This window comes from Taudactylus pleione, unplaced genomic scaffold (assembly GCF_031769625.1).
Source record: "Taudactylus pleione unplaced genomic scaffold, aTauple2 ptg000218l, whole genome shotgun sequence".
Taxonomy (NCBI): Eukaryota; Metazoa; Chordata; class Amphibia; order Anura; family Myobatrachidae; genus Taudactylus; species Taudactylus pleione.
In genome coordinates, this window is record NW_028284620.1 from 2,419,763 (window position 1) to 2,563,941 (window position 144,179).

Genomic DNA, 144,179 nt, shown 5'->3' on the forward strand with positions numbered 1-144,179 from the left:
TTTCTCAAAAACCTCCAATGTGTGAGTCCTCGTTTGGCCCGCTGGGCAATATTCTTTGCCAGGTTTCAGTTCACCCTGACCTTCCGGTCTGGAGCACTTAATCAGAAGGCTGATGCCCTATCGAGATCTCTCCTCTGTGATGATCAATCTGAAAATCAAAGCAATACCCCTGTCTTGGAATCAAGAGTTTTTGCCGCATTACAACTTCAGCCTCCTTCGGGATAATCATTTGTGGCCCCGGAATTAAGGAAGCAGCTTCTCACTTGGGCACATTCCTCTCGCTTCGCAGGACACTCAGGCACTCGGAAGACCTTGGAGTTCCTGAAAAGACACTATTGGTGGCCTTCTATGAAGGCAGATGTAATGGAGTTTATCTCTTCCTGCTCCTCCTGTGCCCAGCATAAATCATCATGACAAGCTCCAGCTGGGGAATTGCTTCCATTACCTACCCCATCACGTCCATGGACGCATCTCTCCATGGATTTCGTCACAGACCTGCCAGTCTCTCAAGGTTTCAACACTATCTGGGTTGTAATAGACCGATTTTCTAAGATGGTCCACTATATACCGTTGAAGAAGTTACCTTCTGCCCCTGACCTGGCACAGTTGTTTGTCCAACACATATTTCGTCTACATGGCCTTCCTGCTGAAATTGTCTCTGACCGCGGTGTGTAGTTTACTGCAAAATTCTGGAGGGCTTTGTGTTCTGTTCTTCAAGTGAAGTTAAACTTTTCCACGGCCTACCATCCGCAAAGCAACGGCTCCACCGAGAGAGTTAATCAAGATCTAGAGACTTTCTTAAGAATTTTTATGTCATCTTCCCTGGACAATTGGGCTGCCTTGCTGCCGTGGGCTGAGTTTGCACATAATGCTTCCTACCACTCGTCAACTAACCAAACGCCATTTCTGGTTGTATATGGCCTTCATCCTCGTGTTCCCGAATTCCGAAGCCTGCCTGTTTTCGATGTTCCGGCCATGGAGGACACGGTGCGGAATTTTGCTGCCATCTGGACTCAAGTACGGTCTGATTTGTTGAAGGCATCCTCTCGCTATAAGACCCAGGCCGATAAGAAGCGTAGAATAGTTCCACGCATGCAAGTAGGAAACCAGGTCTGGTTGTCTACTCGGAACCTTCGTCTAAGAGTTCCGTCTATGAAATTCGCACCCCGCTTCATCGGTCCCTTCACCATAACAGAAGTCATTAATCCAGTGGCCTACCGTTTACAGTTACCCCCATACCTAAAAATTCCCAATTCCTTCCATGTTTCCTTATTAAAGCCCCTAGTCCTGAATAAGTTCCATAATGCTCTACCTGCTTCTCCTCGAGTCCAGATGGAGAGAGGAGTTGAGTTTGAAGTCGCCCAGATCTTGGACTCTCGTCTGCGCAGAGGTCATCTTCAGTATTTGTTGGACTGGAAAGGTTACGGTCCAGAGGAACGTTGCTGGACCGATGCTCGTGATGTCCACGCTCCCACGCTCATCAGGAGATTCCATTCTGCCCATCCGGAGAAGCCTGGTGAGTGTCCTGAGGCCACCCCAAAAGGGGGGGGTACTGTCACGGCCAGGGTATTTCAGCATGGCGCTAGGCGGGTGTTACCTGTGAGGTCGTTGTGGCGCGGGCTGTCTGGTGGCGGAGCTGGTGTCTGGCGGGGGGCTTTGGCTGCGCGCGTTGTTGTGCGGCCCTGTTGTCACTCTGCGCTGGTGAGGCCTGGCGGTGTCTCCGTTCCATTTGGCATGGGCGCCGCCATCTTGCCTTCTGGCCATGTGATGCGGCTGGCCAATCCTGGTGAGTCACATGTTCCCTCCGGCCAGTAACAGCATGGCATGGGGTATTTAGGAAGGGTCAGTGCCTTCCTTCTTTGCCAGTGCAACGTATATCTCAGCCTAGCTGAGAGGGAGTTCTCTGTGCTTTCCTGTTCCTGTGAATTCGCTGTCTGCCTGTCAGCTCCTAGCTCCCACTGGACTACCCCGCTTCCTCCATCACCCTTGCCCATACCTGAGTGCCTGTGCCTGCTGACATCCTGCGCTTCAGTTCACTACTTGTATACCTGGCTTGTTTATTTTCAGCTCACTACCTGCAAACCTGGCTTGATTATTTTCAGTTTCACTACCTGCACACCTGGATAGCTTTAATTGTTTCTACTTGGACATTAACCCTTTTACTCCCACCACAGAACTCTTGTGCACATTATTTATTCCTGGACTTTTATTTACTGCCATTATCTGTCTACTCAAGCACTTATTAAAAATTGTAGTTTTATTTTTAAATCTGCTTCTGTGATCACTCCTGCTACCACCCCGGGTCCACAAACAACCCAGAACATCACATCAAGTTGCTGGTACGGGACTTTGGTGAGGGGAACGGAGACACGGTGGAATGAAAGCCGGGTAAAGTAATCAGCCTCCGGCATTTTATCCAACACACAGACCACACGCTACTTCCCCCACCTGTAACTAAACCTGGCTCTATATTATATATAGACACTTCATCTGGCTCTGGAAGAGTGACTGGGGAGGGTTAGTTTTTTCAGGGCTCTTTTCAATTATCTATAATCTGTTTCCTGCAGAAATAATATCAGGGTCAGTGTTCTGTTATAGAGCTTGTAGTACTCTGTGGTCGGGGTGCCGATGGAGACCTCCTTGTCCACAGAGCGGACGTTACAAACCCCCAGCCAGAGGTCGGACGCACAAGCAAGAAACAGGTAATCTCAGCATTTTTAAAGGGAATGCGCTAATTATCAGGGCAAGAAGGGACTGATAATCCAGTAGCCAACCAAGGTTCATACCCAGAGCCCAGCGGGCACAGAGAGGCCTGAACTACTATAACCTGTTATTTTTGGGGAACATTTTTACTTACAAAGGGGGAACCAAATCAGTATTTTGCCTATGGTTCTGTGAGGTCTTTATCAGGCTTCGGGGCCATGGGTGTAGCAATCATTTACCCAAACCCTGTGCTTGGTACAGGAGATCAGTGATGTGTGGTAAGGTAACTGGCTGGGGAGGCACTGCTAGTATTCAGAGCAGGCTTGCCGACAATCTGGCTGCCTCTTCCGGGAGAGGCAGCCAACTCGGCAAAGCTAGGGGGGGGTCATGATTTTGAGGGCGGGACGAGGGGCGCAAATGCGTCATCGCGGCTCCAACCATGGCACGCAATGCCAAAATTATCTGCATTCTTTTGCCGGAGACGGGGTCACGATGATGAGATTCAGCCGGAATCGCATCATCTACTGCCCCCAGACCGGCCAATTATCAAAGGTAGCAGCGGATGTCGGCGGGGGATGTAGGGGGTGCGGGCGGTTGGAGGTGGCCGGGAGAATTGCCCACTCTTCCAGGAGGTCGGGAGCGACACCCGATTTTTGGGAGGCTCCAGACCATTTCAGGAGAATAGACAAGAATGATTCAGAACCAGATTTACACATACTGTACATATATGAACCAGAGGGTTCATGTGGGCATTATACAAAGGTGCAGCAGTATATAGTGCTGGAAATTTGGTACGTTTTACTCAGGGATGTTCAGGGATGTGCCGAAAAGGTAGACAGGGGAGACAGTGCCTCACCGGCTATACTCTTCAGAGTTTTGGCTATAAAAATTATTATAATAATACAGAGAACATATCTATAATATTTTCTTTATATTTTTCTCATCATTTTTAAAATAAACCTAAGTATGACAGGAAAGGCTGTGCCTCACCTCACCTCACATCACTGCCGGAGATACTGAATACACATGACTCAGAATGATGAGTAACTCTGGTAACACGTACACAACATGCTCTCTTCTGTGTATATGTCCAGTTACCACCTCATGGTTCTTTTCTGTATAAACACCCAGGGGCGGTTCTAGAGTGGAGGGGGCCTGTGTGCAGTCTCCGTCACTGGCCCCCTCCTCTCAATCCGGTGGCCAGCAGCACAGCCAACGCCGCACTGATAGACTCTGGGCTCTCAGAGATGTCGGATAACTGGAATCCCCATGCGTTTCCTTATGGTTTTGTATATTTTGTGCATTTTGAATTTTCTCCTTGTACTGTTTGTCTGAACTTTTTTACATTATATTGTCTATTTATACTACTGTAACTCTCCCTGTATAACATTATGGACACTTGGTGGCACCTTTTAAATAAAAGACAATAATAATAATTATAATAAATATAGTAACAATAACGGTTTACTACACAGAGATGTGGCACTTCCATTCAGGAGGTATAACTGTATGAATAAAGTTATTCTGTTAACATAACAAATACATTAAATATTTAAAAAAAACCCCCAATGAATACAGTATCTGTTTTTGTACTCACACGCGCATGCAATTCAAATCTTTTTTTCATACAATTCAGTTCAGTTTCTTGGCCTCACTACTAAGTGAATCAATCTGTATTACTTAATGTTTGTTGACAATCTTTCAAGATGAACAAATCATTAATCTGCCGTTAAGAAGACACTTATTATCCGCCTTCAGCCATACATACTTCATATTATGAGTGTAAAATAATAAATATGTATATAAAGATGAATATGCATGGCTAGTTATGGAGGAACTCCTGTCACTGAGGAGGAGTCGGCACTTGGGTGTCACCCCTAGGCCGGTGACACGTGGGTGTGGCCCGCACCCCCCTTGTGACGCTGCTTTGATTAATGGACGAAATGCGTTGAGGCAAGGTGGTATTATTTACACCTGACTGTAAAGAACAAGGACTGGTTTTCTCAGATAAACTACTTTTTATTTTTATTGTATGGGCATCTGATATGTATTTTAATGTGTGTATAAATAAAATTGTATTATATACTACACTTTATATTGCCTTTTCTCCGATATATAACCTGGTGGAGATCTGATGAATTTGGATATTGCAGTGGAGTTGGTAATCAAGGTGCCATAATAATATAAATTTGGTACGAACAATAGCACTTTATGGGAAAAACATTTTCAAATATCACAGATTTTGGGGTATAAGCACAGGTACTTTGTATATTCACTGTATTGGACACACTATTTTTTGTGGTGGTTGGAAAAAGTGTGCAGATTTTGTTTTGGCACTGCATGGAATTTATGTGATTGCAATGTTGCTCTCAGGCACTTTATGTAGATTATTGATTTTCGTGGAAAGCACAAGTCACTTTATTATTAAATAGATTTGCACCATATTGAATTATTTATATTTTAAAATGCATTGGAGGTTGCATGCTGCTTTATGGAAGAGCGTTCCACGCCTAAAGGGAAAAAGAAACCCATTGATAAGCGAATATATATATAATATACATCATAATTCTGGTACACCACCAATTGGATACATTTTTGGTAGTGGACACACATTTTAACTATATTTATAAAAATACTACGCTAGGAAGTATATTTAGTACAGGTCGATTTTGGTTGTTTTGGGGTTTTTGTTCTATTTGTAGTCAATTTTAATTCATTTTTGCAAATGAGATTTACGAAAGGCAAAACCAACCATAAAATAGACTATAAAACCTAATCCAGACCAAAACTGAATATCGACTAAACATCGATACTTTTATGTAGATGACTACAAGATCCCCAGATTTACTATCAGTAGGTTTCAAAAAATAACAACAACCTTACAAAAAACTGACTGTTAAGTCACCCAAACAATAGACCTGCCTGAGGCCTATTTACTGTGGTTCTATGTTTGTTTGGGATCGAGAAGACGGACTTCTACCTGGAGAAGTCCAGGTGAGTGCAGGTGAGTGAATGAGCGAGTGAATGTGTAATAAAAGGTTACAATATTCGGTGTCCGTGTACTATGTTTTTTTTACACAGCACCTGTACCCCAACTGTACCTCCTGTACCCTACCCCCATATATATAATTTTTATTTTATTTATTAGGTAAGAATTATTTTGTGATAATAAAGAAATAAAATAAGGTGATATATTTCTTTAATTGACGAGTATCACGGTAATAAAAAATGCCCTTACCACCGCAATTTATTATAAAAACATTACCGGGCCAACTCAGTGATATTGGCCCAAAGTGATAAAGTGTTAACTTACCACTTTACCAGGCTAGACTTCATGTTCACTAAAGTGAAAAAAAAAATTTAATAACAAAGAAAAAAACAGACAGACATATACACTGGGTAATTAGCAGCTATGACACTGAGAGAGGCAGGAGGAGGAGCAGAGATCAGGGACACGAGTAGGGGTGTGGCATGTGCACTATGCTCAGGAACAGGCCTCTATGGTGACATGCTGCCTCTACATGGAATGGGGCTGTCTGCTGTCTCCCATGATTTTTGCTGCATTTCCGGTCAACTGCTTTGTATTGTTATATAATGACAGTTGACTGGTGGTTTATTGGGTATTGGTAGAAAATATTAAATTTCTAAGAACTGAGGGTCTGATTCAGACCCGCTCGCGAGCACTCGCAAACGGGTCGATGTTGGCTGAGTGCGCATGCGCACGAGGGAGCCGGCTCCGTCGTGAGTATGTGCGAGACCCGGATAGCGATGAGCAAGCCGTCGCTATGGGTCTTGCACCAAAGGGGGCGTGTTGTCGATGGGTCCGGCCCCACTGACATCACTAGTGATGTCAGTGGGAGTGCTTTTGGCTCTGATAGAGCCAAAAGCACTCCAGGGCTTGCGGCAGCAAGACCCTACCACAGGGTCTCGTCGCAAGCCCGATGGTCGCGATGGTCTTGACCATCGCGACCATCATTTTGGCCGCTCGCTATAGCAGGAGGCCGCTCTAAAATTCAGAGGGACGGCCCTGATTCAGAGCCGGACGCTCTGACAGAGCGCTCGCTCTGAATCAGGGCCATCCCTCCTCCTTTTTGGAGCAGCCTCCTGGCTATAGCGAGCTGCCAAAATGATGACCATCGCGACCATCGGGCTTGCGATGAGACCCTGCGACTGCCGCAAGCCCTGGAGTGCTTTTGGCTCTATCAGAGCCAAAAGCACTCCCACTGACATCACTAGTGATGTTAGTGGGGCCGGACCCAGACGGTAGGCGTTCCCACGGGAACGCCTCCGTCTTGGCAGCCACGGCCCCGGCACGCCCACCAAAGGGGGCGTGCTGTCAATCACCATCGACAGCACGCCCCCTTTGGTGCGAGACCCATAATGACGGCTTGGCCATCGTTATTCGGGTCTCGTGAATGCGCACGACGGAGCCGCCTGCACACTTGGGCAACATCGACCCGCTTGCGAGCGCTCAGTGTCATCTGGATTTCTTCTAGTTGAATAAAAAATGTTTTTTGAACATCAGTTTGGACAAATAGTCAGTATTCATGTATGGGCCACTTGGATAACTTTGAAAGGAGGAGACTGGGCAATCATCAGTGAGTACAGATGGTACTTATGTACAAAGCCCGGACTGACAGGGCTGATCCAGGCCACATGATCCAGCCCGCAAACTGACAGAAAAAGGAAAAACTAGATAGCGCAAATATACTGTACAATAGAGAGATACAATTTAATAAAAACACATATTGTATTGACAATAAACAATGTTGCAATGTGATACAATGAGTAAAATACTCTGCCATACTGTGATAAACCACATTTATGAAGGCTTTTATCCAATTAAAAAAACTATAAAGATTTTCATGTTAGTCAGTCCAAGAAAATTGGATAGTCCCAAATTAATACTGTGATCTCACCTCTCGGGTGGCCAAAGAGTCCAATGTATAGAGCCAGGTCCCACTTGTTAGCAAATGATTTATCTGTGCTGTAAAATCCATGATGTTCTGATTGCAAGAGTCACCGCTCTCAAAGCCGTGTTTTCAGCCGGTGTGAAAGCAAGCCGGGTATGGTTTGTTAGCCGCAGGGCTGCTGTGGAGTGCCGGAGCGCTAGGCTGTGGAGTGCCGGAGCGCTAGGCTGTGGAGTGCCGGAGCGCTAGGCTGTGGAGTGCCGGAGCGCTGGGCTGTGGAGTGCCGGAGCGCTGGGCTGTGGAGTGCCGGAGCGCTAGGCTGTGGAGTGATGGAGCGCTAGGCTGTGGAGCAGTTCCAGGCATCCCGGTTAAATGCGCTGGAGCGCTCCGCAATCAATCCAGTTTAGCCAATGTCGCAGTCTCCAACAGGAAAGCGGTATAACTGACTGAAGGGGTTTAGTAGGTCATGGCAGGCAGTAATGTAATAGTAAGTTGCCCAAGCACCTTTGACGCATTTCTAATAGGGGTGTGCACCGGCCACTTTTCGTGTTTTGTGTTTTGGTTTTGGATCTGGATCTTTCTTCGTGTTTTGGATCTGGATTGGTTTTGCCAAAACCACCCTTCCGTGTTTTGGGTTCTGGGTTTTGTGTTTTGGATCTGTATTTTTTTTAAAAAAAGCATAAAAACAGCTAAAATCACAGAATTTGTAGGTTTTTCTGCTCCTATGCTATTATTAACCTCAATAACCTTAATTTCCACTCATTTCCAGTCTATTCTGAACACCTCACACCTCACAATAGTGTTTTTATGTCCAAAACGTTGCACCGAGGTAGCTGGATGACTATGCTAAGCGACACGAGTGGGCGGCACAAACACGTGACCCATCTAGGCGTGAAACTGCAGTGGCAGACAGGATGGCAGTTTGAAAAACTAGGCCCCAAACTGTACATAATGCAAAGAAAAAAAAGAGGTGCAAGATGGAATTGTCCTTGGGCCCTCCCACCCACCCTTATGTTGTATAAACAGGACATGCACACTTTAACAAACCAATCATTTCAGCGCCAGGGTCTGCCACACAACTGTGGCTGAAATGATTGGTTCGTTTGGGCCCCCACAAAACAAGCTGGCAATTAATGTGTCCCTGCACAAACTGGCTCTATGGAGGCAAGATGTCATCCTCATCCTCCTCATCCACCGATTCCTCACCCTCTTCAGTGTGTACATCCTCATCCTCACAAAGTATTAACTCGTCCCCACTTGAATCCACCACCACAGGTCCCTCTGTACCTTCTGGAGGCTGGTCTCCCTGGAAGAGCTGATAATTCATTTTGATGAACATCATCTTCTCCACATTCTGTGGAAGCAACCTCCTACGCCTTTCGCTGACAAGGTTCCCGGCTGCACTAAACACTCTTTCGGAGTACACACTGGAGGGGGGGCAACTCAGGTAAAATAGAGCCAGATGTAATGCCCGCACAATATTGGTGGCGTTGTCAGATATCACAAATCCCCAGGAGAGTCTAAGTGGGGTAAGCCACTGGGCGATGATTTCCCTCAGTTTCTCTAAGAGGTTGTCGGCGGTGTGCCTCTTACTGAAACCGGTGATACACAGCGTAGCCTGCCTTGTAACGAGCTGGCATTTCTAAGATGCTGCTACTGGTGACGCTGCTGCTGTTGCTGCGTAAGGTGATACATCTACCCAGTGGGCTGTCACAGTCATATAGTCCTTAGTCTGCCCTGTTCCACTTGTCCACATGTCCGTGGTTAAGTGGACATTGTGTACAACGGCATTTTTCAGGACACTGAGGACACTTTTTCTGACGTTTCTGTACAGTCTCGGTATCGCCTGCCTAGTGAAGTGGAATCTAGACGGGATTTGGAACCGGGGACACACTACCTCCATCAATTGTCTAAATCCCACTGCACTAATGGCGGATACCGGACGCACGTCTAACACCAACATAGCAGTCAAGGCCTCAGTTATACGTTTTGCTTCAGGATGACTGCTGTCGTACTTCATCCTCCTCGCTAAGGACTGTTGGAGGGTCAATTGTTTAGTAAAAGTAGTGGTGTTCCTACTTCCTCTCTGGGATGATGAACGACTCCCAGCAGCAGCAACAGCAGCAGCGGCAGCAGTAGGCGTAGCAATGCAGGATCCTCCAGAGGAATCCCGGATAGGAGAGTCAGTCATGCCAGTGACATGGCCTGCAGGACTACTTCCGATCCTGACTAAGGAGGAAATTGACGAGGAGGGAGTTGACGGTGTGGTTTGCAGGCGCTTGGATACAACAAGGCAACGGGATTTAGGTGTCCCTGGACTGCTTACGGTCTTAGCCAAAGTTTCTGAACTTGACAGTAACTTTTTATGAACGCGCTGCAGGTGCCGTATAAGGGAGGATGTTCCTAGGTGGTTGACGTCCCTACCCCTACTTATTTCACCTTTACATATGGTACATATGGCAAGACAGTTGTTGTCCGGATTTGGATAGAAATATTGCCAGACCAAAGAGGTGGAATGTTTGGTCTTCTGCCCAGGCATGACCGTGATGGGCTTTTTCATCCCACGGACAACAACTGTCTCCCCCGGAGCCTGATTTAAACAAACCACATCACCATCAGAATCCTCCTCGCCAACTTCCTCCTCAGCGCCAGCTACACCAGTATCCTCATCCTGTTGTACTTCAACAGTGACATCTTCAATTTGCATATCAGCAAGTGGACTGTGGGTGCTCCTTTCAGCACTTGCAGGGGGCGTGCAAATGGTGGAAAGAGCCACCTCTTCCCGTCCAGTGCTGGGAAGGTCAGGCATCGCAACCACCACCACACTTGGACTCTCCTTGGGGATTTGTGATATCTTCTTAGAAAGCACAGTTCTTCGCTGTGCTTTTGCCAGCTTAACTCTTTTGATTTTTTTAGTGGGAGGAGGGCTTCCATCGTCATGTGAAGCTGAACCACTAGTCATGAACATACTAGGGATCGACCTTAGCCGTTCCTTGCCACTCCGTGTCGTAAATGGCATATTGGCAAGTTTACGTTTCTCTTCAGCTGATTTAAATGTCTTTTTCAAGGTCATTTTCCTGAACTTTGCCATTTGGGATTGTATGTGCCCTCTACTATGACATTGGGCATCGGCCTTGGCAGACGACGTTGATGGCATGTTATCGTCTATGTCATGACTAGTGGCAGCAGCTTCAGCACTAGGAGGAAGTGGTTCTTGATCTTTCTCTATTTTATTTTTATCGGAGAAAGTTTGGTCCTCCATTTATGTTATATCGATTTGATATATACGTGCGGCTAAACACAGAAAATAATTTTTTTTTTGGTTTGGACTGGAGTGTACTTTGTGGGTTACAGCACCCTTTAACGGTCAAGCCAGCCGGCCCTTTACTTATGACACAGGCGCACGCTTGGCACTACTTTGTTGATGCACGTGCGGCTACTGCGCACACAATTCACAAACACAGAAAATAATTTTTTTTTGGTTTGGACTGGAGTGTACTTTCGGGGGTTACAGCACCCTTTAACGGTCAAGCCAGCCGGCCCTTTACTTATGACACAGGCGCACGCTTGGCACTACTTTGTTGATGCACGTGCGGCTACTGCGCACACAATTCACAAACACAGAAAATAATTTTTTTTTGGTTTGGACTGGAGTGTACTTTCGGGGGTTACAGCACCCTTTAACGGTCAAGCCAGCCAGCCCTTTACTTATGACACAGGCGCACGCTTGGCACTACTTTGTTGATGCACGTGCGGCTACTGCGCACACAATTCACAAACACAGAAAATAATTTTTTTTTGGTTTGGACTGGAGTGTACTTTTGGGGGTTACAGCACCCTTTAACGGTCAAGCCAGCCGGCCCTTTACTTATGACACAGGCGCACGCTTGGCACTACTTTGTTGATGCACGTGCGGCTACTGCGCACACAATTCACAAACACAGAAAATAATTTTTTTTTGGTTTGGACTGGAGTGTACTTTCGGGGGTTACAGCACCCTTTAACGGTCAAGCCAGCCGGCCCTTTACTTATGACACAGGCGCACGCTTGGCACTACTTTGTTGATGCACGTGCGGCTACTGCGCACACAATTCACAAACACAGAAAATAATTTTTTTTTGGTTTGGACTGGAGTGTACTTTCGGGGGTTACAGCACCCTTAACGGTCAAGCCAGCCGGCCCTTTACTTATGACACAGGCGCACGCTTGGCACTACTTTGTTGATGCACGTGCGGCTACTGCGCACACAATTCACAAACACAGAAAATAATTTTTTTTTGGTTTGGACTGGAGTGTACTTTCGGGGGTTACAGCACCCTTTAACGGTCAAGCCAGCCGGCCCTTTACTTATGACACAGGCGCACGCTTGGCACTACTTTGTTGATGCACGTGCGGCTACTGCGCACACAATTCACAAACACAGAAAATAATTTTTTTTTGGTTTGGACTGGAGTGTACTTTCGGGGGTTACAGCACCCTTTAACGGTCAAGCCAGCCGGCCCTTTACTTATGACACAGGCGCACGCTTGGCACTACTTTGTTGATGCACGTGCGGCTACTGCGCACACAATTCACAAACACAGAAAATAATTTTTTTTTGGTTTGGACTGGAGTGTACTTTTGGGGGTTACAGCACCCTTAACGGTCAAGCCAGCCGGCCCTTTACTTATGACACAGGCGCACGCTTGGCACTACTTTGTTGATGCACGTGCGGCTACTGCGCACACAATTCACAAACACAGAAAATAATTTTTTTTTGGTTTGGACTGGAGTGTACTTTCGGGGGTTACAGCACCCTTTAACGGTCAAGCCAGCCGGCCCTTTACTTATGACACAGGCGCACGCTTGGCACTACTTTGTTGATGCACGTGCGGCTACTGCGCACACAATTCACAAACACAGAAAATAATTTTTTTTTGGTTTGGACTGGAGTGTACTTTCGGGGGTTACAGCACCCTTAACGGTCAAGCCAGCCGGCCCTTTACTTATGACACAGGCGCACGCTTGGCACTACTTTGTTGATGCACGTGCGGCTACTGCGCACACAATTCACAAACACAGAAAATAATTTTTTTTTGGTTTGGACTGGAGTGTACTTTCGGGGGTTACAGCACCCTTTAACGGTCAAGCCAGCCGGCCCTTTACTTATGACACAGGCGCACGCTTGGCACTACTTTGTTGATGCACGTGCGGCTACTGCGCACACAATTCACAAACACAGAAAATAATTTTTTTTTGGTTTGGACTGGAGTGTACTTTCGGGGGTTACAGCACCCTTTAACGGTCAAGCCAGCCGGCCCTTTACTTATGACACAGGCGCACGCTTGGCACTACTTTGTTGATGCACGTGCGGCTACTGCGCACACAATTCACAAACACAGAAAATAATTTTTTTTTGGTTTGGACTGGAGTGTACTTTCGGGGGTTACAGCACCCTTTAACGGTCAAGCCAGCCGGCCCTTTACTTATGACACAGGCGCACGCTTGGCACTACTTTGTTGATGCACGTGCGGCTACTGCGCACACAATTTACAAACACAGAAAATAATTTTTTTTTGGTTTGGACTGGAGTGTACTTTCGGGGGTTACAGCACCCTTTAACGGTCAAGCCAGCCGGCCCTTTACTTATGACACAGGCGCACGCTTGGCACTACTTTGTTGATGCACGTGCGGCTACTGCGCACACAATTCACAAACACAGAAAATAATTTTTTTTTTGGTTTGGACTGGAGTGTACTTTGGGGGTTACAGCACCCTTTAACGGTCAAGCCAGCCGGCCCTTTACTTATGACACAGGCGCACGCTTGGCACTACTTTGTTGATGCACGTGCGGCTACTGCGCACACAATTCACAAACACAGAAAATAATTTTTTTTTTGGTTTGGACTGGAGTGTACTTTCGGGGGTTACAGCACCCTTAACGGTCAAGCCAGCCGGCCCTTTACTTATGACACAGGTGCACGCTTGGCACTACTTTGTTGATGCACGTGCGGCTACTGCGCACACAATTCACAAACACAGAAAATAATTTTTTTTTGGTTTGGACTGGAGTGTACTTTCGGGGGTTACAGCACCCTTTAACGGTCAAGCCAGCCGGCCCTTTACTTATGACACAGGCGCACGCTTGGCACTACTTTGTTGATGCACGTGCGGCTACTGCGCACACAATTCACAAACACAGAAAATAATTTTTTTTTTGGTTTGGACTGGAGTGTACTTTCGGGGGTTACAGCACCCTTAACGGTCAAGCCAGCCGGCCCTTTACTTATGACACAGGTGCACGCTTGGCACTACTTTGTTGATGCACGTGCGGCTACTGCGCACACAATTCACAAACACAGAAAATAATTTTTTTTTTGGTTTGGACTGGAGTGTACTTTCGGGGGTTACAGCACCCTTAACGGTCAAGCCAGCCGGCCCTTTACTTATGACACAGGCGCACGCTTGGCACTACTTTGTTGATGCACGTGCGGCTACTGCGCACACAATTCACAAACACAGAAAATAATTTTTTTTTAGGTTTGGACTGGAGTGTACTTTCGGGGGTTACAGCACCCTTAACGGTCAAGCCAGCCGGCCCTTTACTTATGACACAGGCGCACGCTTGGCACTACTTTGTTGATGCACGTGCGGCTACTGCGCACACAATTCACAAACACAGAAAATAATTTTTTTTTGGTTTGGACTGGAGTGTACTTTCGGGGGTTACAGCACCCTTTAACGGTCAAGCCAGCCGGCCCTTTACTTATGACACAGGCGCACGCTTGGCACTACTTTGTTGATGCACGTGCGGCTACTGCGCACACAATTCACAAACACAGAAAATATATTATTTTTTTAGCACTTGGGGGGAGCACCCCTGATGGACAGAGCACCCCCTGGACAACACTACAGCACTCCTTTAGGACTGGGACACTGCACAGGACTTTGGAGTGGACACAGCCCCTATGGAGAACTGACTGCACAACACAGTCCAGCCAGCCCCTATGGACTTTGAAGTAGTGGACACAGCCCCTATTAACAACAGCAGCACAGCACAACACAGCCAGCCCCTATGGACTTTGAAGTAGTGGACAACAGCAGCACTACACTACACTACACTACACTACACTACACTACACTACACAGCCCTAACTCCCACCCTCCCTCTTCACTGTCCACAGCCGAGTGAGAAAATGGCGCCGACGCGGGTACCTTATATAGGATCCAAAACCCGCGAGACTCGGAAGGCGGGATGATGACGTTTTGCCTCGATTTCAGATCCGAGTCAGGCGGGAAAAGTCGAGCCTGACTCGGATCGGACTCGGATCGGGGGGGCTCGGGGGGGTTCGGATTTCAGAAATCCGAACCCGCTCACCCCTAATTTCTAAATGTTTAAAACTCCTGTGTTTTTCAGAAGGAGGGCACAAACTGACAGAAAAACAAAGGCAGTTTATGGGCAGGATCATAGGTGCCAGCAAACCCTCCTCCCCCTCAGACTGTGATCATCCAGGATGGCAGAGCTGGATTGAGATGGGGCACAGCTCTCCATTCTTCCTCTCCCTGCTTCCACTGGCCCAGCTTATTACTTTGCACCACACAGTCCCTGAAGGAGGAAATAGGCCTGAATCTAAGTTGGACTCAAGATGAAAAGGACATATCTCTGGGATATATACATAGTGTGCATGTAATGTAAAAAGCACCGTACTATGCATATGCAAGTGGATGGAGATTGCAAGTGCACATGGATTGATCCGTTCATTGCTGGCCCACACTTTCGGATTGAAAGTAAGCAGGCTCACCGATCGAAGGCTTACCGATCGAAGGTGTGCCGGGCGCGGACAGCCGCGCTGGGGGGGAGGGTTAGGTTAGGGGCTCCCGGGGGGGGGGACTTAGGGTTAGACCCCCCCACTCGGGAGGTTAGGGTTAGGCTAGGGGAAGGAGGGTTAGGGTTAGGCACTTGGGGGGGAGGTTACAGTTAGGCACCCCTAAGGGAGGGGTAAGGGGGGGGAGGTTAGGTTAGTAAACAGAAAGTATACTTACTTGTCGGAACCTTCACTGCCGGGCTTCCGCTGTCAGGATTTGAACCGCCGGCCATGCATCATACTGATTCCGTTGCCAGGGTGGGTTTGCCACAGCCTCCAACGGAGTCACATAGAAGGGATCCTGCGGGCCCAACCCGGTACAATGACGTCAGATGGTTGCCGGGCAACCCTGGACGCCAACAGCCACGGCCGCTTGGGGAAAGTGCAAATAACAAGTGCATGAAGAAAAGTGCTGTATTGAAAAAAAAACATGATGCTAAAAACAAGAATAACGTTTCAGAAGAATATGTATAAATAGTCTATAGTCCCAATATAAATAACGGGATATATAAAAATGTATATATTCATACTAAATATAGCTATCATCTAAATCTATATAATTGTAATGAGTATACAATGGTAGCTTTTACAAAAACCTTATACACCAGAGTCATTCCATACACCGATTGAAAGACCTTCGCTGTCCACTTTATTAATTTATATATCAATTTTATGTTAAAATAGAAACCTGCCTGTGCTGGGTAGAGGGTAATAAAGTTACTACTCAGAGAAGTAACTGATATTCCAAAGTGATGTCAGTGTGACCGCAATATCAGTTCTGCGTCCTTGTCCTGTCTGCTGTGATGAAAGGTCAGACAGTGTGGGAGTATAATGTTTTGTAAATACTCACAGACAGCTGCTCTCTGCACTGATCAACCATTCAGGGCCGAAACTAGGGTGGTGCGTCTTGTGCCATGGCACAGGGTACCGCAGGGCAGGGGGCGCTGTTTGGGCCTGTCAATTTTCCTATTTATTATCATCACTTGTAGCTTCCTCTTCTTTTACGCCCAACATATCCTGGCTGTCCCTATTGTTGAAGCTGGATAATTGGCTGAGACAAGATCCGCTTAAAATTGGATCACAGTGACGCCATCTTGCAACTGGCCGCAAGACGCCATTTTGGAAATGAGATCGCAAGATACCATTTTGCGAATGGCCGCCTAAGCGCCATTTTAGATAAACTCACACATTAGTACATGTGGCGATATTACTATTAGCATCATGCGATTGCATCTTTCACCATTTCTCATACACACACACATGCGTACTCTCTCAACAGTATTCCAGTAATATCTAAGGAAAGATCGCAAAATGCATTCTCAACTTATGGACCGCAGAGACTTCAAGCAACAAAATGTACATTATATGAACAACTGTTAGGATTTGCATGAGGCGGGAAACCAAAGACCACCAGTTGTTAGAGGCTGGGCTGTGTCTATTTGAACCAACCTGTTAAATGCCTTGTAACATATGCCCTCTCCTTTAGGACCAATGGTATTAGCAACAAACTTCTCTATTGTGTTGTTTATTTCTGGGGGGTATAAATATGTGTGCTCTGACCCTGGGTTCCTAGTCTTCGTGCTGAATGCTGATTAACGAGGGGTTTCTTGCTGATGCCTACATTTGGACCAGAGAGCGCTGCGTATGTATAATTGTACTTGGGTCTGTATAATCTCTTTGCGCTAAGATTATATGAGGATCATAGGGTGTAACTGCTGTACTTTTACTTGAATAATACTTTGTGCTTTGGAACCACAGGTTCTAGATCTGGAGTCTTTATTTACTGTATGACTGCGTACGCAAATTATAGTCATCCTTAGAGGTTTATAGGCAGGATATTAGAAGTTATATGCAGGGGTATATAGAGGTTCAAAGGCAGTATCGTTAGTTGGGGGCTCGTAGTGAAGTCACTTACCCGCTCACACGGCACTTACGGTTATCGATTTCTCACCAAAGGGTGGAGTGGCCACATGCAGGGTTTACCTGAAACCGCTCGGTGCTGAAAGATCGCTACCCGTTTTCTTGTGAGCCAGGGACGCTGACTAGAATCCAGGGACAAGAGAGGATAAAGTTTGTTTTCCTTTGTTGATAGAACTTAACATTTAAAAGGGGTGCCGCAGTATTGAACACGCGGCTGAGTCGCTGTTTTGCACACAGTAAAGAGGCACTTTTGTGAATGCAGCTAAAGGTTGCCATACGGTTGTGTGGTAGTCGCATTATTGTGTATGCGACTGGTCGCACAATAGCGTATACGTACTTCCGGTCGTGCTGCCACATGTTTAAACAAAGCCGTTGAGGTTTACATTTTTTTCAATTGTTGTCAATATCTGGGTTAACGTGTATTTTTCTGCGCAGGAAAAAAGTGTGTAACAGTGAGTATTTGTTGGTAGGGGTAACTTGTTCCCTAAAGTTAGAGGTACCGTATGACCTTTAAGGGCTAAAAACTAGCCGCTCGGTAAGCAGCTTACCGTTCTATACACAGTAGCAGGTGTACATGTTGTCTTTGTTGTAGAAAGGTGCGTGGAAGTAGCCGACTTAAACTTCCATAGGTGTGGAAGTTGCCTTCTTAAATCTTATCCGGGTGTGTGGAGTAGCCTTCTTCAAATCTTCACAGGTGTGTGGGCGCTGCCGTTTAAATCGTCCACAGGTAAGTGAAAGTATCTTGACTGTCTTTCACCAGTTTAAATCTTTATTGAAAAACATAGGAGTTGTCTCAGAATGGGAGCCATGCAAACAATAAAGATGTTAGACAATGATGTGCTGCTAATGGAAGCGCCGTTTGAATCGGCCCGTCGTATTATGCATACTAAGTACGGTACTTATGCAATAAGGAATTGTGATGTATGGTTGAAAATGACGATGAAGAGTGTTAGACCGTTTCCCAGAATTGGTAGTTTTGATAAAGATGCATTAGATAATGTCCGGGATCACATCAGTCTGATGCGCTCCCTAGAGAAAAAGGTAAAATATTATGAATGTATAAAGTTGTGGCAGCATGAAGGGGATGCATGGCTTAAAAATGCGCAAGCAACGCAAACTAGCGTTGCGAGCGCATTGCCAGAGAATACATCCGCGACGCTGAATTGCAGTGCGGGCGAGCCGCAAAATGGCGCGCACGTGGGTATTGCCAGCAGTTCACACGCACCACCCCCACCTTATGTGGATGGAGGTGCAAGTACAGTTATCAAAAATACCCATAAAAATGTAACAAGCAATTTGTACCCTCTCTTAAGCAACTATAAAGAAAATGTTCATGATGTGGATGATGAGCCTATTGTAATGTCTGCCATTTCCCATGCTGTACAAATGATATATGTTACGCCATGACAATCACGAGTGGTGCCGCCATCTCCATCGGTAACAGAAAGGGAAGGGCTAACACCCTCTGCACCTGTAGAGGAAGTTGTTAATACCATACGTAGCAGCGACAGATTAAACCCCCAGCCAGGTAACAAGGTCAAAGGTAGCAGCGCTACCGGTCTGCATCCCATTCGGACAATAACTGTTCTGAATGGAAATGCAGATGCGAATGGTGTAGTGCCCATGAGGGAAGTGGTAATGCATTGTCCTTGGACAAGAGCAGAACTAAATTCCATCATAAATGATTTCCCCGATCCCAAAAAGGAACTAGCCAAATGTCAGAGATTTTTGAGGAAATAGAGTAGTTCTCATGAGCCAATAAAGAATGGCATGTGGTGTTAAGGGCCTGTCTACCACGCAAAATTTATCACGGATTGTGTATTGGATGGTGACGTTCCCTTAACAGACCAAGTAAACCAAGGTAACATTTCCCGCATTGTAACTCAATTGGGTATATATTTTCCGGTAGTAGTTAACTGAAACAAACTTTTCACCATAAAGCAAAAGGAGAGTGAATCTGCAGAAGAGTATTGCGACCGGGCTCTGCAGGCTATCACCCAGTACACTGGGATAGAAGATATTAAAGATAGCACTCACCACAGGGGAATGATAGTCACGGTACTCATGGACGGTCTTAAGGAAAACTTAAAGACTCGGGTTCAGACCTCACAACCTGGCTGGAGGGGAGTCACAATAGATACCCTCATAGAATCTGCCATAGAACATGATAAGAACATCTCAAAGAAGAGAAAGACCCAGAGCGAAAAACTAATGGCTGTCTGTATTCAAGCTCTGGAAGGAATGACGGTAACAACACAGCCAACAGACACACTTGCATCTACACACACACCTACACCTGAACAGTTATATGCCCTCAATAATCCCACGCAACAGCAAACACAGCTCTATTCTACTAACCCTACACAACCACAGGTCCCACACTACTCACAAACTTCATATCCCCCACAATACTCTTATCCTCCATATCCCTACTCATATCCACCACCTTTTCCCCCTGCTCAAACCTCACAACAACCCGTGTCTTCATCTGATCCACGAATATGTTTAATTTTAACCAGCTAGGACATTTAAGTAGAATCTGCATAGTAAAAAGGGTAGGACCCCCAAACCAGAGAGTACCTGGATATCCCCATAAGGGATACGCACAGAGACCAGCAAATATCCAGCAAGCACCAGCTCCAATTGTGGCCGTTAATGCTTTATTGGAGAATGGTAGCCAACGCTAGGGGTCAGGTCATACCTGTAGTCTACAGATAGTCAGGTTAACGGGAAATACTAGGGAAGAACCGGTCATGATGGTTGATGTAGCTGGTACTGAATATCCTTTTCTTGTAGACACAGGGGCAACCAGGTCAGTGATAAAATCTCCCGTTAATTTACAGGTGACCAACGAGACAGTACCAACAATGGGTGTAACAGGTAAAGTGCAACATTATCCTCTAACAAAGTCCACAGAGGTTATTATTGGGCCGCTGCATACCAGGCATTCTTTCCTTCTGGCTGCTGCGGCTCCTACTAACCTGCTGGGTAGAGACTTGTTATGTAAGATGGGATGTGTTATATATTGCACCCCTGATGGTGTATTTTTAGATATCCCTGAGAGAGTTGCGCACGAGGTGCGGGATATGTTGGACACTCCGCAAAGGATAATGTATCACTCTACCAGTTTAAATGAAAATCCATCCCAGGTAGATCAAATGTTGTCCCAAACTCCAGATTCCCTTTGGACTAAGGATGGACAGGACACTGGATTAATGGAAAACGTAAGCCCCGTAATGGTAAATTTGAAAAGCGGTAGGCAAGCTCCAAAAATTCCCCAGTACCCACTAAAACAGGAGGTAGAATTAGGGGTTTTTCCAATAATTAAACGATTATTGCAACAGGGAATTTTAGTTCGTACAGCTAGTGTAGCCAACAGTCCCATCTTTCCAGTGAAGAAGAGTGGTGGGAGGGGTTATAGGCTGGTACAGGACCTTAGAAGTGTTAATAAGGTAGTAGAAGCCAATTCCCCATAGTGCCAAATCCAGCTGTCATTCTTATGCAGATCCCTCCAAACGCAACCCATTTCACTGTCATTGACCTCTCTTCTGCTTTCTTCTCTGTGCCTCTCCACCCTGACTATCAGTATCTATTTGCATTTACATACAGAGGTGTGCAATATACATGGACACGGTTGCCCCAAGGTTTCATAGACAGCCCCAGTATCTTTTCCCAGGCATTGCACGACTGTTTACAATCTTTTTAACCTGCAAATGGATCTGTTCTAATTCAATATGTGGATGATTTATTGCTGTGTTTTGATTCGTTTATGTCATGTTTGAATGATACTAAACTTTTGTTGCTTCATCTCTCGCATACAGGACACAAGGTGGCTAAGGTCAAACTACAGCTGTGCCAATCCAGAGTAAAATATTTGGGACACTGCCTAACCCAGGGGTTAAGACATCTCACAAATGATAGAATCCAGGCCATACAGAACATGACACTGCCACAGAATCAACAGCAAATTCGTACTTTCTTGGGAATGTGTGGATACTGTAGAATGTGGATCCCTGGTTTTTCTATTTTGGCCTTGCCTTTACAGGACTTAATCTCTTCCTCAAAGCCCGATCGTGTCATACACACAGAGGAGTCAGAGCAGGCTTTCCTTAATCTTAAGGATAGTCTGACCAAAGCACCTGCATTGGGAATACCTGATTATGAAAAACCTTTTGATTTGTATTGTACGGAAGCTGATGGTTGTGCTGCAGGTGTCCTTACACAAAAACATGGTGATGCCAGTAGGCCCGTAGCATACTACAGTGCCCAATTGGACACTGTGGCGAGATCACTCCCCACCTGTTTGAGAAGTGTAGCAGCTACCGCTCTATTGGTGAATAAAAGTGAGGACGTAGTATTGGGTCATGATATGATTGTCTGAACTCTGCTCAAACCAGACACGTCTCTTTGGCTAGGTTTACCAAATGGGAACTAGCTCTAATCGCACCTGTGAACATCACTGTTAAACGTTGCAGCACACTGAATCCAGCAATATATTTACCATATGTAAAACATGATGTACAAAGGGTGGAAGGAGACGAGTTGCTGGCGGAGGGTGAGTTCAGCGGACATAATGATACACACGATTGTATGGAATATGTGAATCAGACCTTTACTGCTAGACCTGACATACACGACACACCTTTAGAGAATGTAGATGTGACTTTTTACATGGATGGGAGTTGTCATAGACAAACAGACACAGGTGAATTATGTACAGGTTATGCTGTTGTAAATGACACAGACATCATAGAAGCCAAACCTCTTGGTCCTCCTCACTCAGCCCAGGTGGCAGAGTTAGTAGCACTAACTAGATCGTGTGAACTGGCAGCAGGCAAATCTGCTAACATTTACACTGACTCGAGGTACGCGTTCGGGGTGGTGCATGATTTCGGGGCTCTATGGCGTCTGAGAAATTTTATGACAGCAGCAGACACACCAGTTGCACATTCCCGACACATAAAACATCTTTTAGAAGCAATCCAACTGCCCAAAGCGGTGGCAGTAATCAAGTGTAAAGCCCATACATGTGAGGATGACCTGGTGTCACTGGGCAACAACAGAGCCGATGAAGCTGCAAAATGGGCAGCAGGGTTAAAAATGTTTTCTCCCACTGAAAAAATTATGTCTTTCCAAACAATTGATATGCTGAAATTAATTGAGATGCAAAATTTGTGTTCAATCCAGGAAAAGTCCATTTGGAAGTCCAAGGGATGTGGGCAAGAGTCCTCCGGGCTCTGGAGGGACGGGCAAGGTAAGCCAGTAGCCCCCAAGGCATATTACCCCAGCCTGGATGAGGCAGCACACAGTCTGACTCATCTGGGAAAACAAGGTATGTGCAAGTTGGTGAGAGCATACTGGTGCACACCAGGTTTTTCTTCACAAGCAGAAAAGATAGCAATGTCCTGTCTGACCTGCTTGAGGAAGAACATAGGGAAAGCGATCTCTACCGAACCGTCCCACATTCCACTGACTGATGGACTTTTCCAGGTGATACAAATTGATTTAATCTAATTACCACCCTGCAGGAATCTTAAGTATGTATTAGTGTGCACTGATGTATTTTCTAATTGGGTTGAGGCCTACCCAGCGGCCACTAATACTGCTGCGTTTACTGCCAAGAAAATAGTTCAGGAATTTGTATGCAGATTCGGTATCCCTAAAATCATCGAGAGTGACAGGGGTACTCATTTCACAGGTGATGTTTTTCAAAATATGTGTAAGCTGATGGGTATTAATAGCTGACTTCACACCCCCTACCGACCACAAGAAAGTGCCAAGGTAGAGAGGATGAACGGGACTATTAAAAATAAGTTAAGTAAAATCATGGCAGAGACTGGACTAGGTTGGCCAGAAGCATTACCATTGGTCCTGCATAGTATAAGGACCACTCCCAGACCCCCTCTAAATCTGTCTCCCTTTGAAATACTGTTCGGTAGACAACCTCATTTGATTATAAGTCCACAGGAAGACTTGAAAGGTAACAACGAGGTAACTGTAAAGTATCTTATATCAATGAGTAAGCAGTTAAAACAACAGCAGCAGAAACTGAAATTGTTGTCCAATGATATGCCTGAAACTAACTGTCATGATGTTGAACCAGGAGAATATGTTATGATTAGAAATTTCTTGCGTACAGGTTGTTTGACTGATCGGTGGGAAGGTCCGTAGCAGGTGCTGCTGACAAGTACTACATCGTTGAAGGTGGCTGAGAGAGATACCTGGGTCCATTCCACTCACTGCAAAAAGGTCAATCAACCGGTGGAGAAACAAGTCAGAGACAAGGCTGTAAGCGTGGACCTGTTGCTCGCGAACTTGTTCCAGGAGGATTGAAAAAGTTGTAGTGAGATACCTGAACTGAAAGAAATCTGCAGGTTTTGTTGTGGCAATGGACGGGCCTGCTGTGTTCATTTTCATGTTCTCTTTTAGAGTGTTCATCATCCTGGTCGGTTTGGGAATGTCTGGTTTCTGTGAAGGGGGACCGATTGTGGAGAGGGGAGTTGATGGCAGTGCTGATGGAGTGGAGTCAGAAGGAGTGCAATGGTAATCAGGGGAGTGTCTGACCAATCTTACTACTGTTATTGTTAAGAGAGCTGTCATTCCGGATACTCGGGGACGGTGTGGAGGTTTATCGTCTGAAGATTCCTGTATTTGTGAGCTTTGTGGGTCCCTAGTTGATGAGAATTGTATCCAGCGGTGCCAGCCTAAATATAACCCATACTGGGGTGGGTATCCTTTAGAGGATTATCATAGCATGGTAGGCAAAGTGTTAAATCAAACTGATTGCTGGGTGTGTTCACATGTGCCACAGGGGCAGCATAATGTAGGGTTGGTACCATTTCTGCTGAATATCACAGAAATTTTAGAATTACAGAAAGGGAAAACATTGGATGGAAAATTCCTCTCATCCAAACCACCTCATTTCAAGCTCTATCAATTCCAAGTAGATAGATCACTTTTGCGTTTAAACATAACCAACCCTAATAAACCCGGGAGTTGGGAAGTGATAGGGAATAATCAGACGATTACCTTCTCACAAAGAGCTGATAATGAGTCCATAAACCATGATCTGTTATGCTCAATTAAATCTAGTGGGAGACATTTTAGGTACCGGTATGCATTGAGTTCCACCAAAGAAATTATTGGTAAGGTGCCAGATGGTTATTGTGCTAAAATAATACAGCCAGAAACTTGCATGTACCAGATGGAAGACCCAGACATAGGATTGTTTGCAATGGAAATGTGCTTAATGATAATGATGCATACCATTCCTTATGTTCTCCCTGATAATGTATATTTTATATGTGGAAGAAAAGCGTATAAGTGGCTATCCCCGAGTTCCGAAGGTTTGTGTTACCTGGGAAGAGTAGTCCAAGAAGTTATGACCCTCACACATGTTGAAATGCTTGGTATACATAAAAACACACCGTCACCATATCTTCACACACAATATGAACACAGAGGCAAACGAAATATGATACCTTTTGACGGGTACAAAGCCACTCAGTTAATTAGTGAGACAACTGGCTTTCAAGTTTTAGTCGCATTGGATCCCACCAGGATCGCTCGGGGTACATTGAACTTTAGATATATTCAGGAACTTGCTAAATTGATAGATAATATCACCGAGATGTACGATGACACATTCAGGTATACAGGGAGAGAATTGCAAGCGTACAAGAAAGAACTGGTGCAACACAGGCTAGTGTTAAATTATTTAACTGCTGTTACTGGAGGGTATTGCGTAACGTTGGCCACCCAATTTGGAGTAAAATGTTGCACCTATGTCACCAATGATACTAGCGACCCTAAGGAAGTGATAGACCGGAAGATGGATGAAATTCTGCAGCTAAAATGGGAATTTCGTAAGAACCATAATGCTTCAGTGGCTGAAGTAGGGGAGAAGATAGAAGGATGGGTTTCATGGCTGAACCCAGTGAAATGGTTCTCAGGTCTAGGGGAATGGGTCCAGGAAGTGTTCGTCAGCATCGGCAAATTCTTAATCCTTATACTTATTGTCATCTTAATAATTGGCATATGTGTCTGGTGTGTACCTATTGTGTTTAAGTGTGGAAAATGTAAAAATAGAGTAAAACGAAAGAACGAAATTATGATGGTGGTCAGTATGAATACCGAGTTAAATACAGAACTGCATTACAACCCTGAACTAGGAAATACCATCATTTAATGTATTATATTTAGACATGCATAGAATGTATTATTGAAATGTTATTTTCAAACACCTCAGGTAATGTAAAGTCTCAAATTTCCCCTTCAAGACTGCCTTTATAGGACTGGTGTATCCCCACACCTTTCACATGATCTTCCAAGAACCGCGGTATGCGTATAATAGTAGTTTTATGTCCCCACTCAGAGACACATTATTGATGGATTAAGAACCACCTTGTGCCATCCCATAATAACACTAAATAGTATATAAATGTAAGCCTAAATTATATTTTAAAATCAGATTGTGATAGCATGTTGTTCGCTATCAAAGGGTGGACTGTTGAAGCTGGATAATTGGCTGAGACAAGATCAGTTTAAAATTGGATCGCAGCGATGCCATCTTGCGACTGGCCGCAAGATGCCATCTTGGAAATGAGATCGCAAGATGCGATTTTGCGAATGGCCTCCTAAGCGCCATTTTAAATAAACTCACACTTTAGTACATGTGGCGATATTACTATTAGCATCATGCGATTGCATCTTTCACCATTTCTCATACACACATTAATACGCACAATTGTGCTGTTGACTAGTCGCATATTAGCGAATGCATAAGACCCTATATGATTAGCTCCATGCACACGCATCTGCCCCAAGTTAACTAGCGTCTTTACATCAAACCCCACATACTCACACATTACATATTCACATACAAGGTTCCATAAGCTATAAGGTATAAGATACGAGTATGCACATTTATTATCATTGCTAGGAAATAAAGGTAATTTCGTAACTAAGGTTTTATACGTGATAAGTAAGCCATGTTTGGTATTGTACTGATGCGTACTCTCTCAACAGTATTCCGGTAATATCGATGGAGAGATCGCAACATGCATTCTCAACTTATGGACCGCAGAGACTTCAATCAACAAAATGTACATTATATGAACAACTGTTAGGATTTGCATGAGGCGGGAAACCAGAGACCACCAGTTGTTTATGTTAAAATAGAAACCTGCCTGTGCTGGGTAGAGGGTAATAAAGTTACTACTCAAAGAAGTAACTGATATTCCAAAGTGTTGTTTGTGTGACCGCAATATCAGTTCTGCATCCTTGTCCTGTCTGCTGTAATGAAAGGTCAGACAGTGTGGGAGTATAATGTTTTGTAAATACTCACAGACAGCTGCTCTCTACACTGATCAACCATTCAGGGCCGAAACTAGGGTGGTGCGTCTTGTGCCATCGCACAGGGTACCGCAGGGCAGGGGGCGCTGTTGGGCCTGTCAATTTTCCTATTTATTATCATTCTCACTTGTAGCTTCCTCTTCTTTTACGCCCAACCTATCCTGGCTGTCCCTATTGCCGAAGCTGGATAATTGGCTGAGACAAGATCAGTTTAAAACTGGATCACAGCGACGCCATCTTACGACTGGCCGCAAGACGCCATTTTGGAAATAAGATCGCAAGATGCCATTTTGCGAATGGCCGCCTAAGCGCCATTTTAGATAAACTCACACATTAGTACATGTGGCGATATTACTATTAGCATCATGCGATTGCGTCTTTCACCATTTCTCATATACACACACATGCGTACTCTCTCAACAGTATTCCGGTAATATCGAAGGAAAGATCGCAACATGCATTCTCAACTTATGGACCGCAGAGACTTCAAGCAACAAAATGTACATTATATGAACAACTGTTAGGATTTGCATGAGGCGGGAAACCAGAGACCACCAGTTGTTAGAGCCTGGGCTGTGTCTATTTGAACCAACCTGTTAAATGCCTTGTAACATATGCCCTCTCCTTTAGGACCAATGGTATTAGCAACAAACTTCTCTATTGTGTTGTTTATTTCTGGGGGTTATAAATATGTGTGCTCTGACCCTGGGTTCCTAGTCTTCGTGCTGAATGCTGATTGACGAGGGGTTTCTTGCTGATGCCTACATCTGGACCAGAGAGCACTGCGTATGTATAATTGTACTTGGGTCTGTATAATCTCTTTTTTGCTAAGATTATATGAGGATCATAGCGTGTAACTGCTGTACTTTTACTTGAATAATACTTTCTGCTTTGGAACCACAGGTTCTAGGTCTGGAGTCTTTATTTACTGTATGACTGCGTATGCAAATTAGCGTCATCCTTAGAGGTTTATAGGGAGGATATTAGAAGGTATAGGCAGGGGTATATAGAGGTTCAAAGGCAGTATCGTTACTATCTCTTCCCTGGCCCTTCCCCATGAGGTCATGGCCTTTTTACTTATGTCCCTATTTAAAAATTGGGGGGTGGGCGCCAATGCTCTCTCTGGCACAGGGCACCAAAAAGTCTAGTTACGGCTCTGCAACCATTATACTATGTGCATTACATTAGATATTCATGACATACTTCCATCTTTTGGTGGGAGGCATCCGAGAGATCCATTGAGGGGAAGGTCCAGGTGAGAGGTATGTGGACGTGATGCTATGGATTGCGTCATCATAGCCCTGTGCCTGCAATGTTTTGCAGTGATTCGCCGTAGCAGTGAGCGGCATGCACAAGAGATGACCGCTATCCTGGGAGCTGGGTATAATTCCCTATATACAGAAGTCCCTCTCCCAGAGCGATGGCAACTATGATGCATGATACAGTGCAAACTGACAAACAAAATGGCTCTACCTTCTGCATGTACTACATCAAACCAAGGCTATGTACCCAGTGGCCTTAAAATAATACATTTAACTCTAGCACAATGTAAGCGCATATGAACATATATAAAATTGAAAACCACTGAACCAAATAAGACCATATACTGTATACTTGCTAACAGTGAATGTTTCTTTTTCCATTTCAGTGCATACGAGTATGAAGCCCATCCATGCGGTTGAAAACTTTCCTACTTAATGGAAATGCACTACAAATGCAATGAGATACAGTAATGCTAAATAGGGCAAAATGCTCACATGAACATATGGCTTCAACAGAATCGGTATGAAATACAGATGGGCTATGAGTGCGGTCCGCACTACACAGTAACACACACATCACCGCCAGGTAGTACACACGAGTGTACTACCTGGCTGCGGTGTGCGTGTTTCAGCAGCCAACGAGGGTCAGACAGACTCTCATTGGCTGCTGCTTCCACACTTCCCTGGAGCAGGGCTGGTGCTCACTAATGAGCTCCGCCTTCCGACTCCTGCAGTGGGTGATGGGAGAGACATCATGACATCTCTCCCATAGTGCCGAGCGGGAGGACGAAGGTGCAGACGGCAGCGGGCGCAGGAGCGGGGATTCATGTAATTGTTTTGTGTATGTCTGTGTATATGTATTATGTAGTGGCCACTACTGGCCGAGGGCATGTATCAGGGGCTCCTAAGGCGAGTGCACATGGAGGGGCTCCATTTAGAATTTTTCCCTGGGCTCCAACTACCCTAGTTATGCCACTGCGTCTCCCCGGTGGTGCCTAACCCCCCCCTCCCCACTTATCTTCGTTCTGATGCCGACTGTCGGGATTTCGGCGTGGGGCTAAAGATAGGGGTCAGGATTTTGACGGTCGGCATCCAGGCCACCGGTAATTTCGCTGCATCCCGCTTCTATAGGACAACAATTCCTCTTTTTATCACAGACAATTTTTTTTAATTCAATATAGTAGTACATGCATCTAAACAGTGGCGGGCTGGGCCGGGGGGAAGGATGCCATGTGCATACGAGCCGCGGGCCGCGGGCAGTTTGTGTCACTGTGATACAGACTGCACCGCGTGTGTAGCGCTGACCGGACGGAGTTCGGTCAGCGCTACACAGCACAAACACACAGCCGCCGGAGCCGGCAGCTGTGTGTTTGCTGTAATCAGCAGCCGCTGAGAGTCAGTCAGACTCTCATCGGCTGCTGCTGCTCCCACTGCGGGAGCCATCTTCCGCTCCCGCAGTGGGTAATGGGAGAGACGTCATGAGTAATGACGTCTCTCCCATGCAAAGCGGCCGGAGGAGCTGTTAGCGGCGGGACCAGGAGTGGGAGTTTCAGGTAAGTGATTTTTTTTTTTTTTTAATTAAGTCTCTCTCTACTGGGGGGGGGGACTACTGGGGGCACTACCAGGGGGGGATTACTACTGGGGGCACTACCAGGGGGTGGATTACTACTGGGGGCACTACAAGGGGGGAACTACTACTAATGGGGGCACTACAAGGGGGGGACTACTACTACTGGGGGAACTACAAGGAGGGACTATTACTACTGGGGGCACTACAAGGGGGGGCTACTACTGGGGGCACTACAAAGGGGGGACTACTACTACTGGGGGCACTACAAAGGGGGGGACTACTACTACTGGGGGCACTACAAAGGGGGGACTACTACTACTGGGGGCACTACAAGGGGGGGACTACTACTACTGGGGGCACTACAAGGGGAGGGACTACTACTACTGGGGGCACTACAAGGGGGGGGACTACTACTACTGGGGGCACTACAAGGGGGGGCTACTACTGGGGGCACTACAAGGGGGTACTAATACTACTGGGGGCACTACAAGGGGGGGACTACTACTAGGGGCACTACAAGGGGAGGGCACTACTACTAGGGGCACTGCATAGGGGGTAGGGGACTACTACTAGGGGCACTACATAGGGGAAGGGGACTACCACTGGGGGCACTGCATCGAGGGACCACTGCTGGGGGCTCTATATAAAGGGCAATTCTGGGGGTACTGCATAGGGGGAGACTACAACTGGGGCCACTATTTAAGGGGCATTGCATAAGGGTTACCACTATTGGGGGCACTGCATGGGGGTGGACTGCTACTGGGGGCACTATATAAGGGACACTGCATAGGGGGTACCACTATTGGGGGCACTATATAAGGGGCTTACTACTGGGGGCACAAGGGGCACTGCATAGGGGGGATCACTACTGGGGGCACTACTGGAGGCCTGCATAAGGATGTTCTCTCCTGTGGCACATGGGAGCACTGCATATGGGCACTACGACAGGGGGCTGCCCCTAATCTTTATTTTTACCTTACATTAATCCCATATGGATCCGCCTCCTCCCTGAAACATTTGAGGGGGGGGGCGCCGTAGCACGCACGTTCTTCGGGCACCCTGGCTACACGCTACTCCTCTGCCAGGTCCGCCTGCATGCATTTGCCCCCCAGGCTAAAAGTTGCCAGCCAGCCCCTGCATCTAAGCACATACTGTACCAAACACATTAAGGGGGTCATTCAGACCCACTCGCGAGCGGCAGTACACTCGCAAGTGGGTCGATGTTCCCCACTGCGCATGCGCACGACAGAGGGAGCTCCGTCGTGCGCATGCGCGAGACCCGGCGAGCGAAGGACTTTCCATCGCTCGGGGTCTCGCACCAAAGGGGGCGTGCTGTCGATGTTGATTGACAGCACGCCCCCTTTGGTGGGCGTGCCGGGGGCGTGCCTGCCAGATGGAGGCATTCCCATGGGAACACCTACCGTCTGAAGCCGGCCCCACTGATATCACTAGTGATGTCAGTGGGAGTGATTTTGGCTCTGATAGAGCCAAAATCACTCCAGGGCTTGTGGTTGAGAAACCCGACCACAGGGTTTCACTCGCAAGTCCGATGGTCGCGATGGTCAAGACCATCGCGACGATCTTGTTGGACACTCGTATATGCTGTGGGTGGTGACCCACAGCTATACGAGCGTCCAGGAGGATGCTCCATTTTAATGGCGGAGGGCCCTGATTCAGAGTGAGCGCTCTGGTCAGAGCGTCCGGCTCTGAATCAGGGCCTAAATGCATACAATAACACAATGCATTTCATCTGCTTTTTAATTGCATTTCTAATATATTTGGCAAATGCCAGGGTTCATGTACCTTTAGGGAAACCTAAAGGGTGTACTTACCAAATTAAAATATAAAAGATTTAAATGCTTGGGAGAGATAAAGGGGTCTGTTTATTATTAAAAGGGGAAAAGGCAGATTTATTTATTGCTGCTAATCGCCATGAAAAAAAAACACCTACTGGTGTAATAAATTATTTCTGATAATCAGCTGCCTCCGCAATACTGGCCTAGATCAATAAGTGTTATCTTATTGCTTCGCTGAGGCAGTCGGAATGGATATGCACATTGGTAATCCAGCCTGGCAGCAATGTACAGTGACACGGAAAGCCCAGTGGGAAGCATGGCACAGTGGGAAAAGTGGGTTGCGAGGGGAACAGGAGAAAAGCAGGTGGTGGGGCATATGCATACTTGACTTTGGCAAGTCTCTCTCCAGGAGAGGGAGGTCCAGGTGGGCAGGATGGGGGGTGTGACAAAACATTACTGGGGCTGGGCAGTAAAGACCTGATTTCTAGCAAATCACATCATCAGGTCTCTTACCTCATCCACTTTACATACAAGATAAATCCACCAATACACAGCGCTCTCTAGATAATATGTAGACACAAAAAAAATATGTGAATGTTCAACCCTGTGCTGTGTTCACTCAAATGAAGAAAATGGGGCAATCACCATAAATGGATAAAGATCCTTTAAAATTATAAGAATATCTCAATAGGAAAGTCTCCCCTCTCGTTGGTATCAGGAGGTCACAGTACAGGTCCACATCTTCTTCACTCCTCCATAATGAATTAAAATGGTATAGACCTTTTCCTTATACGCTTTGCAGCAATATACATCAGGGAAAGAACATGAAAAAAAGGTACAATATAGTGCAAATAACGTTTTTAAAGACACATTTTTAATAATACAACGAGAGGGGAGACTTTCCTATTGGGATTTTCTTATAATTTTAAAGGATCTTTATTCATTTATGGTGATTACTCCATTTTCTTCATTTGGGTGAACATTCACATATTTTTTTTGTGTATACATATTATCTAGAGAGCGCTGTGTATTGGTGGATTTATCTTGTATGCAATATTCTTAGAGTAATTTTGTATGTTTTACTTCATTCACATTTGTATCGGCGGCACTCTTGGTTTGATTGTGTACTTACCCTTAAAACCCTTTATTTACAAACCTCATCCACTTTACCCCAAATTTGTGAGTCTCCTTAAATTTCTGGGAGAGTGAGCAAGTATGGGTAAATGGTAACATAAAGTGGAGGGGATAGCTATGATAGGGGTAAAGGAATATACAGTAGGCAAACACAAAATGCGACAAAAAGAATTCAGGCAACCAGAGGAGACAGATGTACATATTGGGGCGGGAGATGAATTCAGACAGCTAAACAATAAGGGAAGCAGCTGGAGGACCAGAGCTGCTCAAGAACAGAACACCCGACACAGGAGTAGAAGCTGGGTCATGGAGGTGTCCTAAGCACTAGGGATGGCCATTAAAAGGTTAACCATCGATGGTCACCATTGATTGTGCTATCTGTGCTTAACATCGATGGCACAAAATCATCAACAGGAAAGCATTTATTGTTTGCACCCATTCATGGACATCACTGCTATGGTGGGGCCTAGCATTGTGTTAGGGGACAGGGCTAAGCTCCATGACCTCTGTGCTGAGGAAAAAAAACATTGCTGGCTCTCAGTCATCATTGTCAGAGATCCTTCAGATCCATCCCTACTGAGCCCCTATGAAAGCTGTAAAAAGTGGCAGCGAATTCACTGACTGGAGCACCGGCTCCACCCATGCTGTGACCCTGATCACCTTATACTTCGGGCCCAATTCAGATGTGGATGCTAATGCCTGACCTCCGACATGCGCTACTCTCTCCTCAGCATCCATACCGCGTGGAACTGTCCCTCAATGACTCCAAGATACTAGCACCAATACGGAGGAGTTACAGAGCCCCTGTGGCACTATACCACCACCGCAGAGTACAGCACAAGCATCACTGCTGTTACCATCATACAAGCAGCACACATAGGGTCTCATTCAGACCCGCTCGCGAGCGCAGGACGCTCACAAGCGGGTCGATGTTACCCAAATGCGCATGAGCGAGACCCGGCGAGCAATGGGGAAGCCGTTGCTCGGGGTCTTGCACCAAAGGGGGCGTGCTGTCGATGGTGAGTGACAGCACTCCCCCTTTGGTGGGCGTGCCGGGGCGTGGCTGCCCAGATGGAGGCGTTCCCATGGGAATGCCTACCGTCTGGGTCCGGCCCCACTGACATCACTAGTGATGTCAGTGGGAGTGATTTTGGCTCTGATAGAGCCAAAAGCACTCCTGGACTTGCGGCAGCGAGACCCTACCGCAGGGTCTTGTCGCAAGCCCGATAGTCGCGATGGTCTTGACCATCGCGTCCATCATTTTGGCCGCTCGCTATAGCTGTGGGTGGTCACCCACAGCTATGCGAGCGGCCAGGAGGCCGCTTCAAAAAGGAGCAGGGACAGCCCTGATTCAGAGCGAGCGCTCTGTCAGAGCGTCCGGCTCTGAATCAGGGCCTCTAATACAGGGGGCAGTGCATAATAGGCTCTAATACAGGGGGCATTGCATAATGGGCACAACTTCAGGGGGCATTGCATAAGGGGCTCTAATACAGGGGGGCATTGCATGAGGGGTACTATTAAAGGGGGCACTTCATTGGTTTTTATTAATAATAAACCTTCCAAAATTGCAAATAAGACTTTTTTTTTTCTTGCGGCCCACACACTCTTAGACCTTGAATTTTCGGCCCGGTTGGTAGTTGAGTTTGACAAGCCTGCTGTACAAACTGCCTCTAGTCCTATTTTACAGCTGCCTACTCCAGAAAAAATTGATGGGAACCCCAATAAATGTAGAGGGTTCATCAACCAATGTGATATTCACTTTGAACTTCTGTCAAGAAATGTTCCTTCTGTCAGAACTAAGGTGGCTTACATAATTTTATTATTATCCGATCAAGCGTTAGCATGGGCATTCCCTTTGTGGGAGAGTTCTGACCCTATACTAAGTGACTGCTCTAAGTTCATATCTATGTTTCAGGGTATATTCAATGAACCAGGTAGAACTACCTCTACTGCAGCTGACATATTGTGCCTGAAGCAAGGAACTCGTATTGTGGGACAGTGTATTATCCAGTTCCATACCTTAGCATCTGAGCTTACAAGGAATTATGAGGCTTTACATGTGGCATTCTGGAGTGGCTTGTCAAACTGAGTTGCCAACTCAATTATTTGATTTTCTTATGTACCCAAGTAGACCTTTGGTTTAGGGAACATCTTCTGATAAAGGGATAGGCTGAGAGAAGTCAACCACATCAGACTTATCATCCTAGACTTCTCTCTCCTACTACAGAAGAACCCATGCAGGTTAAACGTTCTTGCCTCAAAATCTGAAGAGCGACAGAAAACCCGGAACCCGGTCATGGCATTGGAGTTTGTTGTAAACGTCCGGGAAACTTCTAACCCCAACTGGTACTACAGAAACCAGCTTGGGCATAATAAGACTTCTCCACATTCCACCACATGTCACTCAGGGCCTGATTCAGAGGTAGACTGAATTAAAATATCGGACGCAAGCACATTCTGCTAATGTATCCCGATGGTTACCGCCAGGGGACACATATCAGAACGTGCAATTTCAAAGGGCATTCCTGGGAGGTGGGTGGGGACGTGTCAGTGCCAGGGACTGGGTCAAAAGCACTGGCAGCCAAGTAACATCGGAAATTCTGAGCAGCCATAGGGGTGCTCTAATGTCCAATTATGTGGCCGATGTCTGTACATTTGTGCTTCTTTGGACGCACATCGGTGGAATCGCACTGTGGCATATGGGCATCTCAATAGGCTCCCCTTTGGTCATGGCATTACCATACAGCAGCTACCACGTCCACCTCTGAATCTCAGACCCCCTACTTGCTACAAAATACCTCCGTAAGCACTTAGACCTCTGCTTGCCATAAAATGCCCTCTGCATGCCCTCAGATCCTATATGTACTGCAAAACAACCCCACATGCAGTACAGTGAAATGCAGTCAACCTACTGTACTGTACAGTATGTGATCTTCCTCATTCCATCACTCAGTGTAATTCATCATCCTGTCTGGCAAAATGCACTCATTTATTGCTCAGAGTGGTATGAATTAAAGGTAATAAACTGTTAGGGGTCTTTACTAAGTATCAGTGAGGGAGGGGTTGGTGGGGGCATGTGGAGAAGTTTCTAGGGAGTTTTGAGGTGGGATATGAGAGAATTCTGCTGCAAGTGCGAGATCTGGGGGCCTTTAAGGACGCAGAGGTAATTTGTAAATTTTAATTTTTTTTTAATCTTATCGCTGAATTAAAGGTTAAAGGGCCCCACGTGTGGCTCCTGAATGTAATAGTTTGCCCATCCCTGCCCTCTGCTGTGATATTTTGTCTTTGTTCATCTTACAACAGCCTGTACTTATTGTGCTGCGCCCTGCAGCACTTTCCAAATGGTTTTTGACGCTTCAAAGGTTTTGTCAGTTGTTAATGCCTTCTCTAGATCTAAATCTTCTAGTAGTTTTTCCTGCAGCTTCTTGTGTTTAGTCTGTGTTGAGATGTACTCTCTGATTACATCGTACGCTCCAGTGGCGTAACTATAAATTTTGCTCCCCCCCTGCCAAAAAAGATCCTAAAATATGTGCATTGCATATATGATTATATACACATTTTACCATTCCCATCTTACTTGCCTACTCTTCAGAAATGATACACCCTGTGGGTGTATTTTAATACATTTGGGTGAATCTTAATTTCTTATTGCCGTGAATAGCGACCCTATATTTAATAATAAATATATCCCTTAAAGTCATATTACTAATAACATTTTGTGACACAGCCTGGGGCGAGATGTATCAACCAAATGCAGTCAAACATCTAAAAACTGCAATTTTTGGAGGTTTGCCGCAAACCCCATATGCTTTCATTTGGTCCTGCTGTCCCCATAGAATGCTATAGGGCTGAGTTGTTGCGGAATGCATCAAGCTCCAGGGAGTGAAAGTTTCTCGAGCTTATTGGCTTCTTTTAGCAGAGTTCCCCTGAGAGAGATCTGAAGGACTCCCCTCTGACCCCACACGGCTTGCGCATGCACAGTAGGACTCTTGTGTCATAAATCTGGAAGTCATCATCATCCTTTTTCTTTTTAATTGCATTTTGTGATATCTCGGGGGGTAATTAGCTCGGCAGAGGGTGGATTGGTGCAGTGTTTAGGTGCTTATTGATGGTCCACACACGGCATTCCAGTAAAATAAAGGAAATTATGCTTTACTTCAGCTTGGTAATCAGGAAACAAGAATAGAAAATAACAAACAACCTAGCCCTCTCTTAGGGCACTAGCTAACTTCTTGAACCCTCTCTATCAAGGTGCAGCTAGTCTGCCAATAACAGTCCTGATGACCTTCCCTGTAACATCATACTTCCTCAGCCTGCAGCTTTACTGCTCCAACGTCACACAGTCCGAGAGTTTGTGGTCCCCCCTTGCCTCCTGCAAGGTCCAGACACAGGCCTCCTGGCCCCCAATGGCTCGCTTAGCTTCAGTGGGCTCTCTGGCTGCCACAATCCAACATAGATTGTGTCCCACAGCAGCCTGACTGGTCTGCTTTCTCGTCAGCCGACACCTGAGCTCTAGCCACAAGGCAGCCATTAGGCATCTTCCCACAATGCCTTTCTAGTCTGTGTGGGTGGATCTCTCCTGCTCCACACAGAATCTGCTGCTCACAAGTGCCACCTCTGATGATACTGCCACAATTTATTCATGCATACAGCGTTACTAAATGCTGCTATGCATAGGACGAGTTGTGGGATGTATCGCGAGCAATATGCGATGCATGAAAAATCCTGCCTCTGTATCTGGACTAAAAATCCTTAAAGATTTAATATCTAATTTGTGGCTACAAATTTGCAGCTACTCCACTTCTTGCCTATCATGTTCAAGGTTCTCAAAATTAGTAATTATAATTGTTTTTCACTATTTGAAGCAGCAATCCGCTAGAATAGGTAATTTTTCCCTTGGTTTGTTTCTAGTGACTGCTATTAATGGCTCATAATTCTTTAACATTTTCTGGTACTATGAGAACAACAGATACATGGCATCCTAAGAGCTTTGAGCATGTGTCTGTGTAGCAGACTCTGGGCCTGAAGCATTAATCGCTATTCTGCTTATACGCATGCAACGCAGTTGCTAATATCAGCGGTGATATGTAAATGTTTACCTTCGCATTGCAATCGCAGCCTAACATAAAGTCACCCACTTCCCCTTACTCACATACGTATACTTTGACAACATAGCTAAACAATCGGTAACATCGAGTAACATCGGACCCATATGCATAGTTAAGGCAGGTCAGACCTCTCTAAGGAATTGCTTACTTCATTGCACGCTATGAGTTCTCAGGCAGCATCTGCTATCGCAGTGGGTAATTTATGCACGCCCATGCAACAGTGTTGAAACGCACTGGCACGCCTGCGTTCACCCAAAACCCCCCCCATCACCAACCACAAACGGCACTTCCCGTCAGTCACTCTGCCATGGGTCTGCATAGCCTCTGCGATCACAATCCCGATCACAGTGTCTGGCTCACGCACGCAGAGATGCGTACGCATGCGCAGTGCAAATCAATTGCCCGATTGTGTGCGTATAAGCAACTATGTTCCTTGCTGAATCAGGCCCCCTGTCTACTATGTCTGGCAGTCAATGTGTTTTACCTCTGCTCTGTGCTTTGTGACAATATTCACTTCCTATTCCCTGTCACATGATATGCTGAGAACTGTTACCCAGTTGCAGCCATTACAGGTTACCCTCCAGACAGTTATTGAAAAGGAGATAATAATCTGTAGGAGGATAACTAAGCAAAATTACTCTCAGATTCATACTGGTCGAACCGGTTCTAACATGGTCAACCCAGCTTAACATGGTCAAACCTCTTCAATTTAATTTGAGTCTTTTCATTAATCAAAAATTCAAGAAATTCCTGCAAGCTTTCTAATTTTTTACAGATTCAGGGAACCAGTTCAAGATATGATATGTAGTCAATTCAAGCATCTATGATAGCGACACAAAGTAACAGGGAAGCAAAATTCTCCAATGCTTCCCCTGTCTCCCTCTCTGTTGCAGCAGAGCTGTTGTCAGGGGGAGGAGGGGTGCGCGCCTTACAATATAGTCTGTAATTCAGGTTTTGGAAATATCCATGGTTGAGCACAGGTGGTTAAATCAATTTGATTAAGGTACTAATTAAGGCACCTGTGCTCAACCATGGATATCTCTAAAACCTGAACTGTTGGGGAGCCTTGAGGACCACGTTTGGGAACCTCTGGTCTAAAGTAGGGGTGTGCACCGGCCACTTTTCGTGTTTTGTGTTTTGGTTTTGGATCTGGATCTTTCTTCGTGTTTTGGATCTGGATTGGTTTTGCCAAAACCACCCTTCCGTGTTTTGGGTTCTGGGTTTTGTGTTTTGGATCTGTATTTTTTTTAAAAAAAGCATAAAAACAGCTAAAATCACAGAATTTGTTGGTTTCTCTGCTCCTATGCTATTATTAACCTCAATAACCTTAATTTCCACTCATTTCCAGTCTATTCTGAACACCTCACACCTCACAATAGTGTTTTCATGTCCAAAAGGTTGCACCGAGGTAGCTGGATGACTATGCTAAGCGACACGAGTGGGCGGCACAAACACGTGACCCATCTAGGAGTGACACTGCAGTGGCAGACAGGATGGCAGTTAGAAAAACTAGGCCCCAAACTGTACATAATGCAAAGAAAAAAAAGAAGTGCAAGATGGAATTGTCCTTGGGCCCTCCCACCCACCCATATGTTGTATAAACAGGACATGCACACTTTAACAAATCAATCATTTCAGCGCCAGGGTCTGCCACACAACTGTGGCTGAAATGATTGGTTCGTTTGGGCCCCCACAAAACAAGCTGGCAATTAATGTGTCCCTGCACAAACTGGCTCTACGGAGGCAAGATGTCATCCTCATCCTCCTCATCCACCGATTCCTCACCCTCTTCAGTGTGTACATCCTCATCCTCACAGAGTATTAATTCGTCCCTGCTGGAACCACAGGTCCCTCTGTACGTTCTGGAGGCTGGTCTCCCTGGAAGAGTTGATAATTCATTTTATGAACATCATCTTCTCCACATTTTGTGGAAGCAACCTCCTACGCCTTTCGCTGACAAGGTTCCCGGCTGCACTAAACACTCTTTCGGAGTACACACTGGAGGGGGGGCAACTCAGGTAAAATAGAGCCAGTTTGTACAGGGACCTCCAAATTGCTTCTTTTTCCTGCCAGTACAGGTACGGACTGTCTGACATGCCTACTTGGATGCTGTCACCGATGTAATCCTTTAACAGACAGACGCACGCTTGTCGCTGCTGCTTTGAGGATTCAAGTGCGGCTACAGCCCACACAATTCACAAAGACAGAAAAAAAAAAAGAATATTTTTATTGTTTGTGGAGCACACTTTGAGGGTTACACCACCCTTTAACAGACAGACGCACGCTTGTCGCTGCTGCTTTGAGGATGCAAGTGCGGCTACAGCCCACACAATTCACAAAGACAGAAAAAAGAAGAAGAATATTTTAATTGTTTGTGTAGAACACTTTGAGGTGTCACCACCCTTTAACAGACAGACGCACGCTTGTCGCTGCTGCTTTAAGGATGCAGGTGCGGCTACAGCCCACACATTTCACAAAGACCGAAAAAAAAAAGAACAATATTTTAATTGTTTGTGTAGAACACTTTGAGGTGTCATCACCCTTTAACAGACAGACGCACGCTTGTCGCTGCTGCTTTAAGGATGCAGGTGCGGCTACAGCCCACACAATTCACATAGACAGAAAAAAAAAGAACAATATTTTAATTGTTTCTGTAGCACACTTTTAGGGTGTCACCACCCTTTAACAGACAGACGCACGCTTGTCGCTGCTGCTTTGAGGATGCAAGTGTGGCTACATCGCACACAAGTCACAAACACATTAAAAAAATAGTTTTTTATTTTTTGGAACACTTTGAGAGTTACACCACCCTTTAACAGACAGACGCACGCTTGTCGCTGCTGCTTTAAGGATGCAGGTGCGGCTACAGCCCACACATTTCACAAAGACCGAAAAAAAAAGAACAATATTTTAATTGTTTGTGTAGAACACTTTGAGGGTGTCACCACCCTTTAACAGACAGACGCACGCTTGTCGCTGCTGCTTTAAGGATGCAGGTGCGGCTACAGCCCACACATTTCACAAAGACCAAAAAAAAAAGAACAATATTTTAATTGTTTGTGTAGCACACTTTGAGGGTGTCACCACCCTTTAACAGACAGACGCACGCTTGTCGCTGCTGCTTTGAGGATGCAAGTGTGGCTACATCGCACACAAGTCACAAACACATTAAAAAAATAGTTTTTTATTTTTTGGAACACTTTGAGAGTTACACCACCCTTTAACAGACAGACGCACGCTTGTCGCTGCTGCTTTAAGGATGCAGGTGCGGCTACAGCCCACACATTTCACAAAGACCGAAAAAAAAAGAACAATATTTTAATTGTTTGTGTAGAACACTTTGAGGGTGTCACCACCCTTTAACAGACAGACGCACGCTTGTCGCTGCTGCTTTAAGGATGCAGGTGCGGCTACAGCCCACACATTTCACAAAGACCAAAAAAAAAAGAACAATATTTTAATTGTTTGTGTAGCACACTTTGAGGGTGTCACCACCCTTTAACAGACAGACGCACGCTTGTCGCTGCTGCTTTAAGGATGCAGGTGCGGCTACAGCCCACACAATTCACAAAGACAGAAAAAAGAACAATATTTTAATTGTTTGTGTAGCACACTTTGAGGGTGTCACCACCCTTTAACAGACAGACGCACGCTTGTCGCTGCTGTTTTAAGGATGCAGGTGCGGCTACAGCCCACACAATTCACAAAGACAGAAAAAAAAAGAACAATATTTTAATTGTTTGTGTAGCACACTTTGAGGGTGTCACCACCCTTTAACAGACAGACGCACGCTTGTCGCTGCTGCTTTGAGGATGCAGGTGGAATCTAGACGGGATTTGGAACCGAGGACACACTACCTCCATCAATTGTCTAAATCCCACTGCACTAATGTCGGATACCGGACGCACGTCTAACACCAACATAGCAGTCAAGGCCTCAGTTATACGTTTTGCTTCAGGATGACTGCTGTCGTACTTCATCCTCATCGCTAGGGACTGTTGGAGGGTCAATTGTTTAGTAAAAGTAGTGATGTTCCTACTTCCTCTCTGGGATGATGAACAACTCCCAGCAGCAGCAACAGCACTAGGAGGAAGAGGTTCTTGATCTTTCCCTATTTTATTTTTATCGGAGAAAGTTTGGTCCTCCATTTATGTTATATTGATATATATACGTGCGGCTAAAGCGCACACAAACACAGAAAATATTATTTTATTTTTGCTGGAGAGTAGTGCACTTTGTGGGTTACACCACCCTTTAAGAAATGAGCCAGCCGGCTCTTTACTTATGGGACACAGGCGCACGCTTGGCGCTGCTCCTTTGTTGATGCACGTGCAGCCACAGTGCACACAATTCACAAACACAGAAAATAATTTTTTTTTTGGTTTGGACTGGAGTGTACTTTCGGGGGTTACAGCACCCTTAACGGTCAAGCCAGCCGGCCCTTTACTTATGACACAGGCGCACGCTTGGCACTACTTTGTTGATGCACGTGCGGCTACTGCGCACACAATTCACAAACACAGAAAATAATTTTTTTTTGGTTTGGACTGGAGTGTACTTTCGGGGGTTACAGCACCCTTTAACGGTCAAGCCAGCCGGCCCTTTACTTATGACACAGGCGCACGCTTGGCACTACTTTGTTGATGCACGTGCGGCTACTGCGCACACAATTCACAAACACAGAAAATAATTTTTTTTTTGGTTTGGACTGGAGTGTACTTTCGGGGGTTACAGCACCCTTAACGGTCAAGCCAGCCGGCCCTTTACTTATGACACAGGCGCACGCTTGGCACTACTTTGTTGATGCACGTGCGGCTACTGCGCACACAATTCACAAACACAGAAAATAATTTTTTTTTGGGTTTGGACTGGAGTGTACTTTCGGGGGTTACAGCACCCTTAACGGTCAAGCCAGCCGGCCCTTTACTTATGACACAGGCGCACGCTTGGCACTACTTTGTTGATGCACATGCGGCTACTGCGCACACAATTCACAAACACAGAAAATAATTTTTTTTTTGGTTTGGACTGGAGTGTACTTTCGGGGGTTACAGCACCCTTAACGGTCAAGCCAGCCGGCCCTTTACTTATGACACAGGCGCACGCTTGGCACTACTTTGTTGATGCACGTGCGGCTACTGCGCACACAATTCACAAACACAGAAAATAATTTTTTTTTTGGTTTGGACTGGAGTGTACTTTCGGGGGTTACAGCACCCTTAACGGTCAAGCCAGCCGGCCCTTTACTTATGACACAGGCGCACGCTTGGCACTACTTTGTTGATGCACGTGCGGCTACTGCGCACACAATTCACAAACACAGAAAATAATTTTTTTTTTGGTTTGGACTGGAGTGTACTTTCGGGGGTTACAGCACCCTTTAACGGTCAAGCCAGCTGGCCCTTTACTTATGACACAGGCGCACGCTTGGCACTACTTTGTTGATGCACGTGCGGCTACTGCGCACACAATTCACAAACACAGAAAATATATTATTTTTTTAGCACTTGGGGGGAGCACCCCTGATGGACAGAGCACCCCCTGGACAACACTACAGCACTCCTTTAGGACTGGGACACTGCACAGGACTTTGGAGTGGACACAGCCCCTATGGAGAACTGACTGCACAACACAGTCCAGCCAGCCCCTATGGACTTTGAAGTAGTGGACACAGCCCCTATTAACAACAGCAGCACAGCACAACACAGCCAGCCCCTATGGACTTTGAAGTAGTGGACAACAGCAGCACTACACTACACTACACTACACAGCCCTAACTCCCACCCTCCCTCTTCACTGTCCACAGCCGAGTGAGAAAATGGCGCCGACGCGGGTACCTTATATAGGATCCAAAACCTGCGAGACTCGGAAGGCGGGATGATGACGTTTTGCCTCGATTTCAGATCCGAGTCAGGCGGGAAAAGTCGAGCCTGACTCGGATCGGACTCGGATCGGGGGGGCTCGGGGGGGTTCGGATTTCAGAAATCCGAACCCGCTCACCCCTAGTCTAAAGCTGGCCACACATCTAAAGATTATCTGTCCAACCAGCCAACTAGTTGATTGGTTGGAATGAAAATCTGGTAACGTATGGGAGTAAATGATTATCAGCAATTTGCTCCTATATGCCAGAAAACAGATGAAAATAGTTGTCAGACAAGTTTATTAAATGTTTGATCCAAACAATTTTTTCAAACGACAGTTTTTGTCCATTTTCTGGAGTTTGCGAGCAAATTGCTGATTGTCATTTGCTTTCATACCTTACCAGATTTTCATTCCAACCAATCAACTAGTTGGCTGGTTGGACAGATAATCTTTAGATGTGTGGCCAGCTTAAGTAATGATTGAGAATGGCACATCCTAAGATGAACATGCACTGGGAATGCGCATCTCAGGACATGCCATTCTTTAATATTTTATAAGTTAATATTGTAAGGAGGAAAGGAAAACAAAAGCTGCATACACACTCAACGATTTTTTGAACGATTATCGTTAAACGATATCGTTTAACGATAATCGTTTGAAAAAATCGTTCACTTTCTGAGTCAAACAATGAACGATTATCGTTCATGCGTGTTCACGTTTGTAGTTCAGTCAGACTTGTCAACTGAACGATTTTCATTAAGGGAATATGCAAAAATCGTTTGTAGTTCATAAAAATCATTCATTACACTTTAAAAAATCTGACAGATAATCTGACAGAAAATCATTCATAAAAATCGTTCATAAAATCGTTGGTAACAAAATCGTTGTGTGTGTATGCAGCTTATGTATTAAGACATAAGAAGTGAATCCCTTATCGTAAACATAAAAAAGCAACACTATGACACAAACACAATATGTAAAAACAGTGACGTTTGTTAAGTTTGTAGATAAAATGTTGAAATATCAATAAATAGAAGTTTTAATAAATGGTTAAATTGCCTATATTTACTCCTATTTCCTAGCCTCCAACATGACCCCTTCCACCAAATACAAAATCCTCTGCTCCAGGACTTCCCACCTAATGTATGATTGCAGCCACCTGTGGTGAACTAGGTAATTGATGAGAAGGGTGTTTCACCACAGGTGGCTGCAATCATAAATTAGGTGGGAAGTCCAGGAGCAGAGTATTTTGTACCTGGCGGAATGGGTCATGTTGGAGGGTCTGCTATTTCTCAAATCTATATCCAAAGACAGAGTTCTGCATATAATACCCTATACAGCAATGCCTTAATTCTGAGCAGACATTCATAGGAAACAAAAAACAGAAAAGCAGACTGTTGTCCACTGTGGACGACTTTTATTTCCCAGGCATAACCCGTGAATACCAAGGGATTACAGCTCCATGACAACGGTACACCCACTGAGGGAATACCTAAAGCGCTAATATTACTAAACACTAACAACACACCTTTCACATGTAAATCTGAACCTGTTACATTTTCTCTTTTTATTGCGGTAAATACAATGAACCAATGGTTCTGAACATTTTTAAGTACTTGAACCCCTTCAGTTTTCAGATTTTGTTTTCTTGTACTCCTTTTCAATTATTTTTCTGTAAAAATAATAATTTAGTATAAATTTTTGTAAATAGATTCTTAGGACGTAAGCCTCATGGGAGGTTACACCTACTGTCCCTAAACTCCAATATTAGAAAAAAGAAAAAACATCCAACCTAACTTCAATGAACAACTTACCAAAAAAATAACTAAATATACATATAAAAAAATTAAAAACCACCCATCCACCCCATTACCCCAGTCAAGAATATTAACATGACAAAAATGAATTCGTTTTAACATAAAAAAAACATAAATATACTTCAACCGCAATATGCATTACACACAGACACAGTGCTGGTGGCTGTTTTGTTGTTGTATATTTATTAATAATGATGCTAAAACAAGGTTGTTGTTTTTTTTTTTAAAGAAAAATCGCCACATGCATATCGTCACTTGTGTCCAAACGCTTTCTGGCCTTTGTTTTGAACTGCATGAGTTTAGAAAAACCCGCTTGGCATAAGTAGGCAGTCGTAAGTGTTCCAAGGTGCTGTCTCTTCTAACTGCCCAAATACAAATGACAGCCTATGAAATCATGTGCGATGGCGTGTTTGTACCCCCCAGCTTGTACATTTTATAACCCTAGGGCAGGGGTGGCGAACCTTTCTTCTGCCGAGGGCCATTTTGATATACAGTCAAGTGCATAAATATTGGGACTGACAGAATTTTCATATTTTGGCCTCTATTCACCACCACAATGGCTTTGAAATGAAACAAACAAGATGTGCTTTAACTGCAGACTTTCAGATTTAATTTGAGGGTAATTACATCCAAATCAGGTGAACGTTGTAGGAATTACAACGGTTTCTATATGTGCCTCCCACTTTTTAAGGGGCCAAAAGTAATGGGACAAACTAATCAATCCTAAATCTAACTTTCACTTTTTAATACTTTGTTGCAAATCCTTTGCAGGCAATTACAGCATGAAGTCTGGAACGCATAGACATCACCAGACGCTGGGTTTCATCCCTGGTGATGCTCTGCCAGGCCTCTACTGCAAATGTCTTCAGTTCCTGCTTGTTCTTGGGGCATTTTCCCTTCAGTTTTGTCTTCATCAAGTGAAATGCATGCTCAATCAGATTCAGGTCAGGGGATTGACTTGGCCATTGCATAACATTCCACTTTTTAGCCTTAAAAAACTCTTTGTTTGCTTTTGCAGTATGCTTCGGGTCATTGTCCATCTGCACTGTCCAATGAGTTCTGAAGCATTTGACTGAATATGAGCATATAATATTGCCCAAAACACTTCAGAATTCATTCTGCTGCTTTTGTCAGCAGTCACATCATCAATAAATACAAGGGAACCAGTTCCATTGGCAGCCATACATGCCCACGCAGTTGATCTTTGTATCATCTGTCCAAAGGATGTTGTTCCAGAACTGTAATGGCTTTTTTAGATGTTGTTTGGCAAACTCTAATCTGGTCTTCCTGTTTTTGTGGCTCACTAATCTCACCCTCTATATCCACTCTTGTGAAGTCTTCTCTTGATAGTTGACTTTGGCACATATACACCTACCTCCTGGAGAGTGTTCTTGATTTGGCCAACTGTTGTGAAGGGGTTTTTCTTCACCAGGGAAATAATTCTTCTGTCATCTACCACAGTTGTTTTCCGTGGTCTTCCGGGTCTTTTGGTGTTGCTGAGCTCTCCGGTGCGTTCTTTCTTTTTAAGAATGTTCCAAACAGTTGATTTGGCCACACTTAATGTTTTTGCTATCTCTCTGATGGGTTTGTTTTGATTTTTCAGCCTAATGATGGCTTGCTTCACTGATACCGTGTTTCCCCGATAATAAGACCTACCCTGAAAATAAGCCCTACCCTTACTTGTGAAGCCCGGTCTAAAATAAGCCCTACCCCGAAAATAAGACCTACCTTTTTTTCTTTTTGAGCTGGGAACGCTGCAGAGACCAGCGTTCCCAGTCATGCAGTGCGCGGGTGATGTCATTACGTCACCCACGCGCTGAGGATCCTTTGCGGCTGCGCCTGCTGGATCATATTAGATCCAGTCAGCGCGCAAGTGAAAGGGACATCCCGGACGGCGGTGACTCAGGTAAGTACCGTACTTGCACTGCAATAAGGGGGCCTGCATAAAGGACACTGCTACAGGGGGGGGGGCCTGCATAAGGGGCACTGCTACACAAGGGAGGCTGCATAAGGGGCACTGCTACACAAGGGAGGCTGCATAAGGGGCACTGCTACAGGGGGGGCTTGCATAAAGGACACTGCTACAGGGGGGGCCTGCATAAGGGGCACTGCTACACAAGGGAGGCTGCATAAGGGACACTGCTACAGGGGGGGCCTGCATAAGGGGCACTGCTACAGGGGGGCCTGCATAAGGGGCTGTCAATGTTAGTTAAAATAAGACCTACCCCGAAAATAAGCCCTATGGTGTTTTTTGGAGCCAAAAAAAAAATAAGACAGTGTCTTATTATCGGGGAAACACGGTAGTGACAGCTCTTTGGATCTCATATTGAGAGTCGACAGCAACTGATTCCAAATGCAAATGTCACACCTAGAATCAACTCCAGACCATTTACCTGCTTAATTGATAATGAAATAACGAGGGAATAGCCCACACCTGTCCATGAAATAGCTTTTGAGTTGATAGTCCCATTACTTTTGGCCCCTTAAAAAGTGGGAGGCACATATAGAAACCGTTGTAATTCCTACACCGTTCACCTGATTTGGATGTAATTACCCTCAAATTAAATGGTAAAGTCTGCAGTTAAAGCACATCTGAGTTGATAGTCCCATTACTTTTGGCCCCTTAAAAAGTGGGAGGCACATATAGAAACCGTTGTAATTCCTACACCGTTCACCTGATTTGGATGTAATTACCCTCAAATTAAATGGTAAAGTCTGCAGTTAAAGCACATCTTGTTTGTTTCATTTCAAAGCCATTGTGGTGGTGAATAGAGGCCAAAATATGAAAATTCTGTCAATGTCCCAATATTTATGGACCTGACTGTATATAACACTATTCGCGGGACCAGTGCAGGCTACTCCCGCTCCGTTTGATGTCACATAGGGATGGGGCAACAATTGCCGGTGATTACTGCAATGCTCGGAGCATCCTGAGGATGCTCCGGGGAGCTGTAAGGGCAGCGGTGTGACTGTCTGAAGTGTCCTAAGGATCCTCCAGGCGACACTGCTCTATAGATTCTGGCTGCAGGGTGCCATTCTAGGAACCCTGCTAGCCAGATGAGGCTATTTGAAAAAAGCTCTGAGGGCCAGACCAAATGATTCCGGGGGCCTTATACGGCCCCTGAGCCTGAGGTTCCCCATCCCTGCCCTAGGGGATACCCATGGTTAAAAGCCCCTGCACTAAACTCTTTCCTATAAACAGCAAATTCCTATTAATACCGAATGAGGCCCTTGGCTGTGAGAGCTGATGATGATGAGGACAATTTTGAATTTGGGGTTTAAAAAGCGCAGCATAATAATTGAATGGCCCTCTGTGCCTTGCTAGCACCTGGCTCTTTTGTCTACCTGAAAACCATGTGTCTGTAAGAACAGAGTGCTGCTTTGGACAGTGCAGTAAAAGGCTTGCTGAATAACAGTACAATGGGACCAGCTCAATTGATTCCTATTTAAATGCACCTTGTAAAGCTTTATGATGTGAGCAAGAGGCAGGAAAAGAGAAGCCAGGTCACATGAGCAGCAGCAGTGCCCCCACCCCCTCCCAGCCCCTGGCAGATCATCATGCCTCACTCTATCAGACAGCCTGTGCTGATGCTTAGGGGACTGGGGGGAGCACCCTCTGCTTCCTCCCACATCTGCACCGACAGCTCCATCCAGCAGCAGCCCTGCACCTGAGCCTTCACCTTGCATGTGCTGCTTGCCTGCCAGGGGCTTCCATCCAGCTCCGCTCTGCAAGACCAGGGGCAAGCAGCACAAGAGGAGCTGCTTGCATGATCAGCTGCAGAAAAAGGGTATGGAGGGGGCACATGCCAATCCGTTCAGTGTGAGCCTCCATAGTCACAATGCTGTGCACAGACTGTAAAAGACGAGATCCGAGGCTGGCATCAGTGGCAGGTAAATAAATGCATGCTAATGGGTAAACGCAAGTCTTGGGTAGAAGGGCAGAGAACCAGTGCCACCCTGTATGTGTCTGCTGTACCCCTCAGTGGGTGATAAACCAGTGGCTGTGACCTCTGGAGCAATGCATACATGTATAGAGGAGAGTTGTATTGCAGCTAGGTAAACACAAGGTTGGCTCTGCCAGGCAAAACAGACTTTAAAATGATGATTGGCTTGGTGTTTACAGAGGCTGCCTGGCAACTTTTAAGTGATTTCTTAGAGTTTATCTGGCACAGATGATGTTAACCAGGCAGTGCAGGAGGATAATCTCATTGCTGGAGAGAACCTGGAGAGGATAATTTAATAGTGCAACGACTTCATTAATAGGAATCCGTTTTAATTTAGTCTGAGAGTGTTTGAAAATGTGGTAAATGAGTTAAGACTGTCTCAGTGAGAGGATGTAATATTGGCTATGTCACCAGCTGTCATGCATCCTAATCCCATCACGTTTGTGACGGTACCTTCAGGAATATAGTGTGCAGATGCGAGAGAGAAGATGACAGACATGTGAAACATTCTTATTATGGTGGATAAGCAGTATCTGTCCATCAATGTTCAGTGTGTGCAAAATATGTTGTTACAGATATTCCTAAACTACATTTCCCATGAGGATCAGTCAGCTGAGCATCATAGAAGCTGCAGGTCATGAACAGCTGAGATGTGCTGAGCATCCAAAGGGTCTTTCAGTGACAGCCAGGGAGCCAGAGATTGCTCATAAATAACTGGGGAACATTATTTTATCTAGTCATTATCTCTACATGACCTTCAGGATCAGAGGTTAAATCGCAAGGATCTTTCATGTGTAGTATAGCCCCACACCCAGATTTGTAATGATAGAATGTGTCTCCCTGTCATAGGATCCTGCAGAGCTTTGCATTATCACAGGTGGTGCTCCTGGGCACTTACATTGTGTTCCCTGATAAAGCCCTCTTGTGCTCATCAAGATGAACATCGCAGCTTTAACTTGGTATAAGAGGGATCATAGTAATCGCAGGGATCATTTCTGTGATAAATAATATATCTGTACCAACTATTATTTTTCCCTTTTTTTGTAATGATGTTGTACTTGCAGTCTATATATGCACGTGGTTTGCGCAGGGTTCTCCAAATGCTGCAAGCAGATGATTCATCCCTATGCAGAACCACCAGTCTGTATTAACATATCAGGAGAGGAAGATGCTTGAATGCACAAAAATAGTATGAGCTATATGATCCATTTACATGCATGGAAGCTTCTTCCTGTGCTCCCATGGAACGCTTCTTCCTGTGTTCACGTGGGTACTGACTGTTTGTTCTTCATACAGTATGTATTAACCACTTAACTGACAAGTTTTATTCCCCAAAACCGGTCCGAAATTATCATTTTTCTTTTTTTTTTTTAAATAAAAGTTTAGAAAAGGATTTACACATTTTATTGAAAAATAATATTCCTAGGGGGCGACGACAATGTTCCCCTCCTCGCACTTTTGTCCCCAGTGCATGCGCTCCAGAATACCATTGGCACGGCGTTCTGGGGCACGATTCTGGCAGTGATTTTGGCTGTCACGGACCACTGCATCACTGCCTGGAGGTCCAAGGAGTCAGAGGAGATCCGTTCTACACATGTGCATAACGGATTTCCTCTAAAAGCAAGTGGGGCGGAGCGATCGCATGGGATGCGATTGTGTCAGCTGAAGCACAGCTGGCTGTGGTCGCATGCCATGCCAAAACACCAGTTAAGTGGTTAATGATCCCCAGTATTGATACTCAGAAAAAAGGATTCCGGTTGTCACCTAAAGATACAAGTTGGTCTAACACATATAGTAGCTTCCAATAAGCATCTGGTGAAGTCTTTAGGTGCTTATTTCATTCATTTATGAAATGGTTTCACTAACTTCTTCCTGTTTCTGGAACAAGATATAAGAGGTAAAAATTATGCCAAAAGAAATGTGTCAGTGAGTACAAAGACATAAGCTGGGTACACACTATAAGATTGTGCCCAATGATGTATAACGATTAGACCGATCTAAACAATCATAAAAATGGCGTATATACACTGTACACACTACCCAATAATCATTTAGTTACAAACGATCCTTTTGATTCCAAATTGTTTCGCCAATATAGTCTCCACACACCGATGGCACTTTCTAAACTATACCAGAACAATGAGAGTGACATAGCGTGTGCAGCACTCTATATCGGGAGCCCATAAAATGAGTTTAGATTGACCATGGGGCCCTGGTGCTGCGTACACACTACACAATTATGTGCTCTATCTGACATATAGAGAGCCTGATTCAGAATTGTACGTTATTGCACAGTAGCTGCGTCTTTGGACGCGGCTAGTGTGCAGTAATATTCTAATGCTGCAGGAGGCGTCTTGTTTAAATAGCCGCCTCCTGCCGGGTTCTGTGATCCGCTGCTGCGTCCGAGGACACAGCCATCGGATCACTCTTTGTGACCTTCGGTCATCTGAGTCACCTTCTAGTTACTCATGATGACTGGTTGTTGCGTACACAGCCACTGACCTCGGCATGCCCTGAAAACGGGAGCGTGTGTACCCAGCTTTAGTTTAAAATAGTGTCAGCTTCTCCATTATGGTTCTATGAATGCACACTTAAGCCATAGACATAATGCCAGTGCATCCTGTTGCCTCACAGTCAGTTGTAGAACAGAATCAGATTTGGTTTCTCAGGTTGGCCAATTACTCCCATTTATGTACATCTGAGATAATGTGCCAATTGGTCCTGTATGTAATCATCTAATACAAAAATGCAATCATTCAGCAATCTTTGCTGCCAATACGGTATTTCAGGCAGTGATTTAAACTACCATATGCAGCCTGCCTTTCTTTGTGAGACCATGTGTGAGAAGATTGACCCAGATATTCTGCTACGGGGGGAATCTGGTTTGTCAAAGCAAAACCCATACTATTATGTTATGATATGGTGACTCAAGGTTTAATTGGCAGCAAAAATGCACTTTCTGTTGCCTTTGTGAGTGCCTAATTTTGCCAATCATGCTCATATTTGCAGGTAAGCACATAAGCACATTGACTCAAGATGGCGGTGACTACAGGGGTATTGTAATGTTACTCTGATGATAGGAGCTGGGCTAAGTGACTGATTTCATGCTGCATGCGGAATAGCTGCAGTAACGTGTCTGATTCTACTAATGCAAAACAAGTACATGTCACAGTACCAAGACTTTGCATTTAGGGCTTGATTCAGACCCGCTCGCTAGATGCGTTCGCACGTACCCAGCGTATGCAAATCCGGCACACTCCCAGCAAGGCAGGCGATCACACGGCAAGGCATCAGCACGCCCACTATGTCTTGGCGAGCGATCGTTTTGTGTATGCAGACACCCACCAGCCTGTCTTAAGACACCCACTTGCGCACGTCATCTCCAGGAAGTGTATGGTACCATCGGGTACTATCGGACCCATACGCAGCACTTGTGGCTGTCCATACCCTACCGCAAGCACTGCGAGCACTTCAGTGTAATATTCAACCAAGTGACGTGTACTATGACTCTGCCTCTTAATTATGTACGCCTCTGAAACGGCATTGAGACGCTTAGGCACGCCTGCGGTCGCACCTCCACCCCCCCATTTTTAATGGTCAGCCATTGTCACCACACACAAACAGCTTCTCCTGTCACTCATTCAGCCGGGCTGTCTATGCGCTGGCAGCAAACGATTCCCGATCGCTCCGACTGGTTCGCGCACGCACACTGCGATACATACGCATGCGCAGATTGCAAAAATCGGCTGCATGTGAACGCTTCCTAGCGAGCAGGTCTGAATCGGGCCCTTTATGTGATGTTCCCTGGCTAGCAAGTTTAGGCTATAGCTTACAATTGGACACCTATTGCATCATTATGGTGCTTTATAAATTAATAAAGGTTATTAATATCACTAACAATAATAATCCAGAGACTTGTGATATAGTAATAAGTTCATTATCAAAAATCAGCATGATTAAAAATTTAAATTGTAAAAATATATATACTGTATATATATATATCTCAATATCATATACAGACAGCCTCAATAATGACCCTTTATGAACAAAATAAGGTGCCAACGGCCAATGAGCACTCGTCCATTTTTAACATCAAAACGATGAACGATAACGACGACACGCGTTCCCGAGTTCATCGAGTAAACATGCAGGCCAACCTGAGGATGTCGTCAGGTTGCTGCATGTGGGGGAATGGGGGAGAGAGCCCGGCGCTGAACGATATCGTTAATGATATCGTTCAGCGGGTGTGCTCAATGTCATGAACGATGTTAAAAATGGACGATAAAGTGGACGACTGAATGATAACGATATCGTTATTGTTCAGTCGTCCACTTTAATCGCCCATTGTGTACGCACCTTTAAGCATACCTGACGACTTTCTGGCTGCTCCTTCCGGGAGGGAGCAGCCAGATCGGCAGGATGGGGGGGCGTGGCCGGGACAAGGGGGAGTGGCCGGGCGGGTGACAGCACTTGTGGGCGTGGCGGGGGCGGGGTCACACAATTGCATCAGTTTGGCCCAGCCCCCGCTAAACAATGCCAATAAAATAGGCATTGTGAAGCAGGGGGTGGGGCCAAAATGACGCAAATCACGTCACCGACCCCCCCGCTGCGGGGGATACAGGGGTTATTGCGGGGGGGATAGGAGTGGTGGGCGACAGCCGGGAGAATTGCCTGCCTTCCTGGGAGGTCGGGAGCGGCACCCGATTTTCAGGAGGCTCCCAACCAAAACGGGAGGGTAGGCAAGTATGTACCCAAACCTGTATTTGAAGGGTTGTAATCAGGTAGCAGTAGGGGATTTGCAAATTGGCAAAATTTAGCGGAAGAGTGATGAGAGTGTGTTGACGGAATTGCGGGCTATGCAGAGTTGTGTGGACGTGTAAATACGCCTGTTACGGATGGATCTTTTTCACCAAGGATAGTTCTGGTGAACACGTGCAATGGGCGTTCCAGCCACAGAGATGCCTACAGTTTTGTATACAGGTCAGTATCCACATTTAGTTCCTGTTGGAAACTACAACTGTATTTCTATTTGTTTTTGTTGGAAGCTTTATACCACACAGCATTTACATGTACCGCAGCATGATGTTAACATGAAGTCATCATACAACTTCACATATTCTGCTGTTTTCTTATACTACATATGTCTATCTTTGCAAGACATATGATAGGTCAGACTATTGCCTTTCCTTTTACAATCTTTTAAGATAATTTGAAGTTACTCAAGTACTTAATTTTATGGTGTCTAGTGATGGATTTTACCTAGTAAAATCCAACACCCGCAGGTAGGGGAGTAGCTAGACCTATGGGGGCCCCATAGGAGTGGGAGGGCACGGCATGCGTAGTCCCCCCGCCATCGGAGATGTATGCAAACCATCGGGCCTGAATCGGGCCCAAAGTCTGAACACATCTCTTGGGTCCCAATAACCTAAAGGCTAAATATAGTATCAAGGACACTATAATAGAAAATACAGAGGAGGAAAGGGATTTAGGAGTCACCATTTCAGCTGACTTGAAGGCAGGCAAGCAATGCACCAAAGCAATGAGGAAGGCAAGTCACATGCTTGGTTGCATAGGGAGAGGAATCAGTAGCAGGAAACAAGAAGTGATAATACCACTGTATAGGTCATTGGTACGTCTTCATCTACAATACTGTGTTCAGTTCTGGAGGCCATATCTCCAGAAGGATATAAACACATTAGAGATGGTACAAAGAAGGGCAACTAAAATGGTGCATGGCCTACAGCACAGAACTTACCCAGAAAAGGCTAAAAGATCTTAATATGTATAGTTTGGAACAGAGAAGGGAAAGGGGGGACATAATAGAAACTTTCAAATACATGAAGGGTTTTAACAAGGGATAGGAGGGAAACATTCTTCAAAGTAAGAGATTACAAGAACACGAGGACATGCACTGAGACTGGAGGGAGGTAGGCTCAGAGGAAATTTGAGGAAAAATTACTTCACAGAAAGTGTAGTGGATAAGTGGAATAGCCTCCCATCAGAGTTGGTTGGAGCTCAAACGGTGGAACAATTTAAACACACTTGGGATAGGCATAAGAATATCCTTAAGAGAGACGTAAGGAGCAAATAGGGTTGAAGTTGCCTAAAGGATACATGAAAAGGGGCAGACTAGATGGGCCAAGTGGTTCTTATCTGCCGTCAAATTCTATGTTTCTATGTTTCTATTTCCTGCAAGAGGCAAATTAATGCTGCAGTGCCATGTTTTTCAATGGGGACTGTGGTCTGGCCCATTTTATAGTTATGATTGGCTCAGTTAGCTATCGTCATCTTCAGATGCCATTAGCCATTGTAGAATATGGATCTTCTGACCCCCTCTAGTAGCTGCGGACATCTAGGAAGTGAAGTCTTTTGCTGAAAGAGTTTTCAATGGGAAAGTGCTTCACTGGGACAAACTCTTTTTGGTAGCGCTGTCCTTGTAACATACATGCCTACCCTCCCGGTTTTCGCGGGAGGCTCCCGATTTTTCAGGTAACCCCCCACACCCCCGGAAGGGTAGGCATTTCTCCCACATTCTGCCCACTTCCTAGTGAAGTGGGCAGAATGAGGAGAATTCCGGCGGCGATCGCGGGTCTCCGTGTAGGGGGCAGGGCTTAAGACGTGATTCTACATGAATCATGTTATTTGGCCCCGCCCCCTATGTAAATTCTAATCAATCATGGCAATTTTATGGTGAGGGGGCGGGGCTTAATGACGCGAATCGTCAGATCCCGCCCCAGTCACCCCCCCTGCTGCTTCTCTTACCCGGGCTTCTCCCGGGAAGAGCTACTGAAAGGTAGGTAGCTATGCCTTGTAAGCATGCATTGCTAAGTAGATCATGTAAATTGTAGCTAAACAATGCAAATGGGCTGTTATTTATAAGGGAAAAACACAGATAAATAATAAATATTCAGCACTACAGGGTAGAAAACACTCTACAGTAAGGTACAATGAGAATTCAGGGGTTAACCACATGGATGTTGAAAACTAGGGGTTATTATTACACCAATTAGGCAGGTAGGTGTTGGGCCTTTTATAAAACTTGGGGCTGATGCAGAGTCGCTTACAAGTTGGGCACAGATGCAACCTCATTGTATGCTTAGATATAAATGTGAATCCTCACCTGTATTCAGAGTTTGCAGCATCTATACAGCCGCTCTGCCCCAATCTGTCCTCTTGTATAAGAAGTCGCCATCGCTATCAGCGCGGATTTGCACCAACCCTCTTCCTGGGCAGCCCTCTGCCAACCCTCTACCTGGAGCAAGAGATCCGTCTGAAATCACAACTTCTGAATATCCCACATTCTACATGCTGATTTCCAGGTATGGGAATCAGCATGAATTATACAATAACATATGCAATATACTGTAGAGCAATACATATTTCATACTTATTGCTATAAATATAACTTTCATATTTCTGTTTCCAGAGTGTTCCAGCCAATGTAAGGGCTGTAATTAGTCTCTGATTGATGTGCAGTCTTTGTTTTGTCTTTCACATTCTAGCACACCATTTAGCCTAGAAGGATTTACTGTACTGTCTAAAGCTAAGCAGTGCATTTGACGAGATAAAAATAATGAGTGCAAACAAACCCAGTGTATACAGCATGATACCCATGGAAAATGACATGCAGAAAGACATGACAAGATCAAAACTCCAGCTTGGTAACCTTCTAACCCTGCCAGTGACAGAAAGACCTACATTTCAGCGCTGTTAATTAAAATCTGCAATGAAAGACTAATTGTATTCCCAGTATTCTCTATTGTGAAACAGCGGTCTGATGTTATTAGCCACTTAACTCACTTCACACACATTCCCCTTTTCAGGAAATGCAATCATGCATTGTGGTTAATTTAGAGTGAGGCAACCCCTAGCAATGAGAATAACCTACATTGAAAGAATCACTCGGAAAAGGTATAAAATGCTACTGTCCATATTGGCTGCTGATTCACAAAAGGCACCATGTAAGAACGTGTCATAACCCCTTTAGCACTTGCTGAAAGGATTATGACATCTGTTCTCTAATTAATGCGCTCACAGTGGTAAGCTGGTTGGGTAAGAAATCCCGGCTGTCGGGATGCCGCTATTCAGAATACCGACAGTGGCATCCCGACACCCATAGGAACTAAAGGTAAGTATTTCCCTACCCCTACCCTAACCCCTACCCTAATCCTTTTACTCGGTGCCTAAACCTAACACCCCCCCTCCTAGTACCTAAACCTTACCTCCCTCTCCCTGCACCCTAAACCTAAGACCCCCTAATCCTAACCGTCCCTCTCTGGTGCCTAACCCTAACCTCCCCCTAATGCCTAACCCTAACCCCGCTACATAACCCTAACCTCCCCCTAATGCCTAACCCTAGCCCCGCTACCTAACCCTAACCTCCCCCTAATGCCTAACCCTAACCCCGCTACCTAACCCTAACCTCCCCCTAATGCCTAACCCAGCTACCTAACCCTAACCTCCCCCTAATGCCTAACCCTAACCCCGCTACCTAACCCTAACCTCCCCCTAATGCCTAACCCTAACACCGCTACCTAACCCTAACCTCCCCCTAATGCCTAACCCTAACCCAGCTACCTAACCCTAACCTCCCCCTAATGCCTAACCCTAACCCCGCTACCTAACCCTAACCTCCCCCTCATGCCTAACCCTAACCCGGTACCTAACCCTAACCTCCCCCTAATGCCTAACCCCGCTACCTAACCCTAACCTCCCCCTAATGCCTAACCCTAACCCCACTACCTAACCCTAACCTCCCCTTAATGACTAACCCTAACCCCGCTACCTAACCCTAACCTCTCCCTAATGCCTAACCCTAACCTCCCCCTAATGCCTAACCCCGCTACCTAACCCTAACCTCCCCCTAATGCCTAACCCTAACCCCACTACCTAACCCTAACCTCCCCCTAATGCCTAACCCTGCTAGCTAACGCTAACCTCCCCCTAACACCCCGATACTTACCTTCGGGATCCCGACCTGTCGGGATTTCGGCACCGGTATTTGGACCGTCGACATCCTGTACGGCAGGATGTCGACTACATCCCTGGTATATGAAATCCCGGCTGTCGGGATGCCGCTGTTCAGAATACAGACAGCGGCATCCCGACAGCCAGAATCCTGACACCCATAGGAACTAAAGGTAAGTATTTTCCCTACCCTAACCCTAGCCCTCCCTTCCTGGTGCCTAAACCTACCCCCCCCCCCCTTCCTAGTGCCTAAACCTGTCCTCCCCCTCTCTGTCGGGATTTCTGCGCCGGTATTTTGATTGTCGGCATCCCGCACGCCGGGATGCCGACTACATCCCTGGTGAGCTTAGCTTACCGTTATTTATGACTGTACCGCTTACACCATCTATAGATGATATTAGCCGTATGGTCCCCAGCAAAGGCCTTTGCGGTTTCAGAGAAGGCTTCCAGGCTTTGCTGAGTCCCCAGCGGGTTGCAGTACTGTCCGCATGTACAGATGTCCGTCGCGTCTGCGCATTACTCAGCATCCCATCGCCAGCAGCGGTAGGCTGCCAGCAGCTCGGCAGAGGACGTCGAGGAGGTGGAAACCGCTGGACCTCGACGGACAAGTAAGCTATGTTAGATTCCAGTGGCATACAAGTATCACTGTGATACTAAACTAAATATGCCGGATGGTATTTGGTATTGTTATTAAATGGAGTCCAAAATGTTATATCCTACATTAACTCAAGTTGACTCTCGGAAAAAAAAAAAAGAACATGTACTTTAGGATTTGTCCTACTGAGTTTTGCTCCCAGATAAATGTATACACATATACATAGTATAGTATACATATACATAGTACTAGAATGCTACTTTTACAAACTTTTATACCAATGTATTGTATACTATGGCCCATATAACATTTCTGGAGATGAGTGACCACAATGTTCAGCTTTGCTCACCCGCGATTTATGGTACAGCATCGACTGCCCCTTTGGGGCACATGGCAAATTCTGCAATATCAGTGGCTACAAGATGCCAGATAATCACTGGAACCTCACATGCATAATTGAATTGCCACCTGTAGGTTAACTTAAAGCAAAATATATAATAAAACTGCAGCCACAATTAAGTTTAGCCAGTGACCTTCTCATTCTACCAACCATCATTATTACAGAAGCCAAGTATCTTAAGACCTCAATGTGGTGCTCTCATCAATGTCCAACTTTGAGTTTGTCAGAAGGCATCTAAAAAGCTGTGACTGACACATGCATGATCATTTAAAAATGTCCTGCTATCTGTTGCCAAAGAATGAACTGTCACCAAAGTGTTGGGGTGGGGACACCAGACTCCTCCAGTTCTACTGGTTGGGCTGAGGGCAGTATTAGTGGATAAACCTGTTTTTTTGCTGGAGTTCTTTAAACCATTCAGGAGGCATTTATTACTTTAGAATAATTTAGATTGAAGAACAAAAGGGTTACAGTCTGAATCAGTAGTAGATGGTTCCAGCAGATTATGTGATAAAAACAATAGTAAACCTACATACATAGCCTTCTGTCGGGATGCCTCCTGTCAGAATACCGACAGCGGCATCCCGATGGTTGTTATCGCGACAGGGGACGAGTAAGTATACTGTTATGTTCTGGGTTGTTTGTGGACCCGGGGTGGTAGCAGGAGTGAACACAGAAGCGGGTTTGAATAAAAAACTAGTTTTTTTAATAAGTGCTTGAGTAGACATAAACTATAGCAGTAAATAAAAGTCCAGGAATATATAAATGTGCACAAGAGTTCTGTGGTGGGAGTAATGGGTTAATGTCCAAGTAGAAACAATTAGAGCTGTCCAGGTGTGCAGGTAGTGAGACTGAAAATAATGAGCCAGGTATGCAGGTAGTGAAGCAGGAAAATAATAGCCTGGTATGCAGGTAGTGAACTAAGGCAATGAGCAGGATGTCAGCAGGCTCAGGCACTCAGGTATGGGCAAGGGTGATGGAGGAAGCGGGGTAGTCCAGCGGAAGCTAGGAGCTGACAGGCAGACTGGCAGACAGGCGAATTCACAGGAACAGGGTAAGCACAGAGAACTCCCTCTCAGCTAGGCTGAGATACACGTTGCACTGGTAAAGAAGGAAGGCACTGACCCTTCCTAAATACCCCATGCCGTGCTGTTACTGGCCGGAGGGAACATGTGAATCACCAGGATTGGCCAGCCGCATCACATGGCCAGAAGGCAAGTTGGTGGCGCCCATGCCAAACGGAACGGAGACGCCGCCAGGCCTCACCAGCGCAGAGTCACAACAGGGCCGCACAATAATGCACGCAGCCAAAGCCCCCCGCCAGACACCAGCTCCGCCACCAGACAGCCCGCGCCACAACGACCTCACAGGTAACACCCGCAAATACCCTGGCCATGACATATACTTACCCTACCCCACCTAACCCTCTCTTCTTGTAGCCTAACCCACCCCACACCCTAACCCTCCCCGTTCTTAAATCTACCCCCCCTTCGTGCCTAAACCTAAGCCTCAACTCTTAGTGCCTAACCCAAACCCTCCCCCCCCAGTGGTGCCTAACCCTCCCCCCTAGGGATGCCTAACCCGAACCTCCCCCCCAAAACCTAACCCTAACCCCGCTACACTCCCTAAACCTAACCCTCCTCCCCCCCGCGGGTAATGCTAAGGGCGCCCCAGGCTTACCTCGTTCGGGCTGGCGCCCTTTGGCGTTCTGGCGTTGGGATTAAGATAGGCATCGCTATTTCAACGCCTATCTAAAGTCCCTTGTCGGGATCTCATTGTCGGTATTGAGACCCGCAGCAAGCGGCCGCCGGTCTCTTAACTACATCCCGTATAGATACCCAGCAGAGGGCATCTGTAACATTTGAAATGCGACCAGTAACAGAATTGGCTGAATGCCCTTCTGCAAAGAAATCAACTCCCCAGAAATTGTGCACTCCACGTCCTTTTTTCTCATTTTTATAATATTGCTCTGAGGAAAAAAAAATATTGATGCACAGGTTTACCAAACAGTCTGCCATGTAGTCTGCACAAAGCAAGGAGTGTCCTCACTTCACCCAAATCCTCCTATTAGCCAGTTCCAACTTTTGGGCTACTATAAATGCCGCCATTTTGGTCAGTAAACCCATGCACTTGGGGTGACATCACCTAAGAAAATTTTTCATTGCTCCTTTTCAATTTTGCTAATTCATTCATTCAACTCAACATTGAAGAAAAACCTAAAAATTGTAGTTGCAGTTAATTATCTTATGGGCTCTATTCTATCACTAAATATATCTCTGTTCCTAATGTAATTGTAATGTTATACCCAGTGCTTTTTTTTTCTCCAATGAAAACAGGTAGTGGTACGTACGGGAAGCAGTCGGGAAGCCGATGGACGTAATCCCGACCGCCGGCTTCCCGACTGTCTAATCCCGGCAAGGCACTAATGACAGGTGTCGAAATCCCGACGCCTGTCATTAGACCTACGCTGGGAGCCCGACACCCGGCTTACCAATCAAAGGTAAGCCGGGCGCCGGGCGTGGACAGCCGCAGGGGGGGAGGGTTAGGTTAGGGGCTCCTGGGGGGGACTTAGAGTTAGGCACTCCCCCCCCCGGAGGTTAGGATTAGGCTAGGGGAAGGGGGGGGTTAGGGTTAGGCACCCCTGGGGGGAGGTTAGGGTTAGGCACCCCCCCGGGGGACTTAGCTTTAGTCTGCAGGGAAGGGGTGTTAGGTTTAGGCACTTAGAGGGGGTCAGGGTTAGGCACTAGGGGGGGAAGGATAGGGTTAGGCACCCCTAAGGGAGGGTTAGGGGGTAGAATTAGGTTAGTTCATACTTACCTTAGGACGATCGGGATTTCCTCCTTTGTCGGGATGCCGCTGTCGGGTAAATCATACTGATTCCGTACGTACAGTACCTAAGCGTACATGATGATACAAGATTTATACTAGCTTCCATATTTTGGACGTACACAGAAGCTAATTTTATTCATTTGTATAATAATTTCACTGATTTCTTTCTATTTCTGGAACAAGTTATAATTAAAAATCATACAAAAGGTGGCAATGCTGCATCACAAAATCACTGTAACACCTATCATAATACAGTAACTGATTTTAACATAGCATGCTTATTATTCCTGCACAATAATAGAGTGAATTTATGGGTTATTCTTTTAATTCATTTCCATATTGTTGAGGGATAGCTGACTACACTTTTCGCGTTTCAAGTACACTGGCAGCTCGGAACAAAAATGTTCAGACAGTACACTAGAAAGTGAGTATTACAGTGTCTCACTGGTAAATGATGATAATGCTAGATACAGGTCATGCTTTTTCTGCCAGGAACAGACTGTTCCATTGTGCCATGCAGCGCGTCCGTCCTATACCTGCTGCCCACAATGACTTTGAAAGGATGGCAACAACACAGGAGATAGTAACAACTCTGGCACCCTGCCTCTGGCAGCAGGTATGGGGTATAGGGGTGTGGCCCGTGCTCACAGGCTCCCCATTTCTTAAAACACCCCAATGTAGTATTATAAGGTAACTCAGTGATGGTTTTATTCTTTTTAGTCCATAGGTGGCAGAATTGTGTAGCTTTTCATCTTTTTCTAAAAATATATGTATGATATCTATCAAAATAGATTTTTTTTTGTTTTGGCGACATTCTGAATTTAATCCTTATTTCCTATTCACTGACTTTTTTTTCTCTGACACATTTTTTATTATTTGCTGTATGAACCAATGAAGCATTGAATTCCTTTCAGATGTGGCAAAATATGTGCTCATTTTCCTCTTCTAGCACTTTAATAAATGTGTATTTCTACAGCTATAAAGGAAATGACCACAATGAAATACTCTGTAGAAAATGTTGTTGTAGTCCTGTCATTGTAAAATGCTGTATGTGATGGCAAATAACAGTCTGTGTATTTTATTCAGCTATATAGTTGTGTATCTATTATTTTGAAACATTTAGTGGAGGAACTATGTGCAACAAAGATTGGAGTCCTGGTGGCAGGGGCGTAGCCGGAAATTCCATGGGCCCCATAGAAACATTTTTAAGGTGCCCCCAGCCTTCTAGTGAAACACTTCTCTCCACAGCAGTTGTTCATTTTATGAACCATAGTAATGTTGTAGGTCACAAATTGAAACATTGTAGTCCTGCAGGTCGACAATATGCTCCACAGTGCCCCAAATTCATATTATGCCATAGTGTTCGCAGAACATATAATGCCACACTGAAGTGCCCCTAGTTCATATGCCACATTGTAGTGCCCCAGTTCATATTCCACATTGTAGTGCCCCAGTTCATAATATGCCACATTGTAGTGCCCTCTGTTCATATTGTGCCACATTGTAGCACCCCCTGTTACTATTTTACCACATTGATTGGCCCCAGTTCATATTATGCCACATTGTAGTGCCCCCAGTTAATATTATGCCACACTGTAGTGCTGAAGAGGCATCAATCAGACTTGTACTCAAACCTGATGGATTGCATACATGTCCAATGGCGGGGGTACTACAATGGCAGAGTGACCTGAGAGTTATTCAGATGGCCAATGGTATCTCAAGTGATCCGATGGCTGCGTCCTCAGATGCAGCTGAGGGTCATTTAAGCAGGAGGTAGGTGTCTATTTATACCAGATGCCTTCTGCTGCAAAAGCATGTGTTAGCATCAGTGCCACTTCCAAAGATGCAGCAACGATGCTAACAGCGTACAATCATTCCTGTGCCTCCTTACAATTATAACATTAACTACAAAATCCACTTATTGAAAATTGAATGTCACACCAGTCAAGCCAGGCATCAGGCCGGACCCAATTACTTAGCATGCATCACAAAGTTGGTAGACAACTATATGCCCTGGTCCTGGGCCCTCTAAGACTCTGGGCCCCATAGTAATGGCACCCACTATAGATACGCCCATGCCTGGTGGTCCATTTTATGTAATCTAGAGGGGACTAGGTACCATCATTTGTAAATGTTTTATGCATTGCCTCAAATTGACACATTAATGGAGGCTTTCCTGATATTATCACCTTAATTGTATCCTTGCCATAATCCATTTTCATTACCATAGTGTTTCATGTGGTTCTAGAGTTTGAAATTCGGGGGATAGTGCAGATTTATATAAACTAGAGATATACACAGACCCCTGTGTTTTGGTTTTGGTTCTAAATCATAGTTGTGTTTTGATTTTGGCAAAACCACCCTCAATTGTTTTGTTTTTTGATCTCTTTAATAATTAATAAAACAGCAAAATCATGTAATTTGGGCCTGTTTTTGTTCCCACAGTATTATTTACATCAATAATATAAATTTTCAGTCATTTCTAATCCAATATGAAAACCTCACAGCTCACAATATTGTTTTCACCATTATTGGTCAGAGGCTGCAGCGAGCTAGCTGGCTAAAGTAAGCGTTAGAGCAGTGGCACAAACACATGGTAGTTTAAAACAATATACAGTAGCAGATCTATGAAACATAATGGCACAGCAGTGGCAGACAACATGGCAGTTTAATAAACTGCCATCTATACAACCCTATAGAAAATTTTTATTAATCAAAAAGTAGTAGCCTAAAAGTACAAACTATAATATATTGCCAACACACTTCTCAAGACAGCAAATTACAGGCCAAAGGCCAATACAGGTATTTGGAGGTAGAGTATTTAGTGGAAGGTAAAACATTTATTACTATAAGGAAAAGTAAATCTGAAACATGGAACAAATTATTAAAAACCAAGCTTCCAAATATGATTCAAGCCAGAGTAACAGCCTTGTAGAAACGAGAAGAATAACAAACTTCTCCTACCAGCAAATCACAGGCCACAGGCCAGTACAGGTAAATGGAGATGGAGTAACAGGCTAGTAGTCTTTACACCAATACAGCAAGGTGGGCAAAGCCCATAATGAATAGTGGTGCAGGTCTCTATCTACAAGTACCTACCTGCGCCACAGTGCCCCTAAGCTGCAGCATGAATGACATGCTGTGGCCGTTTAGGGGCAAGGAATGGGCAGGGCCACCCTGCGTTCCTAAAAAATGTTTTCTTGGAGTGCCGATGCCAGGGTCTGCGTCTTCCGGCTGAGCATTTTTTATTTACTTGGATGGATGATGACTGTGGCCCATGGTCACGAATGTGAACGGATGACCGCACTTTAGGATGCAGCATTCAGATCTCAGATGCTGTCAGGGGTAATCTTTTGTCCTCAGACACCTCCTGCAACATTAGAATATTTTATTATTGTTGCTACGTACAAAGACGCAGCAGCAATGATATATAATAGCATAGAAATAACCAGGCGCCAATTAGAAATTACTCTGACAGCCTGTGGCTTCAAAAAACAAATTATAAACTATCTGTTCATAATCAGAAAAATAAATATAAAAAGGAGTGCTGATTGTCACATTAAATTTGTCACATTTAGGGTTTTTAGATCCAAGTCAGAACCTGTGGACTGGGCTGATGTAGCAGAATAGTGACCTCTGCTGATTAGCCAGAGAGGTGGAAAGGCGGGAAAACACGTCAAGTAGCTGTCACAATAAGGAGTCGGTGGTTATATGCCTGTCCTAGGTGGGTCAATCACGTTGAGTAACATGGATTGCTAGTGTGAACTTTTGGGATTTCTTTGCTAAGCTGTCCTATCGGATGTTACCAGCAGCTAGGAGGAGCCAGTAGCTTTTATTATAAACTGTCTTGACAAACAGACAGACCCAAGGGACAATTGCACCAATTTACAACTACTTTACACTGGGAGCTAACTCCTATATTATCCTACAAATTCTATAACACCAGGATTAAATAATACTAAACTGGATGTAAGTAATTAAGGTAGTAATTGAATTATTTAAGAACTTGTAGTGATTATGGCCTGCTGAGGAACAGCTAAAGCTTATGTGAAGGATTTTAGCCATACAGTTTTATTTGTGTCTATGTCACACTGGCCAGGTGTTTTTGTAAATGTAATTTTATATTTCTTTATGTAATTAATTTATTCTGACAATCAGCGCTTCTTTTTATACATATATTTTTCTAGCTCTGAATTAGGCCCTCTGTTTGTAATTGGTGGCAAAGGTATTCCTCATAGAATTTGTAGTACACTTTGATGAACATCAGCCTTTTCACATTTTTTAGAAGTAACCTCCTACGCCGATTGCTCACAAGATGTCCGGCTGTGCTAAGCACTCTTTCACACTGGAGTGTGGGCAGCTTACGTACACCATAGCTAGTTTATACAATGAGCTCCAAATTACCTTTTTTTCCTTGCAGTATACAAAGAGACTGTGTGAGATGCTAATTTGTACACTATCATTAAAGTAATTCTTCACCATTCTATTGGTGATTACTGTAACAGTTTGAGTCACGTAGATGTGTCATTATATGTGGCCATTTCTTTTACATGTTTTATAATATTTACAGCAGAAATTCTATCTGTTATGCATCCCAACGCCACCTTTCCTGATTCCTACAGACAATTTCTTTTAAGCTATACCAAATGTCATACTGTTTGTTTCTGGTGCGGTGAGTTGACTCATCATCACCAATGGGTTTCTTGGAAAAGGTCATTTTTTTCCTGGCAGTAGAATTTGCAGGAGAATCTGAAGCAGGAGACATCGTGTCATGTGCCACTTTAGCTGACAACTTGCTCACAAGCAGCTCTTTGCATCTCTTAAGATTTGTGTGAATTGGAAAGAAATACATTACATAGGACTTAAACCTAGGATCAATCATTGTTGCCAAAATGTAGTGATCCAGTTGATGTTGCCAACCCTTTGGGCCTGGTGAAGCAAATAAAGAACTTGATCTACAAGTCCAACATACTTAGTGGAATCGCTTAGTTTCATCTCCTCCTTCAGCTTCTCTAGCTGCTTTTCCAGTAGTTTAATTAAGGGTATGACCAGACTCAAGCTGGAAGTGTGTAAACTCAGGGCCTGATTCAGAGGCGCTCGCAAAAAGCGAGCGCTCGCTCTGAATCAGGGCGGGTGCTGGTATTTATAGTTGCGGCAACCTGGCCGCTCGCATAGCTGTGGGTGACCACCCACAGCTATTGCGAGAGGCCAGGATGATGGTCGCAATGGTCAAGACCATCGCGACCATCGGGCTTGCGATGAGACCGTTGTGGTAGGGTCTCGTGGCTGCAAGCCCCAGAGAGCTTCTGGCTCTTATAGAGCCAGAAGCTCTCCCACTGACATCACTGGTGATGTCAATGGGGCCGCCCCCAAATGGCAGGCGTTCCTTCGGGAACACCTCCGTTTGGCCAGCCACCCCCCCTGCCCTTCTACCAAACGGGGCGAGCTGTCAATCACCATCGACAGCTCACCCCCTTTTGGGCGAGACCCGGAGCAGCGGAGCACCCGTCGCTAGCCAGGTCTCACGCATGCGCATGACGGAGCCGGCTCTGTCATGCGCATGCCCAGTGGGCAAACATCGTCCCGGTTGCGAGCGCTCAGCACTTGCGACCGGGTCTGAATCAGGCCCTCACTTCATAGGTTACAGTTTCAAATGGTTTCAGTACTGTAGCTTGCATTAAACCGACAATTTTATCCAGTGTGCTGTAGTAAGGTAACATGTCCCCCCTCTCCCTATCTCATGGCTTGATCCATAACTCATTAGCTAACTTGTTCTTTTGTTGTTGCTGTGCAGATTGTTTTTTGGGGTGTTTGTTTAGACACCAGTGATTGGTTGTTGCGAAAAGTTGTGTTGGTTGTTGTGAAAAGGTGTGTATGTTTTTTTAGCAGTTATATGGATGTTTAAGCCTATTTTTTTCTGAAGATTTTTTCTCCTGTTCTTTACTACTTTCAGCTGCACCATTCATCTGTGTGGGTCTACCATAAGTGGTATAAGGGAGGGGGTTCATTAGTGAATGTGTTGGTTGTTTATATATGGTCTGTTAGTTGGGTTCTTATCAGCTTTTCTTCATTGCCACCATACTTCCCTTCTCCCTCCTTTTTTACCTTGATATCTTGTGAAATAATTGTTGTTACAATTACTGCACATGGGATCGACTGCGATCCCGTGTGAAGTAAAAATTACTCTGCCGTCTTAGTTCCTGCTGCCATTCCACGCGACTATAGGGTTACTCAGAAGGCCGACTATCGACTGATCTGCGACTGGTGCTGCATCTTTGTTCACAATCGTTCAGATTTGCAAAGTCGCCAGTGGGCGTCTCAATACAAATCCTGGCGGCTGCTACATGTGCATATTTTTACACAGCCGCTGCGTACAAATTTGCAGCTGCGTTGACATTAGCGTCCATCTCTGAATCATGCCCAAGACAACGCAAATCACATCAAAGCTCTGCCTAGGCCATTTCCCCCACAAAATGTGGGAGTTTCCCAAACATTCTGGGAGATTAGGCAAGTGTGCTTTAATACAGGAGGGATCATCTGCTGTCACTCCCCTTACACAGCAAGACTTTATAAGGCACCAATTTAAGCAGTACAAGAGACAATGGTACTGAAGACAGCTCCTGTTAAAAAGGGTTGTTGGTATTAGAGAAGTATGCGGAGCCCCGTGTTTTGGTTTTGGTTTTAATTCATTATCGTGTTTTGGTTTTGGGAAAACCACCCTCAAGTGCTTTGGTTGGTATTAGCAGAGTATTGAGCAGGGTAAGACACTGAGGTCTGTAACCTATTAGCTTGAGGATGCTGGACCATATCTTGTTAGCAGAATACAGCGGGAATGTGTCTGTGAAGGACACTGGGGGTATATTTACTAAAGGTTGATGTTGGGTTTTTGGTGTATTTGTAATTGATTTTCATTCGATATTGCAAGTTGGAGATTTACTAAAGTCAAAATCGACTATAAAACTGACTATTAAACCAATCCTGTCCATAATTAACCATCAACCAAACACCGGTACTTTCACATAGACTAATACAGGATCCCCTCATTTACTAACAGTTGGATTGTAAATCGAATAAAAATTTACTACAAATCCCACTTTGAAACCACACACACAATAGACCTGCCTGAGGCAGTTGTGTTTGGGAGAAACATGCACAGATCACTATGAGCTGTGCATGCTTCTTAGGCAGTGTTTCCAAAATTGTGTCGCGGCACCCTGGGGTGCCTCGGGACACTGGCAGGGGATGGTCCAGCACCAAATCAAATTATTTATGGTCAGTGTAATGTAAATATGTGGACAAACAGAGGTGCAAACCTGTCCACCACCACATAACTGAACCTAAGGATGACAGGTCAGCACAATTTACTTCACTTTACTATTTCAAAAAAGTTTGGGAACCACTGTCTTAGGGTTAAAACAAGCTAAATAGTTAAAAAATTAAAAGCAAAAAACAGTGTGGTGTCCTCTTCTAAACCCATAACCAGCCCTGGTCCTTTTAGCCTGGTCTGATCACGGAAAACCGGAGGAATAAACGGCGTGGGGTTCCTCCTATTTTCCACTAACCAGCATCAGGCTGAACCAGGAAGACACACAGCGTGGGGTCTTCCTGCCAAAGCATTAACCAGCCCCAAACTGGTCAGCCCAGGGCTGACAATCCTCGAAAAGTGGGCCCCGACAAAAAATAAAATGGGTTCCTCCTTCCCGAACATCAATCAGACCCGGACTGAAAGCCCAGGGCTCTTCCCTGCACCCCTGGTTGGGTGCAGGAATAATGAGTTAAATAAAATAATATTGTTCTTCACAGTGGAACTACAGGTACCAGTAAGCCTGACCTGTGGCACCTGTAGAACCAGAAGTGCCAGCAGGCTGCTGGTACTGATACTCCCACTGTGCAGAAAATATAAAAATAACCACAAGAAACACACCGCATGTTGTATTACTTTATTACACACTAAGTCACTCACTCGCATTCACAATACATTACCTACTTCCTGGCACCAGTCGGTCTTCTTGTCCAATAGGCTACCAGTCTTCTTAAAATAAAAAAACTACTTACCCGGACCAGAACGAGCGCTATACTGTATTTACAGTATAGCGCTAGCTGAATGATAGGAAACCCATGAGGTTTCCTGCACCTTAGCTGTTCCTAGCCAATCAGTGGCTGGTTACTATGACAATGGCCCCTGATTGGCTAAGAGCAACCGGACTCTTTGCCAATCATGGTTAAGGTACAGAAAACAAACGTGTAGGGGGTCAGTGATGTTTTAAAAAATGAGGGTGCCTGTGTGCAAGTTTTCTTGTGGGCCCCATTCCCTAGATAAATGGCCCTGGCAATAGCAATGACACAGTGCCAAATTCATCGCCATGTTCTGCGCATGCCCCATATTTCCAGTGATTTCTTTAGAAATATTGTGCTGCTGCCATATTTTTGAAGAAAACAATGTAATATTAGTGCCGACTTTTTCTAAGGTACTGTATGTGGCGCTGGTCCCCCTTAACCCAATGTTCAGGAAGTTGTCAGAATTGGTTGAGTTTCCTCGCTTACATTTAGCACTAGGATCTATAGTTCTTCAACTGTCATTGTGTATTGGAGTTTATACATATTTATATCACTTATGTAATTGGCTTTCAGTTCACAATTATTGTGATTTTGAATTATTTAAAGACATCATAACTGCAAGGTCATCTGGTTCCTGTCATGTCCTATTGCAGCTGTCTGTTGTACAATCCCTCAGGCATGCATGCATTTATCTTCCAAATACAGACAACTGTAAAGAATTAAATAAATCAATAATTTGCTATTTGGCGAGGATTTCAAAAGATTTCAGTGCAGAAGATATGCGATCATCTAGTATAGGAGTATTCAACTGGCAGCCATGAGCCTGACACAACCCCCAAAGCTATTTTCTGGCCAGTGAGCTGTAATAACAATCTTCACACCCTTTATTATGTGGAATATATTTTAGATCGGTTATACTATAAGTATGTTCCATCTGCTAATTAATAACATGGACATCACTAGCTTTGAATAGAAAATATTTTCACCTTTGTATACTTAAGTCATTATTTATAGTCATTGAGCACTATAAATTATAATGCTCTGGGTTTGTGGGAGTGTTTACATCTCTTTTACTTACTTATTTTTCCCATCTTAGTATACGTATTACATTAGCAGAGGGACCACACCCCCACAGGGCAGATTAAGGTTTGCAGAGACCCTAGGGCAACAAGCTTGTGGGGACCCCTGCCAATACAATTGTTAATATGATATACTAAAAAATTATATTGTGCAAATACTCCCAGCACCACAAATGTGTTGAACACACTGTAGTTCCCCCAGTTTACATTGTGCCACACCTAAGCCCCAGTTCACATTATGCTACAGTGCTCACACTCTGGTAACGTAGCTATGTGTGGGGACCCCACAGTGTGTGGAGGCCCCCGGGCGGCCGCCCAAGCTGCCCTGTTTCCTCACACTCTTAACAAATCTCATTCCTGACTTTTGCTCACATCTGTGAGAGTTTTGAGCAACAATGAGCAATGCTTTTTACCATAAACATTCGGGCCTCACACATAATTGAAGCCCAGAGCCGGCTCTAGGGCATACTTACCTACTTTGCTGGGCAGCTTTCCGGGAGCAGCAGGAGGGGACCTGCTGCTCTCCTCTTCTGGGGGTGGGGCCAGACGATAGATGGCATTAGGCCCTGCCCCCTTTACAGAAACCCCCGTAATTCGCGGGTCCGTGAGGAAGGGGCGGGGCTAAATGACACAATTTGCCTAATTTAGCCCCGCCCCTTCCCGACGGACCCGATAATTTCAGGTAAAATCTCCCCATCCTGCCCACTTCACTAGGAAGTGGGCGGGATGCGGGAGATATGCCTACTCTTCCGGGATCGCGGGGGGTTACCCGAAAAATCGGGAGCCTCCCGCGATTCCCAGGAGAGTAGGCATGTATGCTCTAGGGTTGTTCGACGAGTGTGGTCGAACAGGGGCGCCACCCATAGAGGGCGCACCCCTCCCCAACATCCCGATTTCAACGGGACAGTACTGTCCCGCTGTTCCACCCGTGGGCCGAAGTGGCCCGCAGGTGGTGAAATCGGGAGGTTGGGGACCCCCACCGCCGCAGCTGTGCCATGCGGGTACGCCTCCAAATAACGTCACGTAGGGGGTGTGGCCTATGGTAAGGGCGCTGCGTACCAGGCCAGTACAGGGTGCTCAGACCCCTGGAGCTGGCCCTGTTGAAGCCGCCCCTTTATATGAAATGGTACTGGGAAATAAGACTTACTAAATCTTGTCCTGCATGATGGTTTAATTATCCTTATTAAGAAGACGGTGGCGTGAAACCTTTTCTGAGATAATCAAGCTGTGTTTTGAGCTGTCACTTTATTCTCTGCAACAGCACCGGGGCAGGGCTCCCAGGAGCCTTGTGCTGGCCCCTCCCACGAACATGTGATGTCACACGAGTGTAGCGGGGCCGGCACATGTGCACTTGTCTGGGAAATTTTTGTTTAAGAGGAACATGTTCATTGATTTTATGTTTATAATGGAAAAAAGTGGAATATATAGCAAAATGTACTTTTTAGATTTAGGCTATACGCTACACAACTACTTTGCTGTACTGTACCATGATAAGATTACTTTTTTCCTTTGAAAACACAGAATTAAACATAAAGAAGTTTTATTTTGCAGTATATTAGAGTATGTTTCTTAGGAATAACTACTTACAATCGACTGATATAATACTTGCACCCTAAGGGCCTGATTCAGAGACGGACGCTCTGACCAGAGCGCTCGCTCTGAATCAGTGCCCTCCTACCTAAAAATGGAGCGGCCTCCTGGCCGCTCGCATAGCTGTGGGTGACCACCCACAGCATATGCGAGCGGCCAAAAAGATGGTCGCGATGGTCAAGACCATCGCGACCATCGGGCTTGCGACGAGACCCTGCGGTAGGGTCTCGGTGACCGCAAGCCCTGGAGTGATTTTGGCTCTATCAGAGCCAAAATCACTCCCACTGACATCACTAGTGATGTCATTGGGGCCGGACCCAGACGGTAGGCGTTCCCATGGGAACGCCTCCGTCTGGCAGCCACGCCCCCGGCACGCCCACCAAAGGGGGCGTGCTGTCAGTCACCATCGACAGCACGCCCCCTTTGGTGCGAGACCCGGAGCAACAGCTTGGCTGTCGCTGTCCGGGTCTTGCTAATGCGCACGACGGAGCCGGCTCCCTCCGTCGTGCGCATGCACATTGGGGTAACATCGACCCGCTTGCGAGCGTCCTGCGCTCGCGAGCGGGTCTGAATGACCCCCTGAGTCTTATACATGGGTTGTTCTGTTATAATCACATGATTTCAAGTCTGATGCGCTAATAAATGATTAGCTTCTCTTACTGTACATCAGAAGGGAACATTTTGTATCACTAGAGCCATTTATACCATGAGATTAATTGTCTCATGTGGCAGATTACTAAGGGTGGCAAAGATTTGGACCTTGTTTTCCATACTTGTATTCTTTATACAGTACTTCCATTAGTCAGCTCATGGTGACACAACCATAGTGATAAAAAGCCTATGCCAGACATATTCCTTAACTACTTGCCTGGTGTCAGGCCCAGCAATAGGGGGTGACTAAGGGGACACCCGTACCGGGCCCTGAGATCCAGAGGGGTCCAAAGAGGTCCCGAGGACCGGAAGGGCACAAAACGGGGCTGCAGATAGCGGACTCTGTTCCAGCCGGAGGACCGTGGCCGCTGGGACCCATAACGGCCGCCCAGCCCCAGCTCCGAGTCCCTTGTAGCCTGGCCCAGGCAGTGCTGGGCTCTTCCAGATGGCTCAGCTGTGGCCAGGGCCAGGCCTGACCTTTTAAGTGAGCAACGCGACGGCGTGACATCATAGGTCACGTTGCCACACATCAGGCAGGCTGCGGTGTTGAGGGGATAGGGGATGCCGGCTAGGGATTCATGATAGGCGTCTAGATACCGACGCCTATCATAATCTCGAATCCAGGACAACGTGGGCCCGAACGTGGCAAGTCCGGGGCGGTCAGCCTCTTAGCCACGGGGGGGAGGGTTAGGTTTAGGGCACCCAGGGGGACTTAGGGTTAGGCACCCCCAGGGGAGGTTAGGGTTAGGCTAGGGGAAGGGGGGGTTAGGCACTACCGGGGGGAGGTTAGGGTTAGGCACCCCCCTGGGACGGTTAGGTTTAGGGTGCGGGGAGTGGGGGTTAGGTTTAGGCACACCTGGGGGGAGGTTAGGGTTAGGCACCACTAAGGGAGGGTTAGCGGAGGAGAGGGGAGGATTAGGTTACCTACGTGCCGCTGTCGGGGTGTTTAACCAGCAATAGAAAATCAGCCTTGTCACCACAGATTAATAAATAATGCTGTAAATTAAAACTTTTTGCTCACAAGAAAATCCTGAATTGTTGTTCAGTAACTAGATAACTCTTCCGTTTAAGGTTCTTAATGTTGTTTTTCTCAAATACAGAAGAGAACAAAAGAAAATGTCCTTTCAGATGTGCTACGATGATCTATATTTAGTTTGAATAGATGAAAGTGTTCTCTTTCATTCCGACAGCAGTGAATAACAATGAATAAAAAAGATAAATAACAACACTTACATAAGGAATTAAAATAAAGGAACCATTTAAAAAAATTATAGTTTCAATTTATGAACTCATTGTATTAATTTGACGGCCATTATATATACTGTATATGGGTAGACTTTAGGGGGTAAATTTGCTAAGATGGGAGTTCTATTTAAGAAGTGATGTTTCCCATAACAACCAATCAGATTCCAGGAATTATCTTCTAGAAGGTGCTAGATAAATGAGAAGTAGAATCTGATTGGTTGCTATGGGCAACATCACTTCTTAAATAGAACTCCCATCTTAGTAAATTTACCCCTAGATATTCACTATTTCCATTTCCTTCATCCCATTTTAACTTATATGCTTAGTTCATTGTATGGTTCTGGTGTAAAGAAGTGTGGTGGTATCCATTTAAATAAATTGCGTTTTTTAAACCTCTTTTTAATATGAATGAATGGAAGGTGGGTCATAAGACGTATGTTTCTCCTCAGGTGCTAGGATCACCAGGCTGCTGGGTGAGCTCACTCTGGAACAGGCCTTGTAGAACTGCCCATTTGAGCAGTCCTCCCTCAAGTCAATCCCTGCCACCTTCAACGACTGCCCCTGGGAATTGTCGATGGTAATTTTTAAGCAGACCTTGATGGGGAACTGAAGCTTCTTGAACTGGATAGGGGTACTTTGATGGTATGAGTGGTATGAACACCCACTTCCCCCGAGCACAGCCAGTGAACACTATGGCCTCGATGATATTACTGTGGAGGGCCTTTACTTGCAGCCTGGTGCCATTGCAGAGTTTGGGCGAGTTGAGTTTCGGCAGGAACATCATTGTAACCTCCTCTTTGAGGAGAAGCTTGTGGGTTGGGAGTCCAGGAGGGTTGAAGGTGTTGTGGAACTCCACAGGGTAGTGGACCGCGTCATGCATTTATACTACCGAGTCCACAGTACTCCATTTCTGCTCCTTCGAATGACTGAAGTAGAGTATCATTAATGATGTTAGCTGTGTCATTCTTGGGGGTCAGAATGGCACGCTAGCACAGCCAGTCCCAGGACTTTTTTTTTTTATATCGACAATATCAGGGTATATCCTGGCTGTGAGGTATGCTATGGTCTTCACTACTGTAACTAGGCCTGCAAGGATGATCACCTATCCCTCGGACTACTCTCCGACCCCTATTTAAAGTAGGAGTTAGGAGAATTGCCCAGTGGAGACATCACCTCTCAAGTGGACCCTCATATAGAGAATTTCCAGACTAGGAGCCACAGATACGATGCCTTGACTCACGCTTTAACATCGTCAGCTTGAGTTCCCCTTGGTACTACTGGCAGAGTCTGCCGGAAGTCTCCAGGTAGCAGTACAGTGACACCCCCATCACTCCATCATTGCCCCTGATGTCTTTGAGGGTTCTGCCCATTGTCTCAAAATTTCCCTTGTGTGCCATGATACTCTTGTCCCAGACAATGAGCTTACAGTCCTGCAGCACTTGGGCCATGTTTCACCCAGGTAGTCCTTAGATTTTAATTTCCTTCATACCATCTTAATTTATTTGCTTAGTTTATGTTATGTCTCCAAAGGTGGGGCTGTAGCGCAGTCCAATATTCAAATAGGGGAGCCACACCAACTGTTACCCCAAATGCTGCCAAACATCACTGGCAGTTGGCGTGGCTCCCCTATTTGAATAATGTGCTGCTGCCCCACCTCTGAAGCTGCCACTCGACCCAGACAAAGAGCTTACAGTCCCACGGCACTTGCTTTGTCACCCAATCACCTCGGTTTAGAGGAACCATTTTACCACTTTTTACCCCCTGAAGGGGTCGAATTTTGAAAAATCCCTGATTAGTGGGTGCTTACACCATGAGAGGAATATACTCCCCGAATTTCATGTCTCTAGGTCCAGGGGTTTGGGCTCGGTCAATGACTTTTGTTTATATGATTATAGTTTATATGTTTATATGTATATAGGCTCCGCACTCCCCATAATAAAGCGTGGTGTTTTAGTTCATATTTTGATCAAAACATTTAAGCTTGCAGCCCCGGTCAAGGGTTCCCAGTTTTCTGCAAGTACCTATTCTGTCACTCAGAATCATTCCTAGGAGTTTTATGGCTTATATAATTGGCGACTACACCACTTTTAAAAGCCAGTTTTTGGTTTTGGGTGAGCTTTAAACCAGGAGACATAAATTATTCAAAGTTTGATTCTGAAATGGTAGCCATAGGGGAGTGCGCTGGATGGATTAATGCCATATATATAGCAAAACAAGAGTTGCGGCAATCAGGGCTTGGTCAAACAAAAGACTCAGACACGATGCAGTAATATCAACGTTTCAATCCATGTTAGATTGTCATCAGGAAATTTCCTGATGACAATCTAACATGGATTGAAACGTTGATATTACTGCATCGTGTCTGAGGCCCTCATTCAGAGGCGGTCGGAGGATGCAAGCGGTTGCTCAGAAACTGGGCAGCCGCTTGCATCCTGACCGGCCGCCTCTGTTTCGGTCGTTAGGCTGTGGGTTTACACCCACAGCTCTAACGACCGCTAGGGTGATGGTCGCGATGGTCATAGACCATCGCGACCATCGGGGCTTACGACGAGACCCTAGGGTAGGGTCTCACTTGTCGTAAGCCCCGGAGAGCTTCTGGCTCTGTCAGAGCCGGAAGCTCTCCACTGACATCACTAGTGATGTCAGTGGGGCCGCCTCCAAATGGCAGGCAGCCACCCCCCCGGGCCGCCTTCCAAACGGGGCGAGCTGTCAATCAACATCGACAGCTCGCCCCCTTTGGAAAGAGACCCGCTACGACCGGCGTTGTCGGTCGTAGCGGGTCTCACGCATGCGCACGAAGGAGCCGGCTCCCTCGTGCGCATGCGCACTGGAAAAACATTGAGGCGGCCGTGCGGTCGTAGACCGTACGGCCGCCTCTGAATGAAGCCCTGAGTCTTTTATTTGACCAAGCCCTGAGTGCCGCACCTCTTGTTTTGCTATTTACTTACCTTGTGGGGGCACCGGGCCAAGTTACATTTAACTACATGAGTGCCGGGCCGATTTTGGTATATATATATATATATATATATATATATATATATTCACATTTATTTTAGTACCTCTTGCCATAGTAATAAAATGTTACCCTTTTTGCCACACTTTATCAAAAAATATTGCTGGGGCAGGTTAGTCATACTTAGCTATCCTAGTGATACGGACCTAAAGCAATAAGGATTAATGTACTGCTTTGCCAGACCAGTCTTTGATCCTGTTTGCCAGATTTGGGCTTTCATTTTCAGAGCCGTAACTAGACTTTTTTGGTGCCCTGTGCCAGAAAGAGCACAGGGCACCAATAGTACAGGGCTGGCCGGGAGGACGGAGGAGTGGACTACTACTGGGGGCACTATATAAGGGGCACTCGAGGCATTGCACAATGGGGACTACTACTGGGGGCATTACATAAGGGGTACTACTGGGGGCACTGCATAGGATGGACTACTACTGGAGGCACTATATAAGGGGCACTAGAGGCACTGCATAGGGGGGACTACTACTGGGGCCACTGCATAGGGGGGACCACTACTGGGGGCACTGTATAAGGGGCATTGCAGAGGGGGCATTTATGGGACATAATTGAGGATGGGGGCATCTATCTGACATAATGGAGGAGGAGGGACAGTTATGGGGCATAATTATAATTGTGGGAGGAGGGGGCCGTTCTGGGACCTAATTAAAATTGTAGGAGGGGACAGTTATGGGACATAATTGTATGAGGAGGGGGCAGAGTTTAAATACCACAGTATAGCTTAGTGGCCCTCGGGCTTCGTTTCATTTTTTAATGTGACCCACACTGTCTTAAAGGTTGAAGACCCCTGCTATAGAGCATTTGTCGGGGAAGGTTTAGGTGTATTAAACATTAATGTATGACAAAAGGAAGCAGAGCAGGGACTATTTCAGTGAAACAAGGCAATGAAAACAGAGACATCCGAGCGCTTTTTGGCTTACGCTGCCTAGACCGTTAAAGATATTTCACAACTATGGACTTGATAAAATGTAGAGTTGGATACGTATTATCTGGTTTCTCCAGAAAAATTGATGTAAGCCATGTATACTGATGCAAAATGTAAGTTTTTCCCTTTTTTTACCGTTCCTATTTCATTTATGTGGAAAACGATTCTTTATTTTCCAACAAGTCCAATTCCTGGTAAGAGGCTGCTTTGGCATGACAATATATAAAGCACAGGGACAGACACTTAACGTGGCTGGAGTTGACCTAAGTGGCGTTTTGCTCATGGACAACTTTACGTTGCCGTTTTTGCGCGTCACGTCAAAACTAAATCTTTTCGTGTTGATGTCAGGAGAAAAAACAACTAATGTCAAAGCAATCTTTTAAGAATTCGGTTAAAAAAGACTACTCCTGCGAAACCGGGGCAGGTCGCTAGTCTTTATATAAAGGATTTATATCTCACTGGGGCTGTCTTTTGGAACTGTGCTAGAGGACTTCTAGATCTCACTGTGCGCTAGCAAATCAGTTAATATCAGATGCAGCAAATGGATTTTTGGTGGCAGAGATTTCACTGAAGGAGGCTCATCACGCCCAATGTTCTGTAAGCTACTCGTTCCCAGTAAAAAATATATTTTTCTTCTCGATCCATTTTTACATGCAGACAGCCCACATCTCTCTATTAAGTGAGCTGCTATTGGTTATTCTTTAAGTTTAAATACGTACAAGACAATTAATTTAGTGAGATATACATTGGTTACATACAATTATTGGAGGCGATTCAATGCGATGTTGAATAGCCCTGGGAGGGAGCTCCCGGAGCTATCCAATTCAACGCAATGTTTGGGCGGGCTAAAGAATTTCTTCTCGCATTCTCCCGGGATTCAATAAGAAATCTGACAAAAGTGCCGTCCGCGCGGCTGTTTTCTGGCTTAGCGCGGCGCTAACAGCATCGGGCCTGGCACTTTAGTCGGAGAATGCCGGTTCTCGTTACTAAACACCCAGGTTAAGTCGCGAGAACCAACATTCTCTGACTTAACAGTGCGCTGAATTAAATAGTGCTCATTGAGCGCCTGGGTTTGTGTGTATACTCTCCAATTCAATGTTATTGATGTTACTTGTTTCCAAATAATGGGGGAGATTTTTTGGACATTATAGATTAATATTCTTGTCAATGTTGTTAGCTGTGATTTTGTGGTTATTTTTTGCTTTTTACACTTCTACTTACATATTGTTCTCTTCCAGCATGGACTATGAAGCTGCCCAGCTGGAAAATCAACATGTGCACAGTGTGTATGAAAGCACTGCGCCGTACTTCAATGAAGTGCAGAGTAAAGCGTGGCCAAAGGTTCGACAATTTCTGTTGGAGCAAAAGCCAGGCAGTCTCGTTATGGATATAGGTAAGCATGCATTATGTCAGTTCATAGTTGTCTAGTCTCCCAGAATGTTCGGGAGACTCCTGACCAGGCCTCCCGCCACAATCCCTCAAAAGTGAGGTTGACTGTCCATATAAATCAGGACAGTTGGAACGTATAGAAAAAGATCATAGCAGGAATCTAGAAAAATAAAACAATGTATATTATAAAAGGGGAATGTAGCCTGATTTACTAACTTGTGCTAATGAAATCAGCTAATGTGTAGGAGCCGTGAGTGTGCAAGTGGAAACCCGCGTAGCCCATTGATTTTAAAACGGCCTCTTCTGCCTTCAGCATTAGTACCTGCACTTGACCCAGCCCATGCTAGGTGCTAGAGATATGTCAGAAACAGGCTTCCCTTCCCATACGTATGGCTCAGAATAGCATAGAGCTTCTGATACACGCCCATGACACTTCCACAGGTCAGGGTGGCTATGTGCAATTACATTGTCACCGCCAAGTGTTGAGATATTGCAACAGACTGGTACTGTACTTAAGTGTTAAGGCCCCTTCACAGTACATGATATCTTTAACGATTTGGCTGATTCCAACACATCGGAATGACAAATTGTTAAAATATGTGTAGTGTATATGCACTACTTGTGTAGTGTGCGCTCCCGTGGGGTCGTCAGCCTCATCACCTGATCTTATGTGCAGCTAAGATCAGGCGACGGGGCTGACGATCCCATGCAGCGCTATGCGGGTGGGCGGCGGCATATTGGGCGGTCGGGCACCAGATCGCCCTGTGTCTACGGACCACCCGATATGTAGGCCCGTTGGCAGCCGGGATGTGTGTCACATCGCTGGGTACACACATCGTTTAGTGTGTACCCAGCTTTAGAGTGATTAGACTGTCGGGACAGCAGATGGCGCTGTGTTGTTGGTGTGTTATCCAGGTGGTGCTGTTACAGTTACAGACCCTCCAACATTTCCCCTTCCATCAGGTACACAATGCTCCGTTCCTGGACTTCCCACCTAATTTATGCTTGCAGCCACCTGTGTTGAACTGGTCAATTGATAAGAAAGGTGTTTCACCACAGGCTGCAATCATAAATTCGGTGGGAAGTCCAGGAACAGAGCACTGTGTACCTGACGGAATGGATCATGCTGGTGAGTCTGCAGTTATGTATTTGGTTGACGTTGCTACAGGAATGTTCCAGAAGAAGATGGTGAAGTAATGTCTGTTATTCATGTGTATACCTGTCATGTCTGTATGCTGTTAAATCAAACCAGTTTATTATCATAAATAGTTTTACCACAAAGTGCTTCCCAGTGTGTACCTACTGACAGACTATGGGAGAGAGATACAGTGGAGAGAGATAAACTACCTACCAATTAGTTCCAAACTGTCATTTTTCAAACACATCTTGTAAAGTGACAGATAGGAGCTGATTGGTTGGTAATGTATCACTCTCCTTTTTATCACTATTCAAGGCTTAGATACATATCCCCGATCGAGAGAAGAGGTTTTGGGGTCTATGTACTAAGCCTTGGAGAGTGATAAAGTGGGCGGAGATAAAGGGGTCTATTTACTAAGCTGTGTTAGGACTCGGAGATAAAGTGAATGGTGATAAGGTACAAGCCAATCAGCTCCTAACTGCCATGTCACAGGCTGTGTTTGAAAAATGGCAGTTAGGAGTTGATTGGCTGGTATCTTATCACCATTCATTTTATCTCCTAACACAGCTTAGTAAATAGACCCCAAAGTACGATCTAATCAGCTCCTGTCAGTTTTTAAACAGCCTGTAACATGACAGGAGCTGATTGGTTGGTACTTTTTCTTCATCCACTTTATCTCTTTCCAAGGCTTCGTACATAGACTCCTTGATCTGCTAAATGCCAACCTCTGCTAACACCAAGTTTTAGCCCCAAAATGCCCTATTTCACAGAAAGACAGATCCAGCCAAGTTGCACCCAACTCAGGATAGGACAGACATTTGGATGTCAATTTATCTCTCCTGAAAATCGGGACTTGTCAGATCATCTCCCTGGCACCAGCTACTCTGCTTCAGAGTAATTGCAGCCTTCTCTAAACAATGACATAAATAGACAATGGATAATAATAATGTGTTACAATGTAAATAGACAATGGATAAGAATAATGTGTTACAATGTGCAGCTTACACCACATTACCCTTCAGGGAGAATAATGGATATTTCTTGCAGGCTAACAAGGAAAATTAAGATTTACAGAAGGAAAAAGTGTAGCCACCTTGCAATGTTTTTTTTAATATCCTAACTAATATAATGCTTCAATATTTCGAAATTGGAGAAATGTGCTACATTCTGGTCTAGAAATGGTTACACCTATACTTTTTGCATATGATATGCCTTTTAAGAAAATACTGGGACCCTCTCTTGGGAAACTGTCAGCGCAATTCCCTGATGTTCTTAAATACCATATGGCAGTGATTTCCAAACTTTTTTGAATCACGGCGCCCTAGAGTAACAACATTGTTTTCACGGCATCCCTAAGTTTACATTTGTTATTGAGAAATTCAGAAAAAAATGTAGTGAAGTAGTAAAGTGAAGTAAATTGTGCTGACCTGTCATCCTTAGGCTCAGTTATGTGGTGATGGACAGGTTTGCACTTCTGTTTTCCCACATATTTACATTACATTGACCATAAATAATTTGATTTGGTGCTGGACCACCAACCTGAGGCACCCCTGCAAGTGTCCCGAGGCACCCCAGGGTGCTACGGCGCACAGTTTGGGAACCACTGCCCTATAGGATATAATGTATGTGAAATGTTACAAAATATTTTCCAAAGGTAGCTACAATCACCCCTTGAATTATCAACCCTTTTCCCCTTTTTATGTTGTACACAAATCCTATGTAAGATCATCCAGCCTATTAGTACTGATCCTCCAAGAAGATTAGGTTCCAGCCTCCTCGTTGTCACGCTAAAGGGCCAACGCAAAGAAGGAAGATCTCTAATTATTGGCCATTATCTACCAAATATTTCTCTCCATTGTGCAGACTCTATCTCTCCTGACTCAACGGAGTTAGGGGTCTATGTACTAAGCCTTGCAGAGGCAGCAGGGGACTCCGAGAGAAGGTGGACTGTGTTCTTTTCCTAGTCCCCAAGACAAATGCAATTAATCCATACCACCGTGGTCTAGCTCCAATGTCATCTGATAACAATTACAGTACATTCCTGTCACATTAAGGCCCGTATTCATGCCGGACTTTTCAACGTCATTGCTAGTTTTGGCTCCGGAAAAGTATCGCGCTCGTCACCACGATTCGCCCTATTCAATTGCAAAGCTGAAATCAGCGAACAGTCCTGTCAGATTTGGGAAAATCACCCTGACACCCCCCAAAAGATGCACTGACATAGGGGATCACTATGGATACCCCCGAATAGCCCTGATGAAGGTATTTGGGGTGCTTAAATGCTCTCAATTTGCACAAGTGGTGAAGAATAGCATTTTGCAGGCTCTTTTGGCAAAAATAAGTAGTCCCAGCAAATTTGGGGTACATGAAAATGGGTGCAAGCATGGTTAAAATCGCTAAAGTGTGTTTTAAAAAAACTTAAAAACTCACCTTCAGCAAGCACCTGCAATCAAAAAAACTGCTCGGGCATACTTGGGGGACCCCCTGGAGTCTATTTCGCTAATTTTTAAGTTTGTTCCCCAAAACAAAAGTACTTTTATGGGGTGTTCTAAAGTATTTTTCCCACTTTTTTTACGCAGATTACCTTTGGGGGACTGTACCAAGGCTGCAGGGGTGTTCCCGCAACGTGGCACCCCAAATCCCCAATTCTGCACTTTTTTCCGCCTCCTTTCCAGTGGCGAATCTTTCCCACTGGTTACAAGGCGCAGACTTTTCGCACCGGCGAAAAGTCTTTGGAATTGAATATGGGGAAAAGTTATCGCCTGGCGAAATGACGTCACCAGCGAGAACTTTTCGCCGATCTCGGCTTTTCGCCGGCAATTGAATATGGCCCAAAATATCTAAACCTCTGGAAGTGCTGTAGTAACAGGGATACAGCAGGCACTATTTATAGCTATCTGAAAAAAAAAATACTTTCACTACCTGTAACTATATCTGTCCACAATGGGACCTTCCATTTTCTGGGCTTAGCCATTAGTAATAAAAAAACAGCCTATCAATTTACTCTTAACTAGTAGTATCCATGAGGTGCAAAATGGCTTCTGCCACTGAGTGTGAAAGTTCTAGTGGAGGACTAGGACATAGTGAGGGAACGTATTGCACAGTATGGGGTAACACACTGGAGGGCTCATTTATGTGGAGTAATTCAAATATAAAGATTTACTTTTGTGGAACGTGATTATTTAAATATACAGAGAGGGCCCATTTTGGGGGACCAAATAAGCCGTAAATAAGGATAAACTGACTAGTATTTTAGGAGACAAACTGAAAGCTTACATTTTATTTACGTTGCAACAGGAAACATCAAGAAATGTGTTTTTGTCTTCTCAGGCTGTGGTACAGGAAAGTATCTCAGTGTGAACAACGACACATACAATTTGGGCTGCGACTACTGTGAACCCCTAGTGGAAATTGGTAGGAATAATAACCTTGAGGTCATGGTTTGTGACAACTTGAATCTCCCTTTTAGGGACCAGTGTTTTGATACCATCATCTCCATTGGAGGTAAGTGTGATATCCTGTCTTATTAGTGTTTGCAGAGAGTTTGCAGTAAGAGCAGGCACATCATGCTATAATTCATGGCTATTACACTGTATGGGTGTTATTTATGCCAGGCAGTCTCAGGATCATTGTACATTGGGTGTTAGTAGGAGCATAGTCAGTGTTGCAGGACACACTTAGGAATCGGGGTAATTTGTGGCGGGCTGACACAATACAAATGTAACCCCCTTTTTGTCTTTAAAGGGACACCAGGTTACTAACTTCCTTGTGGTTTAGTGTACCCAATTATAGTCTCCCAATAAATATTGAAAATCCTTTAGTCATATCAGTGCCTCCACCCAAGTATTGGTTGTATGGATGGGACTACTTGGGAAAACCCACAGCTATGTTATTTAGGCATGCTTGGTAAGCCAATCAATGTAATTATGTAACCTGATGGTATTATATATGCAATATAATAATTACACTTTTTAAAATAAAATACCTTTCTTCTCTCCTCGTTAACGTCCAGGTCCTTTCAATAATGGTGAACCGGTGCAACATACACAAGTAATTGTTATTTTATTCCAATTAAGAAACATAACAATTATCTGTACAATACAATCTGCCCCACAACCTAGAATATATCAATATACCTTGTATACATATACTTCTGCATGCCATACAACAAAATAAGTATAATACGGAGAAAAACATTAACCCTTAACACCTAGGTATTATTGGTCCCTTATAAACACTGCAGTAGGTTGGTGCACGCTGGGACCCTTACATCTGATCAATTGTAAAAGTCTTTGAATTGGCTAGTTGACTATGGCTCCTATATCCTATATTAAAACTGTGGTTATCAGTACTCCTATAGTGTCATCTGTAGGGTCTATTGCTGATAGATTAGAACAAAACTCCTTAGCTTAGTTTTCTTAATCCTGCTGCACTAGAGAGATGCTTTGTATCCTTTAGATATGTATTTCTCTTCTCCATTCCGCTACAAATATTGGATAAGCTGCAATAGGCACAGATACTGTCCTTTTTTTAGTGATACTGTATTCACCAGAGCTCAGACACTAACAGTATCTCTCTCATCAGCCGTAATTAGAGGGTTTCAAGGGTAGCCTTATAGTCTCTGGGCAGCTTAGTGCCAAGCAATGGCGTAACTAGGGTATTAGAGCCCAGGGCACTTTGGTATATATTCATACTTATGTATATGTACAATTAAGTGCATATATTTCCCATTTTCTCTGCTGCCTGCAATGTGATATTGAACTCTTGCCCAGTCGGACATTGTCTATGCACTTGGTGTAAAGTTATGTGTAGGCTTTGCCAAGTTATTCTTCTTTGCTCCATTTATCATCAAGGCAACTCATTTTATAATTGAACAACTTGGGGAAATAATGAGATCATAGCATTTGCCTCATGAATGTTTCATAGATGGAAGAAATATTGCAGCACTCAACCTCACATTTGTTCAAGGTTGCAGCTACAATGCAATGTAAATGCATAAAAATGTAAATGCATTAATAGTGCCAAAAATTGGATTTTGTATTCAGCACTGTTATCAGATCTGTATATATTTAGCATAATAACAATATTACGTAATAACAATATCAGGTAATGTATGAGGTGTATGACTTTAGTACTTTATGCAGTGGTACACAGCCCATCCCTCTCCATTTCCAGTATCTCTAAGCTGCTCTTCACCACATTTCTCAACCAGTCTTTGTGGTAGGAAGCTCATTTTGGGGCCTATTCATCAACACTAAAATAACGTTTTTAAGGACATTTTCCTTGATTAACGTTATTTTAGTATTCATGAAGAGACTTAACACAGGAGATATCACTGATATCTCCTTGCTAAGTCCCCCTGCGTTAATTAGTATGGGGATATGGAAATTATGCTATTTATCAAATTTCGAATATTATGTAATTTTGGAATTTGATGGAGTTACTATCTGCCAGTGTGATGTGGCGAATAGCAGGTAGAACTTACCTGTGTCAGCGTGTGCAGGTCCCCTGGCGTCTCCCTCCGGCGCTCTGGTCCGTCCTCTGGCTCCGGTGGCTGTGCTGACACGTGGTCTCCCAGCAGAACACAATAAAGTTTAGAAAGAAAAAAAAAAATTTTTTTTTTTCTAAACTGTACAGTGTGCTGCTGGGAGACCACGTGTCAGCACAGCCACCGGAGCCAGAGGCGCTGCAGCGGGCAGGTAAGTGCGGGGTTGGGGGGAGGTGAGCAGGACATAAAATTACTGCAGCTGTAGGTATTGCTGCGCATGCGCTGGTTTTACAAATGTAACAGCGCATGCACAGCACGGATTACAGCTGCGGTAAGGTAGAGCATACAGGGAAAACTATCTATTTCCCGAAAAGCTGTAATCGCAAAAATGATAGCTTTTCGAAATAGTTATGGAGAGGAGGAATGATGAATTCCTCCTGTAATTAGGTAGAACTCCATGCGAGTTCTAAACCTAATTACCTCCGATTTTTTAGGTATGATGAATAGGCCCCTTAGACACATATCGGCACGTTCTCCTGCACCCGCTGCGGGCTGCCTCTGAGTCAGACGCAAGTGGGTGCGGATACATCTGACGGATTTTAGCATACTGAAATTGGCAAAAGCGCGGGCGCCGTACAGAGATTATAAATGCAGATGGATTAATCAGGCCACTCTTTCAATGAAATGGTGTTTCTGGGTGATAATCAAAAACTATGTGGCATTGTCATGGGCGTGAGGTGGGCGTGTAAGCCGACTTCAGTAGTGTGCAGATGGAGGCGAGACATTTGCACCCAGCATGGAGTGGCTGCATGTCCAGATAGTAATAATGACGGTTGCACCTGCAGACAGAAAACAGTGGGTGGGACGACATTCCACATGCAGATGCATGGGTGTTCAAAGTGGTCGCAGGTGCTTTAGACTCAGAATCCGCCCCTATGTAAGGAGCACAAAGATTGACAGCAGGAGTACGAGGAGAAGGTAACTTCTACCCTCGCTCACTATGGGCCTGATGTAGACTCATACACAAACCTAATGGTTTTAATACAAGTCCACAAGTGGGAGGACTGAGCTTGCGCAGCAGTGCGCATGTGCTGCGATGCCACTGTGACCTGTTTGCAGTGCCCTGGACACCGCAGCCTGATTGACATACTGTGGCCGTTTAATGGACGGCAACAGGGGCCGTTCCCCAAAACGGAGTCATGTAGCCTTCGTTTTGTGAGAGTGCCAAGGCCAGATTTCCTGTTCCCGGCAGAGGAGTTCCGTCGCCCATTCTGCATATGCTTAGACTTACTGATATGGGCGATGATTGCGGTTGCGATGGTGATCCAATGCTGTGTGACTCAGATCTGCAAGGATGACAGAGGGCGCCTTTTTATCGTCAGACACCTCCTGCTGCATTAGATCATTTCAGCATTGCTGCTTCCAAAGACGCAGCAGCAATGCTATTGGCGTGCAACTCTGAAACAGGCCCTATATGCACTTGTCATAGTAATCACTGCATAAGAATGGAGGTGACTGGCTGCATAGATGTACTGGGCAGAGTGAAAGCAGGCTGGGGGTGCCATTGTGAGAAACTCATATCTGCTGCACTTATAATTCTTCTATACGAGACCAGGTCCTCAATTAGAATAAATGACTTCCAAGGTATAGACTCTGATACATTACATGTAACACAAATACAGTACATCAACACAAATACATGTGCTGCATTTATGTGACTAGAATTGTAACACAAATAACAATACATGTAACACAAATACAAAACACGTAACACAAATAACAATACATTTAACACAAATACAATACAAATAACAATACATGTAACACAAATACAGTACATGTAACACAAACGTACTAGTAACATAAAAACAGTACATATAATACAAATATATTACTAGTAACGCAAATACAATTCTAGTCATTTAAATACAGCACATGTAATACAAATACAGTACATGTAACACAAATGTTGTACTAGTAACATAAATACAGTATATGTAACACAAATATCGTACTAGTAACATAAATACAGTACATGTAATACAAATACAGTACATGTAACACAAATGTTGTACTAGTAACATAAATACAGTACATGTAACACAAATGTTGTACTAGTAACATAAATACAGTACATGTAACACAAATATCGTACTAGTAACATAAATACAGTACATGTAACACAAATGTTGTACTAGTAACCTAAATACAGTACATGTAACACAAATACAATTCTAGTCACACAAATACAGCATATGTAACACAAATAACAATACATGTAACACAAATAAAATTTTAGTCACATAAAAACAATACATGTAACACAAATACAGTACATGTAACACAAATTTTGTACTAGTAACATAAATACAGTACATATAACACAAATATATTACTAGTAACACAAATACAATTTAGTCACATAAAAACAGCACATGTAACTCAAATACAGTACATGTAACACAAGTGTTGTACTAGTAACATAAATACAGTACATATAACAAATATAATACTAGTAACAAATACAATTCTAGTCACATAAATATAGCACATGTAATACAAATTCAGTACATGTAACATAGATACAGTACATGTAACACAAATACAGTGCTAGTAACACAAATACAGTACAGTGAATAGAAGTCTAATGTAAGCAAATGCCCGAATTCTGAGTCACCCAGATCTCTTATGTGCATATTCCCAATTTGATGGATGGAGAGAAGTGACTGAGATTCATCCATATTGTGTGTGGAATCATAAGGTGATTCCAAGGCAAAGAATTTACCCCTTTTAGGTGCACTCATTATTTGACAAAAACTTGTCTAAAACATAACTTTTAATAAATACTTGCAAAAATATAAATATAATACTTAATGGACTCACTAATACAAACATAGAACATATATATTGTACAAAACACAAACAAGTTCCCGCAGCCCACTTAAATTTATTGCTGCGGTAATCGTCATATTAGAGACAATTTAGCTATATTTGTCCTCTATATTCAAATAAAAAGGACTCTGTTATGTGTATATACCTGTCACTTAGCAGAATACCTAGTTTCATATATGTATATATGTCTCATTATTCAAGGCATATATAATTTGCTTATTTATTCAAGGTATATATGAGAAAAAAAGTGAAATATTATATATCCAATACCCCAAATATTGAGCTTGTGATCATCCTATAATTAGGACAGAAATATTAAACATTATACATTCTCTATCTCAATATCACATATGTAATTAGGGATAGGTTCTTTTGCTGCATTATAACACAAAGCCGGTTTCTACTTTCCCTGCAGACTCCGGCAACCCCCTGTTGTGAAGACACAGTGCAGGGCGGATATGCCGGTGAAAGCGGGATGAGAGCGCCGACTGAGGTACCTTATCAAAGAGGTTACAGCATGGGGAGTGTGCGGGAACAATATCCCTTGTAACAGCCTGCGAGCCGTCCGACTGCCAGTCAATTGTGCACCATGTGGAGTCTGGGGAAGCGGCTCGTTCTAATCTGCGAGCCGTCCGATTGCCGGTCAATATTGCACCATGCGGAGGTCAGGAAAACGGCTCGTTCTGATGACGCGCGTTTCACTATGAAGCTTGTTCACATCATAGCTCTGGCAGTCGGACGGCTCGCACATTTTCTGTCCAATACCAAATGGTAAACAGATAAAGGGTAAGAGGTCTTCCTCCAATAGGGCAGAGTAATCTGTTACACATTGATACTTTCTTTTTTTTTTTAGCCCATTATGTTTAATTATACGCACGTTTGCATAATATAAACAACAGAGGGTATTTATGTGTTTAAATTCTACCAATAATTGTTTCACTTCTGGTAGATGAACCTCCTCTTTGATACAATGTATATATCTGCAAATTTGTGAAATGTGTGTACTATACAAGATACATACGGTAATAGCCTTCAATAGAGGCACTTCAAGAAAGAAGGTGCTTCTATGTGATTGGTGATTTTTTTGTATATATACCGTATATAATCGAGTATAAGCCGAGTTTTTCAGCACATTTTTTGTGCTGAAAAAGCCCCCCCTCGGCTTATATTCGAGTCATGCCCGCATGGTACGCAGCTGAGTAGCGTACCATGCGGGGCGCGGTGCAGACTGTGTCTCTGTGATAAAGCTGCACAGCGTATGTAGCGCTGTGCAGCGTGTGTAGCGCTGACCGGACAGAGTTCGGTCAGAACTACACAGCGTGTGTAGCGCTGCACAGCGTGTGTAGCGCTGCACAGCGTGTGTAGCGCTGACCGGACAGAGTTCGGTCAGAACTACACAGTGCCAAACACACAGCCGCCGGTGCCGGCAGCTGTGTGTTTGTTGTAATCAGCAGCCGATGAGAGTCTGTCAGACTCTCATAGGCTGCTGCTGCTCCCACTGCGGGAGCCATCTTCCGGCTCCCGCAGTGGGTAATGGGGAGACGTCGTCATGACGACGTCTCTCCCATAATGCAAAGCGGCCGGAGGAGCCAGTAGCAGCGTCGGGACCAGGAGCGGGGTTTCAGGTAAGTTTTTTTATTTTTTTTTATTACATCTCTCTCTTTTGGGGGGGCTACTACTGGGGGTAGTACCAGGGGGGGATAACTACTGGGGGCACTATCAGGGAGGGATTAATACTGGGGGCTCTACCAGGGGGGGATATTGCTACTGGGGGCACTACCAGGGGGGGTATTACTACTGGGGGCACTACCAGAGGGGGAATATTACTACTGGGGGCACTACCAGGGGGGGGTTACTACTGGGGCAGTACCAGGGGGGGATTAATACTGGGGGCACTACCAGGGGGGGATATTGCTACTGGGGGCACTACTAGGGGGGTTATTACTACTGGGGGCACTACCTGGGGGGGGTATTACTACTGGGGGCACTACCAGAGGGGGAATCTTACTACTGGGGGATTACCAGGGGAGGGATTACTACCAGTAGCTGCTGCATTTCCCACCCTAGGCTTATACTCGAGTCAATAAGTTTTCCCAGTTTTTTGTGGTAAAATTAGGCAACTCGGCTTATATTCGGGTCGACTTATACTCGAGTATATACGGTAAGTTTTTTTGTGTATGGAATTTTCTAATAGAATTGGTGGAGGATGTACCATGATTTTGATTACGTAATTAGGTCTAGACTTGAACTACATGGGTGAATGAATCGAGTTGTGTTATAATGCTGCAAAATAACCTATCCCTAATTACATATGTGATATTGAGATAGAGAATGTATAATGTTTAATATTTCTGTCCTAATTATAGGATGATCACGAGCTCAATATTGTGGTATTGGATATATAATATTTCACTTTTTTGCTCATATATACCTTGAATAAATAAGCAAATTATATATGCCTTGAATAATGAGACATATATACATATATGAAACTAGGTATTCTGCTAAGTGACAGGTATATACACATAACAGAGTCCTTTTTATTTGAATATAGAGGACAAATATAGCAAAATTTTCTCTAATATGACGATTACCGCAGCAATAAATGTAAGTGGGCTGCGGGAACTTGTTGGTGTTTTGTACAATATATATGTTCTATGTTTGTATTAGTGAGTCCATTAAGTATTATATTTATATTTTTGCAAGTATTTATTAAAAGTTACGTTTTAGACAAGTTTTTGTCAAATAATGAGTGCACCTAAAAAGGGTAAATTCTTTGCCTTGGAATCACCTTATGATTCCACACACAATATAGCTGTATATTGATCTTTTTCCCGTGGTGCACCACCAGCCACAAGGTAATTAAGTATAAAGTCTGTGATTAGCCAATTAATACATTTATAATAGGCTGGGTATAATAGTTAATTTATTTCTTTTTTCCTGTGCGGATTCAACAAGATCTACCCCCTTTTCGTGAGATTCATCCATATCAGAATAGCTCGGCCATATGCGTATGTTTGCTGCAGTGCATGCATAGTCTCCAAACAATTGTTAGAGGCGGCTACACTCCAATTTGCATAACATGTGACTGTAGTGCAGTACTAGTAATACAAATAGAGTATGTAACACAAATACAGTACATGTGACACTAGTACAGTACTAGTAATACAAATACAGCACCTGTAACACAAATACAGTACGTGTGACACTAGTACAGTAATAGTAATACAAATACAGTACATGTAACACAAATACAGTACATGTGACACTAGTACAGTAATAGTAATACAAATACAGTACATGTAACACAAATACAGTACATATGATACTAGTACAGTACTAGTAATATAAATACAACACATGTAACACAAATACAGTACATGTGACACTAGTACAGTAATAGTAATACAAATACAGTACATGTGACACTAGTACAGTACTAGTAATACAAATACAGCACATGTAAAACAAATACAGTACATGTGACACTAGTACAGTACTAGTAATACAATACAGTACATGTAACACAAATACAGTACATGTGACACTAGCACAGTAATAGTAATACAAATATAGTACAGTACATGTGACTCTAGTGCAGTACTAGTAATACAAATAGAGTATGTAACACAAATACAGTACATGTGACACTAGTACAGTACTAGTAATACAAGTACAGCACATGTAACACAAATACAGTACATGTGACACTAGTACAGTAATAGTAACACAAATACAGTACGTGTGACACTAGTACAGTACTAGTAATACAATACAGTACATGTAACACAAATACAGTACATGTGACACTAGTACAGTAAAAGTAATACAAATAGAGTATGTAACACAAATACAGTACATGTGACACTAGTACAGTACTAGTAATACAAATACAGCACATGTAACACAAATACAGTACATGTGACACTAGTACAGTACTAGTAATACAAATACAGCACATGTAACACAAATACAGTACATATGATACTAGTACAGTACTAGTAATACAAATACAGTACATGTGACACTAGTACAGTACTAGTAATACAATACAGCACATGTAACACAAATACAGTACATGTGACACTAGTACAGTACTAGTAATACAATACAGCACATGTAACACAAATACAGTACATGTGACACTAGTACAGTAATAGTAATACAAATACAGTACATGTGACACTAGTACAGTACTAGTAATATAAATACAGTACATGCAGGGGTGCCGAGAGGGAGGAGGGAGCAGATACTAATTACCCAGGCTTATTGGAGAAGCCCAGCAGGGGCTCCGCACTGACATACAGCCAGGACATTGATAAATGGGGTGAAATTAAAATTATGCATTTTAAAGTGAAGAACCCCTTCAAAGTATGGGTAGATTGGAATAATAATACCATTTTATATTTACCCAGATATCAAGTTGGTGCCTAATCCTTAATTCGAGTGTACCTCTGTACTTCAGCAATGCAAAAATTATTCATTAGAGTAAATTCCTATTCTCGTTGTATAGAGAGTTTTAACCAGAAAATTGTCAAAACAACCTAAACGGTGCTTGTTCTGTTTTCTAGTGATTCATCATTTTTCCACTAAGCAAAGAAGAATTCGTGCAATAAAAGAAATGGCAAGAGTCTTGCTTCCAGGTGGTCAAATAATGCTGTATGTTTGGGCCATGGAACAAAAGAGCCGCAGGTTTGAAAAGCAGGATGTATTTGTGCCATGGAACAAAGCCCTGCTGCCTCGACGCGCCTCGGAAATCAGCCAGTGGGAATTTAGAGTCAACCCTAATACTAAGTCACACGATATAACCCCAAGGTCCATAAACGAGAGCATCAACTTACATAACTTGAGGCAGGCTATTGATTCTAAGCAATCACACAACACTGGCAACTGCTGCATGAAGTTTCCTAATGAAGAAACAAGACTCTACAGCGCCATAGGACGGTCCATTCGTTCATGGTTCTTCTCTAAATCTCTGGATGAGTCCACCTTAAGTCGGCAGATTGACAAGATAAAGTCTCTCAGCCCTGTCAGTGGCTGGAAGAATAGCACTGTATCTGTCCAGCCTTCTCGGCACTGTAGCCTCGACCTTGGACATCAGAGGTTCCTTCTAAAAGAGCACAGTTTTGACAACGATGAAGTGTTTATTAAAAACGAAACGCACAAAAAGCAACAATGGTTCCTAGCTTTAGACTCCTCAGGAAATGGAAAGCACTGTGGTCTGATTCAAAGTGAAACAAAACAAACCTCCTTTCAGCCAGAAACCAAGTACTGTAATTGTATTTGTAGCTATGAAGGTGATAAGTGTACCGAAAGCAAAGTCTTAAAGAGAACTTCAACCACAGAATCGAGTGACTCAGTCTTGGATGAGACTGTAGCCACCAGTGATCAAGAGGCAGATGCTCTTGACTCGAAGGCATACATGCGATATTATCACGTGTTCCGTGACGGAGAGCTCCGCAGTCTTTTGGAAACCGATGTTCCAGAACTTCACATTATAAATTCTTGTTTTGACCACGGCAACTGGTGCATAATTGCAGAAAAAAAATAACCAATTTTAAAAATGTTATTTTATCTTTACATGAAGTCATTGTTAATAAGTACTGTTCCTATATTTTAATGTCGTTTGTTTTTGTATGGTAAAAAAAACAACATAATATTTTTTGTTATTTATTTGATTTGTTACATGTGCAAATGACAATATTTGAAAATAATATTTTATATAAATTAGCCATGTATTCATAATAATATATATTTTTACTATGCTTCTTTCCCTATTTTATTTTTTAACATAATAATAAGTATTGAAGCAATACTATTTAAAAAATTATAATTATAATTACATCTAGATTTTTGGAATTGTAACATTTATGTAACATTTATAATAACTCATATGCTTATTAGTCATTTGGTGGTATGATTCAGTCCAAAAATAGATATTATACTGTTTTCTACATATAAGTGGAAAAGCAATTTATTTCCCACTCCTAATTATTGTATAATTTAAATGGGAGTTAGGTTACCTAAACAGGGATACCTCTATACTTGCAAATATACTCATAATTGGATATTAGTATATATTTAGAAGTATGTGGTTGAAATAATGCACCTAAAATAACTTTATACTTGCCTGTTAATGATCGTATTGGTTTATTCTCACTGGCATAATTTTCAAATGATCAAAACAAAGAGTCTGCGTGATTACTTTTCTTTCCTCTAGATCACAGGTTCTCAAACTTGGTTCTCAAGACCCCTTAACAGTGCATGTTTTCCATGTCTCCACACTGAAAAACGTGAACTGTGTGGGGTCCTGAGGACCGAGTTTGAGAACCACTGCTCTAGACCAGTGGTTCTCAAACTCGGTCCTCAGGACCCCACACAGGTCTCATTTACCAGGTCACCCAGCAGGTGCACAGTTGTAGTCATTACTCACTGACACATATTAAAAGATCCACAGGTGGAGCTAGTTATTTCACTTGTGATTCTGTGAGGAGACCTGAAAACATGCACTGTTTGGGGTCCTGAGGACCGAGTTTGAGAACCTGTGATCTAGATGGCAGGATGGTACACACAGGGGTCTAACCATGAAGAGCATTACAGATCTAAAGAGGAATAACTGAGCATGTTTTTTCATTTTTGTGAACCTTATATGTTTTGCACATACCTTGTAGCCATTTATTCACTGATTGCAAATTATTTTTAAAGTCGGGGATTAAGAGGAAAGAAATATTGGCATACTTTACATTTACCCAAAGCTACAGGAGAGTCAGAGTAAATTTGGGTACACACTATACAATGTGTGTGTACCCAGCGAGGAACAACACAATGTAACGATACATTGTGCGTGTACACGAGCCGTTGTACAATGTCGCGAGATATATTACATGATGCATGCAGCAGCATGGTGTCGTTCATTGCATCATCCCATCTGTTGTGCAGAATAGCAGATGGAACGATGTGATGAAAGGCCATTGCGAACGACAAATCGTGCATACACACTGCACGATCCGCACCATATATCATTCCGATCAGCGACAGGACAATATATCATACGACGGATAGCATAGTGTGTACCCAATTTTAGATTGTACGTTTTACCTCAATGCTTCAGATAAGAAAAATTAGCAACCAATCAGCGACTACCGATCATTTTATACACTGTGCTAGATAAATGATAGCTAGAAGCAGGAGCTTAGCCAGAACTTTGTGGGCCCCATGGCGACATTTTGAAGGGACCTCTGTCCCAATGCTTCTAGATAGACACCTCTCCGCAGCGGTTGTTAATTTTATGCCCCATAATAGTGCCCTAGTTAATTTTTTGTGCCAAGTAGTCCCCTAGTTTATATTATGAAGCATAGTGGTGCCCTAGTTTATATTAACCATAGTAGTGCGCTAGTTTATATTAACCATAGTAGTGCCCTAGTTTATATTAACCATAGCAGTGCCCTAGTTTATATTATAAACCATAGTACTGCCCTAGTTTATATTATAAACCATAGTAGTGTTCTAGTTTATATTATAATCCAAAGTAGTGCCCTAGTTCACATTATATCACATTGTAAGGTTGCCAATACACATTATGCCACACAGTACCCCAATTCACATTATGACATACAGTGTCGCTAGTTCATATCATGCCATATTACAGTTCCCCTTGTTCATATTAGGCCACACTATAGTGGCACCAGTTCATATTGTGCCACATTACAGTGCCCTCCATTACAAATTTATGCCACATTACAGTACCCACAGATCATATTACACCACACTATTAGTGCCTCCACTTCATATTGTGCCACATAACAGTGCCCCATTTCATATTATGTAACATTATAGTGCCCTCCAATTCATATTATACCACATTACAATAAGCAGATCAGATTGTACCACATTACACTAAACTTCAATTCAGATTATTGCACATTACTGTGCCCAGTTCAGGATATGCCACATTACAATGCCCCCTTACTATTATAACATCCAATACACACCTCTCACTGAAAATGGAATATCACCCCATTCAGGATGGACAACAGATTGGACCAAATTTCTTAGCAGGGTAATTGGTATGCTTCTCCAGTATATAACTGAGTCTAGGGCCCCCTAAGCCTTAGGGCCCCATAGCAATGACACCCCCTGTACCCACTATAGCTACGCCCATGGCTAGAAGCTGATTGGATGTTATGGCCAACATCTCCACAATCATCGTTCCCCTCATCCTCTCACCCACACATCTCATAAATGACTTCTATAACTTGCATTCTATTGTCTCATACATCGTTTCTCAGTTAGTCCCTGGAGTGGGCTCCTGGCAGGGTCGGCTGTTTGCTGTATCCCCGGAGCTGCAGCTCTATTGGAGAAGAGGGTAATAAATAACCTGGACAAGACGCTGCTGTGATGCAAGCTCATGGTGCAGTCAGCTCAGGAGTATACCTGTAATAAGTGTAGGGTGTGCAGTGCACACAGGCCCCTGAGTCAATGGAGGACCACACCTCTCACCCTGCACCACTGACTGTACTTACCTTTCCGCCACCACTTCAGAAATCACTGAGAAAATGGGGTATTTTCTCAGATATATGCACATGTTCAGTAGAGAATACAACAGGAAAATGTCACCGGTGGCAATTTTCTGGAGATGTGCACATGCGCAGTAGACTATTTTGCCTATTCAATCACTACTGCCACACATCATATTCATACTCTAAGGACTAGTGGCAGACTGGTGCTTTCTGCTAGTAGTAACAGTGTCAGAAACGCATAACCTAAACTGCATAACAATATCCTGTGGCCAATATATGCTGGATGCTGAAAGACACAGGCCCTCATTCAGACTCGGTCGCAAGCGCTGAGCGCTCGCAACCGGGTCGATGTTAAGGCCCTGCGCACGCGCAGAGGCCGCACTGCGTGTGCGCAAGCCCCGGAGCGAGAGAGAAACTCTCACTCCGGAGATCACTACGAAAGGGCCGGCTGTCGATGATGATCGACAACTCGGCCCGTTTTGTAGGTGGGGCAGGGGGGGTGGCTGCACAAACGGAGGCGTTTCCAAGTGAACGCCTGCCGCTTGTGGGCAGCCTCACTGACATCAGCAGTGATGTCAGTGGGGAGCTTCCTGCTCGATCAGAGCAGGAAGCTCCCTGGGGCTTGCGGTTGCCGAGACCCACAAGCCCCGACGGTCACGATGGTCTTGACCATCGCGACCATCAACCTGGTCAGTCACTAAGCTGTGGGTGGTAACCCACAGCTTAGCTAGCGACCAGGAGGCCGCACTAAAAAAAAGAAGCGTCCGCCCTCATTCAGAGCGAGCGATCGCTTCTACCTCACCATCAATGAGAAATTACACTAGAACCACAGATTTCTAGATACGTAGAACACAATAGCCATGCTGTACCTCATAGAGAGCAGCAGGTAGCACCATACACAGTTATATACAGTCCAGTTTTTGTCATGAGGTCACCAGGAAGATCTCGGTATTCGTTCGGCATGCCGGCGGTCGGGATGCCGACGTTTACAATACTGGCGCCAGAATACCAATGCCAGTCAGAATCCTGGCGCCGGCATCCCAACTGTTGGCATCCCGAAGGTAAGTAACAGGGTTGGGGGGAGGGTTAGGTTTAGGGGTTAGGGTTAGGCACTAGGGGGAGGGTTAAGGTTAGGCACTAAGGGGGAGGTTAGGTTCAGGCACCAGGGAGGGAGGGCTAGGGTAGGGGGGGGGTTAACGTACCCACCAACAAGTGTCGTTATGTTAACCCTGTCGGGATCCCGGGTTCGGGATTCTCACGCCAGGATCCTGACTGTAGGTATTTCCGATCTCAGCATCATATTTTTTTATTTTACATTTTTTTTCTGGTGTTCATGTAGATGGAAAACATTTAGGGATAAATTTACTAAAGTGAAAGTTTTTAGCAGTGAGTTTTAGAGGAGATGTTGCCAATAGCAACCAATCAGATTCTAGCTATTATCTTCTAGAAGGTGCTAGTTAAATGTTAAGTAGAATCTGATTGGTTGCTCTGGGTGGATGTAGTTATGAGACCAGCGGCTGCATGGCCGCCAGTCTCAATCCTGACAGTGGAATCCCGGCAAGGGATTTAACATAGGCATTGAAATACTGATGCCTATGTTAATCCCGACGCCAGAACGCCGAGGACGCCAGCCCGAACGAAGGTAAATCTGGGGTGCTCTTAGCGTTAGTTGCTGGGGGGGAGGGTTAGGATTAGGGGTCTAGCGGGGTTAGCCTTAGGTTTGTGGGGGAGATTAGGGTTAGGCACCCCTAGGGGGGAGGGTTAGGGACCACCGGGAGGAGTTTAGGGTTAGGCACCCCCCGGGAGGGTCAGGTCTAGGTTGCGGGGAGGGGGGGTTAGGTTTAGGCACCCCTGGGGGAGGACCTTTGGTTAGGCACTAGCCCGGGAGTTTAGGGTTAGGCAGTCCTAAGGGAGGGTTGGGGGGGGCGAGGGGAGGGGTAGGTAATTTACCTCAGGCTGTCGAGATTTCATCCTCTAGGCCTGACGCTGTCGGGATTTCCAACTCATTGCGCTATGGGCAACATCTCTTTTAAAACTCACTTCTCACTTTAGTAAATTTACCCCTTAGTAACTGACTAAAAATATTTTGATAGCTCAGAAAAAAAGAATAAGAAATATATAACCATGTGACCAGCAAACTTCAATAAAAAAAAATCAGGAAAGGGGATGAGTCAGCATTGGAAAGAGGTGGGGCCATGACTTGAAAGGAGGTGGGGTCAGTCTTAATCATTAAACCAACCCCTCCCTAAAAGAAATGTCTAGATCTGCCTGCCGTTGTATATGTTTGGTGGGAAAATAGGGTACAATAGGGAACAATTTTTGGGGTCAGGGCTACTGAGCAAAACATGGGATATCCCCTCCCTTTAACTGATGTTTATGTAATTACAGAGGAGTATTATAACATGTAAATTGCAGCTGATGGTTACTTCTTATTTTACTGTGGCGCATTGGGCTCAATCCAGGTAGCTGCGAAAGAGGCAATGTGCCCCCCCCTCGCGGGCCGATCTCACCCCAGACTCGCACATTACTGTACACAACACTATGTCGCTATGGACAAAAATCTGCTAGTCCGGTGGTACTGTAAGTGTGGAATACAGCCGCACTTACCCCTCGAGTGACTCGCACCTAATTGGATCAAACCCATTAAGTCGTACTAAGAAAATACAGACAGCGTACATCTACAACACTCCTACCACTGTGTAACAGAATGTACAGTATACTGAGGACCAGCCCCAGATAGCATCCACAATACAAGGTCTGGGCCCAGTGTGAGCTGACCTGTCCATAGTTCTGCCTAACAGATAGCATTATTGTTATGCTGTAGCCCATTAGAACAACATACAGGCACTCGTAATAAAATGTACTTAATGAACATCTCTGTTACAATTAATTGAAAAGAGCGCAATGTTCTTTTTCTAGAAATGAATTATGAATACATTTATTATGCTTAGTATTCATGTATAAATAAGTTATAATTTAGTATAGCTACAATAACTTCATAGTTTATTTATAAGTTATTATGAGTCTATTAGTGTTTTGTTTAAAAATGGATAACACAATAAAATGCTGCTCTGTACAAATAGTCCCAGTGTCATCGCTTGTTTATGGGTAATATTGCCTGGTGCAATCTGGATGTAAAGAAGACAAAACATACTAGAGACATGAATATATGGAAAATATCCTGTAAAATATGCACCACGCACAGTTTTCCTGACACTAATATAAGGAATAGAACATACATTTATATCTGTCCCCATGTTCTTGTTAATGGGCCTGATTCAGAGATGTAAATGCCGAAATTTACACAGTTGAGCGATTATCTGTAAACTGGATGCATCTAAGTCGCACTGCGCATTTGTCAGTGTACATTACCGTAGTCACTCACAGCGACATTACTTTTGATAGTCAGGCAGCGTTTGGGGGAGGTAACGGGGAGTGGCAGCAAAAAATGCAGGTGTGTCGCAACTGTTTTCGGGGCATGTCACAGCCTGCGTCTCTCTCTTTAATTCCCTCCCCTCTCTACCCTGTGATTGACTCTTTGCTCCTGTCCACTACTTTCTTATTGCTTCCGTCACCTCCCCTCTCTGATCAACTCTTTGCCCCTCTCCTCTCCTTTTCCAGTTGGCTTCTATCACCTCCCCTCTCTGATCAACTCTTTGCCCCTCTCCTCTCCTTTTCCAGTTGGCTTCCGTCACCTCCCCTCTCTGATCAACTCTTTGCCCCTCTCCTCTCCTTTTCCAGTTGGCTTCCGTCACCACCCCTCTCTGATCAACTCTTTGCCCCTCTCCTCTCCTTTTCCAGTTGGCTTCTATCACCTCCCCTCTCTGATCAACTCTTTGCCCCTCTCCTCTCCTTTTCCAGTTGGCTTCTATCACCACCCCTCTCTGTTCGGCTCTTTTCTCCACCCCTCTCCTTTCTTATTGGCTTCTGTCACCACCCCTCTCTGATCAGCTCTTTGCCTCTCTCCTCTCCTTATTGGCTTCTGTCACCACCCCTCTCTGATCGGCTCTTTGCCCCTCCCCTTTCCTTTCTTATTTGCTTCTGTCACCACCCCTCACTGATCGGCTCTTTGCCCCACCCCTCTCCTTTCTTATTAGCCTCTGTCACCTCCCCTCTCTGATCGGCTCTTTCCTCTCTCCTCTTTGATCCTCTCCCTCCTTCTCTCCTCATTCATTCATGGACTTCAATGGACTTAATAGTTACACATCTGAGGTAAAATCCTAAACATCAATTATAAGGTATCAGTTTAAAAAAAGTCACTGCTTTGCTATTTAAAGTAATGGAGGTGTTCCCAGGCATGATCACAAAGTGTTATTTGAAAGGTCTTTTAAAAAATATTAGGAGACCTGAAATAATAATAATGGAGGTAGACAGAAAATGATTAGTAGTACAGTACTCACATTAATATAGGTGCAATGTAAATTTGCAAAGTAGGAGCATAGCTAAGAAGGGAGCTTCCTATAGGTGTTGTCACTCCAGTGATAGCTGCTTGGGGAAGTAATTGCAGTAATAAGCTGTGCACCCTGTGAAATTTCACTCTAGCACATGTATTCTGTCAATTTACATTAACTTATCAGAATATATAATACAATCTCCTCTATTGACTAATAACAATGATTCAAAGGAGCACAAGTCAGATCCTAGGTGCTATACATAAATAAAGCAGTGACAAAGGAGCCCCCCCTTAATGTCAGATGGCGCATCACCAAAGCTTTCTGTTCCCTCAATGAGACCTCAATTCCCAGCGTGATACTGCCACTGTTTGCTGTTTTTCTCTTCATTTCAGTATTCCCCCGCAGGCTGGCCATACCCCACTGGCACATTTGAGTACAGGGAGGGGGGCACTATGACATGCACTTTCTCCAGGCGCCATGGTTCCACGTGACTCCTCTGAAGGGGAGTGCTTTGTCTTGTTACAGTCTGGCTCTATATTTGGTCACCAGGAGTCCTGCTTTTTATATGGTCACAAACTCTCCTGTGAGCTGTAATATTCTCATATTTGATAGAAGGGGTACCTTATGCTCACTATAACTTTTTAACAAAACCCCACAAGCCACATTTGTGTCCTCTTTTAACAAGCTTTACATGTTATGATAGCTAGAGCACATAGAAAGGTACACGTTCAGAATGTCGACATTGAGAATATCAATATGGACAGAATGTTGGCAGTCGTAATGTCGATACTGATTCAATGTCGACAACCTATCTTGGGTTAGGGTTAAACTGCGGTTAGGGTTAGACATACACTGAAGTGCCAAAAGTCATGAGATAGCAGTATGTAGAGGTAATGGTTGCTGGTGTCACCGTACTGTGATGTCTTGGAAATGTCCAGACCTGCATCAGTTGTTCGTTGTTCGAATGATAGTGGGTGCCCAACAGATGGGACCTTCGATTTCTTAAGTTATGCGGGCTTTAACATTCCTTGATCTACAGTGTCACAAGTGTACTGGGAATTCCTCACGGAAGGTATTACCACCTACCAATGTACAGCGCAGTGGCCGACCACGGATGCTTAATGATCGCGAACAGTGGCGTCTGGCCAGAATTGTCTGTGGTAACAGACAAGCGACACTGGCTCAAATCACAACCACATTCAATGCAAGAGGTACCAGATGCACATCAAGCAGGTCAGTGCAGAGTTCTTTAGCTTCCACGGGATATAGAAGCAGAAGACTCACCAAAGTGCCCCATTAACACTATGACACCGGACACAGCACCTCACCTGGCCTTGTGACATCGCTAATTGGACCCTGAAGGACTGGCAACATGTGGCTTGGACCGATGAGTCACGGTTCCAGTTTCAGGCTGATGGTAGAGTTTGGTTGTGTGCACAGACCCCATGAGGCCATGGATCCCATTTGTCAACAAGGCACCGTGCAGGCTGGTGATGGTTCCATAATGGTGTGGGTTGTGTTCACATGGGTTGGGTCCGTTGGTCCGCCTGAAAACGTCATTGACCGGTAACCACTACGTTGCATTTCTTGTTGACCCCGGGTACTAGATAAAAGTTCAAATGCCTATACTGGAAAAACGTAATTTCAGGTCCATAAAGGGTTTCAAAGATTTATTTAGATCAACGTTCCAAAGCAGACACTTTTTCATCAGGATGAAAAAGCATCTGCTTTGAAATGGTAAGATTCACAGTAAGATGCTCCCCATACTGTCCACTTCACTAGGAAGAGGGCGGGGTGTGGGAGAAGTGCCTACTCTTTTGGGGGTGTGGGGTATACCCGAAAAATCGGGAGCCTCCCGCAGGTTCCAGTAGAGTAGGCAAGTATGCCTAGAGCTGAGGGGAGCCCATCTTCCTTGTCAAGGTTACACTTGTTATATACATTATTCACCATCGGATGGTGCATAGGGGCCCTTACAAACTTTTGTTATGGGGTCTTCCAGTACCTAGTTGCGCCCGTCTATGAGAGGTTACATGGGTGACCAAGGAGAGGTAAGAACGGAAGAGAGGTTAACAGAGTATTGGAATTGTTGAGAGAATGACACAAAGGTTGGGGTATCCTGCACAGGAAGATTTTAAAAAAGTATGTGTAAAGGCAAATTTATAAACCAACTTATAGATCTATAATGGGGTGCTAGGATCTAACTATCAATTATCAATTTTTTCAACATTAAAAAAAGTTGTTCCCCCGCAAAGCGTTCTTCCTCTGCCTTTGTTGTCACTCTTTGCATCAAATGCCCATTCAGCATATAATTGTTTAGAGAATGTCAACAAGGCAGTTAGGGGGAGATGTATCATATCTTGGAGAGAGATAAAGTGTACAGAAAGAAAGGGTCCAACCAGTTAGCTCCTAGCTGTCATTTTTCAAGCACAGCCTGTACAATGGCAATTAGGAGTTGATTGGTTGGTACTTTATCTCTTTCCACTTTAACTTTCTCCAAAGCTTGATACAGATCCCCCCTAGTCCTGTTAATGTCATGAGTCAGAATCTGTCCTTCAGATTGTTTTTGGTAAACTAGTAAGATATATAAGAGAGAGAAAGTTATATTTCACTGAAAATATAATTGAAACATAACTAGTGTTGCAAGATGTATCCCCACTTCCCAGTTTTTGGAAGCACTCTCCATCAAATCAATCTGCCCCCACTTCTACACACAGGGAGGGGGGGTTCTGAGTACCCAGAAACCCCTCCTGACTAACCAATTTTTTTCTCAGAGACAGAGCCTTGTTTCCGTTTCTGTACCAGCTGTGGGCCACCCACGATCGGAGCTGCCCGGCTGCTGCCTGTTCAGCTGTCAGCCTTCTACATCAGGTGACTTTCATACAACCTGATGCCAGAAGCGCTGACAGCTGAACCTGTAGTGGCCTGGCAGCACACAGCTCTCCCGGACGCCCAGTAGCAGCAGCCCGGCACCTAGGGTGTGCTCTGTATATATATGCTCTCTGTGTGTGTGTGTTTGTAAGTATGCATTGTAAAGCCAATTTTAAGGCCATTTTCCTTAATTAAAGTTATTTTAGTATTCATGAAGAGACTTAACACAGGAGATATTACTGATACCTCCTGGTTAAGTCCCCCTGCGTTCATTTCCACACTCCCATACATTAGTATGGGGATATGGAAATTCTGGTATTCCTCAAATTCCGAAAATTATGTATTTTCAGAATTTGATGGAGTTACTATGCGCCACTGTGAGGTGGTGAATAGCAGGTGACACTTACCTGCTTTCAGCTGGACAGGTCCCCCAGCGTCTTCCTTCGGCGGTCTGGTCCGTCCTCTGGCTCTGGTGGCTGCTCGGACACTGTGTTCTCCCAGCAGAACACAATAAAGTTTTTTTTTTTCTAAACTGTACTGTGGTCAGCTGGGAGAACATATGTTACAGCAGACACCGGAGCTGGAGGCGCTGCAGCAGGCAGGTAAGTCGGGGACTGGAGGGAGGGGGGGTTGGGGTGGGCACACAAAATTACTGCAGCTGTAGGCAGTGCTGCGCATGCGCTGGTTTTACAGATGTAACAGCGCATGCTCAGCACGAATTCCAGCTGCGGTAAGGTAGAGTAGACAGGGATAACTATCTATTTCCCGAACAGCTGTCATCGCAAAAATGACAGCTTTTCGAAATAGATAGTGATGGAGAGGAGGAATGATGAATTACTCCGGTAATTAGGTAGAACTCCATTCCAGTTCTAAACCTAATTACCTCCATTGATTTTTTTAGGTATGATGAATAGGCCCCATAGAGAGAACTGGGGTCGGCATTGTAAAGTTACCAGAGGTTTGGAAGTCAGCATTACATAGTGGCAAACAAATGGACTTGTATAGTGGTCATTAGTATGAGTTGTGTGTTATTCAGTAGTTATTAGACTGTGTGTAGTGCATATTGGTCACTAGGATCGTTGATCGACAGCTCGCCCCGTTTTGTAGGCGGGTCGGGAGGTGGGGATGCACAAACGGAGGCATTCCCGAAGGAACGCCTGCCGTTTGTGGGCGGCCCTACTCACATCACACGTGATGTCAGTAGTGAACTTCCTGCTCTATTAGAGCAGGAAGTTCACTGGGGCTTGCGGTGGATGAGACCCTACCACAAGGGTCCCGTCGCAAGCTCGATGGTCGCGATAATCGCGACCATCGCCAGGCCACCCACAGCTATGCGATCGGCCTGGAGACGGATTTTGTTTTTTTTAAATCCGCCCTGATTCAGAGTGAGCGCTCACAAATAGTGAGTGCCTCTGAATCAGGACCTTTGTCCTCAGGACCCTACACAAGTCACGTTTTCCAGGTCACCCAGCAGGTGCACAGGTGTACTCATTACTCACTGACACGATTTAAAAAAATCCACAGGTGGAGCTAATTATTGCACTTGTGATTCTGTGAGGAGACCTGGAAAACATACACTGTTTGGGGTCCTGAGGACCGAGTTTTGAGAACCTGTGCTTTATACCTATACTTGTGCAGTGTGGGAATAAAGAAATGGGACTTATTGATGCCATTTCTCTGAAATGGGACATGCTTACTAGGGTAGGCAGGCCTTGAAGATGTGGTTAGTTCAGTCACAGCACATCCCCACCAATACTGTAGGCAAGTAAGCATGCTTGTTGCAGAATTGTTCGCACTCTCCAGGCTATCGCACCTTAATTAAGAGGTTATCAAACTCCGCCATTACAGTCCAGGTATGAAGGATATCCATTCTTGAGTCCAGATGGTTAAATAAAATTGACTGAGGTGCTAAATAAATCACCTGTGCTCAAGCTTGGATATCCTTAAAACCTGGACTGTAATAGCGGAGTTAGGCCCTCATTCAGAGCCGCACGTTAACAACAGTACGCTCGTTGCGTTCCGATGTTGACTAACCGCGCATGCGTCGGTGTTACACTGCGCATGTGCGTACGGCAGATTGCGAGTTTTTTTTCTCTCGTTCCTAAAATAGCGTACAGGAAGTGACATGTCAAATGTGATTGACAGAACAGGGCGTTTTTGGGTGTTGACGGGGGTGGAGATGAAAAAACGCAGGCGTGGCGAGGCGTTTTTGGGGCGTACATACATTAGCAGATGCGAACGTCAAATGTGTTCGGACCGTCTCATACGTCACTGGAACATCCGCTTTCCCTTCAAAATGCTCGCACAGCTTAGGGTCAGGATTACTCGACCACATTGGCGATGGCCTTCTCCTCCGTCCCGGGACTCAACGATGGTGCTGCGATTAATCGCGGCTGGTCGGTAAAGTAATTAGTGTTGGATTGAAAACCGGCTTGGTATGTGTTTGGAAAGCAGTTTATTGGGATAGCACAAAAGCGTACGCAGGTGGAAATCAGAGCTGCTAATGCCATGATTACACAATCAATTAGCGTACATTTTTGGTGTTTGATTTTGGCCACAATTTGTTGGTTATGGCCTATTGTAACAATAATGTCATCATGTTTTAATTAGCTCCCCTTTTTTTTGGTTTACTGTGGAATTTGCATCGCTATGTGATTTTTTAAACGTTCCTTAAAGAGGCCTTTTTTTTTTTTTAAGAGGGTCAGTTTTTGCCTTTAGGGCCAGGATTAAATGTAACCCATTTGTACAATAATGTCACAATACAATCTCAGTTTTTTGTTTTAAATTTATTGTTTAAACACAAACAAATTGGCCTAATATTTTGTTGCCTTTTTTTGTGGCAAAGATATTTGTTAAAAAAAAAAAAAAAAAACCATAACTGCTAACATAAGCGTAAATACAAAATTTAAAAACATTTCACAAGAAAGGAGAGGGAAGTTTTGACCAGAAAGGAATATGAGCCAAGCACAGAAGGAGTGTGGGAAAAGTCGCCATTGCTGTCACCGTTTTCTCGCCCGTTTGGCTGGGTGAGGGTGGGCGCCAGACCGGGTCCGGGATGCCATCGGGCTGGCCTGTCCAGAGGCAGATGTTGTGGCCTCTGGACTAGGCACAGGGCTAGGCACATTTGGAGGATTGGCTGATGTTGTGCCAGAGGTGTAGGATCCGGATGTTCCGGCAGGAAGGGAGGTCGGCTCCACCATGTGCTGGCGAACGAGCTGCTCCAGGGCATCGGCGATGCGGATGTTGGCCCTGGTATTTTCTGCCAGGGCCTGACCAATGGTCACGTTGGCCGCAGCATTTTGCTCCAGGGCCTCAGCCACCAGTATCAGACTGGCGTCCATCCTCTGCAGAATCTCCGTATGGCAATCCGATTTAAAATTGAGTTCTGTGAGGAGGCCCACTGCCTGCGAGGGGGCACGCCCTGGACTGGCTTCTGCAGGGTCCTCAGCCGGATGTACTGGTTCCTCCCCTGCAGAGCCAGCAGAAATTCTGCGGCCAAGGCTCCCCTCTGGAGCAGACTCATCCGCCTCTGTCTCTGTTAGGAAAATTGCGAAAAAACTCACATTAGAATCTACATATTGGCACAATAGCATTTCAGAGTTGGTGACATCACAAGACTTACCTTGGCCAACATGAGGAGCCGCAAAGTCTGGCATGTCCGTATCCATGTTGGACACGCCAAACACCTCCACAGCCTGCACACACCCCTGTGCCAGCTCTTCTAAGTCTGACAACTCCAATGACACAGGGGTGGGACCCCCACCTGTCCCCCTTGCATGCCTAGCCCTGTCGGCAAGTTTTTGCTTGAGACGATATTTGAAGTCTGCCCATCTGTGGAATGAAATTGGACCCATTATCCTTTTTTTTACAATGGGGTTTGTTTATAGGATGGGAAAGTGTTTACTTACCGCCGTTTGACATCCCGGGCTAGACGGACATAATCACCCACCCTATTGACAGCAACGGCGACCTCCTCCCACATTCTCCACTTCTGGCTTTGGCTCATATTCCTGGCTGCCTGGGGCAGGATGTCAACGCACTTCTGGATCAAAACCTCCATCTCCTTGCTTGTGAAATGTGGCTGCCTTTTTTTTTTGGCAGCTTTGGCGGGTTGACTGGGGCCAGCAGTCTCTTCCATGTCATCCTCCTCACCTATTTGGGTAAATATGCAGATTTAGCCACTTCACAACTTGACCAATATATTTGTTTTAAAATAATCATTGAGACAAAATGCATGAAGGCCTTACCGCCGGATTTTTGGCCATTGTTTCCCTGGTCTGAAGCCATGTCTCTGCTTCCAGAATGAAATCAACCAGAAATTCAATGTGATTTCGTGACGTATTTATACATGCGTCCTTTGTTTGCGGCCGCATCATTGATTGTGCGTCCCTATGATTCATCCTTAATTTGTGCGGGAAAATAAACACTATTTATGGCTTGGTGTGTGTGGAGTCGAGGTTGGGTTGTTGGATTGTTGGCGGTTAAGTTGTTTGGATTTGGTTGTTTGCGGTTGGAGGATTTGGCAGAGTTGGTTTTTTGTTTGGTTTTGCTACAGTTGTTTTGGTTTTCCGTTCGCATTTTTTTGCTTTTTCCCACATCCTTTCCTGATTTGGTAAGTTTTGTGCAGTCTAATTTGTGGCCAATTGGTGTCTACTTCTGTTTTTTGGTTAGCTAATTTTTTTTAACACTAATTTCATTTTTTTTAGTTTGTTTTGGCTTTCGGACCCAAAGACCTTTTTTTTGGAAATCTTATATATTCGAGTTGGGTAAGTCCATTTTTTTTCTTGCATTTGCGAACTAATTACCGCATTTTTGACTGTTGGTGTAGTGACTTGCATTTGCGAATTAATTACCGCATTTTTGACTGTTGGTGTAGTGACTTGCATTTGCGAACTAATTACCGCATTTTTGACTGTTGGTGTAGTGACTTGCATTTGCGAACTAATTAACGCATTTTTGACTGTTGGTGTAGTGACTTGCATTTGCGAACTAATTAACGCATTTTTGACTGTTGGTGTATTGACTTGCATTTGCGAACTAATTACCGCATTTTTGACTGTTGGTGTAGTGACTTGCATTTGCGAACTAATTACCGCATTTTTGACTGTTGGTGTAGTGACTTGCATTTGCGAACTAATTAACGCATTTTTGACTGTTGGTGTAGTGACTTGCATTTGCGAACTAATTAACGCATTTTTGACTGTTGGTGTATTGACTTGCATTTGCGAACTAATTACCGCATTTTTGACTGTTGGTGTAGTGACTTGCATTTGCGAATTAATTACCGCATTTTTGACTGTTGGTGTAGTGACTTGCATTTGCAAATTAATTACCGCATTTTTGGCGGCTTATTCATCATGTAAACCAGTTTTGCTTTTCCCTTTTCCATTTTTGGGGTCCATTTGAACCCTATTTGACGTACGGTGTGCAATGTCGTTTTCATCGATGGCCAAATGTGTGTTTCGCCTATTTTATGTGTTGGCTTGCAACAATTTGAAAAAAAAAAATTCACCCTCTAAATTTTTGATGTCTCATTTTTGGCATTTTTACAGTTTATACGTATCATGACAATACCCCGGCATGTAAGCAGCTATGGATGGTATCAGAAAGCTAAGTTGTTTTTTGTTACTTTTGGGGTGGCTCAAAAGCCTTACATTGTAAACTTTGAATTTCAGGTAGATCTGGGGCGAATTGTTCTGGCCCTGCTCCCGGAAGACGACCAACCTCAAACTCGTCCCAGGCATAGGCATCGTAGGCATGCAAGGCCCCAGATATTTCGAACACGTGTCACCCTTTTTGGAATGCCCGATGATGAGGTTTTAAGACGCTACCGTCTACCTCCCAAAATCATCATAGACACTCTCTCATTAATAGAAAGTGATCTTGAGCGGCAAATTGACAGTCCAACAGCAATACCACCACTGACGCAATTTATGGCGGTGTTACATTTCTGTGCCTCAGGATCGTTTCAAACAACGGTGGGAATAGTGGCGGGCATCTCCCAATCCTCCTTTTCCCGGATCCTGAGGGCAGTGATGGAGGCACTTTTCAAGCACCTCCATCATTTTATTAAAATGCCTTTGGATATGGGTGCCCTTAGTGTGGCCAAGGCCAATTTTTACCAAATAGCTGGTTTCCCACACATCATAGGGGTTGTGGATGGTACTCACATACCACTTCAGCCTCCAGCACGGCTGGAGGCAATATTTAGAAACCGTAAACACTATCACTCCCTGAATGTAATGGTGGTATGTGATGCCTCCCTCCAGATCCTGTCCCTGAATGCTAAATTACCCGGAAGTGCTCATGACTCCTTCGTCATCCGGCAATCAGGGATATGGCAGAAATTAACCAACCTACAAGCTGGTGATGCGTGGCTTCTGGGTAAGTGGAGACCTTTAGTACATAACAATGTTAAGCTTGATACACAGTGTTCCTGATGTGGTCTATTTTTGTTCACAGGAGACAGTGGATACCCTTGCATGTCCTGGCTGCTCACTCCTTATTTGGCTCCCACGCCAGGGCCACAAAGTGCGTATAATTCCGCACTTACAGCCACCAGGCAAGTGGTGGAGCGCTGTATCGGCCTTTTAAAAGGCCGATTCAGATGCCTCCACCGCTCTGGTGGCGAGCTCATGTATGTGCCGGATATGGTGTCTAAAATTGTGGTCCTGTGTGGGATATTTCACAACATTGCCATAAGGAGTGGTGTCCCAATGCAGCCAGAGGATGCCTTACCTGAGGATGGCCCCCCCGAGGTTGGTCGAAGGTCAGTATGTGGGGGGGCCATACGCGATGATGTGGTGGCCAGATTTTTTAGGTAAGTTTGAACAAAACTCCAGTGTTTATACCTAATGTGTTTGTGTTTGTTTGCGAACATCTAATTTTTTTTTTTTTTTCTCACCATCTTCTGTTTGTTCACATAATCTTTGGCACTCCAACGCTCACTACTTCCTGCTACCCTTACCAAACCTGGATCTGGTCCTTTTGGGCATATATTCTGGAACCCATATCGCAACGCCATGTTTGTGGAATCATGTTGGCATGGTCCTTCGTCAACCAGTTCTTGATTTTTTGTTTTTATTTAATTATTTCTTGGTATGTGTTGTATTTGAATTTATCACTGTGTTCTTTTTTTGGGAGTGACCACTTTGTTTTCTCTGTTATGTTGTGAATAAATGTTTGGAGAGTGAAATGGTCTTCCTTTTTTGGGACGTTAACAGCAAGTGTAACCAGGTTAACACAAGTTACATTTGACTAAGGGGTAAACCAGTACTGACGCCAGTTGAGCTAAACTGAAATATGTTTTCAGCTTCCCAATCCACACCAAAAGGAAGCCTGGCCCAACCTTGGGATTTGTAAGATTGGCCTAAGCAGCTTGCACACCAAGTAGGAACCTGGAAAATGTAGAAATATGTAATTGACACTACACCCAAAAAGGGAAATGACATTGTTACTGTTATGTGTTTCTTGTGTCTGTTTGACATACAAAGACAAAACACAATCTAACTTTTAAAAAAGGGAAATCCTTGCAGGAACAGTCTACTTATGTCATGCTAAACTATCTTGGTTTGGGATTTTAAAAATGAGCCACAACGTATATTTGTCTTAATAAATTTAATTTGAAAATATAACAAAAATAAAAAAACTACTGCCGAAGGAGGCCAGACAGCCGGTCGAGGGCCACAAGAATGCCGATGACATGTTGGCGCATCTGCCCCACACAATCCGCCACCTCTTGCCGACGCCTCTGTTCCTCTGTGGGTGAGAAAAGTGTGTGGGTTAATACAACAATAGGGAATCCACATTAAAAAAAAAAAACACAACCAAATCACTCCTAAACCCAAACCAAAAAAAAAAAAGGGGGGGCTGGCAAAAATACAAGGCCTAGGTACAAATTCCCACAGGTATGATATGTGTATGTTTAAATCACCAGGAAGAGGTAAAGGCAAACCTTCACAATCACCAAAAGTCAAGCCACAAAAACACGAAGAAAGGCACGACACATGATTACATACAAACAGTTTGTGCTTTAAAAAAAAAAAAAAAAAAAACATACCGGGAGACAAAACGGGAGCTCCGGAAAAACCTCCATGATCCTCCTCGGAGGATCCGTCATTACCCAAAGAATGGGGAGGAGTTATGATGGACTCCGGGGAGGGGGTAATTGGAAGAGGGGTGGGTGGAGGAGAGGGGGAAGTGGGACGGAGGGGAAGGAGGCCCGACATTTCCGGGAGAGGGTCTGGGAAGGATGGGGAGGAGTGGGGAATAGGGGAAAGATTTGGGGTGGAGTGTTGGCTGGGGGTTGGGGATAGTGGCCGGGAACGCCGTCTGGACGGACGGTGACGGCGGAGTCTTGGCTGTCCCCCTAAAATATGTCAAAGAAATTGCGGTTAGTTTATGGACAAATCCGGGCAACCAAACTAAAAAAAAAAAAAAAACAACAACAAATAAGCCAAATAGCAGTAGAATGAATAAATCAGAAATAGAGGGGAAACATGCACACGCAGATATGAGTACAAATAATAAATAGAACAGACAGGAAAACATGCACACGCACATATGAGTACAAATAATAAATAGAACAGACAGGAAAACATGCACACGCAGATATGAGTACAAATAATAAATAGAACAGACAGGAAAACATGCACACGCAGATATGAGTACAAATAATAAATAGAACAGACAGGAAAACATGCACACGCAGATATGAGTACAAATAATAAATAGAACAGACAGGAAAACATGCACACGCAGATATGAGTACAAATAATAAATAGAACAGGCAGGAAAACATGCACACGCAGATATGAGTACAAATAATAAATAGAACAGACAGGAAAACATGCACACGCAGTTTGCCCCACAAACACAAACATTAAAACCACAATACATAACACTTACTTGCCAGGATCTGCATGCGAAAGCATGCCAGCAAGCGGGGCGTTCGCCGTTGCAGGTCGGACCACCTGCGCTCCAGCTGCCCGATGTTGCGGCGTGAGCCGAAGGACCGCAGGCGGGACCGTGCCTCCGCATACGCGGAGCGCTTCTGCCGGTTGGTCATGGGTTGAGGTTGGCTGGTGATCCGGCGATCCATGACCTCCGTAAGCACCAGCAGCTCGCGCCTGGTGAATGCGGAGGCTCTCATGATGGCAATGGTGTTTTTCTTAAAAATCATTTTTGATAAAGTGTGTAAAAATTTTCTGATTGGCTAATGTATTTTGGAAATTAACAGGAGCAATTTTATTGGTTAGTGTATGAGTCATGTGTTCGACAGGGCCAGAAATCTCTGGAGAGTTATGATAGGCTTGATGCAGTGACATGCGTAAGCAAATTTAAATAAAGAAATGAACCCAGGGAAATATGCGGGGATCCACAGCAATAGTACAATTGTTTAATTGTGGTTCACATGTTTTTTGAACAATAAAAGCGAATGTTTCATCCGTACGTATTCTGCGGGTAAACACAAACACGGACAAGAGTAAAGTTTCTTGCATTGTGTTGAAAAAAACAAACAATTAAGCTAATTGATACATTGATTGGCATGATACGATTGATGGAGGTAGGCAGAATAAAGGAGCAGGTAATCGACATCTGACAAGGCCACTTCCTGTTTATACTTGTGCGTGCGTTCCTTTCAAGCCATTTCGGGGATGTACGCTCGCTATTTCGTACGCTCGTTAGTTAGAGGAGGGGTCGTCAGAGTTTTGGGAGGAATTTTAGATGCGAACGAAAATACGAGCGAGCCATTGAATTTAAATATTTTTGTACGTACGCCTAACGTACGTGCGCCCGCTTGCGAGTGGGTCTGAATGAGGGCCTTAGGCAACTATAGTTTCATATTGTATACAAGAGACACTAAGAAAACAGGTATATTAAGTAAGTTGCTAAACTCAATTTAAAAATAATACTAAAAAGAAAAAACAATGACAGGAGGGACTGTGCATGAGACTCGGGGGCAAATGTATAAGGAACCCTTTTATCTCAACGCCATCACAGTTTCAGCTTTTGCTCCCGGAGTTGCAAATTTAAAAATCATCCTTTGCCAATCCCAGCAGCACCTCTTGTATGGGGATGCAGTTTATTTAACGGCGTCTGAATGTCGGACGTCAGAATCTGTAATAAAGATAGACGTCTAAATACCGACGCCTATCTTTAGCCAGATGCCGATATCCCGACGCCCGGGTTCCTGAACGAAGGTAAGCGGGGACTGTTAGCTGTTAGCCGCAGGGAGAATGGTTAGTTTTAGGCAACTCCGGGGGGACTTAGGGTTATGCACCCCCTGGGGAGGGTTAGGGTTAGGCACCACTGGTGGGAGGTTAGGGTTAGGCACCCCCCCTGGGAGGGTTAGGTTTAGGGTGTGGGAAGGGGAGGTCAGGCTTAGGCATCACCAGGGGGAGGTTAGGGTTAGCCACCTCTAAGGAAGGATTAGGGATGGGGAGGGGAGATGGGAAGGTTAGGGTACTTACCAGGCCCAGTCTGGATCCTGATGGTTCAGGCTTCCAGCGTCGGTACATAGTCTGCCAGCAATACATCCGGTGGCATTACGTACCGATATCCTTGTATGGTAATGGCTCCTAGGCTGCTCTGAGGCGTGGACGTCCGGCAGGACATGTAAGTAACCATAATCAGGTGGCGTTATGTGTTATTTGACAAGTGATGAAACGCTCAGAACTAGAAAGCTTTGCTGCCAGTGCCAAAGCTGGCTATGGCAGAGGCGTTATTGTACAATTTGTTAGGCACTGCTGGAGAAATCTTTGTTTCCAGCACAGAATGTCTTTTTTTACATATTGAGAGGCTAGAATAACCCCTTTTTAAAAATAGGGAAAAAATCCCTCAGAAATCAGGGTTATCACTGCTTGGTACATTTGCCCCTCGTTACTATGGCCTAGAAACTGTTGCCCTGGGATTAGCACCATATTTGCACTGACAACTACTAAATAATCTAATGGCTGTGTAGCATTATCCTATTTGTTACTTGTACTTGAACTAACCCTTCATATTTATGATACAGTGGATGATATAGACATACAGTATAGTTGTCATATTAATAGGTAATAGAACATTGATGCATTCTTGAAAGTTCCACTTATCACAGGGAGCTAGACCTGCCTGCCTGTCACTATTAACAAAGTCATTTTAAATTTTTTTTAAATAATCTTTAGAGTGTAGTCTTTCTTGTTGAATGCAGCTGACATCATGTCAAGAGTTCAACATGTACAACACCGCTTTTTATTGCTGCTAAAAGTCTTCCTTCAGTCAGACATCCTGACATATTTGTGGATAGATGGGTGACAGAGATGTTTTCGCTAGTCATCAGTGGAGCATTCAGGTGGTTGTGAATGTGCCCACGCTTGTTCTTCAGCTGGATGTGAGGGTTACCAGGACCGGTTATAGCACTTCTTACATTCACAGTAATAGCCACAGACTATTTTTATGTGTATTATGAGCACAGAAATAAGAATGTATGACTGGAGTATGGTCACTTATGGTTCACATCCTGCATACCTAGCATTAGTAAAGAGTATACAGTATTTAGCCATTATGTGATAGTCTTGTATTGATTTCATTGTGCAGACTGGATGTTACAGATCTCTTATTGTAATGTTCGGGATGGATGAAAATGTTTCAGCTATTGTGAATTTGTTTTTTTGTATCCCAGTAATGCAATAAGTAACAGGTATATAGTGTACTTTAGTATATTGTTTTTCAATCAGGTAAGAGAAGTAGAAAACAATTTCAACGACTGGGAAAAGTTAAATGGAATCTTCTCTTTAAGGTTACTTTTATTTATTGACTTGTGTACTCTTCTGCATCTTTTGCTAAATACAGTACATTGCTTTATTCTGTTTATTTCAGTCATGTTTTTATATCAATGGGCTTAGGGCCTCATTCAGAGATGTACGTTTGCGATGGTTTGCGTACATCTCCAATGTTAGAAGATCGGTGCATGCTGAGGATCTGTACCAGGGCCGTAACTAGGGTAGTGCGACCAGTGCCATGACACAGGGCACCGCAGGTCAGGGGGCGCTGTTTGGACCTGTCAGTTCTCTGTTTATTATCATTCTCACTTGTAGCTTCCTCTTATTTTATCTCCAGCATCTCCTGGTCCCGCCTATCTCTTCCCTGGCCCTTCCCCATGAGGCCATGGCCCTTTGTCGGGTGTGTTATCTCCTATGTAAAAAATAGGTGGGGCGCCAATGCTCTTTCTGGCACAGGGCACCAAAAAGTCTAGTTACGGCTCTGATCTATACTGTGTATACGCCGGTCTTGTACTGCGGGATTGCAGATCCATTTAAGGGCGGGGTGTGGATGGAGCCGGCCTGCATTCCCGGATCTGCGTTTTCTGGGAGTGCCCGGGACAGGCTTCCTGACCCTGGCTGAGAAGTTCCTTAACCATTCTATGTAAGCTTAAGATAACTTAGATGGGTGACTACTGGGGACATCGCGACTGATGGTTGCCATGGTGATATAATGCTGCATCTTCAGATGCAGCACTCGGATTGCAAATGCTGGCAGGAGGCGTCTTTTCCTGCAGACACCTCCTGCTGCATTACCATATGTTAGCATTACTGCAGTAGCGATTCTGTGTCCATCTCTGAATCAGGCCCATAGATATCTATCTCTGGCCTAGAAACTAGAGTGTTCTGCTATTCTCTCTGCATTTGGATACAGTTATACCGTGAGATCAGCTCTGTGTTGTAGCCCAGGGCAATGAAAATAAACAACTGTAATTGATGATTTATATACCTGGCAGAAAATCATGGAAAAAAGGCCAAAGGGTATTTAGTACATGTTGCAGGGGGCTTGTAAAAGCCAATAAATCACATGAAGGTGCTAAAAACATTGATATATTTAGTTGTTAGCACCCTAAAGGCAAGTTACTCAGGAATGACTTTATATAACTGTACATACCAATAATGTATTGGACACAGCTTCAGATACCTTCTTCTCAGTGTGTTGCTAATGGCCTTGACCTATTTGAAAATGTTAAATTGAGCTCGTTAAGAGCTACTCTGTTATATTTGGTTATTTTACAAGGATCCTGGATCCTAGGGGCCAAATGTAATAGGGTGAGAGTTTAGGAAATGTGAGAGTTTAGCAGTAAGCGCTCACATTGGTCGAGTTTTATCTTCAAAGTGGGAAAACATCTGGATGAGAGTTTAAATCGTGAGAGTTTTTGAGTATAAAATTATGGGAGTTTGCATGTTTTCGGACTCTATTACGTTGCCCGAGTTTAGTTTAAAAAGTGTGAGAGTTTACTGCTAAACTCACATTTTCTAAACCAGTGATTCCCAACCTCGGTCCTCAAGGCACACTAACAGTCCTGGTTTTGGTGATATCCATGCTTAAGCACAGATGGTTAAATCAAAATAACTAAGGTACTTATTAAGTTGCCTGTGCTCAAGTATGGCTATCCTTAAAACCTGGACTGTTAGTGTGCCTTGAGGACCGTGGTTGGGAACCCCTGTTCTAAACTTTCACCCTATTACATTTGGCCCTGGGATTTCTTTAGCGATAGTACCAACAGCAGCTATTATTCTATGTCTGTAGCCATGCCACTGAACATACTACTGTGTTTCCCCGATAATAAGACCTACCCCAAAAATAAGCCCTACCCTTCATTTTGTAACCCGGTCCAAATTAAGCCCTACCCCGAAAATAAGACCTACCTGAATCTCATTTTGAGTTGGGAACGCTGCAGAGATCAGCATTCCCAGTTATGCAGTGCGCGGGTGACGTCATGACGTCACCCGCGCGCTGAGGATCCTGTTCGGCCGTGCCTGCTGGATCATGTTAGATCCAGTCAGCACGCAAGTGAGAGCGACATCCAGGACAGCTGCGAGTCAGGTAAGTGCACTACAATAAGGGACACTGCTACAGGGCGGCCTGCAAGGGGGGGGCCTACATAAGGGTAATTTCTACAAGGGGCCTGCAAGGGGGTGGCCTGCATAAGGGGCACTTCTACAAGGGGGCCTGCATAAGGGGCACTTCTACAAGGTGGCCTGCATAAGGGGCACTTCTACAAGGTGGCCTGCATAAGGGGCACTTCTACAAGGGGGCCTGCATAAGGGGCACTTCTACAAGGGGGCCTGCATAAGGGGCACTTCTACAAGGGGGCCTGCAAGGGGGTGGCCTGCATAAGGGGCACTTCTTCAAGGGGGCCTGCAAGGGGGTGGCCTGCATAAGGGGCACTTCTACAAGGGGACCTGCATAAGGGGCACTTCTACAAGGTGGCCTGCATAAGGGGCACTTCTACAAGGGGGCCTGCATAAGGGGCACTTCTACAAGGGGGCCTGCAAGGGGGTGGCCTGCATAAGGGGCACTTCTACAAGGGGGCCTGCATAAGGGGCACTGCTGTCAATGATAATTAATATAAGACCTACCCCGAAAATAAGCCCTATGGTGTTTTTTTTAACAAAAAAAAATAAGACAGTCTTATTATCGGGGAAACACGGTAGGAGGAATAAAATAGTGGCAAAGATTATTGCTACAGAAAATGTCTCAAGAGCAGCAAGTGGTTATTTCATATCGTGATTTTTCCAGTCTCAATGTGGCACATTCCATCAAGTGAGAGGTCCCGTTGTAGCCTTGTACAGTGTGTTTCTGCTCATATCTCCAGATATTATGGTACAGAAAACATTACAGACCGCTTTAGCCTACCAGATTAGCTGTCTTGGCAAGACTTCAATTTCCCCTTTAATTCATCTGTTATAGCTGTAATGAGCGTCGATCACAGATATTAATGAATGTGGTTTTTAACCAACCTTTAATAAATAGTCCCCATACTGTATTATTGATGAAAATATTTTAAATATTGTGATGAGCCATATATATACTATTATTGTTTTTGTGTGTTGATCATTCATGTAATTTTTATTTCCTTTTATTTCCTTTATACAGATAATTTTGGATACTTTGAATGACATATAATAAGTTAATAATGTATTAAATAGGTACCCGGTCAGAAAATTGACAGTAATCATGTCAGCACCACAATGTCAACATTAGAATGTTGACATAGCTCAAACTGGCCACAGGCAACATGTTGTCATCCTCCAAATGTCAACATGTTCACGATGTTGACATTAAAACTGCAATTATATGAAATGTTGACATGCTGAGTATGCCGAAAGTTAGGGTCAGGCAATGCCGAAAGGGTTAGGGATAGGCTGCAGTGGGTGGAGATTAGGGTTATGCACTAGGGGAGGGTTAGGGATTAGGTTTTGGGATAAGGGGAAAAATAATTACCAGAACGCTGGAGCATCACAGGTCCACACCGGAAGTGACTGTCACATGGTCGCCAGGACCTAGAAGAAGACGCTGGAGCCATCACTGCCGTTGGGAGAAAGTAAGTGACAACTGGGCCACCGGGATGGTTTGTTGACAATTCATCATGTCGATACATCATCCGTGTGGACATGATGAATATCGACATGGTCAATGTCCACAGTTCAATCATGTAAACATGTGGCATGTCGATAGTTCGACCATGTCCACATTCTCATATCGACCTGGTGACGGTCAACATAATACTTGTCTACATATCATACCACACCCATTAAATCCTGTGACTGATTTTATTTTCTCTCATTATGTGTACTTACATTAGAAAAATGCTCCCCCTAATTTATTTTACTTTCAGTTTAATTTTTCCTGTTTCTGTTTTCAGGAAACTGTTATAAAAATGACACCATTATTAACCTGAGAAGATTTCTCTGAAATATGCAGACTGACAACAAAACAAAATTATATATCCCTCACCATGGATATCTGACGACTGCTACTGAATGCTCACTTTGTCACAGATAGCTCTCTTCTCCAGAGAGTACCATAGCCAGTGTTGGTGCCCATCACCAGTCTAGCAGGTCCCTGTAATGGTCTAGTGATGACTTACCCGGTACAGAGCGCCCAGTGGCTCTTGCAGTGTCTTCCAAGTTCAGCAGTCAGCTGATGTGGACTTCCAGCTGATTCTGCGTTGTTTCCGACGGTCAGTATCCCTAACCCTAATCCTAACCCTTTTCGTAGTGCCCGCAGCCCAACTCTAACCTCCCTTCCCGTAGCCCAACTCTAACCTCCCCTCCCGCAGCCCAATTCTAATCTTTCCTCCCGCAGCCTAACCCTAACCTCCCCTCCCGCAGCCCAACTCTAACCTCCTTTTCCGCAGCCCAACTCTAACCTCCCCTCCCGCAGCCCAATTCTAATCTTTCCTCCCGCAGCCTAAACCTAACCTCCCCTCCCGCAGCCCAACTCTAACCTCCCCTCCCGCAGCCCAACTCTAACCTCCCCATCCGCAGCCCAACACTAACCTCCACTCCCCCAGCCCAACTTTAAAATCCCCACCCGCAGCCCAACTCTAACCTCCCTTTCCGCAGCCAAACTCTAGCCACCCCTCCAGCAGCCCGACTCTAACCTCCCCTCCAGCAGCCCAACTCTAACCTCCCCTCCAGCAGCCCAACTAACCTCCCCTCCAGCAGCCCAACTCTAACCTCCCCTCCAGCAGCCCAACTCTAACCTCCCTTCCAGGAGCCCAACTCTAACGTCCCCTCCTGCAGCCCAATTCTAACCTCCCCTCCTGCAGCCTGACCCTAACTCTCCCCTCTTGTAGCTTAACCCTAACATCTGGTGCTGCAGTCTGACCCACTGTTAGAATGTCGACATTTCACATGACGGCATTGTGAACATATCGACACTCAGTAGATGATGACATATTCAATGTCGACAGTTCAGCAATGTCACATCTTAACTGTCACATTGTGGATCCATTATTATGAATATTGACATTATGACTGCATCCTGATTTGTATATTTCTAGAGACCCTTCTCAGCTTCTTCTCATAATGCAAAATATCTTTATTTTCCATATCAGTATTTTGATTTTCAAGAGCAACTGCCTAGTACTCTTAGCTTGTAAGGGGAGGGACGTTTATGGCAGCAAATATAGTGCTGAGTCCCATACATTGTCAATAACGCTGATTGCTATCCCATTGCTATCACCAAATGTGGAGATACCCCTTCTAGGGGGGAACAGAAGCACCGGTATGAAGCACAGCCCAAATAGTTATGTGAAGAAATAAGCATTTTGTTTTATTAATACAGGTGCTCACCATGGCTTATAAACAATACATTGGTATAAATGATACACATCAAGATACAAATACTGGGAAATCAAAAAAATGAGAACATCACAAAGCCTCTCTGATCCACAGGGAAAAACTATACTTTGCAGTTCCATTCTTATTTGTAAAGTTCTAGGGTGAATATTTCTCTGTACTAGTACTGATCAAGCCCGGCACTGTGTAATTAGTACCCCCCTTTCTTTCAGCTACCCTGATCCTATTACACTGGCTATGGCATTGAAGCTTTGCAATTTTTGGTGCAGTGGGAACTCAACAAGTGTTGACCATAACTTCAAATTCATCCATGCAATTGGACCCACAGCTTATATACGCTCCAAACCCACATATCCAGTTCTCAGGCCACAAATTCCTGGACCAACAGCCAGAGTCCCAAGTGTACAACTCTACCAAGGCTCACTCATAGCATAAATGTGTAGTTAATACTTATCATGTTTATATGGGTCTGTATCCTGTTATGTTCTGCTATGTTTGTATCTTGTTGTGTTTGCAGTGTATCTATACAGTATATGTTCTTTGTAAGGCACAACAGACTCCTTATGCTGCCCTGTAAATAAAGGAAAATAATAATAATAGCCGGCTCTTTAAACCCACAGATTTCCCACGCTTTCCTTAGCATAATCCCCATGGAGAAAATGCTATTGGACAGGGGGCAGTGACCGGGTTGGGCTCAGAATTGCATGATATCATAATCTTCCCTGCCTTCAGGTGGGATTTCCTCAGTGGAGTCTGGTTCAGGATACTTGGGATTGGGAGCAATGGGCTAAGCATATGGTACAAGAGGACAATATTAAACAAATACAGTGCACATACATTATGACAAATTCAGACACAAAAAGCATAATATGATAACATTGATACTCACAGTAAATACAGAGAAACAGAAATGCAATACAGTGCACACCACAGATATTTGGGGGAAGAATGTACTAAAGCAAATTACAGGCACATCCTTTTGCAGAGTACCCAGTGACAAAGAGAGCAATGGGCACCTGACCTTTATTCATGTTGTGTGTACCCATTTTCATCACACCAAGATACTGGATTATGCTTTTAGCCATCTCTGTTGCTTTTTTGCCATAATAATATATTCTAGTAGACTACAAATAAAAGGATATATCATTTCTCAAATTTACTTACATTGGCCCTCATTCAGAGCCGTACGCTTTGAGCAGAGCGCACGCTCTGAATTAGGGCCGGCCTCCATGAAAATGGAGCGTCCTCCTGAACGCTCGTATAGCTGTGGGTCACCACCCACAGCCTATACGAGCGTGCATTTTGATGGCCGCGATGGTCGTGACCATCGCGACCATCGAAACTGCGAGCCGGAGCCTGCGGTTGAGGTTTTCAACCGCAAGCTCCGGAGTGATTTTGGCTCTATCAGAGCCAAAATCACTCCCACTGACATCACTAGTAATGTCAGTGGGCCGGCTTCTGATGGGAGGCGTTCCCGTGGGAACGCCCCCATCAGGGAGGCACGCCCCCGGCACGCCCACCAAAGGGGGCGTGCTGTCAATCAACATCGACAGCACGCCCCCTTTGATCAGACACAACGAGCGAAGGACTTTCCTTCGCTCGTCGCGTCTGGCGCATGCGCACGACGGAGCTCCCTCCGTCGTGCGCATGCTCAGTCCAGAACATCGACCCACTTGCGAGCGGACAGCCGCTCGCGAGTGGGTCTGAATCAGGCCCATAGTTAGTAATAGTCCTAAAGTTCTTCCCTTGAAAGATAAGAAGAAAAGTTAAATAAGAAGAAATCTATCATATAAGAAAGCAAGTTCTATAAATGGTTTGGGTAAGGGATGCCGTTACTTGGGATCCTGACAGGGTTAGGATACTGACACTTATCGATCAGTATCCTAACCCTCCCACTCTCCCTACCCTAACTATAACCCTCCCTCCCCGGTGTTTGAACCTAACCTTCCCTCCTAGTGTCTAAACCTAACCTCCCCCTCCACGCACACTAAACCTAACCCTCCCCCTTAGTGCCTAACCGTAACCCTCCCCCTTAGTGCCTAACCCTAACACTCCCCCTAGTGCCTAACCCTAATCCTCTACCTAACCGCAGTATTTACCATCGGGAAGCCGGAGCCAAGATTCTGACAGGTGTAGGGATTCCAGCAGTCGAGATATTGACCGGATCCCTTGAAAAATAATGCCGTTCATGATCAATGGGTCTAACCGGAGTGATTTATATTTGGTTCCGTAGTGGCACTCTTTAAATCCACATAAATTCATATTTAAAGTGTTCAGTTAGCATACTTATATAGAGAAGATAAAGGGGAGAAAGTCATGCTCATATGAGCTTACAATCTATAGGGGATATGGGTGGACACAATGGGGAGAGCAGGGCAGAGTCTGCAGAGTTAGCAGGAGAGCTGGTAAGCTAGAATAAAGAAATACAATTTTAAAGGAACACTTGAAGGCTGAGCAGCTGGATGAATGTACAGGGATTAGGAGCAGCATGGGATCAAGCCTTACCCTGAGGAGTATATATTTACTGAAATGCGTTTCTTTAGAAATGGAGATGTTGCCCATAGCAACTAACCAGATTGTACTTAACATTTATCTAGCATCTTCTAGAAGATATGAGCTAGAATCTGATTGGTTGCTATGGGCAACATCTCCACTTCTAAAAACCCACACTTTAGTAAATATACCCCTGAATGCGAGAGTAGGAAGTGGTGATCAGGGAGTAGGGGCAATAATCGTTACTTTTTTAATGCTTTATAAACATCAAAATTCACTTTCCATTCCATGACAATAAAATAATTGATGTGTTATATTCCTTTACAAGTAATTTATGACTTTTGTTTGCATTGGTAAATGTTTCCTAATTAATCACCTCTTTATGTCAGATATACTTAGGACCGACTAATGCCTCAAAATGTTGCTTATATACTTGTGAAGTAACTGCAGGAGCAGCGGAAGTCTTTGCTGGCACAAAACACATAATGATATAGTTACATAGTTTTGTAGGTTAAAAATAAAGTAATCTGGCCGTGATGTTCAACCGAAACATAGGCAATTCAGCGGAAGGCAAAACACTTATATAAAGCATAGTTTCATTTGTCTTTGCAGAGGAAATGTTACTGGCCCAACACTGGCAATAGGAAACTCCCATGATAATATATGTGTTATTAATGCCATTTGTACTGTGTATTCAGTTTTGTTAGAAAAATGTTTAATCCCCTCTCAATTATTTATTTATTTATTTATTAACAGTTTCTTATATAGCGCAGCAGTTTCCGTTGCGCTTTACAATTTGAATCAACATTAACATTTTACTGGGGTGTAAAAGACATACATACATAAAAGACATACGTAAAAGACATACATGAAGGTAAGAGGGCCCTGCTCGCAAGCTTACAAACTATAGGGAAATAGGTGTTGATGCACAAGGATAGGTGCTAAATACTGCAAATTGGTCCAGCCCGATTGCAGATGTTCTTGGTGGGCTGTATAATCCAATCACACTGGAAAGTTGGCCTAGGGTTAGGTGGATGTTAAATTGAAGAAAGAGAAGATGTGATGGGTGTTTACTATAAGAAGGGAGTTAGACAGAGAGCTATAAAAGATTATGTGGGCGGTCCTGGAATCTGATAAGCTTGTCTGAAGAGAACGCTTGAATGTTTGGAAACTAGTGGAAAGTCTTAGGACCTCATTCAGAGCCGGTCGCACAGAGCGTGCTGTCGGTCTGAATGAGGGGAGGACCTCTTAAATTTTCAAGACGTCCTCCTTTGCGGTGGTAAGGCTGTGGGTTAACACCCACAGCCTTACAACCGCCTAAGGTGATGGTCGCGATGGTCAAGACCATCGCGACCATCGGGGCTTACGATGAGACCCTAGGGTAGGGTCTCCCTTGTCGTAAGCCCCGGAGAGCTTTCAGCTCTGTCTGAGCCGGAAGCTCTCCACTGACATCACTAGTGATGTCAGTGGGGCCGCCCCCAAATGGTAGGCGTTCCCATGGGAATGCCCCCGTTTGGCCTGCCACCCCCCCGGCCCGCCTTCCAAACGGGGCGAGCTGTCAATCAACATCGACAGCTCGCCCCCTTTGGATCGAGACCCCTTTGGATCGCGCTGTCGGTCATAGTGGGTCTCACGCATGCGCACGATGGCGCCGTCGTGCGCATGCTCTGTGGGGGGCCATCGACCCGGTCCGAGCGCATCGGCGCTAACGACTGGGTCTGAATGACCCCCTTATTGTGGGTGGTAGGGCATTCCACAGGGTGGGTGCGGCCCTAAAAAAGTCCTGTAATCGTGCATGGGAACAAGTAATGCGTGGGGATGAGAGATGCAGGTCTTGTGCAGAGCGGAGATGTCTGGTTGGAAAATATTTTGAGATAAGTGAAGAGATGTATGTTGGTGTGGATTGGTTAATAGTTTTATGTGTGAGTGTAAGTATTTTAAATTGAATACGGTAGAAGACTGGCAGCCAATGGAGGGACTGACAGAGTGGATCAGCAGACACTGAATGTTTGGTGAGAAAGATCAGCCTCGCAGCTGCATTCAAGATGGATTGTAGTGGGGAGAGCCTGTTTTTGGGAAGACCAATAAGGAGACTATTGCAATAGTCAATGCGGGAAATAATGAGTGCATGTATTAGAGTTTTTGCAGTGTCTTGTGTAAGATATGGTCGAATTTTGGCTATGTTTTTTAGATGTATGTAACAGGATTTAGAGACAGAATAAATGTGGGGAACAAAAGACAGTTCAGAGTCAAGGATGGCACCTAGGCAGCAAGCTTGTGGGGTGGAGTTGATTGTCGAAATGTCAACAGTAATAGAGATAGATAGAAATAGAGAATATAATTAATTCTGTTTTGGATATATTAAGTTTGAGGTGGCGAGATGACATCCAAGATGAAATGGAAGAGAGACATTCAGTGACACGGACCAGCACAGATGATGACAAATCTGGGGAGGATAGGTAAATTTGAATATCGTCCGCATACAGATGATACTGAAAACCAAAAGAGTGGATTAGTTTGCCAAGAGAGGTGGTATAGATTTAGAAAAGCAGAGGACCTAAGACTGAGCCTTGCGGTACTCCAACTGATAGAGGTAGCGAAGTGGAGGTAGATTCAGAAAAGCGAACAGTGAATGAACAATTAGATAGGTAGGATGAGAACCAAGAAAGGGCTGTGTCTTGAAGACCTAGGGATTGTAGTGTTTGTATGAGAAGAGAGTGGTCAACAGTCAAAGGCAGCAGAGAGATCTAGAAGAATTAGAAGTGAATAATGGCCTTTAGACTTGGCAATGACCAGATCATTTACTACCTTAGTCAGTGCTCTCAATGTTTCTATAGTATCTGCCAATACTAATTCTAGTGGGAGTGCTTTCCACAATTTCATGAGTCTTCAAGTGCAATCCAACTGTGTGCCATGTGTCACTGCGACCCGGCAAATGCATATTACAGTAAGCTACCTTCATTCATTTTCCTGTGCATTGGTATGTGGTGCAAGGAAATATGAGCTACAATACAGCGCCTTTGTGATTGGTGCGGATGCACATTACAGAGAATTGAAGTGCCCATTTATAGTAAATCATTTGTTTTGTAGCTAGAGACACATGGGGAGGCCTAAACTGAACATTGGGGAGATTTATCATAGCTTGGAGAGAGATAAAGTGGACAGAGATAAAGTATCATTGGGGGAAATGTATGATGGGGCCAGCTCCAGGCATTATTTTTGTGGACCCGCTTCGCTATCGATCGCGGTGAAGCGTGTCAAGCTACCGGCTGCATGTATTATCCCTATATTTGCCAAAGAGGGAGAGTGTTAACTCACATGCCTGGTGAAGTCCACTCTTCCTCTTATGGCTGTAGTGACCGGCAGGGCCGCCATCAGGGGGGGAACTGCCAGGCCCCCCTGTCCCAAGCCCAAAGAGAGAGGGGGCCCATGTGGCAGCGGCAAGGAAGATCATCAGCGCTGTGGCATGTGAACTATGGAGCTGGCCGCGAGCCAATCATAGCACGCAGAACAGCAACCAATCAGAGCAGCCGCTACTTATTGGCTGCCGTTCCGCGATCTGTAATTGGCTCGTGGCCAGCTCCAATTACAGCTTGCTGAATGGCAGCCAGTCAGGAGCGGCTGCTCTGATTGGCTGCCATTCTGCGAGCTATGATTGACTCATGGTCAGCTCCATAGTTCACATGCTGCAGCGCTGATGCTCTCTCTCCCTGCCTGCAGCCCAGTGAAAAGAGCAGGTATGTTGATCCTGCCTTGTGCCTCGAGTCCAGTCCACCTTACCTGCACTGCCCCTCCAGTCTAGCCAGCCATCCTGCCTTCCCTGCACTGTCCCCAGTCTAGCCAGCCTTCCCTGCACTGCCCCCCAGTCCAGCCAGCCTGCCCACCCCCCCAGTCCAGCCATCCATCCTGCCTTCCCTGCACTGTGCCCCTCAGTCCAGCCAGCCTTCCATGCGCCCCCCCATTTCAGCCAGCCTTCCCTGTCTGCCCCCCCATCCCCAGTCCAGTCAGCCTTCCCTGCCCAACCCCCGCAACCCCCATTCCAGCCAGCCTGCCTGCTTTCCCTGCCCCTCCCCCAGTCTAGCCATCCTTCCCTAAGCCCTCTCCCCTTCCCAGTCCAGCCAGCCTTCCTTCCCTTCCCACCGCACCCCAGTCCAGCCAGCCCTCTAATTTAGCCAGCCTGCCTCTCCCTCAATCCAACCAGCCCTCCCTGCGCTCCCCCCTCCTAGTCCAGTCAGCCAGCCTGTCTTCCCTGACCCAGTCCAGCCAGTCTTCCTGGCATCCCCCCCATGTCCAGCCTGCCTGCCTTCTCTGCCCTGCCTCTTTCCTAGTCCAGTCGGCCTTCCCTGCTCTTTGCCACCCCAGTCCACTCTTGCCAGTCCAGTGCCCCCACTTGTCCAGCCTTCCCTGCCCTGTGTCCCCCCAGTAATTTCCATCCTTCCCTGCCCTGTACCCCCCTCCACCATGTCTAGCATCCCTGGTGTATGCACCAATTGATGCACCACCCCAAAGTAGCTCCACCCACATTATCCACAGCTCCAGCCAAGTCTGCCCTATACCCTGGAGGGGGCCCTGCCTATTTTGTCAGTACCGGGTCCCACAATTTATGATGGCAGCCTGGTGACCGGCACTTGCATTCGTTTGTGCATGTGCCGGTCATTTTCTCCCAGCGGCACCCAGGGCTTTGTTAAAAAAAAAAAAAACTTTATTTTTTTTTGTATGCACAATCCCTGGCTTTTAAAACTGACAGCCAGGGACAGTGCTGTGTGGTGCGGCAATGACAGCTGCAGCTGTCGAAATCGATAGCTTCAGGCTGCAGCTGCCAGAATGGTCAGTGCCACTACCCGTTCATACATTGTCTCACAACTTCGGTACCCTATCTTGAAGATAGGAGTGCTGATAATGACATCCTACTCGCTTCCCTGCATTACTAAATGCAGGGAAGCAATAACTGCAGCACAGAATTGTGTCTTATAATCAATGCAGGGAAATTATACGAATGAACTATTTTAAATGTACATATCTTTGTTTTCTCTTTTATACAATGGGTTAAGGTGCAATCAGGGAGATTGCTACACTCTTCAGGGAGACAGGGAGATTGCTACTATTTCAGGGAGTCTCCCTGACAATCAGAGAGAGTTGGCAAGTATGTCTATGTGTCTCTTTGCCAGACCTGGCCCTCTCCTCAGCACCTTGCAGGCTGGTGCTGTTTGAGGATTCACTTTGTTGTTGTTGGATTGCAGCCTAATTTTTTAATTGTTTATTGACATTTATATAGATTTAATTCATACAGCTTGGCCCATGGCGGAAGTTACTAAACCACATTGATTGCATGATATATATAGTATATAAGAAACCGGTGCAAAAACATGACATTCTTCATGCAGTTTAGCTTGTTGTTTAGTGCCATGTGTATTATATGAGGAGAGGCGTGTTGGACAATTTTTGATGGAACATGGGATATACATATACATTTTGCGTCTGTGTGTGTATATATACACTATGTTAACAAAAGTGATTGGATACCCCCTGTTTCAACTGGTTTCGCATGGGTCCACTACACTAGTTGTAATGCATGGTCACATTAACTCTGAGAAGAATAGAGAGGTTTTTTTTCTTATGAAATTTTGCATCTGTTTGATATGTCACATGACTACCTTCTCAATTAAAAAATTAGAGTTGCATCCAAGATACCCAACTTCAAGATGGCCGCTATACTGGTGACATACCCTAAAAAGTTCTCCCCCACTCCCATATCATATGAGTAGACACTGTAATAATATTTACCTACTCATTTCCTTTTCATAAGGGTAACAAGCTAGAACCTCTCATTAACTATCATGTAATGTCCTGGGCCAAAATGTATTTACCAATTTACCATAAGATAAGTTCTATTTTAAAGGCCCTTTTGAGTGCCTTATTTTCAAAATAATATGTATATATATATATATATATATATATATATATGACATACTGTATATATATATATATATATATATAAATAAGTATATATAATGTACATGTAATAATTTTTCTATAGCTCCACCCACAGTTCCTGAACCTATTTTACAAGAAAAAATAGCCTTGTCATATATATATATATATATATATATATATATATATCTATATATTCACACACTACCGTTCAAAAGTTTGGGGTCACTTACAAATTTCCTTATTTTTGAAAGAAAGGCACTGTTTTTTTCAATGAAGATAACATTAAATTAATCAGAAATACACTCTATACATTGTTAATGTGGTAAATGACTATACTAGCTGCAAATGTCTGTTTTTTAAAGGAATATCTACATAGGTGTATCCTTTGAGCTAGTTGAGTATCTGGAGCATCACATTTGTGGGCTCGATTATACTCTCCAAATGGCCAGAAAAAGAAAACTTTCATGTGAAACTCAACAGTCTATTCTTGTTCTTAGAAATGAAGGCTATTCCATACGAGAAATTGCCAAGAAACTGACCATTTCCTACAATGGTGTGTACTGTTCCCTTCAGAGAACAGCACAAATAGGCTTTAACCAAAGTAGAAAGAGAAGTGGGAGGCCCCGGTGCACAACTGTGCAAGAAGACAAGTACATTAGAGTCTCTTTTTTGAGAAATAGATGCCTCCCAAGTCCTCAACTGGCAGCTTCATTTAATTGTACCTGCAAAACGCCAGTGTCAACATCTACAGTGAAGAGGCGACTCCGGGATGCTGGCCTTCTAGGCAGATTGGCAACGAAAAAAGAAAAATCCATATCTGAGACTGGCCAATAAAAGGAATAGATTAATATGGGCAAAAAAACACAGACATTGGACAGAGGAACATTGGAAAAAAAGTGTTATGGACAGACGAATCGAAGTTTGAGGTGTTTAGATCACACAGAAGAACATTTGTGAGACGCAGAACAAGTGAAAAAATGCTGGAAGAGTGCCTGACGCCATCTGTCAAGCATGGTGGAGGTAATGTGGTGGTCTGGGGCTGCTTTGGTGCTGGTTAAGTGGGAGATTTGTACAATGTAAAAGGGATTTTGAATAAGGAACGCTATAACTCAATTTTGCAACGCCATGCCATACCCTGTGGACAGCGCTTGATTGGAGCCAATTTCCTCCTCCAACAGGACAATGACCCAAAGCACACCTCCAAATTATGCAAGAACTATTTAGGGAAGAAGCAGGCAGCTGGTATTCTGTCTGTAATGGAGTGGTCAGTGCAGTCACCAGATCTCAAGCCCATTGAGCTGCTGTGGGAGCAGCTTGACAGTATGGTACGCAAGAAGTGCCCATCAAGCCAATCCAGCTTGTGGGAGGTGCTTCAGGAAGTGTGGGGTGAAGTTTCTTCAGATTACCTCAACAAATTAACAGCTAGAATGCCAAAGGTCTGCAATGCTGTAACTGCTGCAAAAGGAGCATTCTTTGACGAAAGCAAAGTTTGAAGGTCTAAATTATTATTTCAAATAAAAATCATTATTTCTAACCCTGCCAATGTCTTGACAATATAAGTTCTATTCATTTTGCAACTCAATTTGATAAATAAAAGTCAGTTTTCATGTAAAATACGAAATTGTCTGGGTTACTCCAAACTTTTGAACGGTAATGTATATATATATATATATATATATATATATATATATATAACTCCATAAGCCTGCACTCCATCATATGCACATATAAGAGTTTTACTTGCCTTGGTGCCCTCCCTGGGAGTCTGCCGAGTCCCCGATAGTATAGAAGCTGTATTAGAACGGCGGCACTCTCAGGACTCATTAAAGAATGTGAAATGTTTAAGTTTTACTCCAACATTTCAATCTCATTTATTTATATTTATATCCCTGAGGAAAATCTCAAATAAATTAAATTGAAATAAAAGTCCCAGCACTCCATGTGCTAATCAGTCAGCAGTGGCTTTCAGCCAAAATTTGGGCATGCTCTCCCAGCATAGCCCTTGGATCCTGGCACTACAATAGCCCTTGGATCCTGGCACTACAACACTGTGTCCTACGTCCTGGCTGCTACTCAACATCAGGGTAACCTTCATTAGGTGTGTGAGAATTTTAACCCTTCCTGTGCTCCAGTGATTATTCCAGCTGGGTCTGTGTAAATGTGAAAACCTGGAGTTCCACACCTCCACTGCTAATGCAGAACGCACAGGTTTCACTCCACCCTTGGAAGGAGCTGGTTCCACCAGAATGTGGGCAATTCAGGTGAGAGACAACCCCTCTCACTTTAGTTATATATATATATGACTTCTGATGCATCTGTTAGTGGGAGTAGTGGCCTATGAAACTGAACAAGAAGCACAGGATGATATTTGTGGACTCTCTCACATCATGTCCCATATTTTCTATTTTGTCCCAAAGTTATGATAACCCAAATAGGGATGGGGATAGAAGGCTACTGTAATGTCAGAGGGATCTTGCATTGGGTCTTCTGGGCACATAAGTACGCTATTGCTCTTATATAAAGCATCAGGCGCTTAAGGATTCATGGTCCTGTAATTCCGCAAAATGTGTTTCTTATTAAAGAAGAATGTAACGTCTCTGCAATGCTGTCATGCTGCTTACACTGTCTGACAGGTCTTCATTGTCGGGATTTCTTGTCACAGGTCACAGCATGATATAAAATGTGTTTTGACTGTGGTTAAAATGTCTTCTACAATATTTGACCTGTAAAGAGTCTCAGTAAATAGAATAACTTCCACAAATTGTTCCCATTCCACTGTGTGAAGGTCACTTCCATATGTGAATATCTACATATAGAGTGACATGATTGTAGATCATTTTTTTTTATTTAAAGATTATTAATTGCACAGTAAAAGCATGCGTGTACTATTACATGGAATGTAAAATAAGGATTTGGTATTTGGTTTTAAATGTCAAAAGTTATTAAGTGTTTTCTTAACAAGATAAACAAAAAAATTATATTAAAACTACTATATATTATATATGAAACAATCAAACAACTTATTTAATCTGATTGAAATGACATTTGAAACTAAAAGCTGTGGAACATATATTTCAGGTTTGAGGATATGGGGCATATTTATCACAATAAGCTTTTTTTATGCGGATGTGATAAAAAAAAAATTGCTCCTATTGGCAATGTGAAAATAAATATCTTCAGGCAAATTTACTAAGTTTCTCTTGCCAGGAGACAGGCTCAGATAAGAGGCCATCCTGGGGAAGAGCTGGAAGGGTGTGATAGTGTAACGTTATCACACTGCTTCCTGACTCAGGGCCCCGCCAGCCAATGCACATGCCCAGCCGTTGGCCGGCGCATTTGTCACCGGGAGGCGACAGAGAAGGAGGTGGAAGTTCTGTTTCTAATAATATTTGCAAATTAGTAGCCCATAGGCTACTATAGAGTAACGTCGTATGGCGTTAGCCTATTGGGGCCAAGCTGCGGAATGCTAATGGAAGCTGCATTTGCGGGCGAAAATGGAGGGACCGCTACAGATGTAGGAGATATCTGCTGTGATCCCTCCATAGTACATCTGGGGGATACTTAATGTTTGCATGTATCCACCGAAAACATGACAGAGAGAGAGAAATATATTTTTGATAGAGATGGTCTGGCGCCCAAATTCCCTTAGGACTGCACTGCAGCACTGGGTACAGCTTAACTATTTCTGTATACCTGTATGTGTGGGGACGCTCTGGTCAATGGTGTCCACTGCGCAACCCACCACCATACACAGGGAAAGGGGGTTACATAAGTAAGCTCCTTTGGTTACGCTAATGGTGTGAAAAAACCTTGGATGGATCATTGAAAATATATATTTTTTAATTTTTACCTAATTTTTTAATTTATTTATTACCAGTTATTTATATAGTGCACACATATTCTGCAGTGCTTTTACAGTTACTATTTGGCCATTTACATTTGTCCCTGCCCCAATCTATATTCCCTATCACATGCGCGCACACACACACACACACACACACACACACAATATTCACATAGGTAGAGTAAATTTAAAAAAAAAATTCCCATTGAACCAGATGCATCACAAATAACTAAAAACGGGTCTGACAAGAGGCTGCAGCTCTACAATGCTCAGAAGCATAGCCAGCAGGGTGGGCAGCTTCCCCTGCTGAAGAAATTATTAAAACTGCACCTATCAGTGAAGGGCACCTGCCAATGCAGGGCAACCCAGGCGATGCCCAATATGTTTTCTGATGGGTACCTGTTTGAAACAAGGAGAGGTAGGTGGGCGGATAGGCAGGCAGGAGGGAGGACCGTGACCACAGATGAGTACATTACTCCTCTACCACTAACATAATTAATTGATATGAAGGGGTTAATGCTTTTATTGGGGATAATTATGGTGAAGTTTTTTTTATTAGACTGAGTGATGTAGTGAGAGTGTTCATGAATATTAATTAAATGAATTGATGATGAATAATTAATTAATAGGATTAGGGAGTTATTTATTTAAAGGGAATAGGGTTGTTAGGATGATGATGAAAAAGTTAATGATTTTTGAGGAGGGATTAATTAGTGATAAGGGGATGATTTGTGTGATGATCAAACAAATGCTCTCTGTATTGTGTGGTGGTCTCTAAATTGCTTTTTGTAATGTATGGTGCATTTGCATGCAAATTTTATTGTGCACTGCATTGAGGAGATTTCATGTCCCGACCGAGAAGACAAATGTTGTCCAAAAGGAGAACCTATGCCCTGGACACCTGCCCAACAAGGACTGAACAGTGGAATGCGGAGGAGCAATGTAAGTCCAGAGGAAAGGGTTGAAGGTGGTTGGGGAAAGTGGCATAAATTAACTAAATATTTTAATATTTTTTATATGGGGATTTCCGGTTGCCTGGGAACCTCCCTTTCCAGCCCAGACCATGACCACAATCGAAATGGTAATGCACAGGTTCTCAAACTCGGTCTTCTGGACCCCAAACAGTGCATGTTTTCCAGGTCTCCTCACAGAATCATAAGTTAAATAATTAGCTCCACCTGTGGATCTTTTAAAATGTATCAGTGAGTATTGACTGCACCTGTGTACCTTCTGGGTGACCTGGAAAACGTGACCTGTTTGGGGTCCTGAGGACCGAGTTTGAGAACCACTGTGGTAACTTAATAGAATTTACTAGTACTGCATGCTCTTCTCAGTATCACACATGAAATATTTAGCACCACCTGTGGATCTTTTAACATGTATCAGCCAATAATAATTACACCTGTGCATCAACTAGGAGATCTTGATGACATGCACTGTTAGGGGAGCACTGCTATAGACCATCTATAGGGTTAATTATTAATACCATAAAATACTTCACGAACCAGTGCATAAGGAGACCAACATGTACATACAGTCAGGTGCATAAATATTGGGACATTGACAGAATTTTCATATTTTGGCCTCTATTCACCACCACAATGGCTTTGAAATAAAACAAACAAGATGTGCTTTAACTGCAGACTTTCAGATTTAATTTGAGGGTAATTACATCCAAATCAGGTGGACAGTGTAGGAATTACAACAGTTTCTATATGTGCCTCCCACTTTTTAAGGGGCCAAAAGTAATGGGACTATCAACTCAAAAGCTATTTCATGGACAGGTGTGGGCTATTCCCTCGTTATTTCATTATCAATTAAGCAGGTAAAAGGTCTGGAGTTGATTCTAGGTGTGACATTTGCATTTGGAATCAGTTGCTGTCGACTCTCAATATGAGATCCAAAGAGCTGTCACCATCAGTGAAGCAAGCCATCATTTGGCTGAAAAATCAAAACAAACCCATCAGAGAGATAGCAAAAACATTAGGTGTGGCCAAATCAACTGTTTGGAACATTCTTAAAAAGAAAGAACGCACCGGAGAGCTCAGCAACACCAAAAGACCCGGAAGACCACGGAAAACAACTGTGGTTGATGACAGAAGAATTATTTCCTTGGTGAAGAAAAACCCCTTCACAACAGTTGGCCAAAGCAAGAATACTCTCCAGGAGGTAGGTGTATATGTGTCAATCCAGGGTGTGGGTCCCCCTGGATTGCGTTGGTTAATCTGTCTCAGGGCACCGCATTATAACACATTTTCCTTTATAACACATTTTAACCCTTCACTGTGTGTGTTTAATATATATGTACTTCACTTTTTTCTTTTCATTCTTTACATGCAGCTGCTCCTAACTATCTCTTTACACTGCACTTCTCTTACTATGGTGGTGCCCTGGGGCGGCTTGGCTGGGCCAGTTTTGGGGGGTCCTGCGCTCTAGATTTGAACCCTAGTATGTTAGGGACCTACCCGAAAGAGGTTACCTGGATATGGTGTGTAGGCCCATAACCTTGGCCATGATTATGCTAAAAACCTCTATTGATCGCAAAATTTTATTGCATTTATATATATTATTAATAATTTGGAGTTGTGCACCTGAGATTTGTCGGTTTCTGTGCCTGCAATTAGTCTCATCAGGTAGCACCTCCCATCATATATATAGTCAGGTTGTGCAGTCCAGAAATCCTTCCCGTATATGTGTCAAAGTCAACAATCAAGCGAAGACTTCACAAGAGTGAATATAGAGGGTTCACCACAAGATGTAAACCATTGGTGAGCCACAAAAACAGGAAGACCAGATTAGAGTTTGCCAAACAACATCTAAAAAAAACATTACAGTTCTGGAACAACATCCTATGGACAAATGAGACAAAGATCAACTTGTACCAGAGTGATGGGAAGAGAAGAGTATGAAGAAGGAAAGGAACTGCTCATGATCCAAAACATACCACCTCATCAGTGAAGCATGGTGGTGGTAGTGTCATGGCGCAGGCATGTATGGCTGCCAATGGAACTGGTTCCCTTGTATTTGTTGATGATGTGACTGCTACAAAAGCAGCAGAATGAATTCTGAAGTGTTTCGGGCAATATTATATGCTCATATTCAGTCAAATGCTTCAGAACTCATTGGACGGCGCTTCACAGTGCAGATGGACAATGACCCGAAGCATACTGCAAAATCAACCAAAGAGTTTTTTAAGGCTTAAAAGTGGAATGTTATGCCATGGCCAAGTCAATCCCCTGACCTGAATCCGATTGAGCATGCATTTCACTTGATGAAGACAAAACTGAAGGGAAAATGCCCCAAGAACAAGCAGGAACTGAAGACAGAGGCCTGGCAGAGCATCACCAGGGATGAAACCCAGCGTCTGGTGATGTCTATGCGTTCCAGACTTCAGGCTGTAATTGTCTGCAAAGGATTTGCAGCAAAGTATTAAAAAGTGAAAGTTAGATTTAGGATTGTTTAGTTTGTCCCATTACTTTTGGCCCCTTAAAAAGTGGGAGGCACATATAGAAACCGTTGTAATTCCTACACCGTTCACCTGATTTGGATCTAATTACCCTCAAATTAAATCTGAAAGTCTGCAGTTAAAGCACATCTTGTTTGTTTAATTTCAAAGCCATTGTGGTGGTGAATAGAGGCCAAAATATGAAAATTCTGTCAATGTCCCAATATTTATGGACCTGACTGTATATGTCCAGGGCAGTGCTAGGGTCTTCTGCTGCTCTCCCAGATTCCTGGACTTGCTTCAATGCTCTGGAATGGTGCCCACATGAAATAAAAACACTCAGGTCAGGCAGGATGTCCCTACTACCGCATTTAATGGCTTACTGTGATTGCTGGTCCTTTATATACAGGAACAATGGTGAAACTAGGGCAGGGCAACCAGGGTACGTGTCCTGGGCGCCGTTATAGGCCCGGCAGAGGGGGGGCGGCACTGACCAGAACAATGTACCCCGCAGGGTGTCCGCTGCTGGACATCCCGTTGGGTGTTTACGAACTCACTTTGCTTTGCTCCCATTGCTTCAGACCATCTAGGGGTGGGCGGGGAGCATTGGACAGGTAGCCAGATGTCACAAGTAGGTGGGGAGGTAACCGTCGCCGAGCCAATAGGGGTAGGATGAGGTGGAGCCAGCATCATTGGGTGGGCGTGGTGTCCAGAGGCATCATAGGTTTGTTCTGATATTGGTCCTCCAGCTCTCTTGCATAGTAGGCAGTGCTGATGCTAGAGCGGGGTTGACAAGAAGCATGACATGCGCGCCATACAGGCCATCTTAACTTGGACTGCAGTGACGAGAACTCTGAGACGAACCCATCTTGCATGCAAATTTTATTGTGCACTGCATTCAGGACATCTCATGTCCCGACCAAGAAGACAAATGTTGTCCAAAAGTAGAAGCTATGCCCTGGACAGCTGCCCAAAAGGACTCAACAGTGGAATGCGGAGGAGCAATGTAAGTGCAGAGGGAAGGGGTGAAGGTGGTTGGGGAAAGTGGCATAAATTAACTAAATATTTTAATATTTTTTATATGGGGGTTTCCGGTTGCCTGGGAACCCCCCTATCCAGCCCACACCATGACCACAATCGAAATGGTAACGCACAGGTTCTCAAACTCGGCCCTCTGCACCCCAAACAGTGCATTATTTCCAGGTCTATTCACAGAATCACAAGTTAAATAATTAGCTCCTCCTGTGGATCTTTTAAAATGTGTCAGTGAGTAATGACTGCACCTGTGTACCTGCTGGGTGACATGGAAAACGTGACATAAATTAACTAAATATTTTAATATTTTTTATATGGGGCAGTTGGCGTAGCTTATTTATTATTTGTGGGGAGGCAGGTGGCACAGATTAATTATACGTGGTGAGGCCAGTGGCACAGATTATACGGTGAGGGAGGCAGGTGGCACAGATTAATTATAAGTGGGGAGGCAGATGGCACAGAGTAATTATACGGGGGAGGGAGGCAGGTGGCACAATTTAATTATACGGAGGAGGGAGGCAGGTGGCACAGATTAATTATACGGGGGAGGGAGGCAGGTGGCACAATTTAATTATACGGAGGAGGGAGGCAGGTGGCACAGATTAATTATACGGGGGAGGGAGGCAGGTGGCACAGATTAATTATACGGGGGAGGGAGGCAGGTGGCACAGATTAATTATACGGGGAGGGAGGCAGGTGGCACAGATTAATTATACGTGGGGAAGCAGGTGGCACAGAGTAATTATACGGGGGAGGGTGGCAGGTGGCACAGATTAATTACACGGGAGAGGGAGGCAAGTGGCACAATTTAATTATATGGAGGATGGAGGCAGGTGGCACAGATTAATTATATGGGGGAGGGAGGAGGCACAGATTAATTCTACGGGGGAGGGAGGCAGGTAGCATAGATTAATTATACAGGTGAGGGAGACGACGCAGGGGGGAGATGGTGTGGCATAGAGACGCTAGTGGCAGGAAGTTACACAGGGAGCACGACTCTAGTGGAACCGCTGTTGTATGATGATGACCTTGTTAATATTCCTACACAAACAGGCATCTTCCGGGCGGGGTGATTTACATGAATAGTGAATACCGACTGAAGACGCCGGTTCCCAGGGAGGATATATTTCTTCAGAGGTTCCACATTGTGAGAAAGCACCATATATGTAAGGTGATATACAAAGGAATGTTCCCAGAGTGACTAGAAATGGGTGTCTTGTCATGTTGGCACGTCCCATTTTCAATGGCCGCACCCCTTCTGCTATGTGACTACGCCCAATTTTTGCAGCGCAGATGTACTTTTCAGTTTGTGTGTGTGTGTGGGGGCGCCATTCTTCATCTTGCCCTGGGCTCCGAAAGCCCTAGTTATGCCACTGTACTGGGATTATACCAATACACTTTGTATGACGCATATTGAAGCTGGGTAAGTGCTAATTATGTCCTCTTCATGGACTGCCCACACTCTAAAATAAAGCATTTGGAAACCCCCCCTCTAGAAATCTTGCATTTGCCACTGTGGTGGTCTTAGAATTGCTCTATGTAGGGTATGGCAGTCTCAAATATACTCTCTGTATTATAGGGTGGCCAAAAAATGTGCTTTGTATTGGGTGGCATTGATTGCTATACTGTGTGTACGCCGTATTCAATTCCAAAACACGCAAAAACACAATTCGGTGAATGCAAATCAGGCGAAAAGTACTGTCAGAATTGGGGAAATCAGTCTGACATCCCCTAAAAGATGCACTAACATTGGGGATCAATGTGCATGCCCCCGAATAGCCCTAATAAAGCTATTTGGGGTACTTAAGGTGTGTCAATTTCTTCTAATTAGCGTCTTTGCACAAATGGTGAAGCATGGCGTTAAGCAGGTTTTTATTGAGTAAATAAGTACTCCTGTCAAATTTGGGGTACATGAAAATGGGTGCAAGTATGGTTTAAAATCGCTAAAGGAAACTTTTAAACATCCTAAAAAACGCACCTTTAGCAAACACCTGCAATCAAAAAAACACCTCATCCATACTTGCTGACCCCCCAAAACTCTATTTCACTAGATTAAAAGTTTATACCCCCACTTTGCACTTTTCTGGGGGGATTTTTTGATGCAGTTATCCTTTGGGGGGCTGTCCCAAGGGTGCAGAGTGGTTTTCCCACCTTTGCACCCCAAAATAGCAATTTTGCACTTTTTTTCGACACCTATTTATAGGCCCGTATTCAATTTGGAAGCACAAAGTCTGTGCCGGAGCTTTTCCTGGGATAAAGAATCGGGCGCGTGCCCGCTTTATCCCCGTATTAAATTTAAAATCAGCTAATACGGGACCCGGCGAATTGGGATCTACGGAAAAAAATGTGAATCTTCAGGTAATAATTGTAGGACCGCCCTAAAGATGTCCAGCCATGGGGGATCACTATGGGTAGCCCCGTTTTTGCCTGCAAAAGAAAGTCGGGCTTTTAAATAGCCGCAGCAGGTGTTTTTCCCGACATTGAAGAAATGATGCCGAAGAGCACTTAGGTTATTTTTTTCGTTTTTTTAAGTGGTCCCATCAAATTTGGGGTACATGAAAATGGGTACTAGCATATTTTTAAGTCCCTAAAGTCATTTTAAAAAAGTTCTGCAAAAATGCACCTGCCGCTAATAGCCTATTCTAGAAAACACCTGCCGCATACTTGCAGAACACCCCTGAACCTATTTCCCTATTTTTAAACACTGTTTTCATTTTTTCTTTTTCACCCCAAATTTTTTATTTATTTTTTTGGGGTGTCCCTATTTTTTTTTTTTACTTTTTTTGACACAGTTTATTGTTAAATGTCATTCCCAGGGGTGCAGGATATTTTTTTAAGCCTGCACCTCTAAACCCCAATTCTGCACTTTTTTTCGCCATGAAAAACATGGAGAAAAGTTATCCCCATTTTTTTCAAAGACTTTTCGAACCAGCGAAATGTCTTTGAAATTGAATACGGGGATAATTGAAATAGGCGAAAATTACGTCATCGGTGATAAATTATCGCCGATCCCGACTTTACGCAGCCTAATTGAATAACCCCATAGACAAATCTTTTCCGCCTATTACATTGCATTGCATTTTCGCATACGCGAAAAGTGTTTTCAATTGAATACAGAGATAAGTTTCTGCCTGTCGAATAGTCGCATTCTGCGATGCTTTTTTGCGGATTCCAACTTTTCGCCGCTAATTGCATACGGGCCATTGTTTGTAAAGTCAAAGGACAGGTTTCAGAATGTTTACAAATTAATCTGAAGCAATGTAATTAGGAGGATGGAAAAAAGATGTCACCAAGCAAGACTTCCCATCTAACATAGTGATACAAAGGCTGGTATTTGAAGATAATAAAAGTTACGTAGCAAATAAAAGAATATTAACATGAAAAAATAAATAAAATTAACAAACCTGAGTAAGGTCAGCGCTTGTGCAAGTGTGCGTGAGGCTGCAGGTTTCCTTGCAGCTCCCTAAACATTGCTGCCGTAGACAAGTCCCTAGTTTGCCTATATGTTAAATGCAGCCATGGTGACATCATCTTCTTGTACATACAATATAATGAAATCAATAAAACAAAAAAAAAGCATTAACTTGAAAAATATAAAAACATACAACAATAAAACAACATTTTCATACTAGTGTCCCTTTAAGATATTTAATATCTACATTTTTCTTCTTTTTTTTTTTTTTTCCAGCTATTCAGTAAGTGTTGCTTGTCTTCCAACCTGGAAGTATTGTCTACTTGGTATCCAATAACTGTGAATAAGTGAACCCTGATCCACACCTGTGTGTTATTCCTGGAGATATGAATCAAGCTAATGAAATGTATATGATAAAAGAGATCAGGACACATAGGTGATGAAAAGGTCTGTTGGGATATTCGAGACAAGGAACTCACTCATCGTAAAGGAGCAGGATGGGAAAACAATGAACGATCTAATGGATGAGCAATTTAAGTAATCAATACATTGCAAACAGGAAACCACTACGATTCAATGAATTCAAATAAAAATTTATATAGATTGTGGTATAATTTCCAGAAATACTGCACTTAGGGATGATTCACTACCGTACGCAACTACGTATGCAATTGCGATTAAGCACGCAGTTCAACTGCGGTAGTATGCTAATTCATTGCGATCGCTATTCCGTCGCAGCACTGCACAAAGGACGCCCACTTTACTCAGCGCACAAACGTACTGTTTAGCAAGACAGCGAAACCATTGGTACAATGAGTACCATCGCAGCCTCACACACACTTGCACAAGCCCTGACCTTACGCAGAAATTGCTAACTTCCGAGCACGCTATGAGACCTCAGACTGCGTAGGCCATCGCAGTGGATAAATTATGCACGCCCCTGCAATGGTGTGCGAACGAACTGGGACGCCTACGATTTGCAGACCACCCCCCTTTACCACCCACAAACGGCACTTCCTGTCAATCACTCTGTGATGGGTTTGCACAGTCACTGCGGTCCCGATCACAGTGGCTGGTTCGTGCACGCGCACTGCAATGCGTACACATGCGCAGTGCGAAACAATCGGCAGATTGCGTGCGTAATCGCAGTTGAGTACGGTAGTGAATCAGGGCCTTAGTATGCTCCACTACATACAGGGTATCCCCAGTAAAATATGCTATTTTTGGCACTTGTGTCACATAACACATGATGAAATATACAACGGTCAGCACCCCTACAGTAGATGTGACAATCTTATCATAAAAGCAACTAGCGGCTTTATTTCTAACTGAAATCTGTATTATAAGGAATAATGCATCTCCTACTGTAAAATAAACAGTACATTTATAAGGGATGCAGTCAGGAAGCCGACGGTCAAAATGCCGACCGCCGGCTTCCCGACTGTGCAATCCCAACAGGAGACTAATGATAGGCATCGAAATCCCAACGCCTATCATTATCACTACGCCGGGAGCCCAACGCCCGGCATACCAAATGAAGGTAAGCCGGGTGGCAGCCCCCCGGGAGGGTTACGTTTATGTTGCGGTTAGGGGGGGGGTAGGTTTAGGCACTTATGGGGGGGGTTT

The 144,179-nt window shown here is 44.4% G+C and overlaps 1 protein-coding gene across 1 annotated transcript; it reads left to right on the forward strand.

Moving 5' to 3' along the window:
- Positions 1 to 48,888: 48,888 nt before the first annotated feature.
- TRMT9B (tRNA methyltransferase 9B (putative)) lies at positions 48,889 to 95,092 on the forward strand. Its single transcript, XM_088478798.1, has 4 exons — positions 48,889 to 49,171; positions 79,824 to 79,978; positions 84,443 to 84,616; positions 94,064 to 95,092. The coding sequence occupies exons 2-4, from the start codon at positions 79,825 to 79,827 to the stop codon at positions 95,041 to 95,043; spliced, it is 1,308 nt and encodes a 435-aa protein (XP_088334924.1). The 5' UTR covers positions 48,889 to 49,171; position 79,824; the 3' UTR covers positions 95,044 to 95,092.
- The last annotated feature ends 49,087 nt before the right edge of the window (positions 95,093 to 144,179 follow it).

Bases quoted from the DNA above. Each gene is read 5' to 3' on its own strand.
- TRMT9B (XM_088478798.1), top strand. From the start codon at position 79,825: ATGGACTATGAAGCTGCCCAGCTGGAAAATCAACATGTGCACAGTGTG. The intron at 79,979-84,442 runs GTAAGCATGCAT...TTGTCTTCTCAG, and splicing joins CAGTCTCGTTATGGATATAG to GCTGTGGTACAGGAAAGTAT. The intron at 84,617-94,063 runs GTAAGTGTGATA...TCTGTTTTCTAG, and splicing joins TACCATCATCTCCATTGGAG to TGATTCATCATTTTTCCACT.